The sequence below is a fragment of the Pelodiscus sinensis genome, chromosome 5 (genome assembly GCF_049634645.1).
Source record: "Pelodiscus sinensis isolate JC-2024 chromosome 5, ASM4963464v1, whole genome shotgun sequence".
NCBI classification, from domain to species: Eukaryota; Metazoa; Chordata; order Testudines; family Trionychidae; genus Pelodiscus; species Pelodiscus sinensis.
Window position 1 is genome coordinate 69067586 of NC_134715.1, and position 144179 is coordinate 69211764.

The following is a 144179-nucleotide window of genomic DNA, read 5'->3' on the forward strand; positions in this document are numbered from 1 at the left end:
ACCTAGTAACCCATTCCAATTTGTGCATCCCGCAAAGCATCATTAAGGTCAGTGAGAGTTATAGGGTCACAAACAACATAAGGATCAAGTCCTTATGTTTCAGATACCATGATTTAAAAACATTCCATAAATAGACTTTTCACTGTGCTTGTGAGTTTTGCTTAGCTCTGCCCATTCCAAATGGCATCATTGTTTCTGTTGTAATTAAAGTACTTCAAAAAGGAGAAAGAGGAGAGATGAAAAAAGAATAAAGATGGAACAAACAACACAGATCAAACAGCATCTATGATGGAATGAGCTGTTATAAAGCTTTGGACAAGATTATGGAAAACTCACTTTGGGCCACACCACATTGTGGCGAACAGGTGGCAATAATACTTTATAGCACCCCCAGCATCACATTATCTATAATAATCATCTCAATTTGATACAATATAACTTCTTTCTTAAATGTCAGGATCAAGAAGCTTTACAGATAGTCATAATGTGGCCCTTTTTTCAGTAACTAATCTGATAGGTTATTGGTGTGATAAATAGTCTCTCATGGGAAGGCACTGGAAATAATTTAGATACCGTCTCCAAAATCACTTAAATAATTATTAAATCTTTGTTAGAGAAAATATCAGGCTATTTTTTCTCTTAACATTTTTTTTAAATAATTCTCAGATGTAGGCAAAGGCCTGTACCTTACTCATCACATTCTAAATCTGTGCATTTTATCTGGAACCTTAGCACACATCTAGTAATTCATAGTATTGTGTCACTTTCAGAGTACTGAGATAAGTAAAATTTTCCAGATAAACATGTGCATGCACTTATTTTATTTGAGTGATATAAGTTCTAAGTAGCTGTTCTTTGTCATGAGAACACAATAAGCATCCTATCTTCAATAATTCTCTCTCCCACTCCTTTATCAGTATTTAAAATCAGTCAGCCTGAAAAGGATGATGATGAGAGACAAGTTTCGTAGTTACTGTTCTGGTGTAAGTGCACACTGTATTCTTCCCCTCCCATTTCTGCCCATATTGTACATTTTGTACCTTTTGATAAAGTGATGCAGATCTCTTATAAAAAAAAACAAGGGGAAATGTGAAAGTGTTCCAGGAATAGTTTTGTAAAATATCCTGTAGTATAGATGAAGGAACAATTAATTAGAAAAAAAAAGTTTGTTCAATTTGCTGCAGTTCTTTTATTTAAGTGGTTGTTGTAGTTATAATAAGAAGGCCTCGTGGCATCCAGTACTGTATACACACTAGCTACTGCCATTTCATTCTAATGGGAAACAAAATTAGTCCATTTAATCTGTGTTCCTGCTGACTTTTACACCCAGAGTACTAGAGAAGTTTCAATTAAGATAAGTGGTTTTCCTGTTTGCAAAATATTACTTCATTTTCCTGACTTTGATAAAAAAATGTTCCCCAGTAAATGTTCCCAAGCACCCAAAAAAGGTAAACACACAGTTGGAAAAGAATAAAGGTCAACTCCTGGTCAGTGGTTGCAGGGGCCTTGCCTAAGTAAGACTCTGAACACACTCTGGCTGTGCAATATTCTATTGTGTTCTTATTTACCACAGTTATTAGAATGCTCTAGGAAATTATACAATTATACATGCTTGGGGAGGGAGGCAAGATGGTGTGACTCCTAGGAAATATAATGAGATAGACAAATTGGAGAGAGACGATAAGAATAAACATGGTAAATAAAATATATACAGGAGAGACCTTTTCAGCACCTACTCTTACCTGTTGCTATTTCTTTCCTTTTCTTAGGTATTCATAGTGCAATGCTAGTTGAAAACCAGAATTTGAGGAGATTGACCTCCTTCAATTTCACTTGATTCCCCATACATTACCCGTCATGGACTTATAGGAAGTGCAATCATAGGCATGCTGAGGAGTCAGTCATGCAGTCAGTGTTGCTCTGTGAAAGGGGGTTACTGGGGTTTTGGTGAGGAGTCTCCAATGCAAGCAGCTGAAAGAATGACAGTGCCAAGCAAGAAGACCATTAACACTGAGGTTGATCCAGAGAAGTGTTGAGCTTCAGTCTCTCCAGATGAAGACAATACGGGGAGGAGGAGGATCAGGCCCATGATCAGTGCTGGAATTTTGAGAGAGGGTAGCAGTGGGGGTAGGAGGGGAGGAAGACCAACCACTGTAAGTGTGAGTGTGTGGGATGTGCGTTTTTTTTTTTTTTGAGAGAGAGAGAGAGAGAGAGAGAGTTGGTGAGCAGAGGGGTTGAAGCAGAGGCAATGTAATGTACAGCCAGTCACTGTAACTCAAATGTATTTAGTTGGGCCAATGCTAGTTTATTCTATTGCAGTCTGTGTAAGTCCTAGAATATTAGTTACTTAATCAGATCAAAAGTAACAGAGGTAGCTGTGTTAATCTGATCTTGGTAAAACAAAAAAAGCCATTCTGCGCACGAAAACTCATCACCCAATAAGCTATCTTGCTAGTCTTTAAAGTGCTACATGACTGCTTTTTTTCTTTAATCAGGTCATTGCCAGAGTATTCTATGGGCAAAATGGGTATCTACCAAAATATTTATTTTACTTAATATGGTCTGTATTGTTATAACCTAACCTTGCACTTTAATCAAATTTAGAGACATGATTTCTTTGCCTGGCTAGCCCTAATATCTGCTTATTGGAAACTCAGACAGCAGTGGCTAGGCAAATCATTGTATGTATATACTGTATCAAATGTGCACAGCATGGGCAGTGATATGGGCACATATGTCCACTGTATTTAGCTTGTGTGCAGTAGTGCTCTATAAAGGTAAAACATACATCTGGATGTTTTATTCAGCTGATTCTTTGCTGCTTTGAACTTTCAGAATAATGAGCCATATAAAAGACCAAGAGTTATAACTTGTTTGATTCCAAAATAGTTTTATTCTAAAGCAGTAAAATGTAGCTTACAATGATTAAACACAATAATCAGACTAATACTGATCTATCTAATTCAGTATCCCCCCTCAGAAGGCAATATGGGCCAGATTTGCATCTTTGCTGATTTACTCAACCACTGAAATTGGCCCTACATTTTCCTTCAAAAGAGCACTGGTACTATGCTATTTCAGTAATTATCTGGCTTTTGATTTAATATTTAAATGTTTGTGTTTTTGTGTTACTTAATTATTTTTATTTTTATTCCACCATATTTTGTAAATGGCTGTATATCAGGATTGTAAAGGCTGCACCAAATAACAAATGGAATGGCACCTAAATTTAGGAGGAAACATGGGGGGTGTGATGAGGAAGAAGATATGCAAAGTTACTGAAAAGAGATTTTGGAACTGTGATTTTGGATGGAGAAAACTTGCAGATATAGATGCTAGGGGGAGATGTAAATATCTGATCTGGAGGAAAAGAATGTGGTGTTATTTGTTGCATCCCTTGTCATCCTGATGTACAATGAACAATACAGATTCAGAACCACCAGGGCCGGATTAAGGGGGGGGGCTAGCTGGGCAGCTGCCCGGGTCACCAACCTATGGGGGGCGCCTGATGGCAGCTGTAAGGGGTGCCGCGTGCGCGGCGCCCCTTAAAGCTGCCATCAGTGGTGCCCCTTAGAGCTGCTAGGGGGAAGGGCCACACATGCGCCGTGTGCCCAGGGGTGGGGCTGTGCATGCACCATGTGCCCGGGGGTGGAGCCGTGCATGCGTCGTGCGCTTGCTGCCTGGGGCGCAGGAATGGCTCAAGCTGACCCTGCGCACCACTGAAATGTTGTATCAGTTTCATTGAATTGTTCTGGAGATAATATTCTGCAAAAATTATGTTTTGTTTAGACATTTTCAAAAGGGAACATTCCAATGTTGTGATTTGAAATGCCCTTTTTTCCACAATTTCTTTAAAATTAATTTTTAACACTTCAAAAATATTTTAAAATATCCAACATTGAAATACTACAAAGAGGATAGAGAGAGGCTGTTCTCACTAGTGACAGAGAACAGAATGAGGAACAATGGTCTCAAGTTGCAGTGGGGGAGGTCTAGGTTGGATTTCAGTAGGAGGGTGGTGAAGCATTGGAATGGGCTACCTATGGAGGTGGTGGAATCTCCGACCCTAGTGGTTTTTAAGTCCCAACTTGACAGAGTGCTGGCTTTAGTTGGGATTGGTCCTGCTTTTAGCAGGGGCTTGGACTCAGTGACCTCCTGAAGTCTCTTCCAACCTTATGATTCTATGAAAACATTTTGAATTTTGTCATCATAAAGGCTGTGTCTACATTGGCACCCCTTTCCGGAAAAGGGATGCTAATGAGACCAGTCGGAATTGCAAATTCCGCGGGGGATTTAAATATCCCCCGCAGCATTTGCATTTACATGGGTGCCGCTTTTTTCCAGCTCGGGGTTTTGCCGGAGAAAAGCGCCAGTCTAGACGCGATTTTCCAGAAAATAAGCCCTTTTCCGGAAGATCCCTTATCCCTAGTAGCCAAAATGTTTTGTTGGATCTGAAATGATTTGCTTATTTTGCTGAAAAATTCCAATTTCTTTTTTTTGTATGACCAAAATTTTTCAATTTTGTATCTTTCAAGAAAACTGAAATATCTATTATTCTCCAAACTCTAGTGTGTGAACTATAGCTCTTCAGTGCATTTCACTAATTAAAGGAGAAAGACCAGAAACAAGAAAGCTTTTTTTTGTATCCAAGAACAGATCACTTTTATTTAAACACCTGCCCCCACGAAAGTTAAATAAATTGCAATATTGCCAATCCCAACAATTAAAAAGAAAAAACAAACAAGAGTGAACAGGGAAATCTAGTCTTAACCTGTTAGATACGAGATGTTCCTGCCTTGCAGAATCTTGTAGAACAATTGTAGTGAACTATGAGGGCATTCAACATTGTTTGAAAGAAACAATGAGCAATTTCAAAGAAAAACTGCATTTCCCTTTGAGTTTTACCATTATTGCATAAGAAAATGTGCTGACTGGAAGCTGCATTTATGAGTATCTTATGGAATGTGCTACCAGAAAGGTTTGACTAAACCACACCAGAGCTTCAAAAGTCAAGTCTGGATTTTTGTCTTTGCTCTAAATCTGCTGACTTCCTTATAAGTTTCTGTGTCAAGCTTAGAATCTCCATTTGAATATCAAACAAGAAAATTGGGAAGTGGTATTATGAGTCCTACCACCAAAAATATAAAGTATTATAAAGCAAAAATTTCCAGATGGCAAAGTGATGCTATACTTGGAGGAAGAAAGAAATTTGATGTTGAGTACTTTTGTTATACAGGCAGTCCCCGAATTACGCGGATCCGACTTATGTCGGATCCGCAGTTATGAACGGGGATTTTCTCGCCCCAGAGGACGGGAGCGGCGGGATGCCCGGTCCCACCGCCCCCGTCCTCCGGGGCGAGAAAAGCTGCTCTGCGTCTCCCTGGTCTGCTGGGGGGGGAGGGGGAGAAGAGAGGAGCCAGATCAGCTTCCAGATCAGCGCTGCGATCCCGCCCGGGTCCCCCGCGGCTTTGCTCAGCGTCTCCCTGGTCTGCAGACCAGGGAGACACTGAGCAAAGCCGCGGGGGACCCGGGCGGGATCGCGGCACTGATCTGGAAGCGCCGCGATCCCGCCCGGGTCCTCCTCCGCTTTGCTCAGCGTCTCCCTGGTCTGCTGGGGGGGGATGCAGCTAGTGTGCCCCCCACGCCCCCCAGCAGACCAGGGAGACGTGGAGCAAAGCCCCGGGCCTGGGGCAGAGCAGCTGGGGTGCTGCTGGGTTAGTCCAGTAGCGCCGCCGCTCCTTGGCGCTACTGGACCAACCCAGCACCCCAGCTGCTCTGCCCCAGGAGTCCTGATTCAGCCGCTGCTGATCAGTTTCAGCAGCAGTTGAATCAGGACACCTGGGGCAGAGCAGCTGGGGTGCTGCTGGGTTGGTCCAGTAGCGCCGAGGAGCGGCGGCGCTACTGGACCAACCCAGCAGCACCCCAGCTGCTCTGCCCCAGGCATCCCCAAGTCAGCCACTGCTGAAACTGACCAGGGGCTGACTACAGGAAGCCCCTGCCCCGGGCTTCCTGGAATCAGCCGCTGATCAGTTTCAGCAGCAGCTGACTTGGGGATACCTGGAGTTCTTAAGTTGAATCTGTATGTAAGTCGGAACTGGTGTCCAGATTCAGCCGATGTAGAAACTGATCAGTTTCAGCAGCGGCTGAATCTGGACGCCAGTTCCGACTTACATACAGATTCAACTTAAGAACAAACCTACAGTCCCTATCTTGTACGTAACCCGGGGACTGCCTGTACTTGACAAGCTATCTCCAGCATGAAAAAAAAGAGAAATTTATGCTAAACAATCCAAAAATGTGGCTTCCTTACATCTCTTGACCTAGTACAAAGTGAAGAGGAGATGAAAACATGCACACAGATGTTGCTCAGTGCTTACCTGAATGAACTAAATTCTGATGGTTTTTGCTAAAATATCATTTTTTTCAGCATTTATAAGATATGGTGACATGCAGGATGAGTGTGCTACTGGAATCATCACATTTTTGCATGACAAAGATCAGAGTCTTTTCAAATATTTTCACTGCAATGAGTCTGCATTTGACTGTGAAGCACAGCAGTAGTTCTCTTATTACTTTTTATTAAGGCAGTATCTTTGTCCAACTATGGTGGAAGCAAAGCTTTAATGCTCTTAACATATTGTCAGTTGAATGGGATTTATTTCACAAATGCTCCATCATTTGAGGATACAAGAGTTGAATTTGTAGCACTTATAGCTAGCTAGATTCCAATTTAAACATGTCTTTCAATTTTCTTTTTGTGTTTATTCAGTAAACACAAAATACATGATATTTTATTTATATTCAATAAAATACACTATATTTTCATTGTCATAACATGAATGGGGTTTGTCCCCATTATACCATGTCCAAAAACATTAACTACTGGCCTGTAATCTTGTTAATCCAGCCTTTAGATATTCACCAGACTGACTCCAGCCCTGTATGAAATCACATCACTCACAAAGAAATGGTCACAGTTGGCAACACAGATACACTTCAGGAAATATCCAGTCAGAATATTATCCCTTTCAAAATCCAGTTTTCAAGACCCTGAGCTCCTGCCTTAATCAAACTGGTTTCCCTGCATACAGGAGACCATTTTCATGGTTCCATGTCTCCTCTTGTTTTGGTTTGTTGTTTGGCCATTTGTACCTTTCCATGAAGGCTTCTCTCCCCAATTATTTTCTTAACTATGTACTCATGGCTTAATTTTCTTTGCCACTTTTGCTCCTCTGCCTACAAAAAAATAAGGTACCTTTCATACCAGGCACCCATGAAAGATACAAGTGGAAAGCAAAAGGACAAAGCAACTAACTGTGTTGTATTTTTCTTTTTTGTTTTCCCATTCTCTTCAGGAGATCACTGCCATGTTGCATTCTACCAGAATACAATGTGCTTCCTAGGTTAGTCACAGGATCAGAGGTCTCGTTGAAAGGAACCTGCTGGGTTGATAATTATTGTTTTGAGCTATGTGTTGTCATTTAAAGCCGTTATGCTTAGTGACAATTGCATCCTTAGTTCTGGCAGCCCCTACTAGTCTGTAATGAAATGGAAATTATGAGTATATTTTCATTCCAAATAATAAAATGCCAACCTTTCCTGAAAAATGGAAATTCTGAGTGTTGACCTGTTCTGTTGGAGCCATACTCTCCTTAAAAACCTAACCAAGAAGGTTTTGCAGAATAACTCTCACCTCTATCTATCTCTGATTCATTTGCCTCCTAAATACTACCTGCAAGTATAACACTGTAGTTATTTAGCCAGAGCTGGTATATTTTGCTTGATTGTTCATGTGTCTAGATATCTGAAAGATTAGACAGCTATCAACAGCACTATTAATAATTTATTTCCATTTTTAATAGCAGTATTTCAAATTTTTCTAATTTTCTATTTCCAGCAACTCACTGAGATATAAATTCAAAAGCATAAATGAGATTCTGATGTGAACTGTTTATTGGCATATAAATTAATTAAGGTAAATCAAGTGTGAAAGTAGTACAGCATTGCTTTATGGGTTGGTTATTTAACTATAGTCTCTGACGTAGACTATAGTGTAGTGTGAGTCATTGCAGGAGTGGCTAAGACTCATTCTCCATCCTAGGAGCCAAAAGATGATTCACCTTCTCAAAAAGAAATATCTAATAAATATTATGGTGATGTACCTCTTCAGTTCTCTTTGTAGCATAACAACACATGCAGTAAAATAGTGGAGAAGTGGAGACAAAGGTGTTGTTGGTAGACCAAGCAATGACAACAAGTGAACTTTTAGTAAATATGTAATGATGCCACCTCCTATGGTTGTGATGGCATCATCTTCCCCTACTACTAATATTGTAGCATCGGACTCTACTTAAAAAAAAAAACCACTACAACAGCTGATTTTGCCCGTTTCTATTGATTCTAGCTTAACATCTGAGTGCACATTGTACTCTGCCTAAGAAGGAAGTACTTGAGAGGTAAAAGGACTTTATTGTGGGGTTTTTTTTGTTGATGTTCCTGCTCTTCCACTTTCCATTCATTTTTTACTAACACAGTACCATTTGGCTCACTTTCTCTCATTTTATTTCCAATTCTGCCACAAAAATGCAAGAGAGCATCTGACACGTTAGAGAGGAGACAGCGTCTCCACTCATGTCAACTGGTTTCTTACATTTACACCAATGGAGGAAATGCCCCCTGTGCTGGTTAATTTTAAAGGATTTCACTCTTCCGGGTTCCCTCTCTAACTGAGCCCTGTTCTATTCCAAGCTGTCATTATATGTTTGTATAGTAACACTACTGATTGCACGGACCTTCAGACTATCAGATCCCAGCCAGGCTTAACTAAGCATTAAGCAGAAAGCCTTGTTCTATGTAAAAATAGTTAAAAATCCTACAGTTTCTAGATTAAAATAATCTTTAATACTTAAAGGAAAACTTGCATATTGGACACACCTATTCTATTTGGCTTAAAGCTAACTAAATGCAGTCGTTTTCTACTATATTACAGTACAAAGCGACAGGCAGCATGTTCAGATTCACAATCTGGCTGAGCCTGTTCTTCCGAAGCATTCAGATTTTATGCTCTCTGTGTCATTCAGCCCCTGACTTATCAGTGCAAAAGTGCTGTGTTGTAGGCTTAAGATCCTTTGTGATCTCGCCTTTTTACCCAGCCAGGGATGGATGAGCAGTTAGACTTTAATTGAACACCGCTACTCAAGTGGGAAGTACATTTGAAATAACTTTTTGTTATTCAAAAGGACAAACATTCGTATCGTACATGAGAAATACACTTAAAATGAGTGCCTTAAAATGAGTAAGTGTATGTAACCTTACTGTCTGCCTCAAGCAAATTTACTTTTACCACCAGTTCAGTAACTAAAGAACACAATTCTCTCTCCAGTGTTAGTCTGCTGGAAAATCTCTGTCTTCGATCTGTTTTAGTAGTCATCTATCCCATTTGCCTGGACTGATAAATTGGAGTTTGACTGATCTTTCTGCTATACTTGCTCATACTGAATGTTTTAGATATGGTGGGTATAATTGTGTCTTCAATGAAGCCAATGAAAGTTTTTTTCATTTACCCCAGTGCAGTCAGAATTTCACATTGTCAGCTGAAATCAACTGCTCCTCAGATCGTAGTACAGTAAAACTCCAATGGTCTGGCATCTGATGGTCCAGCACTCCTGATGGTCTGGCACCATCAGGAACCCGGAAGTGCTCCGGGCAGCTGGACCATTGGAGCTGCTCTGCCCCCAGCTTCCCCGATTCAGCCGCTGCTAAAACTGACCAGCGCTGAATCCGGGAAGCAGGGGGCAGAACAGCTGGAGTGCTGCCGGGTAGGTCCCGTAGCGCTGCCCCTCGGGGACTCCAGGAAGCCTGAGACAGAGCTGCTCTGCCCCAGCTTCCTGGAATCAGCCGCTGGTCAGTTTCAGCAGCAGCTGAATTGGGGACACCTGCAGCAGAGCAGCTGGAGTGCTGCTGGGTTGGTCCCCGCAGCGCCGAGGTTTGGCGCTACCAGACCAACCCAGCAGCGCCCCAGCTGCTCTCTCCCAGGCGTCCCGATTCAGCCGCTGCTGAAACCAGAGCTGATTCCAGGAAGCCCGGGGCAGAGCAGCTCTGCCTCTGGCTTTCTGGAGTCAGCCGCTGATTAGTTTCTGCAGCGGCTGACTTGGGGACACCTGGGGCAGAGCAGCTGGGGTGCTGCCGGGTTGGTCTCGCGACGCCAAGGGTCGGCGCTACGGGACCAACCCGGCAGCACTCCAGCTGCTCTGCTGCAGGTGTCCCCGATTCAGCCGCTGCTGAAACTGACCAGCAGTGGCTGAATCAGGGACTCCTGGGGCAGAGCCGGACTATCAGAAGGGAGGGCTATGAGGGGGTCTGGGGTAGTATCCCCCACCCCACCCCAGACCCTTCATAGCCACCCCTTCTGATAGTCCGGCATATCTGATAATCTGGCACCCCCTGGGTCCTAAAGGTGCCGGATTATCAGAAGTTTACTGTATTTTGTTCGCTCCATGCTCAATTTGCCTGTTTTGCCTGGGCAGCAATTTGAGGCTGTTGGCTTATTTTTTCTGTCAGCTTGGAGGGTGTATTGTTCACAGCTAGAAGTGGTGTTGATATTATGAGACAGTACCAATCTGTTCAGCATTGATATATTTCCCCATACCCTCTTTCAAATCAACAAATGGTATAGTAGCACTTTATAGACCAAAAAACATGTAGATGGTGTTAGTCTATAAAGTGCTGCCAGACCATTTGTTGTTTTTTAAGTTTAACCTATACAGACTTAACTCGGTTACCCCCTGAAGCTTTCCTCTTTCAAATGTTATGTCAACAGTTTAGTTAGCATTGATGTCATTGTGACCCCTACGTGGTCAGACCTGTGTTGCAGTGCCGTATTTCCCTTCAGTTGCTGGCTCATTTGAAAATTTTGTAGTATTTTATTATATTAAAGCTTACCCCAGGTGCAAGTGTATCTTTTGTGGCGAGATTCATTTTTCATATAATGGCAAAAGCCTCCGTCTGTGAGAGGTTGACCACTTCTGTAATTAATAGAGCAGATCTTGACTATTTGTGGCTTCCTATTTAAACATTCCTCAGCCAGTAGTTTGAAACATCCATGTACAATACAGTTCAGATCATTATCTGGGGTGGGAGGTAAACTGGAGAGTTTTGCAGATCTGATAGTAAAGATTCTTTGTTTGTAGGAAGATAATGCAGTGTTGAGCTAATGGGGAGAGAGAGAGAGAAAAAAACCAAGTCAATTAGCAGATGGGGTCCTCCTCCCCATTTCTGGTCCCCATTCTCCTAGGGCTGAATAGTTGGTGAATTTCTTCTAAACAAATATACATTTCAATGGAGGAACATAACTGCAGCCTCATTCTAGCCATCTGAAGTGTAGACAACTGAAAACAGGACTCTTCTAGGGCAGGAAAACTGAGTTAATCAAACGTTTGGGAAGAAAATCAAGCCAGGTGCTGCAGAAGATGATGCAGATATTTGAATGCATCTATGCTCTGGGCTCCTGTCAGCTTCCCTTACTCCTTGCAAGAGCAGGAGTACTGGCCACTGACAGGGGCACCCTCTGAGTTTGAGTTAATGTGTCTTTGTTACCCACTAAATTGAACTCTGGAAGATAGATTGTCAGCATCGATCTTCCCCCAAGTGAAGACATAGCCTCACACAAGTGACAGTGGCTGCAGAGGCCTTCCTGAGCTGCCATAAGAACCATTCAGGACTAGATGGACAACTGGTCTGGTCCCACATGGTAATGCCTATATTCCCAGTTATGTTTTCCATATACATAGAAGAGAAAAACTTGCTTCCAGACTAGATAAATTTTGTTTTTAATTAATGAAAAAAAAAACCAGTCTAGTGTAAAATCTCCATTCAAGAAAGGTTAGAACTGGTCTTCACCCCAGTTAGGTAACGGCCTCAGCTGGCAAACAGGAATCTTACATTTAAAGGTATGCATGCACATCAAATACAATAACTACATACATGACCAATACATCCTTTTCTTTCTCCCCCTATAGAGAGGGAGGAATGAAGATGCTAGCCCAGGTACCTTCCTATCTCTTCAGTTTGCATAGCTTTTTAATACTTCAAAGCAGCTAGTTATTATTCATATTTTGTTTTATGTGTCTAAACATAGACAATTGTAGAGCAAGTTCTGCTCTGTTACCCCTTTATAAATCTAGTAAATGATAATTCCATGGATTTTAATGAATGGTTTCACTGAATTTGTTTGTAGTTAGTTTCAACTGTGTGTCCAAATCACAGTCTATTTTTTCATGAAAGCATTTTAGGAAAAATCAGAATAAAGTAATTATTATACAAAGTGTCCCCCCCCCCTCCCCCCCGAATGTGCTGGCAAAAGGAAACCACAATGAAGAGAAAGAAGAAATTTCATTATGTACATAGCTCGGGGCTCTCATTACATGTGCAGTCTAAGTGATTTATAATAAGAGTTTCCTTCTAGCCACAGAACATTCAAACTCATTTCTGTTCGGGGACTTTTCAATAGGGCAGAGGTGGGAAACCTCAGGCCTGGGGGCCAGATGCAGCCCCTGGCTTGCCTGGATCCAGCCCTCAAGACTCAGGGCCCCCCAGCATTGGGAATCCTGCACTGGTGTTCTAGCCCTCTTGCCACCCCACAGTACATACAATCTACTAGCCTGGTCCCCCTGTGTGTCTGAGGAAAGTGTGTGTGTGTGTGTGGGGGGGAGAGGTACTTCTCAGTCTGTTTTTTTTGTGCTTCTCACTTGTGTGTGGCCCCCTACTGATATTTCTGTGGGTCAGAGGCCCCCAACCCAAAAAAGATTCCCTACCCCTGCAATAGGGGAATAAGGTGAAATAGTCTAAAGTCCACTATTTCCTCATCCAGGCTGCTGGTACAGTATCTGTTACATGTTGGAGATGCATAAAGGACCAAAAAGACATTTACCGTGCTATATGAAATAGGATTTGAGGCATCCACAACTTTTATGATCAACAAATTGGGATGAGATGATAAAAGACATGGCTGAACTCCTAAAAAAGGAATAATTGTTCATGGTTAATCATTTTTTAACAGAAGCATATAAAATAAAATGTCATCTCGGTGGCATAATCTTCTCCAAGACAGTATCCCTTCTTCCATAGGAAATCCATCTTATGTTTTCCGAATAATAACGTATCTTTCTTAACACTCACTTCTGTAATATAGGTAATACTTTTCTGTACACTCAAGACTCCATTTATTCACTTGACTTATTTATTTTTAATTCCTTTTTATTTCCTTTCTATTTCAGCTACAACAAAAAGCTCATATGAAAGCCTGAGGTGGCCGAACAATGTATTGGGAGACTGTCTAGTCTCGTTACAAAAATCACATATATGAAACAAATTAATTCAGCCAAACCAATAAATCAAACCAACACAAAGGCCATTTTCATCACCAGAAATTTAGTTTCAACTTTCCCGCAAAGGTATAATCTCTCTGCCTTTCTCTGCAAATCCTTTCATCCTTGAATAACTTTTCTGTACATGCTTTTTAATAGCAGTTCCAGTTGCTTTACATTGGCAGTTAACCTGTTTATATCTACAATGGCTGTATTTAAGTGATTTCTTGGTGCTATGCAGTGCTCAGCATACTGCTGGATTTTTACTGTTGGCTTACACTCAAATTTTCATGTGCAAACTTGCATTTCACAGCTTGTTGTCGCTGACTTGAGTGGGAATCATATGATCTTATTTTTTAGCTGAGCTAATTGCATAACCACCAGTTTTCCTGTTCATGTTTTGTGCAGTTCTTGATGCCTTAAAAATTAATTCTTCTCAATTGTTAGAAGGTGTGCATCATTAATACTCTTCTTTTATCCCTCATTGTCTCTGTAATTTTATGCTGTTCATCAATGTTCATCAATTGACCGTTATATATGTAGTAAGTTGAGGGTCAGTAACATGGAGTCAGCAGGCCTAAATAGAGACCTGTAACATGAAAACAGCAACAGGCCTGCAATCTAGTGAGCAAGACTTTGGTTCAGTAACACAGGAGCCAAGAAAGAGGCCCTACTGATAACTGTGTAATTGTATAAGTTAGGTCGAGCATGGAAGGACACAGAGAGGCACTGAGTACAAACTGTAAGCCAAAGGGGAGTAGCGGAACTTCTTAATAAGAACTGTCTTGATACAAAGACTCCCCAAAAACTAATGCACATACCGACCTAGGTTCAGGACCAGGTCGGACTTGAGAGCATGAAGGATAGTAAGTAAGCCCCTTTTCGGTAAGGTGAGGGGTGGTAACTAGGCAACAGAGGGTGGCAACCTGGTACGTAAAGAAATGATGTAAGTTGTTTGTACCTGTGTATAAAAGGACTCCGCAAAGGGTGCTCTCCGGCCGACCTTGGGGGGGTGCACTAGGCGCTTGAACGGCAGGTGTCATTGCCTAAACTTACAGAATGCACAGTAGCTTAACTTTGACTAACTGCTGTTAATATCTGTTATATGGCAATAAGCCTGCCTGGTGCTGGTACCTTGTCAATGCAGGCCATAATGCCCAGTGGTGTAACATTGTACTGATCTCTGTTACCAACTGGTAGAGCTTCGCATTTGACAATAAACCTGCTCGATTGATTTCAAACCTTGCCTGCATCTGTCATTTCCGGGGCCTCTCAGAGATCTCCTGTGTTGACCCAAGTGCATGGGGTCTAACACTCTAGATAAAGGGAGTACCAATTGTTATGCACGCAGCCGAAAGTTTATCGTCATCAACAGAGTAGAGGTCCTGTCAGGAGTGTGCCTGGATGACTCTGACCAGATGACGCTGACACTGACAATTCAGACCACCGAAGGTACCAAGGTACAGAACACCGAGGTATGACAATATATTTTCATTTATTTCCAAATACCAAGGAAAAATGTATTAGTGTTCTAAAATCACTATAATTTCACATGAAGAGGAATGACTGCAAGAAAGAACAAATATAAAGTCACATTGGCTGAGCATTGGGTCTTCTCTGTTACATGTTGCCACAACTCTGTGTAGAAAGTAAACAGAGTTTTTAGAAATATAAAATTGCAGTACAGAATAGGAAAAAAAGACATTTATTGAATAACTATATATGCCACATCTACTACCAGTCTGGGACACCAAGAATGATAAGAGAAAAGCAGAAAAATGTACAGAATCTTCAACATTTCATGAAGGATATGTTAACACCTTGGGAAAGAAAATACCACCATTACAGTATGTGATCTTTATGACCCAGAAAGGATATTAGGAGTTAAAATTTGGTGGCAGTAGGAATAGACTATATACTTTAAATACAGTGACTTTCTTTCTAATAATGTGACTGGCTTCTGGAAGAGTTAGCAGAGGACTGCAAGTCAGTGCAAGGTCTGTCACTATTGTAATGAAAGGATATCTTTTTCTCCTGCAGGCTGTTTTCTCAGCAAAGTGGTCGTGACCAGATGGCTGCTTAGGGAAATGTGAGAAATTCAAAGATAGGAGTTCTTCTTCGAGTGATGTCCCCTTGGGTCCTCCACTGTAGGTGCTGGGCTTGCCCCAGTGACACAGTACGTAGATTCTTCTCAGCAGTAGTTTGGCCAGACCGTGTATGTGCAGGGAGCATCTCACGGCATTCGCGCCCTTTCGCGCTGCTCGGTCCAGTCTCAGCCAGTTCCTCTTTCCCACCTCAGGCTGCAGACAGAGGGAACTGCTCAGATCCTCTTGTTCATGAGGAAATTCAAAGTTGTTCTCATTTATACCTGTTCTTATAGTTATTCTCTTTTCCATTCAGTCGTTCCCTATTTATAAAAAAAAAGTTAGTTACAGTTTGAAGTTATTGTTCATAAGTTCTTATCTGCTTAGATTTATATAAATTTCTGTTGACTCCCTAGTTTAACTTTGTCACTACCCTTCTCCCTTTAAAAATAAAGGGGGGTGGGGAAAAGAGATGGCACCGAGATGGTCACAGCCTAGGAAGGCTACTACCAAGACATGCCATCAACAGAGCCCATCACCATGTTCCCCATCCCCAACTTTTTCGCCAGAGCTGTCATTGCCATCACCACCTCCACCACCCAGGCGATCACCAGTCAGTGATCTTCTCGGGAGTGCCTTCCATCTCCATTCCTTACCCCACCAAGAGAGCACCAACACTACCATCACCGGTTTTCAATCTCTCCTTCTCTGTTACCATGGAGATCTTACTCTCCATCATTGTCACCTCGCTTTCCTAACTACTTGTACAGGCCAGCATATAGCAGACCTCACCGTTATGATCGCTCCCCGTCCCGCTCTTCATACTACCACCACGATCCTTATGATAGTCGCATGTACTACATGACCCATTCACCATACCACTGCTCTTATCATCCCTCTTCCAGATCACTTCCTAGGTCCAGGACACATGACTCATCTTCCAGACACTCACCTGTGATCGACCCACCCCACTTGATTCAGGGTCTGAGATCCCCACCTCCTCCCCAGTCTGATCTGGAGAAGGAGCAGCCCATGGCAGCTGAGGTGCGTGAGCCTGAGACATTGCCTACTGAGTTTTATTTTCCAGATCCTGAGGCAGGTACAAGGAACTGGCTGAGACTGGACCGAGCAGCGTGAAAGGGCGCAAACGCTATGAGACACTCCCTGCCCATGCGCAGTCTGGCCAAACTACTGCTGCAAAACAAATCTCTGTACTGTAGTGCCAGGGCAAGCCTAGCACCTACAATGGAGCACCCATGGGAACACACATCTTGAAAAATGACAGTTACTGCACAAGGTGAGTAACTTCGCTTTCTCCATAAATAGACTGAAAAAACTCTCCGCTTTTTCAGAAGTATTACTTGCATAAGTGTTTAGCTGGTGCATCATGTGTTTCTGAACTGATTGAGATCACTGGATGCTCTTTAGATTCACAGGGTTCTGATCCTGCAGTGCAATTTGCCAGAAAAGATTGTAGGCGAGGGCTGATGGTCTGATGGGTTGGGGAGATTTAGATAAGATGAGTAGGCACATGAGGTCCCTGTGGGAGAGTTTGGGGTATAGGGAAAAGAGAACAGGACCTGCCAAGGAATGGAAAGAGAAGGAATAGGGTGAATGATTGCTGACCAACCTATTATTTTTCAGTAAGGAAAGAGGCTGAGACAGGTGGCCTGCATCTTTTTGGGAACAGAGGAGCAAGAGTGGTAGGAGAAGCATCAGAAGAGCTTTGGAATGATAGGGAAAGTGAGCTGGAGTCTTGCTTGCACCACTAGATTGCAGAGTCCTTATGCAGGACAGGTAAGTGGAGCTCAGTGTCTAGTGGACTAAACTGTGATTAATGCACAGAGATTCGATTCCCAGTCTTGCCATTGATTTGCTGGATGACACAAAGTATGTCACTTTACCACTCTGTGCCTCAATCTGCAAAATGGGGATAAGGACACTGACTTTCTTTGTAAACTGCTTGAATTCTACTGATGAAAAATGCTGTATAAAAGCTAGGTATCCTTTGTTATTGGAGAGCTCACACTCAGGATGAAGGTTGGCTTCCAGATCCTACTTGCATTTGCAGGTCAGGCACTTAGAACTTCTCTCTCAGAGTTTAAAGCCAGAAGTGATCATCTAGTCTGATCCACAGATATCAACATCCTGTACTGAGCTCTATAATATGTGTCTGACTGTGAACATTTAATGTGGAAATTACGGATTTAAAAACAGGACCCCACAATGCTATTTTGCTATCATGTTTCAAAGTTTGCACCTCAAAAATCCTTTATGTTGTAGTGCATTTAATTGCTATTAAATCCCAAAAGTATGGAAATTTTAGTTACAGACTGATGCTTCTAAATACTCATCAACACAATTTATGTTAATATATATTGATTAAAGCACAGTTTTAAAAAAGGGCTTTTAACTTGGCACTTTTGAATTTGCATATACCTCCCCCAAGCAAAAGAGAGCACAAACAGTAGTTTAGATGTGTGTATACTATGTATTGTTGAGCTGTAGATTGATTTTAAAATTGTGTCTATCACATGCAATACGAGGGAAGAAAACTAGAGGCCAAACTGAGAGCTTTGAGGAAAAATTGGCCCTTGTAGTCTTTTTCAGGTTAATATTTAATATTTTTGTTTGTCTTTATTTCGCTGTTATTTGTCTTCAAAGCACTTTAGTCATGTGAAAGCAGAAGTGACTAGTCATTATTTGAGTGTTTAAACAAAGAACACCACAGTGGTTTTAAAATAAAGGATTAAACACAAAAGTATTTCACAATGGGGAAAAAAATGAAAGACTCATTTAATGAACATGGAAATGCTTCTCACTCAGGAGAAATGAAAGTCCCACTAGACTTTGCTAAGTAAGAAACTCGTCCTATAATTGTGATATAGATGTTTTTAAATTTACAAAACTTGGTTCTGGAGTTAGTATATGTTAGGATACTTAAACTCTATTCTAATTTGATAACGCATAACTAATTTGTACGAAGAATGTGCAGTGGATTTCTTTTTGCCATTTAAGCAGTAGTTGGAATGCTATCTAGAGAAGTTATTGCTTTGTTATTTGTTCTTGGATCTGTTCTATTAATTGCAAAAGGCAATTGTGTTTGATGCTTATGCCGTTAGGAACCTGAACAGAATTGCACACAAAATTGGTACACATTTCATTAAGCAAAAGCAATAGCTAAGGTTATGTCTAGACTGCAAGCTTCTTTCAGAAGAAGCTTTTACAGAAGAGATCTTCTGGAAAAACTCTTTTTGAAAGATAGAGTCCACATTGATTGGATGCTATCTTACATTTCAGTTGTGATTACTGTGGATGGAGCGGCCAACTGGGGGCTTTTTCCTGGAGGCCTCTTCTTTTGAAAAAACCACTCTCTATGTTCTTATGTTCTTCTGCATCCACACATGCCTTTTGCTGAAAAAGCTTTTTTGGAAAAAGGCTTCTTCTTCGTAGAAAGAGGTTTTCTGCTGTCAGAAAAACCCCTCTGTTCTTTCGACTTTCTGATCGCAATCGCAGTGTGGATGTAAGTGTAGTTTCTTCAGAAAAACTCTGTGGTGTAGACATAAAGGACAGATCATGAGATTACAAGCTAAGTCATAGAAAGGGTTATGGAATTCCTCAAGTGACAGAAAGACCACCAGAGTAGATGGGCACAGTTGAGATAAGCAGCCACAGGCTCCTTCCCTGTGGGAAATGAGTTTGTAGACAGCCAGCCCATTTTTCAAGGCAGAGGGGTGGGCAGGCTTCAGAACTCCAGCACAAGATGCAACTTCACAGCACTGTCTACACAGCTGCTCTCAGAGCACTAGTGTGAGCCCTGCCCATCTGAGTCTGTCAGACCAGGCAGGGAGGCTTGCTTCAAAATGCTGACATACCTCTAATGGCCTTTGCAACCTGAGATGCACTGATTCAGCTCACTCCCTAGTGGCCTTTTTAGCAGTAAATATGTGGAGTCCTGGTGGATTTCACAGCTGCTCTCTCTTTGCAAAAACTCTGATGTGGGGGCAATTGGTTACTGTCTGCCACCCCTGGGATGAATCTTCTCCCTGCCCCTGAGAATTAGGGGGCAGGGAAATGTAAATTACACTTACCTGCCTCAGACTGAGTGGATCTGACTGTACAGTTTTAAAGCTAATTTTGTACAAATGAATCTTTTTGTTTCAGTTTTGGACATGTGACTAGATTTATACATCCAACAACAGGTTTATAGAACCTTCAAACCCTGCCAATAAATACAAGTTATGCAAGCGGGCATGTCGCAGTCTGACTTAGTGATTCAAAAGTCTTGGCAGCTGTCATATAAACAAAGCTACTGAATCTGATTGCAGCAGGCAAATCAGAACTTTTCATGTACCTCGTTGCTGACAGTGGGCTTTGGAGACTTACGAGACAGTGAAAAATGTATCCAGGTTTATAAATTAGTTCTGAGTTATCAAATTGAGGTAGGCTTTAGAAATGCAGTTGTGATGGCTGCCCTTCTAAGTTGTGCATTCTAAACCAGTCATTAATATATTCTCAATCCAAAAGCAAGGTTTCTAAATAAAAAACTATTTATCTTTATTATGACTTGTTTCTGCTTTAAGATTGATATACTCACTCCCTGCATCATAAATATGTCACAACCATTGATCAGATACATGAATGGGTTGCACACTTGTTATATGTAAGCCAGTTTTAATGATCTATATCCAATATTGTAGGGACAGCAAGGTATGTTGCATATTTGATGATGAGAATATCTTCTCAAATATCTTGGCTATTTTAAAATTAAATTAAGAAAATAGAAAAAATGCAAATAAATAAAAAAGAGCCTCGCAATTAGTAATCATTAAGTAATTACTCACTATTCAAAACACCTGTTTGCTTTGGTGGCTGCTGTAACTTTGAAAGGTAATCAGCCTTTCAAGAGGATTTATTATTAGGGCTGTGTTAAAAAATGTAATCACGATTAATCGCATGATTAATCGCGTGTGCCTCCCCCTTTGAAATGCTGTGGTGGCGTTTCAATGGGGCAACACTGCATGGAGCCTGGGATCAGCTGGGGACTCTAGCTGATCCCCGGCTCCGCTATTGCAAAGCCCCTTTGAAGGGCCACTCTGGCACTTCAAAGGGGCTTTGCAACAGTGGAGCCTGGGATCAACTGGGGACTCCAGCTGATCCCTGGTGTAGATAAATCTCTGTAATATATCCATATAACCATGTAGCATTCTCATATAACATTGTATTAAGAGATTTTATATATACATATATACATATCTTGTTCTTTTAGATATATCTTTATGTTAAGCTTTCTTATAGAATCCTTGTATTAAATCTTGTATCCAGTCTTTTCCATAGGAACTTTGTATCAAGCTCTTTATGCTATAGGTCTTAAGAATAGATAAGGTAAAGAAAATTGTCTTTTGCTAGGAGTAGAATAGATCTCTCCCCTTTCCTTGATTTCCCAGTTGAAATAAATGAGGTGTGAATGGAGAATGAAAGGTGAGCACATCCAGTAGCAGTTGCAAGGGTGGAGAGGGTCTGGGAGCCAGATCCAAGACAATACCTGTGAAGTGAGCTCATTAAGAAGACTGGACATACAGAAGGCCTTGGGAGTCCAGCAGCAAGTGCCTGCCCTTGGAAGAAGTCTCTGAAGCAGCATTAAGGGAGATGATGACTAACTGGCTGCATGGGAGGGATAAAAATGAGGCATCTTACAGAGGGACCCCGGGTTTTTCATCTTGTCAACATGGGAGCATCGATCCGGATTGGCAGAAGCCCGGCTCCACCCCTTCCCCATCTAACTCACCTGGCCAGTGTAGTTAGGGGGAGCAACTATTAGTAACAACAAGATGGAGTGCGTTCATGTGCGCGTGCGTGTGCGTGAGTGTGTGTGTGTGAGTGCATGAGTGTAATGTATCATGTGCATATGATAAAGTGTTGATTGATCTATGTATGTTCAATAAATGTTGCGTGTTGCCGTATCCTCCTGAAAAAGATCCTGGCTGATTCTTTTAAGCACAACAGTAGCTCTGCTTGTGCTGTCCCTTTGAAGCACCAGTGTGGCACTTCAAAGGGGCAGTGAAGCATTAACACCTGTGATTGTGTTAAAAAATTGTTAATCTTGTCCTGCATTAATCACAGGTGTTAACGCAGGTCAGTTGACAGCCCTATTTATTATATCTCTGAATTTATATTAAAATAGTTCATAAAAGTTTATGACATTGTTGCATGCTTTTAAAAACTAATAGAATTTTTCCTGATTAGCGAGGAAGGGAATTTTAGAGCTACACTCTAAAATTTGCTTTAATATACACTTATGATCTTAAGCAACTGCCTGTCTAATTGATAACAAAACTCCTCAGCTAATGCTCTAGGAATTAAAGTTAAGATAATGCCATAATGATAGGCTGTTTAAATGCTATTCTGCTGTAGGCTTGTTTGTTGATCTGCAGGCATGACCAATTTGTAGCTATAGCCTCTTACAATGTGACAGCGTCTGTCTTTCATTGACCATCTTCTGCAATGACCTGTTTTGGGATAACAGGTTCTCTTTTCTTGGCAGTGGGGTGTCTACAAAGAGAGAATTCTTGGCTCACTAATGGGAATTTCTTTTGGATGTTTTTACATGGGTGGGGATCTGATTTATCAGAGGTCTTGAACCTATCATGAACACTTCTGAGCAGTGAATGGTTTTAGCTGGAGTTAAAGTCCACAAAGCTCAGCAGTTTCTTTTATGCAGCATAAGCATGACTGAACTTTGAATCCTGCAACACTGGACTGTATTTTCTGAAATTGAGAGATGGATTTTACTCGTCCAGGACATATTATGCACTAATACACATTAATGTTGTTATAATTAGTCAGAAATAAGAAAGAATTGAAGCTGAAATTTGGAATCAAAGCGTAACTGATGCTCAGTGCCTCTAGGAAGACAGGTTGAAGTCTTTCCCTTCCTCAGAAGAGGGAAAGTTCTAATTCCTTCCTTTAGGATGTCCAAATGTGTATAATCCTTGCCCTTCCTGAATGTAAGCAAGGGTTCTTGGCTCCTGCACAGCAATTTAAGGAATGAGAAAAGCTCCTTGCTTTTTTCTCTATTTGCACACTGCAGTGAGGATGGGCATAATTAAAGCCCTAATTGTGTTTGCTTTATAATATGGGAATCACTGCTAAATTAGGCCTTGGCTCAGGCAACTACTAAGGCTATGTCTGCACTGAAGAGCTTTTTCGAATTCCCAGAAAAGTTCTGCTGCATCCAATGAATGCATCTGCTTTTCAAAAAAAAAAAAAAAAGCAGCAAAGGCGTTTCTTTAGCATCCCTGTAAACCTCATTCTACGAGGAAGAAAGGATGTTCTAAAAGAGGCCTTTTTTCTGGCATTTGGACCCATGTAGATGGGCCAAATGTATGAAAAGCCACTTTCAGAAGGAAAGTGGAAAAGGATACACAAATTGCCATTCACAATTTGCATATCTTTTTCCAACTTTTCTTTGTAGTGTAGACATAGCCTAAACCAGGGATGGGCAAAATACAGCCCACCAAACATTTTTCTCCAGCCCTCCATGACCATCTGACTTGGGGCCAAAGGAAAATGTCTCATAATTCAGTTGGAAGCTCAGGCAGTCTGTCTGCTACAGCTCTGGTCACACCGCTCCTGAAAGCAGTTGGCTGCCAGTAGCAAACATGTCTTTGTGAGCTCCTATGGGTCAATGTGTCTCCTTCACTAAACACCATTCTCCCAGTTCCCATTGGCTGGCTTTCGGCCAATGAGAAATATGAGAATGGTACTGTGGCTGAGATCAGCTTGTGGACCCCACTGGCTTTCTCCCCATTGGGGTGTGCGGAATCATGCTTGTCAGCAATGCAGCAGCTTTGAGTAGAGTGGGCCACCATGGCATGAAGGCAGCCTGCCTGCCTGAGCACACTGCTGCACCACTGGGAATTCACAGCTAATGGTAAGTGCCTCTGTCAAATGCCAAAACCTGTACCTTGCACCCTCTTCTGTACTCCAATCCTCTGCTCCAGTTCAGAACCCCATCCTGCATGCAAACTCCTTCCTAGACAGTGCAGCCCCTTTTACACTCCAGCCCCAGATCAGAACCCCACCTTCACCCAAATTCTGTCCCAGACCACACACTCCCGCCATTAATATAATAGAAAAGTGTGTCTTGTGACCACTTACTAAAATTCTTGGTGTTCCCACCCTGCAAAAATTATTGCCCATCCCTGCACTAAACACAGGATTAAGCCCCATTAAAAACATTGGTATTTAAAAACATGCCTAAAGTTAACCATTCATTGAAGTGTTGTCTTGATTCCAATTGCTTCCCTGCATGGGGATGTTAGTGTCTTCATGGTGAAAGAAGAAGTTAATTAGTAAATGTAAGTGTAGTATTCTGAATTCATTAAATAAAGTTTTAAATGTAAATAAAATAAAATATAATTTGTTTATTTGGATATTAATAATGATGCCCTGTGACTTGCAGCAATTAAAGCAGCCATAAAAGTTAAATTCTTCAAAGTATGATTTAAGTACAGCCCCCACTCCTGTTATAATGAATTAAAAATCAAAGACATCACTGGACAGGTAGATCTTGCATTTCACCTGAAGCATTTTAACTTACACTATAAAACATTTATTGTAAAATGCAGCTCTCTGAATTAAATTAAAATCATTCTTTGTTTTGTCAGAAAAAACCTGAACTATCTGCTCTGAGAGATGTAAGAATTCTTTTTTTCAACTACTTATTACAGGATACCAAGCTGAAGGAAAACTAGCAGCGGAAAAACAACCTTAGTAGTTATCCGTGTATAAATGCAGACAGTGTAATTTTTGTTGTTAAAGGCATGTATTATCCTTCCAAACTCAAAATTGTGCCATAGAGTAGATGTATAATGGAAGAGATTTTTTTCTTCTTCCCCAAATCCTCTGCCTAAATAATATTTATTTTATAGTTTGCCAAAGTATTTTTTTGAAAAAATACATTGTAGATTTGTTCTTATCTATTCTTTTTAAATTTGTGACATTTCAGAAGAAATCAAGAGGCCAAAGAATAGTGACCTGGTGTATTAGACTTCTTTTTAAGAACACACATCTCGGTCCTGGTACCAAAGGACCCAATTTTGAGCTACTTTTTATCTTGTGCTGGCCATATTGTGCTATCAGTTCTTAAGGAGAACTCCCCACTGATGTCAGCGGACAGTTCTGGGAACTTTTTTAAGGCATGATATGTCCCCTTCTGTTTGGAATGTCATAGTTATTGTCTCTGTGTAATTTTTAAAAGTACAAATGCTTTAAGGTTTTTTTCACATGAATAAAGTTTACAAATACAATGTCAGAAGCTCAGAATACACAATAACTTACCTTATAGTCAAAAAGCCACAACTGTCTGCTGGAAATATTTGTGCACTAATTGAATAGTAGTTAGGCTACTTACTTGAATAAGGGTTTCAAGATCAAGCTTATACAGAGTATGTCTAGACTACAAGGCTCTGTCAACGGAGCCATGTAGATGAGTTTACTAGACATAGGAAAATGAAGTGGCGATTTAAATAATTGCTGCTTAATTTACATCAAAATGGCCACCGTGCTCTGCCGATCAGCTGTTTGGCGGCACAGCGGGGCAGTCTGGACGTGCCGTAGTCGACAAGGCTTCCCTTGTCAACTGCGGTGCATCCAGATTGCCCCACTGTACTGCAAAACAGCTGATCGGCACAGCTCGGTGGCCATTTTGATGTAAATGAAGCGGCGATTATTTAAATCGCCACTTCATTTTCCTATGTCTAGTAAACTCATCTACATGGCTCCGTTGACAGAGCCTTGTAGTATAGACATACCCACAGTGAGGAATTGATTTACAGAATGGTGAAAATTATCTTAGTGTATAGTTCACTCTCATCAGTGTGTGATGTTTAAAACATTTTTGTTCTAATTTGGAATGAAAACAAAATAATCAGAACTGGCAATTTCAGAAAATAGTTCGAAGTTTTGAATTTTATAAGATTTGTTATTTTGATATTAGTTTCAAATTGTTTCATGATGATAGCAGTAGTTATGCACAATATTACAACAGCTGCAAGATCTTGGTTTTTATATTTTATTTTTATTTTTTAAATCATAAAAGTAAGCTGCTACTAAGTACTAGATGAAACATCTTTTCTAGATCAAAGCATTTTCTGTTTGTGCTGTATTTAAATAGCTTGACACTGAACTATGATCGTATGGCAAGAGAAGAGAGAACTATCTTTTTGGCAGACGTGGCAAATGATGATGTCAGACGGTTCACAATGCTTATGGGGATCAGTATCTGAATAAAAAGCAGCACTGAGGTGAACTCAGGCAAAAATGAAGTGATGCTGTTAGGAAGGAGGAAACATTTGGAAGAGCTAGCTGAGAGACTACTACTTCCATCACAGTATCTTCTCTCCATGTTTTCCTCATGATAGTAGGAAGCCTTGTAGTCCTTGGATTTATTACCATTCCTGGATGCCCAAGGAGCATTAATGTCAAGAAATACATTATTTTTATCTACAGCCTGCCAAGAAATGGCCCCCACCCCCCTCTCTGGTGAGGATCAGGCCACAGCGATCAATATGCTTGTCTCCTCTGATTTTGGATCATTGTAACTCTGTATCTACAGGCAGAGATGGACTGAATGTAAAGACCTCAAATTGTGAAAAATGAGACACCCCATCTACTTAGCAGGAAACAGCACCAGAAACGCATCAGTTTAGTGGCTTGCATCCTCTGTTGGATTCCAGCAAAATATCTGAGACTACTTCTCCATTCAGGACATCTGAGCAAACTGCATTTCTCTTTGGACAATGAAGCTAAGGAACATATGATGAAGCCTGAAAGACCAAATGTAAGGTTCTTTCAATCAAGCACTTATGGAACAATTTACTGAGAGAATTTTGTCTCAGCCTACAGGCTACCCTTTTTCCCACCAAAAGCCTTCCCTACAGTGATCAATTATAAAGCAATTAAACTACCAAAGAAAGTGAGAAACCAGTAGATTGATGCAGCACCAGAAGTGATGTGGGCACTGAACTGATCTGTGGTGGTGAAGCAAGAGCTGAATTCTGAGACACAGCTCTCAATTTACAGTTCATTCTACATCTCCATCCTCACCCATGGTCATAAACTTTTAATGACCAAAAGGATGAGATCGTGGGTACAAGCGGTGGAAATGAAGTTCCTCTGAAGGGTTGCTGGGCTTGCTGTTCAAGATAGGGTGAGGGAATTGGCTATTTTAGAGAGCTTCAGAAGAAGCCACTACTCCTCCAGTTTGAGAGGAGGCAGCTGGAGGAAGTTGGATCATCTAAGGATTCCCCCAGAACACTTCATTTGGAAGTTTACTGGGCACATCCCACTGGGTGGCAGTCCTGAGGCTGACCCAGAACTTGTTGGAGAGATTATATCTCCTGAAAGGCCTGAGAATGCTGGAGCAAGAACCTGTCGTGAAGGGAGCAGTCTTTCCTTCTCTACTCTCCATGTCTTCCTTGCTGTCCATACAGCTGCCATGACTATTACCAGCAAAAATGGCATAAAGGAAAAACAGAGTTGGGGGGAAAAGAATTAAAAAAAAACCCTGAAAAAAATGCAGGCAAGATGAAGAACAGAATATATTATGGACAATTATATGCAAATCTTAATTACTCTGTTAAGTAGTCCGGTGGAGGTTATCCTACCAATACTCGATTCATATGTTTTTTTCCCCTCCTATGGCTGACTCAGTGCTACTAACCATTTAGCCAATTATGGTGTAAAACACTTGGTCAAATCCTGTCTCTAAAAAGGCAATTGCTAAAATTCCAATAAGCTTCTGTGTGATCCAGAATTGCCCCTTGTAGGGGTTCACCCCCGTGCGGAGGGACTTACGTCCGCCCCCCTCAGTTGTCACTGTCGTTAGCGACCTAATGCGACTAGCTTCGCTCGGTTCCGTTCGGATCAGCTCGGTGGTTGGGGGAAGGGGATCCGGGCCCGCCCTCGCTCCGGACCCCGACCCAGGGCCCTAAGGTCAGGGAAAGACTCCCCACCTAGCGAGGGGGGTCGAGAACCCTAAACTTCCCCGCTCTCAGGGTCCGTGTCCCTGCCCTGGGCCACTTCTTCCCCCTGGTCCAATAGGCTCACCTGGGCTTCCCCTCCGATCCTGCCCAGGGCCTCCAATACTGGCGTCCGCTCACCGGTTCTTGGGGGGGGGTGCGTCTCCTCGGTGTCCCCCCTAATGGCTGGCACACTGCGACCTTTTAAACTGCCCGCCAGTCGCAGGCAGATGAGTCACCCCCCTCGTTGGCCTCCAGCCCCTCCCCGGGCCGGCCTCCCCGTGACGTCATCGCCACGTCTGCTCGCCCCTGCCCCCTCTCAGTGCTGCCTGCCGGCCCCGGCTCGTCACCCGGCCGGTGCGCTGGCCCCCCCGCTCGGGGACAACAGGCGGCTATCCATGCCAATCCGGGGGGTGAGCCCTCCCCCTGCGATCGCGGCGTCCCGGCGGTTTCCCGGAGGGGCGGGGCTACCCCGCCACACCCCTACATAATTTATATGGTTGTTCAATATAGCAAACTGTCAATGGATTGTGAGAATACAGTGCACTGTCGTTCCTCCTTTCAGCTTCCCTATATTAGAGGAAGCACTGACACAGAGGCTTGACCTTCCTTCTCCTATATCAAATGCAATGAAGTCTGAGCAAGCTAGAAAAATTCAGCAGCTATGTCCTTTTTATATATATTTGTATTTTGGATACAGGTCTTACACTGAAAAGAATGGTGCTAGATATGTGAGGAAGTACTAAAGGTCCTACTTCCAGGTTAGGGCCCTGTTTTTATGGACAATGACTTCCTTCCTCCAGTGCTGAACATAACTCACAAGGACACCTCTGAACTGCTGCAAACTTTCCATGGGACAACTCTCCTACTTTAACTTCCTCTCTTAGTTAAGTGTATTTGCTTTTCATCATTAAATCTTGACAATGTTGGGCTCTGATCCAGCAGTCCAGATGGTTCAAAGAAGTGAAGGATAATATATTATGATTTAGCATTTTTTTTTGTTACTTCTCCAGTGCAAAAAAGAAACAGCTTAAAGTCAGGTCAACTTTGTAACTCATAAACTGAAAATGAGAATAAGTGTGTGTGTGTGTGTGTGTGTGTGTGTGTGTGTGTGTGTGTGTATATAAATATATATATATATATATAAAGCTATGATTAGAAAGCATAAACAAGGCAGGCTAAAAAAGGTGTAAGATCCAAATAAGCTAAAACCTAACAGATTTATGAAAATAAACATTTCTTTCCTTTGTTTAAAGGGACACGTGAGGTATTTATTATTCAACAAAACAAACCAAAACCTGAATATTATCTGGCCTGGATATTAACTTACTGAACTTGCATATTCCCACACATCATATAGCCAGAAATATGTGTATTATGGGACCAGGGTGGGTCTTTAGCATTTTTTTTTTTAAAAAAAAGAACAAAATCATATTTCTTAATGAAAAGAAACCCATAGAAGTCCAACTATTTTTAAAGTTCCTCAACTTTTAAACAGCATATGTCTTACTACCTACAAATCAAAGTTCTTTCAATCAAGACAAACCCTGTGATAAATTCAGCACTGAATTCTACATAGATGCTGTTACTAAGGTTGCTACTAAGGTTCTGTGGCAACATAGTTCACCACAGAATTGTGCTCCCTCAGCTTTCGTTGTTTTAAAACATATTTCTTTCATGATTGCTAAAAAAAACCTTGAAAATATGACATGAGTATATGTGATGAAGTGAGAAGTCCAGATATTCTAAGCCAACATCTGTTGAAAGTGTGAACTGCATTGTTGAGACTGAAAGCTGATATTGACATTCTGGTAGCATACGAAAAATGGAACAGCATAAAATAAGTTTAATATAAAAATAAATAACATAGGGGCTGTTGTACTGCTAGTTGCATTTATTTTAATATGTAATATATTAATATAAACCTCTATATTAGAATTTACCTGAATTGAATTCACAGAATTTTGGGTCAGTGGAGTACACCAAACCTTGGTTATTGCTCTTCTTTTATTGGCTCTATCCAAACTAAAATTGCTTCCATGATTTGCTATGTAGGTTGTTATTCTATGTACCAAGGGGTTCATTACTTCCCAGATAGGTCCATATAAAGTTGATTTCTAGCAATATGCGTCTGCCTAACTTTACCTTCCCCAGAATTTGAGTAAAAGACTTTGCCCAGCACATTATTATATATGATAATATTACTTTTGAGAATAACAGCAGAACATAGAATCAAAGATCTTTCCTGACACACATCTTATCAAGTGTCACCAATTTAAAGCCCATACTTGCCATTATTTTTGTACTTCTCAAGTGACAAATGCCCTGATTCCGTCTTTTCTGACTGATGACTTATTATGAGACAAGGGCTTTTTTTCCTGTGTGATTTGGCACTAGCTGACAATACCTCACTAGAGAGCGCTTGCAATCTCAAAGGTTTAAATTTGTTGACTTTTGGTTTACTCTTGATCATTGTTTTAGATAAAGGTAAATAGGAGTGCCTGATAGAATAGGTCAATCTCATTCATCATTTACAATCTTCATTCATATCTCCTTTTAGGTCCCTTCTCCAAATTAAACCATCCCAATCTTTTCAATATTTCTTTTTTTTGAGATACAATTATCAGAGGTAAGCACAGTAATCAAAGTGATAATGCCACATGAATAAAATGAAATTATGTAGTGTATTTTCTGAACTAAATATGTTCTTAATGTTGCTGCTAATAGCTGGGTGTTCTTCTGAAATTCTGGCCACTTGTCTAAATTCCTGTGGTTCCTATTAGTTAGATGGTTTGAACATATTATGCTTAATAATATAGCTTGCTTTTGTTTGTAAACTATTTAAAACAAAATACTCAAAGACAAGAAAAGAAACAAAGAATATTATTATTGCCTATCTACTTAATGAAACATGTTTACTACTTTTTTACATCAGCTTTTGCTTTACACAGGCAAGTTCTGGTAAAAACTAAGTATCTAACGCTAACCTTATAGGCAGGCAAAGTTTAAATACTCTCAGTGAAATGTATCCCAAAATTTAAATCATTGGGATATTAGTTCTTGGATTTTTATGATGTGTGTGTGCATATATAGAGAGATGAAAAGCTGTTTTAGAGATCTTGTAAAGGTTTCTGATCGATGCTGTTGTTACTGGTGGGGGCCAAATTCAAGGATTTTAAATAGTCTCCAAACAGCTGACTAAGCATTTTCACATAGCTAAAGGGAAAAGAAAAGAGGAAGAGAAAGCAGGAATATGTGCTTAATCTTTTTCCCACCCTTTTCTCAGCTTTCTGTTTCTTTAATCTTAGCTCTTCTTCCAAAACTCCTTTTATAAAGAAGAAATATTCTTAAATAAGTGTAAATTATTTTTATTTCATTTAAAAGTACATAAAAAAAATCCAAACATACAAAATATAATTACAGGCAAAACAAATTCTGGACAAGGCTGTATCAAAAACACACATTCTTTAACGGATCCCTGTAGTTGCTCCTAATTTTTAAAATCCATTTTTCAAATTGTAAAGAAAAGCAACTGGAATTTTTATTGCTTATATTTCCATTTTAGTCTTTGATTGCAATTAAGAAGCAGATGTGCTCAAAAACCCATCAGAAACAGATGTTTTTTCCCCTTGTTATTGAGTGATTTCCTCCTCTCTTCCCCCCTAGTTATTCCATAGAAATCATGATAGCACAGACTTTGGATTTTATTTGGACTTTGCATAGGTCACTTCTCATTTTAAATTAATTAATATTTTTTCACTGATACTCACAGTTTAACTTTGCTCTATTCTATAACTATGGATTTTGTGTCCGATGCGTTACTGTATAACCAAAAGAAGATGGGAAGCTGCCATTATTATGGTAATGTTTCTACTAGCATCACAGAAAAAAATGCAACACATTATTATACATGGAAAATAGATGTAAGCTATTTTGTCAACCCAGTCACATAAAAGAAGCTAAAACTACTGTAGATAGACGCTTAAGACATCTTTGGCTACCTGCATATAGCAAAATACAATCACATTTTAGTATTTTGAGCCCAATTTGTAAACAGATGTAACTAATTGAAAATAATGGAGTAGTACTAGTTTGCACTATTAGTAAATATGCCCCATATGCTTACAGCTATCTGTTCCTTAGTAAGACAGTGTGTTAATAAATTGCTCCCAACATAGCTAACAATATTACTCCACAGTTTATTACACAAATTAGATAAATATGTAATAAAATCCTGACCTCGCACTCAGATTGTCCAGAGAGGCCAGAAGTGAGAGGTGACAAGTCCCAAAGGAAACATCTGTGTGACTTCTGAAGGGAAAGGGTGATTTTTTATTTCAAGTTTATTTGTATTGAGCAAAGTAGAGCCCCAATAGGGACATTTTCTTTTACACTCTTGTGATTGGTGTGAAGTTCCTGAAGGAAGGGCAACTGAAGCAAGGAGTGCCTGCAGTGCCACAGTAGGTCAAGAGAGCACCATACAAATAATTACCAGCGGGCAGAATCTGACCCTTATTATTGCATCATGAAATATCTTTGTAAGCAATATGCTTATTCTATCAATAAAGAATATTAATAGCAGTATTTAAAATCAAAATAAGAAATCATATTTTTACACATTTCTTTCTATCAACTGTACATTACTGCAATAAAGAGTTCAAATATGTCACTCTTTGGACACAAACACATTTGTCTTTTTTTAAAATTGTTTAAAGTACATTTTTATATTAATTTGGAGCCAAGACAACAGAATAAGATTTATAGCCTTCCTGACTGAAAAGGAAGTTCGGTATATTCTTGAAAATGAATCCCCTTGGATGCTGTAATCTTCATAACTTCTCCATTTAAAGCATCATCTTCAATGATCATTAATAGTCCTTTGGCAATTAGTGATGGGCTAGAGAAAAATAAATGTTTTTCTATTTTGAAAATCAGGCATGGCACAGAATACCTTCTTGGTTAGTTTGTTAGCATAATGCACTAGAGATTGTGGAAAATGTATGCACTAAACAAAGTATAAATAAATGTTTGCATAAACACTTGCAAACTGAACCATCTACAATTTACATACCAATATTTTTGGTACTGCAACAGAAGTTCCAAGAGCATTTCAGGAAGGATATGGAGTCATAATTTGGGCATACAAATAATATATCACTGCAATTTGGCAAATGATCCCTTATAAGTCTAGTCATTGGTAAATACTTCAGATGTTTGGTTGCCATCTAGTTTTTTATTAAAATTCCCTGTAATAAGTACTATCCCTCTGCAGATCTCCTCTGTTGTGTATTCTGCATTTGTTTCCCAAGTGACATCTGAAAAAGTGTGGGCAAACCAACACAGTGTTATGCTTTGAAGTACTGGTGACTGCATGGATCACAAGTGCCATTGAGACAGGTTGTGAACACACCATTCTGTTAACAAACCACACCCCCTGTCCAATATAAGGTAAAAGGGGATGATGAACCCTCCCAGTAGTTTAGACTGAATGGCCTATCAGGGTTTGGCTCTGATTAGATCAGAAGGGAGAGAACACAGCAACTGAGAAGATTCAGAATGACCCAGACATCTGAAGGATCAACTGAAAGCATGGTGTCTGACACTAGAAAAGACCTGGGGAAAGATTTTTGGGTTAGAGACGCATGCTGAGAAGAATGTTATTTGTGCTGTGAGGAAAAATAAGTGATTTCTGCTATTTAATTCCTTTTGTGTTCTGAGATGTAGGACTTTGTATGTTCTTTGTAAATAAAAAAGATTGCATCAAAGAAAATTTCTATTTCCCAATGGAACATTTCCAGGGCCCTGAAATTTAACTAGCTGATTGTGTTAAAAAGGGACAGCAATAACATAGTTAAGTCCCTTTATTTCAGTTGCCTTCTATTTTGTCTCGTGTAATTTGTATAGAAATATAATACAGATGCTTACGCTGCTATGGATCAGCAACTCCCTGTGTTATTATTACTTACTTTCCCTTCAGCTATAGAAGACCAAAGAATATTCTATATAGCTTCACTTACTCCATCACACCATAGAACTTCATCATGTCTTTGATCTCATCCTTGTATTCGTAATATTGTCCCATATTCTCTTCTTTATCAATAGACTGAAGAATTGGTGTGTTAACAAAGCCTGGACAAATTGTATTAAGTCGCACACCATAATTTCCCATTTGAGCTGCCATCTACAAAAATGTTAGACATGTTCATTTTCAGCATTTTATGAACTTTTACAAAGATTAGAAAATACATTGCTTGACACAATCCGTATAACTAACAGAAGGATATTAGCCCTTTATTTGTCAGTGTTTTATGCAAATAGCTAGCATAAAAGGGCTGTGTGGGTGGCAAACTGGGTATTGATCCTGGTCTTATATATACCTTTCTCTTTTTGTACGTGTATAATTTCTGTAATGCTCTCATTTTATCAGTTTCTTTGTTGTTGGAGTATTATATATTTTTAAAATGATGCAAAAAAAAAATCTCCCAAATTTCTAATTTGTATCTGGCTGTGTCACGCTTTGCCTTCTTCTCTGTTATGTGGTAAGTATTTGAAGTCCTGTTGTGTCTCTTCAGTGTTTTGTTTTACACAGAATTGGTACTCAAAAGTTAAATTAATTTGATACATGGTTGGAAGAGGTCTTCATGAAGAGGATAAAGACCATTGAAATAAGTGTAATTCATATCAACATACAAGAAGTCTTGATTACACTCTAGATTTTATTCCTTAGTCTATAAAATCATATGAACGATTATGCTAATAACTCCTGGACAAGATTGCCTCTGGTTACTGGAAAAATTCAGAATGTACCCCAAGATCTGTAGTCTTGGCATCATTACCAACCAATGAATCGTTGGTGGTTCTGATGATTGAATGTTTCAGGAAAAGTTTAAGCAATATATTCTTGAGCAAGACAAGATCTTGCATACACCCATATTTTGTTGAGCATTACTATGAAAAGAAATCCAACACACTCTTTACATAAAATCATTTTTTTGAGTTTTTCTCATCAGCAATTTCAGCTACCACCATGAGCACTATGGCTGGTATACTGATATAGCCTAATACAAAAGAAACAATGGCTGTCCTAAATATAACTCCAGCAAACCCTTTTTTCCCTAGAATAACTTTTTTTTGACTCTGAACACCACTATATTGCCTAATCTGAGGTTGATCATTTTTATTGGAGCTTTATCTAGAGATTCTTTCTTCAGAAGCTGGCCTTCTATGTCTGGGACAGACAATCAATTAAAATCCCCCAAATTTCTAATTTGTACCTGGCTGTGGCCTGCTTTGCCTTCTCTGTTATCTGGTAAGTATTTGAAGTCCTTTTGTGTTTCTTTGGTGTTTTATTTCCATATGTCCTTTAGGAAGAAGCATATGCTCTCATGTTTCTTTGTTGTTGGAATATTATATATATTTTTAAGTTATGCAAAAAAATCAAACTATGTATTGTCATGTGCAGATGATGGCCAAGATGTGATATGTGACTTCTATTCCCAAACTGATCTGGATTACTTAACCTTAGAAGTTTCAGAGGTTTGGGAAAATATCTTAAAAGTCTGGTTGCTTATCTAAATATATCTCAGCTTCTTTGGGGAACATATCTCATGTGAACAGGCTACATCAAATTATGCATATAAATGTTCCATGCAAATACATGATATTGTCACCCATGTACTTTTAAGCCTTTTTCCTCCACCACTATCTTGCCATAAATTAAACAATAAGATGCTTGTGATAGGGACCACTTCTTCCTATATATTTGTACAACACCCAGCATACCATTCTGAATTGGAGCCTTTCATTTTTACTACCAGACCAATGTTAAGTAAGCAGAATGCCCAAGCCAGCCTTAATAATGGGGAGTACTTTTAATTTTCAAATCACATATACTAATTTGCACTGCAGCATCACTTATTACACAAATATCATCATCCCTAATTTACAGATGGAGAAACTGAAAAATTAAATGATTTGTCCAAAAGTATATGTTTTTATCCCCTCTTTGTATCACATTCATTGCCCATACACTAAGAAGATTGCCCAAACATTGTACTGATCACCAACTTCACATACAGCCCAGTTGTTGTCTTTTTGGGCTTTGTCTATACTTACACGGAGATCTAGGCTCCGCAGATTGATTTTCCAAGCTTCAAATTAGCAGGTCTGGTAAAGACCTGCTAAATCCAATGCTGATGGCACCCAAGTTGACCCTAGTACTCCACAGGGTCACGAGGAGCAAGGGAAGTCAACAGGAGAGTTTCTCCCATCAACCTCCTGCATTGGGCTGCTGGAAAAAATGATTTAAGATATGTTAACTCCAGTTATGCTATTATTGAAACTGGAGTTGTGTCAACTTGGCCTTGGATTTCCCTGTGAAAGGAAGGAATTTTCGGAGACCACCTTAAAAGCTTTTGTTAAAACAAAACAACCTCACATAGCACTTTAGTGGGCACTGATTTTACTTGCAATGCTATTCAGAGGGAACATGAGAAAGTAAGCATGTTCTCAAGGAACTGCTGATAATGATTTTGGTCACAAGTACTCACTGCTATAGACCGTGTGAATCCAATTATGCCATGTTTTGTAGCACAGTACACTGGTTGGTGTGCAGCAGGCATAAGTCCTTGAAAAATGAAGAGAGTTGAATACATACATTAATAATAAATACCTGTTGAGATTAGAACAGATGTACAATCAAATTTAGCAGTTAAATTTCTTAATTCAAGTTGTAATTTTGAGGACAATCTGGGGAATAGGAAAAGGAATGAGAGACCAGCCAAAAAAACAAATTCCAGAAAAAAACGAAAAGGCAAGAGAGAGTAAGAATACAAAAAGAGAAAAACATTTTTCATAGTCTATATCGAAGGCCATATTGAGTGGGGTACTGCAGGGATCTGTCCTGGATCTGTTTCTATTCAATAACTTCATAAATTATTTGGATAATAGTATAGAGAGGGCACTGTGAAATTTGTGTTAATTTGCTGGGAAGGATTGCAAATGCTTTAAAGGACAGGATTAGAATGTAAAATTATATTGACAAACTGGAAAAATGGTCTGACATTCAATGAGGACAAATGTAAAGCACTATACTTAAGCAAGAATAATCAATTGCAACCGACATAAAATGGGAAATGACTGTCTGGGAAGTACAGTAGACTTCCGATAATCCGGAACCTATGGGACGTAGGTGGTGCCGGATTATCAAATATGCCAGACTATCAGGAGGTACTATAAAATGGTTTATCTATCTATCTATCTATCTATCTATACACACACTGTATACATTATATACTGTATATAAAGTATTCTTAACCCTTTTTATGTACATACTGTATACAGTATACTGTAATGTTTTAGTTTTTTTAAGCCTTTTTTACCCTTTTTGCTCAGTTCAGCTGCTGCTGCTGTTGCCTTGTGACTCATTTTTTTCCGAAGTTCGCTCACTAGGCTCTTGCCATTTTGATGCCGGACTATCAGGAGTGCCGGACTATTGGATGCCAGACTATTGGAGTTTTACTATAGTACTGCAGCAAAGGATTAGGGGAATATAGTAGATCACAAACTAAATATGAGTTAAAATGGAATAATCTACATGGGGCCAAATATTGGGGAAAAAAAGCCTCTTTGGGAACATCCCTTCTTCCTCATTAAACGAGGTTTACAGGGATGCCGACAAAATGTGTCTGCTTTTCCGACTTTTTTGGGAAAAGCAGACATCTTTCTTGGACATGGCAGAGCTTTTCCGGAATACTGGATGTATCCCGGAAAAGCTCTGTAGTCTAGATGTACCCTTGAGTGATGACAAAGGGAGTGGGGTGAGTGCAGTATTATCAATTGCAGTAGAAAAGCAAGAAAGTCAGAGAAGGTTTGGGAGGAAAGGTTAGGAGGTCAGTTTTTGCCCAATTGAGTGTGGATTGCCAGTGGGATAATCAAAGGATGACACACCATGAATCTTCCATTATAGGGATTTCAGTCACAAGGGTGCTAGCAGGCATAATGACCAAATTATAATGCAAAGGGACTGCAATTCCATCTGGAAATTATGTAACTGTAAGAAGCAAAGCACAGCCTGTCCTGAATTAGAGAGATACAACTTGAACACATTCCTGAATGGAGATGTCATTAAATTTGGATGCTAAAGTTGCTGTGCTAATGTTTGTTGTTTAGCTCTGACTAATGGAAATCACCCCAATTAAAAAAATCTATTTTTCCTTTTTGGTTTTTGTAAATATCAGCAACAAAGGGTCTTATTCATCACAGAGGGAAAGATACAAGCAAGGATCTATGAACCCATCAAGTTGTTAACATGAGATTTCAGTAGAGATATTAAGTGGCACATAGAGCCTTGTACGGGCATTCTGCTCTGGAGTTACTTTGACCCAAAGGAAATAATTTTCTGATAAGGCTTTATAATTACAACTCTGACATGAAAAATGATATTTCAGTGTTTAAGACATCTTTCTTTATTTAAATGCTAAATTGATCCAGTGAAAACTGCACTTTTATTAGCACTTTTCACTTTTGGGGGTGGGGAGTAAATGGTGTATTAAAATGAATAATGGTGTCTTTTTAAGTTTGTTCAACTCTTCATCTCAGATGAAAAGGTTCAGCCTTTGGATGCTTTTGAAAGTTGTTAGAATGGATCACTGTACTCTGGCACCTCTAAAGGAAGAGTGCTTGTTCTATTTCTGAGTCTCCATCTGTGACGTTGTAGACCATAGACCTTTGTAAACCCTGCTTTTTTATGATGCTGGAGAGCTATCAGTGAGTTTACTTCTACTGGGATTTGTCCTCCAAGAGTAGAGTATTTCTTACATCCTGCAATGTAGAGTCAGCACTAGTTATTGTCAATATTATTCATCACACCCAAGTGGTATTTGTTTAACAGTACAATGTGCTGTGCATAACATAAAGATAAAGGCAATCGGAACAAATTTACAGCTGAAAAAGTAGGTAAGACAGGCTGTATTAGGAATCCAGAGGAAGGACTTAGACTAGAGGTTAGTTAAGCAGGCTACAATTTCTTTGAGAGAGAGAGAGAGAGAGAGAGAGAGAGAGAGAGAGAAAATACATAAAATCAGAAAATGAACTTAAATGCATACTTAGCTGAAAATTAAGTAGAAGATGGCACAAAAACTCACTTAGATGTCAAAAGACAGTTACACTAACACTACAGGCACTACAGTGCAATTTTTTCTGTTATTTTCTCTCTGCCTGATTTATTGGTGAGCTGACAAAAAGGCAACTCCTCCCTTTGGTTTTTGCTCTAGTCCCTTTGTGGTTAAGGTGTCCAGATCATTAATTACCATTTTAGATGTAAAGTGAGACTTCTAGCTAAATCTATTTATTCATTTGTCATGGTCAATGGTTTTAATTAAATTTCATGATCCACAAATTGGGAAATTAGCAATGGAGGTATAGGCTGTATGTCAGATTTGCATTTGTTGCTATTGCCTCTTTTTTCAATGTATTTAACTGATTTGGTGAACACACAGTGAAGAATTTCCTCCTAGGTATATTCCCCTAATGGACAGGGATTACCCACTGGGATTTGATGAAGTATCTGTTTTTAAATATGACTTCTTAGCATTTAGTTAACCTTTCATTAGTTGTATTGTTAGCTATCTTGAGATGAAATGTGATTCCCTTTACTCTTAAAATAATTATAATTATAATATTAAAATTATTATAACATGGTTTAGAATGTCATACATAAACAGTGAAAGCCAAATTCTGGTGGCACACTTGTTTACTCTTGATTTCAGCGGGAGCTCTGCATTCATCAGAAGATAGTGGTTGGTGCCAAAAATATACTGTTAGAGATCATTAGCAAAATAACATAGTAAGTAAATATATTCAATTTGTTATGAATTACATTTAAATGGGTAATTGTATGTCACACACTAAGTATTGTGATAGAAATGATCTGAGGAAGTGGGTCTGGCCCACGAAAGCTCATCATCTAATAAACCATCTTGTTAGTCTTTAAAGTGCTACATTGTCCTGCATTTTGCTTCACACTAAGTATTGTCTTGCTAAATTTTCACTGATTATAAAATAGTTTTTAAAAATAATCAAGCACAAGTTTTGGGGAAATGATGACATTTATTTAGAAACAAACTATTAACTATTGTTGTAACATGTTGAGAGCTTTTTCTGTTATAACAGATTTTTTTGCCATGTTTATGTATGTGTGTTTTTTAAAAGGTGATTATCAAAGCCTCTAGGAGCATGTACAGTATAAAAATTATTTTTAAAAAGTGAATAATTGTTATAATGTCTACTTAAAAAAATATAATTTCCAAACTAAAAAACAAAATTGGATAGCCCTCCTTCTCAAACAACAAGCTGAAAAACACAGAATGACCCTGAAATATGTTCTAAAGTTAAAAATCTCTTTTGACCTAGCAGAGGTATAATAAGGGAAACAAATTAAACAGTTGATATTCTGTAGCTGTGCTATGGACTATATCATGAGAGAGAGGTTTCACCAGATGCTCAAGTTTGAACACAATTGGCTCTCTATGTGTAGACTTTGTTATAGAGGTTCCTGTTTTCCCTATGTAGACTCCTGCTTTGTAGAAGTCCCTTGCTATGTTTCCTCCAGGATATTTTATAAGGAGCAAAATCAAAATCCCTAACCCATTCATGTTAGCTCATGTTTCCTCCCCTCCACCCCAGTGTTCTTACCCTGACTTCTGGTTAGCACAACCCTTTTTTTCTTTTTCTTGTCAGAGTATATCAGCTTTTTTAAAAGCTATTGACTCTAAAATCCCAATCCTGCAGCCCCATACATGCATTTTTAACTTTACTTCCATGAGTCTTGAAAGTGATTGAAATCACTTTATGAAAGCAAACTGCAGCATGTGTAAATGTTTGGTTGGGCCTACATTGGTGGGCTTTCTAAAATTCATTGCCTTCAAGATAATCATCCTATAGGAACCCCCCACCATTTTGGCAACTTGTGAACTGTGCTTTCTGAAGTGTGGGTCTCTTGTAGGGATCATCTGCATCTACCTCACTTTATCATTTCCCTGCGATTCCAGCAGTCTTGGGCATGGGTGAACCTTGATTGCCACAGGCAGTAATGGATGATCATAGGAGTCTACTCTCCTGTGGGCTGTAACACTTAGGTCTAATTTTGGTGCGTGGGTGCTGGGTGGTGTTGGTGATTTGTGATATAAAGGAAATCCAATTAGATGATCTGGTGGTCCCTTCTGACCTTATATTATATGACTAACAAGTCAGAACCCAATGGCTGTGTCTACACTGCACACCTTTTCCGGAAAAGGGATGCAGATTAGACAAGTCAGAATTGCAAATGCAGCGGGGGATTTAAATATCCCCCGCTGCATTTGCATGAACATGGCTGCCACTTTTTTTCTGGCTCGGGGCTTTGCCGGAGAAAAGCGCCAGTCTAGACGGGATCTTTCAGAAAATAAAGCCTTTTCCAAAAGGTCCCTTATCCCTGATTTTAAGAGGAATAAGGGACGTTTCGGAAAAGGCTTTATTTTCTGAAAGATCCCGTCTAGACTGGCGCTTTTCTCCGGCAAAGCCCCGAGCCGGAAATAAGCGGCAGCCATGTTCATGCAAATGCAGCAAGGGATCTATAAATCCCCCCGCTGCATTTGCAATTCCGACTTGTCTAATCTGCATCCCTTTTCCGGAAAAGGGTTGCAGTGTAGACACAGCCTGTATGTTTTTATGCTGACTATGGTACCTACCTTTAAGTCCTCTATAAATATATTTTGATTTTTTATTTCAGAATTTAGAGGGCTCAAAAATCATAGTTTATATCGTAGCTCCATGAAAACATATAATCTGCCAAAATTACCAAAAAACAGAACAAAAACCAGCCAACCCAATCATCCTCTTCAGTTTTTTTCAACTTCAGCTCTTAAAATTCACAGTGTATGCATTTTCTCACAAATTTCAAAACTGCTTTAAACTGTACCCTAAGAGGGGTTAAAATATCTTACTTTCCTTTAATGTCAAGTGATATTTAAAAACCACTGGCAAGCTCTTTTCTATGGGGGCCAGTTCTGCAACTACACACACAAAAGTGCCATTGTCTCAGAGACTTTGTGATATAACTTCCTCTTCATGAATGCATAATTCCTTTGAAAGTTATCAGAGGTTTTATAGCTGGGAAAGGCAGCATGCTCTGGGATGAGCTGTGGGTTAGGAGTCAGGTAATTTTCAGTTCTAGTCCCTCTTGGTGCCAAAAATTTGTTCTATGGCCCTAGCTAAATTGCCTCTAACTCACACTTCATCAGAGAAGAGCTTTTAGGAACAAAGCCTTGGTCCTGTGATGGTCTGGCCACGCGGGACTCCCCCGAGTAAACCTTACTTACTGTAAAGAATGGGTATGTCTACACTACCCCGCTAGTTCGAACTAGCGGGGTAATGTATGCATACCGCACTTGCTAATGAAGCCCGGGATTTGAATTTCCCGGGCTTCATTAGCATAAGCGGGGAGCCGCCATTTTTAAATCCCCGCTGCTTCGAACCCCGTGTAGCGCGGCTACACGGGGCTTGAACTAGGTAGTTCGGACTAGGGTCCTATTCCGAACTACCGGTATTCCTCGTGAAACGAGGTGTACCGGTAGTTCGGAATAGGCACCCTAGTCCGAACTACCTAGTTCGAGCCCCGTGTAGCCGCGCTACACGGGGTTCGAAGCAGCGGGGATTTAAAAATGGCGGCTCCCCGCTTATGCTAATGAAGCCCGGGAAATTCAAATCCCGGGCTTCATTAGCAAGTGCGGTATGCATACATTACCCTCCTAGTTCGAACTAGGAGGGTAGTGTAGACATACCCAATGTGACTAGTACCACTGAATTCACCTTATAGGACTGAACGTTTGGGCTTCAGCTTTCTCATTAAAATCAATGGCAAAACTCCAAAAGAACTGAAGCCTAATTAATTACTGTGTGTACAGGACTTTGAACGTAGTGTTACATTAGCACTAAATGACTCTTTTTATTGTACACCATAAGTGACCAGGATACTTGTTATGTGTGGAGCCTGTCTGATGAAAATTTATAGAGAATTGAAAACAAATTTGATAGAGTAACAGGTTTGTTAATGGTCAACAGAAGCTAAGTCTGCTTAAAAAAAAGGAAACTTGGTTCAGTGAGTGTTTTTTTTTTTTTTTTTTTTTAAAATCAACTCAATGAGGAGTTTCATCTAGGCAGGATTAGAGTCTGAGAGTAAAAAAATATATATAATCATAACACACTAATAGAAATAAAAAGACTATTCACTTTTATAATATATTTGATAAAATAATTGCTATACTCATGCTGCGTAAAAGTAACCAAAGCATAGTACACCTCGTTTTTGATAATGTAAAAGTAAATATATCTTTAATTAAAAAGACATTTGTAAAGCTTATCGAAACCCAAGAGGACTGGGTTACTCATATCAGTACTGGTGACTCAGGCTCCACAGTGCTACAGTACTCTACCTTTGCTCTCTTTTTTATGTTTATATGCTTTGTGAAACTGTTTAATCTTTCACCAGGGCTGATGGTTGTCAGTGTAACAAAGGTAGTTGATATCTGGGCCTGATTCAATGCTTGTTGAAATTGGTGGAATATTATCTCATGGACTTCAATAGACATTGAATCAGACTACATTATTAATGCTGAGTTAAGGCTACATGAAGACATTTAATGGAAAATCTCATGTGAGGCGCTGTGTGTGTGTGTGTGTGTAAAACTGAGTTTAAACTCATAGCTCCAATGCAGAATCTTATTAGGGAAACTTGGTTTTTTTAGGCCTTGTTTCCAAAATGCAGTGGATCGATACTGCAGCAAGTGATCCACTGGCAGTTGATTTATCACATTTGCTTAGTATGTCAACTTCAGCTACACTATTTATATAGCTGAAGTTGTGTAGGATAGATTAGGGGGAGAGGGGAGAGAGGGAAGGGAAGAAGGGTTAGTGTAGACAAGGCTTTAGCTTGCAGATGTCCTGATAGGTATGGGAATACTGTAGAACTCTGGGCATACACAGGGAGGCATCCAATCCACACTGCTTCCTATATTCAGTCAGTGTCTTCTCCTCCTCTGCTCTATACTCAGTGTCTCTTCATTTAATTATCTGTATTGCAGTAGCTCCTAGGAATTTAGGCTTGCCAGATGATTTCACCAAAAATCCTGAACATGGCAGAAAAAAAAGTTTGGTTGAGCCTCCCTTTCTCCCCCGCCAAAAAGAGGCACAGATTGCTGTGCCTTTAAGAATCCTGGCGCTCCTCACTTCCCCCCGTCCAAGCCAGACATGGCAGGGGAACAATGTCTCTGCTGGCCTTCTGTCCAAGAAAAACAGAAAATACAGTTTACATGTCCGGTATTTTCTGGTTTTTTTGTTTGTTTGTTTTGTTTTTTACCAGACAGGGGCCAGAAATAATGGGACTGTCCAGGTGAAAACCAGACACCTGGCAACCCTACCTAGGATCCCTAGTTATGGACCAGGACCCCATTGTACAAACACAACAAAAAGTCCCTGTCCTTTAGACTTTAAAACTACATATAAAAAACAAAATTATTTTCTTGCCTCCAAGTTCTCCCCACATAATTTGAAAGTATGAAGTGGGAGTGAAATGGAATCAATAATAACAGGGTCAATATTAATTCCTGCAAATATTCCCCACCTGTCTGCTGAATGACGATGCTAGAAGGACCACTTCTCAACCAGTCATTCCCTTTTACTATCAACAGAGGTAGTACAACATAATGTTCACACAGTGTGGTATCTGAAACATTAGAGGAAGGAGGTTTTGCTTAGCTTCCCTCTTTCTCATGGATTTTGGGTCTGCCTCATGCAATTTTCTGGTACTTCCCTGTACTCTAAATTTAATTCCTGTTCTATTTATGCTATAAAAATTAAACAGTGAAAAATCCACTCAGAATACAAATGTTTCCTCTTTGGGTCGGTAAATATTGAAGATTATCTTTTTATACACACCATATGTTGCAAATACTATTTTTGGCGTTGCAAGATAAAATATTAGTGAAACTTAATGAATTAAGCCTACCTGTTGTCACTTAATTTACAATCATTTGGTAACCTGGAAGGGACCTGAAACTAACAGTGCAGGAAATTATGGAGTAAATAGACCACATAGCTCAACTGGGCTGGGAAAACTAGTATTCTTTGTTTTTGGAGATGACTACTAGACAAATAGATGTTGTACAGGTATGAAAAAGAATAAAAAGACCATAAAATGAATATGTAATAAATATTGATTCATTTATTTTTCAAAGTACCAGCAAGGAGCAAGTATTTAGATACAAGATTTTCTTACCTGCGAGAGATGATATATTAATAATTACCCCTCCATCCCCTCCATTTCCTTTTCTCATGTATTCCAGGCCAATGTATGTTCCTCTGATCACAGAAGTCTGATATATGAAATATAAAGGGGAAATAAATTTTATTTTTTTTCTTCACAAGATGTGAAGCTTTTACTTATAATTTTAAGATATAAACTAGATCATGGGTTCCTAAATTGGGGGATGTGAAGAAATTCCGGGGGGGGGGGGCGCAAGGCGACCCAGCCCACCCCCGTCAATCCCTCCCGCCCCCCAAGTTTTGCTGCTATTTTTGTTTTTCGTCCCCAGTCAGTTCCTCAAGAAGTTTTGCTGCTATTTTTGGGGTGTGAGGGTTTCTCAAAAATCAAAAAGGGGGCGTGATGCTGAAAAGTTTGGGAACCACTGAACTAGATAAACAACCCATAGCAGGTAGCATTAAAGAAGCACTGTAACAGCTGACATAATAAAAGTGTTGAAACAAATATTATATGAAATACAGAATAGACAAATAATTACTAATATGAAAGTGTTTGGCTTGAGGATAAAAGTGATCAATAAATTAAACTAATTTGGATTTGGCCATCTTTACTTTTATTTAATAATCACAGATGGTATGCTTTGCACTGAAGAATGTGTAAGTAATTGACTGAACTCTCGAGAGTTTGAGCCCTGAAATTTTCATGGTTCCAAGAGCTTCATATAGTTAGTACCTCCCAGGATATGGCTTAGTGAAAGAGTCCCTGTCTGGAAGTGCTTAGAATTTAAAGGCCTTGTTCTCTTTCATTAAAGTCAATTACCATTAGCTTCTATAGCAGTGAGATCAGTAGAGCTCTGTGTGAATTTAAAATTTGTATCCTCATCTGTATCTGCAAAAATCAGCCATGGATACCTGCACATTGACATCCACAGATGTAGATACCTGTGGCTAGAAAGTGGATATCTGCAAATTTGCAGGGTTCTAGATACAAAATTATTATCCGCGTCTATATCGGATATATCTCCGGTATATCCGATAATCTGGCACCACCTAGGTCCCAAAGATGCTGGATTATCGGAAGTCTACTGTACATGGTTGTTAAGCCTCGATGGCTCTTTTTTAGGTCTCTTACTATGTTTTTTAATTTGGGGTATAGATTTAAATTGGGCCTCTATTATGGTGTCTTTAAAAAGTTTCCATGCAGCTTGCAGGGATTTTACTCTAGTCACTGTACCTTTTAATTTCTGTTTAACTAACCTTCTCATTTTTGCATAATTCCCCTTTTTGAAGTTAAATGCCACAGTGTTGGGCTGCTGAGGTGTTCTTCCCATCACAGGAATGTTAAATGTTATATTATGGTTACTGTTTCCAAGCAGTCCTGTAATAGTTACCTCCTGGACCAGATCCTGTGCTCCATTGAGGACTAAATTGAAAATTGCCTCTCCCCTTGTGGCTTCCTGTACCAGCTGCTACAAGAAGCATTCATTTAAGGCATCGAGAAATTTTATCTCTGCATCTCATCCTGAGGTGACGTGTACCCAGTCAATATGGGGATAATTGAAATACACCATTATTATTGATTTTTTTTAAATTTTGATAGCCTCTCTAATCTCCCTTAGCATTTCAACGCCACTATCACTGTCCAGGTCAGGTGGTTGATAAGATTTTTACGTCATTTGATTCTACATTATCTGTCATGTATAGTGCCACTCAGCCTATTCTGTCCTTGTGATATATTTTATATCCTGGTATGATTGTGTCCCACTGATTGTCCTCATTCCACCAGATTTATGTGATGCCTATTATGTCAATCTCCTCCTTTAATACGAGGTACTCTAGTTCACCCATCTTATTTAGACTTCTAGCATTTGTGTAGAAGCACTTTTAAAAAATTGCCTCTGTTTGTCTGCCCTTCCCTGATGTATTAGATTCTTGTATATGTGATTGTTTCTTGTCTGATCTAGCTCATACTTTATTATCTCCTCTCCTCTCTTTCTGACTAAAACCTAGAGACTCTCCTCTAAGAGAAGTCTCCGTCTGATCCACATGCTCCTCCATACCAGTTGGCTTTCCTCCATCTCTTAGTTTAAAAACTGCTCTACCTTTTAAACATTTAGTGCCAGCAGTATGGCTCCACCTTGGTTTAGGTTGAGCCCAATCCTTCCTGTATAGGCTCCCCCTCTCCCAAAAGCGTCCCCAGTTCCTAATAAATCTAAAACCCTCCTCCCTACACCATCGTCTCATCCACGAATTTGAGGGAGGGAAAACTGACACACTCAGGTGTTGCCTAATTTTGTCTCACCAAGATTTATTATTGCACTGCTCTTGCAGACAGAATTAATTAATCAGATAGAAGAATTCTAGGATAAGGTCCTAATTGGAATTGCCCATGCCAGTGCAGAATGTCATCATTACTGCTTTAGTGTTAAGATTTAAAATTATTTCTTTTTAATTAAAAATAATAGGAGTGCTGACTTTTGACTAGATCTCCCTTCGACCTTCAATTTTTCCTAAAATTGAACCCAATTCTATTTAGTTAGTCAAACAAAAGAGATGTCTTATAGCCAGAAAGATTATTTCACTTTTAAATGATGCATTTTATAAATATTATTTGTGTCTATCACTGTTTACAAGATTCCACTTTAAATTCAAAAGTTCTAATGAAGAAGTAGCCACTTTGTAAGTCTCTACACATGCAACTCCTAGTGCATTCATCAAGAGTTCTGACCAGGGAAGATGTGCATGATTAGCTGCAAATGGGAAAGATGGGAAATTCTCAAAATACTGTAATAGAAATGTAAAGTTAAAACCAGACTATGACTAAAGTCCTGTTGGAAGGGACAGCCAGTTAAATGGGGGAGGGGGAGAGGAGAGGGGCGGGAACCTCTTAAAATATAAGAACATTAAGTACCTTTGTAATAGTGCAGTAATGTTCTCCAAATTACAAATACAAAACAGAAATTATTTTAAAGTTTAGGCCACTATATTTTTTTCATTCATCATCTATAAACTATTTTAATAGTAAATGTAGTACATTTAGCCATATACTATAAAATTTTATGTAAACATCATTATCCAGATCCTGCTGTACTTATATAGGAATAACTCTGGTTCACTTTAATAGGAGTTTTGCTATGTGAGAAGACTGTGAGATCAAGTTTTATATTCTATTATAAATGCTATTTACAAACTCAGGAGCACAAAGCACATTCAGGTATAAAATGATTAATTTTTTTGCCTGCTCATAGCAAGAAATTCTAGGGAGTATATTATTGGTAAGTAAGAACAATAGACAAATATTGGAAGTTTGCTTTTTTAAAACAGAATACAGTTTTTCATTTTTGTCCAATATTGATGGGATTGTGTGCAAGCTATGTTCATCATGACTGATCACTCCTTCGGCTGTCACAGCATTCCCTCAACTCCAGCAGACCAGGCTTTCTGTGGCCTGGTCTCTGACCCAATCAGCATAGCACACCACAGCCTAAAACCCCTGAGTGATCCACCAGCCTTAGCTTCCCAAGTAGCTGGGATTGCAGATGCGTGCCACCAAAAGCTGGATGACCTATATTAAATTATTATTATCCCAGAGAGATTTTCTTTGCTTACAGCCTCACGCTTCTTTAGACAGCATCAGACCCAGAGGTCTGATTTTCACAGGGCCACACTTCATTCTAGTCAAAGCTCTTTCTCTGTTGTCTTTATGTTCATCATGCATGAAAGGCAACTGTTACTACAGAAAGGTTTAACCCAATGCAAACCAGTAGTATATATCCTTGTGTTTCTAATTTCTCTTACTGATGGAAAAATTGAAATCTGTAGGAAATACTGGCATTTTGCTGTTTTTCATCTCAAAATATGCAAAAAGTCTGCAGATGAATTTTGCCACATATTTCAAGAAAAGGGATATAATTGAATCTACTGCATGTTGTAGGTGCCACCTTGGTCCAGCAGCCTCACAGCCCTGATCTACACTAGGGAGTTATTTCAAAGTTAGTTTGAAATAATAAGCAGAATGTCCACACTATCAATCCCATTATTTCAAAATAATGTGCTGATTATTTCAAAATCTGTACTCCTGCATTCCTCAGAGAATAACACTTATTTTGAAATAGTAGTAGGGTGGATGCTCTGTTGCTGCTGCTATTTTGAAATAACTACTCCCCAGAATAATTTGAAGTAATTACTCCCCAGTGCTTCCTGGGGATCTAATTTGAGGTAGCACATCCACATTAATAGAGCCTGCCTAAAACTAATTTTGAGGCTCTCCCTGGGGACACGCTATTTTGATTTTGTTTTTTTGGGAGTTATAATTTTGAATTTAATTATGAAATAATTTCCTAGTGTAGACATGTCCACAGACTGAGAACACTAATCATATCACGTTCTAACCAGCCCTTCAGCTGGCCAGGCCGTCAGTGGCACCAGACTTTCAATTGGCATAGTGTCCCACAGCAAGGAACTCATGAGCTCAAGTCATCCAGCTGCCTCAACATCCCAAGTAGGTGGGATAACAGGCATGCACCATTGTACCTACTGTTACAGTGTACTTAAAAATTATCAAAAACCAGGTTTAGGTGAGAGTTGCATAGGTCAAATATATCTTCATTCTGCCCTCTGTTCACAGCATCATCATGATCATGCACGTTTTTGTCTGGGCCCAATCTTGTGATGTTTTTAGCACTTCAATTCCTCCTGTGGTCAATGGGAATTGGAGCCGCTCAGTACCTCAAAGGAGCAAAGCTCATATTCCTTTAAGGAATAGTATTTGATATATGCTTTCAAAGATGTGTTACTTAGTGCATTGTGTAGTACTATTCAATGTTAATTGCACAGGTTAGACTTTCCTGGTCCGTCACTCTTGGGACCTGAGCTGTCCCGAACCAGGAAATTTGCCAGACCAAGGGAGGTCAGTGCTCTTCTCCCTCAGACTTCCTGCCCTGCTGTTGGCCCCACTAACAATGGCCTGGCATGGGCTCCACATCCTGCTGCTTGCATTCTCCCCCAAGGTCTCCCAGAATTCCCAGCTGGGACAGATTGGCTGCTGCTGGCCAAGCTGCCACATGGTGTTCCCCAGGGGTCCTGGGCTGGGGCCACCCAGATGTCACCAGCCCCAATGCTGCTGAAGATTTCATAGCCATGTTTGCCCTGCCACACCACATCGCTGCTTGGACCGACGCCGCTACTGCTAGGAACTCCCTGGGGTTCTCCAGCTGGGGCCGCCCACCTCTGCCAGCCCCGCTTCAGCCATGGGTTCTGCAGCCAGGAATGCCCATCGCCATCAAGAGTATCCTGGAGTTCTAAGCTGGTGCCACCCAGCTGCCACCAGCCCTGCTGCCACAGAGGGAGGGGGAATCCCTGTCTAGGCTGCTTGCCACTGGAAGCCCCAGTGCAGCAGGGGATCCCAGCTGGGGCCAGGATTCCCCAGCCACCTGGCCCAATCAATGCCGGGGTTCTTTAGCCAGGGTGGGAGCACCCATGGCTGCCGCCTGGTCCAGCAGTTAATGGCACAGTGGGGGTTCCCCAGCCCTATGTTCCGTCAGCTGGCTCACATTACTACCTCTGGGGCTTTGGTCCAGCAACATCCATGGCCCTGCTGGACTACTGATGTTGATGGACCCTAGAGTCCTGGATTTGGGAGGTTCAATATGTACTATTTAACCATCAAAGGAATTATTAAAACTACGTGCATTTATACCTGATGATCTTTTCCTAAGGCATAATTATTCTGGTGATAAACAGTAACCAAAATATATAAGATGAAACAAGCTAAATTGCTAATAGATTTTTTTTTAGTTGGGACTCTGGATGATGAATGTTCTATACATATGATTGCACAGAGCCCACACTAAGCACCATTGGTAAGTTACTTCCAAATTCACAGTCCATTTTGGTCAATTTCACAGTCATAGGTTTTTAAAAATTGTAAATTTCATGATTTTAGTTATTTAAATTTGAAAGTTCAGAGTGTTGTAATTGCTGGGGTCATAACCCAAAATGACACTGTGTGTGTGTGTGTGTGTGTGGGGTGGGAGAGCGGTTGGCGGGGGCTGCAAAATTATTGTATGAGGCTTCCATTATTGCCACCTTTCCTTCTGTTCTGCTGCTGCTGGTGGTGGTGGGGTATCCTTAAGAGCTGAGTAGCTAGGAGCCCAACTGTGAAGGCAATGCCAGCACTAGCAGCAGTGCAGAAGTAAGGATGGCAAGGTATAGCATTGACACCCACACTTCTGTGCAGTTGCCTGCACAGCTGAGCCCTGGGCCAGCAGCAGCAACTTTCTGGCTACCCAGCTGTGAAGGCAGAACAAAAGTAATGGAGGCAGTGCTAGGACTCTTCTACAGTAACTTTCCAACTCCATGTGTGGCCCTCTTTTGAGTCAGGATCCCCCAATTTGTGAAATGTGGGATTCCCTTGTGAGATCTAGTCTTCCATATACATTTCCCTTATACTATACAGATTTAATGGAGATCAGATTCACAATCTGATTTTTTTTTTCATGCCTGTAAAATTTGGTAGGGCCCTATCCATAGGGAATCAGAAGTCCTATCTTGCCCTAGGAAAGCTGCTCAGGCTGCAAAGGGAGCATCTCACTTGTGATAAGGAGATCAAACGGGAGATTGTAAACTGGGTTAGGGACTCTATTTAACTTTTGTAAGGTGCCATGCACATCTGTGGTTTTTATCAAATAATAAATAAGATCTCAAGAATGTTCACTGGCATGTTAGTCTAGAAAAACTGGGGAATCACAAGAATTTTACTTTCTTGTTGGTTAACAGAAAATGTTTTCATGTTCTTGTATTTCACTGCACTTCTCTCAATGAAGCTTGTATCTTGGCACTTTTGTTACTTTATTTTTTTCATTCAGCAGATAATTCTCATTGTGAGCAGAACAAAGGCTTTACATTCCAGGGCAAGATAAGATATATGTCAGCACATGTCACTCTCTCCCATATTTAAACATTATCATATAACATAAAAATCTGGCACTCAACTTCATAACAATTGCAATCTTCGCATATCCTTTAACAAGAGGTATACATTTGTCAATAGTGAACAGCCCAAAGTAAACCTTCATTATCTGTTCTAAAGGATCTAGCCTTAATGAGCACCCATACTTTCACCTCTGTAAACATATTCAATGGCTGTTGATAACTTACACAGAATTTCTGTTGCCAAAAATTCACTTTTCTTTTAAATGGTCCAGCTGCATATCAAAAGACAGTTCAGATCTGATCCAAAGCTCACTGAAGTTAATGGAAAGGTTCTCAATGACTTCAAGGGGAACTCTGATTTAGAGATTTTTAAGACCGGAAAGGAATAATTTAGACTGACGTGCTACACAACAAAGGCCACAGAACTTCAGAATTTAGACTATGCATAAAGATTCTACCACAAAGAAGGTAAATTATTTGTATCATTTTGAGGGAATATTAACTGTACTTTTCTCAGACAAAGGCTCTGATCCTGCAGTTTGATCTATGCTGGTGGGCTGGTGCACCAGAGAGTCCCAGTGGCAGGCAGACCCTTTGTAAAGAACAAATCATAGAATCATAAGAGCTGGAAGAGACCTCAGGAGGTCATCAAGTCCAGCCCCCTGCCAAAGGCAGGACCAATCCCAACTAAATCATCCCAGCCAGGGCTTTGTCAAGCCGAGACTTAAAAACCTCAAGGCTGTGTCTATATTGGCACCCTTTTCCGGAAAAGGGATGCTAATGAGACCAGTCGGAATTGCAAATGCTGCGGGGGATTTAAATATCCGCCGCAGCATTTGCATGAACATGGCTGCTGCTTTTTTCCGGCTCGGGGTTTTGCCGGAGAAAAGCGCCAGTCTAGACGGGATCTTTCGGAAAATAAAGCCTTTTCTGGAAGCTCCCTTATTCCTCTTAAAATCCAATGCATCCACATCCTTTCTATACTGGGGGACCCAGAACTGGACCCAATACTCCAGACGTGGCTTCACCGGAGCCAAATAAAGGGGAGTAATCACTTCTCTGGATCTGCTGGTAATGCTCCTCCTAATGCACCATAGTATGCCATTAGCTCTCTTGGCTACAAGGACACACTGTTGACTCATATCCAGCTCCTCATCCACTGTAACCCCAGGTCCTTTTCTGCAGAACTGCTACTTAGCCATTCGGTCCCCAGCCTGTAACAATGCTTGAGATTCTTCTGTCCCAAGGGCAGGACTCTACACTTATCCTTGTTGAACCTCATCAGATTTCTTTTGGCCCAATCCTCTAATCTGTTCAGATCACTCTGGACCTTATCCCTGCCCTCCAGTGTATCTACGTCTCCCCCTAGCTTAGTGTAATCTGCGAACTTGCTGAGGGTGCAATCCATCCCATCATCCAGGTCCTTAATAAAGATGTTGAACAAAACCAGTCCTAGAACTGATCCGTGGGGTACACTGCTAGAAACCGACCTCCAACCTGACATTGAGCCGTTGATCACTACCTGTTGGGCCCGACAGTCTAGCCAGTTTTCTATCCATCTTACAGTCCATGTATCCAATCCATATTCCTTTAACTTGCTGACAAGAATATTGTGGGAGACCATATCAAAAGCTTTGCTAAAGTCAAGGTATATCACATCCACTGACTTTGCCATATCCTCATCATAGAAGCTAATTAGATTGGTCAGGCATGACTTGCCCTTCGTGAATCCATGTTAACTATTCCTGATCACTCTCCCTCTTCCAAGTGCTTCAAAATAGATTCCTTGAGGATCCCTTCCATGATTTTTTTCCAGGGACTGAGGTAAGAATGACAGCTCTGTAGTTCCCTGGACTGTCCTTCTTCCCTTTTTTAAAGATGGGCATTACATTTGCCTTTTCCCAATCATCCGGGATCTTTCCTGATCTCCACGAGTTTTCAAAGATAATGGCCAAAGGCTCCGCAATGACATTTGCCAACTCCCTCAGTACCCTTGGGTGCATTAAATCCAGGCCCATGGATTTGTGTATGTTTAGCTTTTCTAAATAGTTCCTAACTTGTTCTTTCCTCACCAAGGGCTGTCTACCTCCTTCCCATACTGCGTTGTCTAGTGCAGTAGTCTGGGAGCTGACCTTGTCCGTAAAGACAGAGGCAAAGAAAGCATTGAGTACTTCAGCTTTTCCCACAGCATCTGTCACTAGGGCCGTGTCCAGACTCAGGGGTTTTTTCAGGAAAAGTAGCCTTTTCCCGAAAAACTTCCCCTGCGTCCAGACTCAAGCCGCGTTCTTTCGAAATTATTTCGAAAGAACGCAGCTTTTCTTTCGATGGCGGTAAACCTCAATTTACGAGGAAGAACGCCTTCTTTCGAAAGTTCCTCTTTCGAAAGAAGGCGTTCTTCAATGTAAAGAGGCCGTCTTCGAAAGAGAGCATCCAGACTCGCTGGGTGCTCTCTTTCGAAAAAGCGGATTTCTCTTTCGAAAGATCCGCCTGCAGTCTAGACGCGATCTTTTGAAAGAGGCTCTTTCGAAAGATGCTTTCGAAAGAGCCTCTTTCGAAAGAAGCCTGCAGCCTAGACATAGCCTAGGTTACCTCCCTAATCCAGTAAGGGCCCCATGCCCTCTCTGATCACCCTTTTATTGCTAACATGCTTGTAGAAACCTTTCTTGTTATCCTTCACATCCTTTGCTAGCTGCAATTCCAATTGCGCTTTCCTGTTCCTGATAACTCCGCTGCATTTTTTTAGCAATATATTTATATTCCTTCCTAGTCACCTGTCCAAGTTTCCACTTCTTGTAAGCTTCCTTTTTGTGTTTAAGCTCACCAAGGGTTTCTCCAGTAAGCCAATCTGGTCACCTGCCATATTTGCTTTTCTTATTGTGCATCGGGATGATTTGTTCCCGTGCATTTAATAAGTCTTCTTTAAAATATTTCCAGCTCTCCTGGACTCCTTTCCCCTTCATGTAGGAATCCCAGGGAATCCTGCCCATCAGTTCCCTGAAGGAGTCAAAGTCGGCTTTTCTGAAGTCCAAGGTATGTATTTTGCTCCTCTCCTTTCTTCTTTTGGTCAGGATTCAGAAATCTACCATCTCATGATCATTGCTTCCCAAGTTGTCACCCACCTCTACTTCCCCTACTAATTCCTCCCTGTTTGTGAGCAGCAGTTCAAGCTGCACATGGCCCCTGGTTCCTTCAGCACTTGTACCAAGAAGTTATCCCCAACATTCTCCAAAAACTTCCTGGATTGTCTGTATACTGCTGTATTCATCTCCCAACAGATGTCATGGTGATTAAAGTCCCCCATGAGAACCAGAGCCTGTGATCTGGAAGCTTCTTTCAGTTGTCTGAAGAAAGCCTTATCTACCTCATCCACCTGACCCGGCAGTTTATTTCAGACACTACCACCAACATCACCCCTGTTGCTTCCATCTCTAAACTTAACACATAGACTCTCAACAGGCTTTTCTCCCTCTATAATACTGGATCTCTGAGCAATCATACTGCTCTCTTACGTACAATGCAACTCCTCCTCAGTTTCTCCTGCACCTGTTCTTCCTCTACAGTTTATACCCTTCCATGACAGTGCTCCAGTCATGTGAGTCATCCCACCAAATCTCTGTTATTCCAATCAAATCATAGTTCTTTGACTGGGCCTTGGCTTCTAATTCTTCCTGTTTGTTTCCCAGGCTTCTTACATTTGTGTACAAACACCTTAGATAAACAGTTGATCGCTCTATCTTCTCCATCTGAATCAGGGGTCCTCCCTTGTTGCTTGCTCCTCCTTGTTTTTCTTCCAGGTATCCAACTTCCTCACTTAGCACAGGGCTTTGGTCACCATCCCCCAGCTAACCTAGTTTAAAGCCCTCCTCACTAGGTTTGCAAGCCTGCCCGTGAAGATGCCCTTTCCTCTCTTGATTAGGTGGCTCCCGTTTCTTCCTAACAATCCTTGTGCCTGGAACGGAGTCCTGTTGTCCGACACCACCTGTGCAACCACGCATTTACTTCCTCAATTTGATCACCCCTACCTGGACCTTTTCCTTCAGCAGGGAGGATGGACGAGAAGACCACTTGTGCTTCAAATACCTTGATTCTTCTTCCCAGTGCTACAGAATCTGTTGTGACCCACTCAAGGTCATTCTTGGCCATATCATTAGTTCCTACATGGAGAAGCAGGAAAGGGTAGCAATTTGAAGGTTTGATCACTTTTGGAAGACTCGATCACATCCTGAATGCGAACTCCTGGTTAGCAGCATACTTCTTGAGATTCCAGGTCTGTAAGGCAGATGGATGACACAGTCCCCAACCACCACCACCCATCTTCTTCCTTTGGGGTTGCTGGTCATGGAACCTCCATCCTTAGGACTACACATCCCATGCCTTCCGGTAGATAGTGTTCCCTTCTGATTTCTACCCTGAGAGGTCCTGCCAAAGCATTCTCCACTGCAGTGCCTGTGGAGGAAGCCTGAAAGGGGTTACTATCTCTACAGAAATGGAGGATACCTGAGTTGGCCTCCTTCTTCTAGAGGTTACATGCTGCCAGTTTTCTTCCTTGTCCTTTTCTGCCCTCACTGGCTCTTCCGCCTGCTGTGTTTGCAGGATTAAATGCTGCCTTCTATCAAGGTAGTCTTCATCCTCTCTGATGAAACGTAGGGTCGATACTTGGGCCTCATGTCCTCTAATTTTTTCTTCCAAAATGGTGATCAGCTTGCACTTAGTGCAGATGAAATCCCTTCTTTCTTCCGGGAGGAAGACAAACTATTGAAATCTGCCTTCCTTTTGAGAGATTCCTCAGATGTTATTAAATTCCTCCTTGAAGGGCAGGAGTGCAGTGAAAAGATTTTAAAGAATGGCAAGTGTACCTTACCCCCTTCCCACTCTGCTTCCCAACTCCCTCTCAAAACTCCCTTTTAGCAGTCCTTGTTTGCAGTCCCTGTTCGCAAGCTCCCTTGTCACTGACTCACTCCTTTATAAAGTCATGGACTGCCTCATAGCCCCTCCCCATGATTAAGGCTCAACCAATGAGCAGAGGCTTCTAGATTTCAAACTCTAATTAGAAGCTCACAGCTTTCACCTGCCAGCCACAGCACACACTCCATGGGCGGGGGGGGGGGGGGGGGAAACCACACCAAACAGCCAAACAAAAGATCAGCATACAGAACCCCTCCCCCCCAAATACTGACTACAGCCAGCCACTTCCCTCAAGGGTCCTGTATTAGCTTCCTCCTTCACCTGGAGAACTTCCTGTTAGCAGTCCCTGGTTGCTGAGTTACTCCTTTATAAAGCCCTGGACTGCCAAATAGCCTCTCCCCTGATTAAGGCTCAACCAATGAGCAGAGACTTCTAGATTTCAAACCCTGATTAGAAACTCTCAGCTTCCACCTGCCAGCCACAGCATACACTTTTTCTCCCCTGTATCTTCCAACCCTACTTCGAGAAAGTAACGGAACCAGATGACTCCCAGATCAAGTCCTAACCACACAGCAGGAAGAACCTAGATAGCTGACTGCTTTATCAACATCGCAAGATTGCAAATCTTTCTAGATGAAATGACTATTATTAACATTTCTCTTGGCTGAAGCAAGCCAGCAAGCTGGGGGAAATCTTGACCGTAACTGTGAAGGCCTGTCTTCACTGCAGAGCTAACCTTGGCTCTTACTTGGATGTTGTCACTAACCTGGCTCATGTCCATGGACAAATAACCCCTCTTCCACATGGAAAGGGGATTTACACTTGAACTAGATGACCCACTTGTGAGTAGAAGCTAAAGCCTTAAATGTTGCTTACACTTGGGTTGGCAGCCACCTCATTCAGAAATGTAGACAAAGACTGAGTCCATTTGAATGCTGAGGGTCCTCCAATATTTTACCACAATTCCCTGTTTGACCAGAATGACAGATAAATTGTCCCACAATTCACTAGGAAAAATCACAGTGTCTCAGCTGACTGTAGCCCAAAGAACCATGGAATGTTGCCCCCACAAGTTCTAATGATGGGCACAAGTGAGTGCAGCGCCAGCGTGGATGCAGTTGAGTGAAAATATTAGAGTATATATTAGCACCGTGGCTGTTCACACCTGGGATAAGCCAACCTAGAGGCTCACATTCAGGTGCTGATTGCTCAAGTTAATGTTGAAATGAAGACATACCTTGTAAATAGGCCAGAAAAAGAAGCTCCTTGCAGAAAAACTTGCACTCTAAATAGAGACAGCATTTGTTTCTCCCTTTCTCCCTTTGTACTCTCCACTATTGCTGGTATATCACTCTACACCCTAATACTCCTTTCATACTTCATTCCTTATAAAATGCAACTATGAACTCCCACTTTTGGTATCAGCCAGAAATACTTTGGCTGAGTTTTGGAGGAAAATCTCCCAGATGTTATTTCATGATACTATAAAATATGGTTGATGGAAAGCCAGATGCCAGAGAACAGCCTTCACATTTCTGTGCAACCTAGTTCTCTTTTGGATTATAAGGAAAAATGTCATCTCTAGAGTTACCTTCAAGCCAGCCAAGTATAAATATTTTTCTGTAATATGACCTTTAATACACTGATGTAGGATTAATGGGAGCATGTGAGGGACAAAGTGCCCTCTGGTTTGGTAATTCTTACTACATATTTTGAGAGAGAAATGTGGGCTCTTATGCTTAATCACTGATCATTCTTAAATTAATGTATTAATCTGTATTTTTTTGTGTTTGAAAATAAAAAGTCACAAAACCATTTTGCAGTTTTTTTATGTATACCTGCTAATCGACTACGTGCAACAGAAATTATATCAAAAGATAAAGTATGTTGCCCTTGAAGAAGTGACTTGTGATAAATTATTCATTTACAAATGAATTCAGCAATTTGGATGTTCTCCATAAAAAATTCAAGAACAAAGAACAGCAAACTGTTCAAATTAGAAACTGACCAGTTATTAAGTGCAAGTAAACTGAAAATTAACAAAGCTGAAACCTCAGTACTTATCCCCTAGATTCCAAAACCCACTACCTGTAGCAATTCTAAAACTAATGTCACGGCTTGCCAGCAAAATCCATCATCTCCATACTGCTGATATTTAAATATACACGTTTATAAAATAAATAATGACATCCATAATTACATTATCACAGCTCTGAGTATATTGCCAATAACAGCAATTGCACTGCAACTGCTGCCAAGAGAAATTATATTTACTGTCTAGAAATCACGAACTAAAATCTTGTTTTAATGTAATATTAGCTTACTTCTGCAATCCCAGTTATAGAATTGGATGACAGTAGTTCATGCAAGCCAAAATCTAATGGAGACAAAGGTAAATCCCTGACAGCATGCCATTGTTTTGCAGAGTAAATAATTGCACATTGAGGGTGCAATGAGGCATAAGGAATCGGTCGGAAAAGACTTTCCTTGTCAACCGATTCCCATCTAGACTGCCGCTTTTTGCCATCAAAGTGCCATTTCTATTCCAATGAAGCACGGGATATTTAAGTTCCCGCTTCATTTGCAATAGCGATGTGCCTCATGTACATCACTATGTCGGTAGAGGGGTGTAGTTTAGACACACCCTGAGACAAGGCAGCTGATATATGGTACTGTATTCATAGCTAATGTGCTGACTGGAAAATTATATGAAAATGATGAGAAGCTCAAAAACAAAATTTACAAATGCTTAGCTTTCTCATGTTATTTCTTGCCGACACTGTAGTTTTATAGTTTTGGCTATATCACTCTAGACGTAAAATATGCTGACATGATATATCTAAGCAAAGGCTAACATATTTCTTCTGCTCTAGCAACATACCTACTTAGCATTGTCAGACACTTAGATATGTTGACATATTTTTCTCCTTTACTTCAAATTCTAATGCTATTTCTATAGCATTATAAACATCCTAGCGTGATCTATAAACACTAGCGCAAAACTGTGGGTCCATTTTTACTCGCTACTTCAATCCTCATTAATCACCAGCAATTATATTTGACACAAGTTTACTGTTATTTTCAATACATAATGCATTTCTAATGATCCAAGGATTCAGTTTTGCTCCTCTAGCTCCTTGAAGCAGTAAAATACCACACCTTTCCTAGAAAAGCTAGTATTTCAAGTTGAGAAATGACTTTCTACATTCCATTGTTAAACAGATGAAAAGGCAATTGGCGTGTTTGGGAAAATGTATAGGCCCCTTTGTCTCCCTACCTCTACTGACACTTTTAACATGAGTATAAAAAACAATCTACCCTACATTAAATAAGACAGTTGATTGGGCAAGTTTGTAAACTAAGTTATGGGAGAACTGGTGGTTAAACCTTGGTTTATTGACTTTCATATTTTCTTTTGTTGCTTGATTGTCATCCTCCTTCATGAGTTATACATAACGTGAATGAGTAATATGAGGTACCTATGAGGCTTGAAACTAAATACTGCTGGATTTGCACCACAGAAGTAATCGGGGGGAGGGAGTAGAGAACAGGATGTTGCTATTTCCTGGAGAGGGGTTTTGGGTTTCAATACTACAGTCTAACTAGCTGGGTTTAAACAGTTTCTCATTACACTATAAACAATTTGTGTCTCATTGCAGTATTTACTTTAACATTGGTCACTGTTATAAGGCACCGAGAGTACGTAAGCCAGTAAGATCATACATTTAATATGCAATTATAGAGATACCAGGAAGCTGCACCCTCTGCTTGCTATACTCGCCTACCCCACCTTTCTGGCTGCTTTCGCTTTGCTGACAGAGCCTGTCACTGATGATGTGATGGCATTCTGTTGTCAGGCAGAAATAACTTATATATATAAATTTGCATGCTTTTTTCTTGTTTTCTGCCACAATCCACAATGGCATATGTGTCAAAGATATGCTTATTTTAAAGATTTATTTTTATTCATACGGTCTGGTCTTGCCACAATTAATTTCAGTAGTGGCAATCATGATCACTAATAAAAGTTGTGTTCTCTTCACAGGCCTGATCCTATCTGAAGTATTGATTTAGTATTGGAGGGTACTAGTGAGCTTCTGAATGGCTAGGGTGATTTCTGTCTGATAAACTATAGCAGGTTTTTGTCTTGATTCCAGAAAGGATCTAAATCTTTGCCTATGACATTTAATTTTTTTCAGAGAGCATCATTCAAAAAAAAAAAAAAATTTCAAGCACAGGCTATTTTGTGGTTTTCCTTGGACATTGTAATCACCATTTTGAAGATTGTACCTTGCATTTTAAATGCGTAGATGTGATTGCCTGGAGATGCCAAAGACAGAATAAGGTAACTTATTGCATGCCTTCTTGAAGGAACTCACATGAATTGTCCATGGTAGTTTTCAGAACAATTGATTAGATAAAGGATTTGGTTATTCCAATCTTCAAGGGAAGGTGGAGCTTTGAAGCAGGTCAGAGAATCACATGACAAAAGGCTGGAAACCATGTTTAAGGACAGGATCGGTCTGGGAGAGATTATATAGGCTTTTGTTGTTTTTCCTAAGGAGTTGTAATTCTCGTATGCTTTGAAAGTAAAACTTAATGCTGCTTAGAAACCACTGTATAAAGTGTGTGTTCATTAGTTTACCTGGTCAATGGTCCGCAAAGAGTTAAACTATACTCAATTCACCCATTGGAGTGGAATCTGGGGGAGTATGCATAAGTGACTGGAGAGGCTTGGTTGGGTTCAGCACTGGTTTCAGGGCCTATGGGCCCTGGAGTCCACATCCTGGGAAGGGGTGCTAGAAGAGGAGGTCAGCACCTGAAAATGTGGGTTGGTGTCATTACAACAGACTGGTGACTGCACAATGAGGAGATCAAACTCAAAAGACGGGAGAGAGATTGTAGCTGAAATGAACCCACTGCAGTTTTTATTTTCACATTGGTTTGAAAGCTGGGTCCTGGGCAGTTCTTAGGGTTGCCAAGTGTCCGGTTTTGGCTGGTTGGGACATTCTTCCCCTGCTGCAGTTGGTGGGGGGAGCATGGGGATTTAAAGGCACCATGACTTTTTTGTTTGTTTGTTTTTTGTTCAACCAATTTTTTCCCTGCCATGTTCGGTATTTTTTGTGAAACAATCTGGCAACCCTAGTGGTTCTTGCATGCTTGGACCAATTCTATATATGTATTTTAATTTTGCCTTTTTCTATTAACTGCTGTTAGGAGATTGAAATATTTAAGCTTTCTAATGCTGCCATTGAAATATAAGTAATAAACCCCAAAGAAATATGAGAATGCCTAAATATATTTCTATTAAAGTAGTCAGACTAAATTTGTTTCCAAATGTTTTGTAGAGTAAGACATTAAGTTACTTCCCTCTCTATTTACCCCTTCTGCATCCAAATACAAACTTTTTCTTTCTTAATTCAGTTTAGAAATGTTTAGAAAAGTTAACCATATATTCTAAAACTTTAATAATCAAAGGTGCTGCTAGGCAACATTGACCTCGTGTAGTCAGGCAACTTCTCTGGTTTGACACCAATCAGGTCCTAAGGGTGCTGAACTAGAAAGGTTAATTTTAAGTGTTTCTGTTTAATGGTAAACATTTCACCTGAACAATTTATTATAGCAATCTCAATCTTATTTGTTTATATTCTTGTCTGCTCATTATAAAGTAGTATTGTATAATACTGCTACTAATAGTTGTTCTCACAAGCTAGAAAAGCAAATTAATGTTCAGCATGCATGGTAAATAAAATATTAAGCGTCCACTACCCATAATTTTAAGCAATAAACAATCATTATTTTCCTACCACAGTGACTAATAAATTTGAGGTTAACACCAGTAATCACATTTTATGACATTTATGGGTGTTCTCTAACTCAAGAAAAAGTGGGAGACTAAATTTGTCATTCTCTACTCACATATCATGTATGTTGAGAATATTCAATCATTATTAGACTTTCCTATCTCAGTACAGATTGAATGTCTCTAGACCGGCACATTTTAGTTCAGCAACATCCATAGACCAGCATGATTTTAGTTCGTCGGATGTCCACTTATCATGGGCGTGGCCAAGTTTCCCATGGCCCCATAAAGATTATTTAGAGTTAGCAGTCCTGATTTTCCAAATTCGGTGTTGTTATTTAACTGTAATTTATCCTAAATATCTTCTAAGACCCCAGTAAGCAAGTGGAAGTATTGGTAATGCTACTAGACCATATTGACTTCCTGTAGTCTGGCAAATTCTCTGGCTCCACACCAATCAAGTCCCAAGGGTCCTGGACTAGAAAGGTTCAACCTGTACTCTTAAAACAAAGCATTTTTTCTATACAGATGACAAATGCTCTATCCAAGGCTGTGTCTAGACTGCAGGGTTTTTTCGAAAAAAGTAGTCTTTTTTCGAAAAAACTTCACCTGCGTCTTAATTAAATCGGAAGAACGCGGCTTTTCTTTCGACGGCGGTACTCCTCATTTCACGAGGAAGAATGCCTTTTTTCGAAAGTGCTCTTTCGAAAAAAGGAGTTCTTGAATGCAAACAGGGTTTTTTCGAAAGAGAGCATCCAGACTGCCTGGGTGCTCTCTTTCGAAAATGCGGCTCACTTTTTCAAAAGAAGAGGTTGCAGTCTAGACTCCAACAGTAATTGAAATCAGTGTTGTAATTTTTGTTGACTTCAGAGGAAAATGATTTAACCTTTAGTTACTGTTAATGTTCTTTTTCAGTTAAAGTAAAAGAGAGTCTTTGTAGAACTGGGAAACACTTGCATTGAGTAGAGATAAGCTGTGTAATTCACCCCAGAGGAATCTTTTCACTGGGTGCCACTCTTTCTGTGTCTAAATCAAGTTTCTTGCCTTTACTTTCAAAGGTGAAGATAAACTTTGAAGTAGAGGGAGTTTATGTCTTGGTGCCTAGAAACTATGGTAATGGGTGCTCTAGAACAGTGGCTTTCAAACTTTTTGACCTGTGGCCCACCTGGCTCAATAAAAACCTTTCCATGGACAACCAGTTGCTAATGGAAACTCACCATTAATTACATAATTATGCCTAAGCCATTTTCCTAGTGCTGCCGCTAGGGAGATTGGACCCCTTATGTGGTCCCCAACTGAAACACCTCACTCCTCTGGCATTCCAGCACCATGGGGCAAGGGAGAGAGACCAGAAAGCACTGAGTTTCAGGGCTAAGGCCCATGGGCCAGATTTACTCTTGTGGGATTTTGGGGTTAGTGGATTTTGTAGATCCCTTGCTGAGCTCTGGGGTGGGGACAAAAATGAGGGGCTCAGTGTGCAGGACAGGGCTGCTAGTGCACTCCACACTGCTCCTAGGCAACATGTTCCAGGAATGGCCTCTTGCTGTTCCCATTGGCTTCAACTCCCCCAGTCAGTGGGAGCAGTGGGGAAAACCTCCAGGCAGTGTGTGGGGAAGAAGGTGAGGAGTGGCAGCATGCAGAGCTGCTGTGGCTCCACTTCTTCCCCATCAGCCAGATCCAGAAGGGAGGGAAGCCAGCACTGGCACTCCAACCTTGCAAGGGGATAGGGAAGCACGAGGCTGAAGCGCCAGTGCCGGCTCTCTGCTGTGGGGAGAAGGAAGGTGGGTGGAAGGGGGGCTGATCTCAAGCTGTGGACCACCTGGAAGGTGGCTGTGGACCACTAGTGGTCCACAGACTGCAGTTTGAGCACCACTACTTTAGAAACAGCTTACAGAAAGCAATTAGGTAAAACTGACATGCCCAAGATCACATAGCAAGTCACTATCAAAACTGAAAAGATAACCCAGGATTCCAAGCTCTAGAGTTTGATCAAATCAGTAATCAACAATCCTATTCATCTCTGTTCATTGTATATATGGCACTCCACAATTGCCTCAGTGTTTTAAAGAGTTTTATTCCACTTCATGTTAAGCAATAGATGCTAGCTACCACTTCAGTACTAGATATGCCAGCCAATTGTCTTATTCAATATGGTAGTTGTAGTGTTTCTATTTGCTCCTTATTGTTTTGTGTTTTTACTAAAAAATATGATTTTTGTTAAATATGATTTTTGTTAAATAAAATGTGGGCTGCTTAATTATGTCAAACAAAGAAAATAAAACACTATTCCAAATAATTGTTGGTAATGTATCCTGCTTACAATTTTAAATAATTCTTATCCATTTTAAAATATGGTTGTGGATGAATTAATACAGAGCAGTCTAAATTAATTTAGATCTCTCTGGTTCAGCACCCTTGGGACCTGAGTGGTCCTGAACCATGGAGTTTGCTGGATCAGAGGAAGTCAAGGCTCCTCTCTGAGCTGTGGGCATCCCTGAAGCCTGAGCTTCCCTCCTTGCAGCTGATCCCATGCCAGGGTTCCCAGGGTCAGCCTCCTTGGGCTGGGATTTCCCCTGTTGCTGCTGGCCCCTCTCTGCTGGGGTTCCTGGCCAGGCCAGGGCTTCTCACTGGCTCCATTGCCACTGGGGTTCCAGACCAGAGCTGGGGATCCCCTTGGCTATCACTGACCCTGCTTCCACTGGGGTTCCCAGCTGAGGATTCCTCGTACCTGCCACCATCAGCAGCTGCCTGAGTTCCTGGCTGGGACTGAGGATTCCTTTCAGTTGCCACAGGGGCTCCCCAGCCTCGGGCTCCTCAGGGCTGAACTTCCCACCCCTGCCAACCCAGCTGGGCTCTCCAGCACATGTGGGACTCCCAGATGACTCATGCTCCTTGCCTCCAGGGCTTTCTTGTCCAGCAAGATCTGTGGTCCTTCCTCCTGGACCATGGATGTTGCCGGACCAGAGTGTTCCAGATTTGGGAAGTTCAACCTGTACTTTTGAGAGTGATAGCATTAGTTAGATCTAGGCATAATGTAGGAGCAATCAAACTGTAAACTATACATTTAATTTTCCAGCTATTATAGGGATGTAGTAGCATAGTTTAACCGACTAACCGATAAGCAAAACCTTATAGGTTAATGCTATGGACTACACCCATTCCCCCCAGCCAGTACATTTTTTAGCAGGCTGGCCAGAAGCCTGTCTCAGTCCTGGATTGTGCTGTGTCCGGGACCTACCCCTGCTGTGGCTCTGCAATTAAAGTGTATTAAAAAGTAGGCAGGCTGGCAACTCAGCTCAGTTCTGGTTCATGCTGGGTCCTGGAGCTCAGACTCCACCCGTCCCCCCCTAACCTCCGGACAGGGGTGGCTGCCATCCCTGTATCAGAGGCAGCAACATAGGGCATCAAGCAGCCAGTCCATGAGGGGAGCCAGTTTTTGACAAAGAGGCAGCAGTGCAGAGTGGCAGGGAGCTGGGAACGGATTTCACTGGCTGCTGGCCCTGCTGTCGGGAACTATAGAATAGTAGAGTAACTATTAAGAATTCATGAAGTTACTCAACTATTCAATTAATTGATATTAAACATCCCTAATCTATTATAGAAGTCTGTCATAGGGAAGAAAACTTGTATCCAAATCATTGCTCATAGTAAACCTGTTGTATATGAAGGTGAATGACAAATCATTTGGTTATTCACATGCTAAGAACTAGCTTGAAACACCATCTTCATATTCTGCACATATCTGTTTTGCCTTCAAGGCTTTTTGTCTGTGCTTACCTCTAAACTAGTGAATTTTGTGATTAAACTGCAAAGAGCTTGTCATGGAGATCATGTTATATTCTGACAAATTGTGCCCAGTAATGTACATGAAAGCGATGTCTCAGATCCAGGTGGCAATTTCTTGAAGAAAGCTTTAGTTAGGGTGGAAACAATTAACCTGAAAATACTAGTATTTTGTCTTGATCCATTTTTCAGAGCAGTAACAGAACTTTGTACTTCTCTTATTCATTGGGAAAAAATCACTACAAATACAGCTTCCTTATTAAGTATGGCAAGTATTTCTTCAGATGATGACATGGAAAGATCTCAGACTACTTTAATTGTGAGTAATCCTAGCAAGTTTAACCACATTAGTAATAAGGGTACAACCTGTCCTTCCTTCTATAACATATCAATTTGTTCTGTGGTTCTGATGCATCTGCCTATTGCATATGTTGATAGACTCCTCTTGGGGGAAAACATATAAAATATATCTGCTTTAGTATACAGTGATAACAAAGATGTAATTTGATCAGTTACATCACCAAATGTCTTTACATCAGCAGGTTTGCCCACAACTCCACAATTGCATCTTACTTATTTTGCCTTATGATAGAGTATCTTGAAGACTTATGGCTGATCTGTAACCAATGTCTGCATTTATTGAACTAAATTTCTAAATGGACCTTAAATCAAGCCTCTAAACTTACTAGCAAGTTGTTAAGCCCATGATTAAATGCAGCCCATTTTATGTGCATAATTAATTGTGAGCACAAATAATAGTTAATTGCCTTGACTACCTGTTTTTGTGTCTTCAGATTAGGTCAACTGCAATAATTTATAATCTGAGTTAACTGCAGGCATGTAAATAAAGGCACAATCAATTGTTTGATGGCATAATTAAAGCCTGTCTTTTAAATTCAGACCATTTATGTCTGCCTATACTGACTCTGCATCAACCTGATGGTGTCACTCATTTCTTCCTGTGAGAGACATGCTGTCATCAGTTCACGATGTAAAATATCCTGGAGGTTAGCCTCTTATCATGATTCATAAAAGCTTGAAAGGGGGGTGGATGGAGTAATGTATTTAATTCATCATACTAAAAATGATATTTGGTTACAATGACAAGGGAAAGATACTAAGTTTATCAAATAACATTTAAACTGGAAAACCTGTCCTGGGATCTCAGTTGAACTTGTCCTGAGACAGACCAGTCTGGTGCAAACACTAGTCTGGATAGACTTGTGGAAATCAAGGAGAACAAGAATGTAGTTTAAACTGCAGATGTGCTGTCAGTCTGTTTTTCATGATAATTTGTTTTTTTCATTTGTTTTTAAATCACAACTGATTCTACACCTATTGAATGAGTTTTCTATGACTTCCAAAGTACAGTCCATGCCAATTAGAAGTCTACTTGCTCTGATGCTTTTGCCAGGAACACATTGCAATTCAGTGGCATCTATCCTGAAGGGCTTGAAAGCTCCTTCAGGATAGAGACTTAATTAATACTATCAATATTGCACATAAAGTAAAAAAGTCATTACCACCCAAATCCACAAAGGGACTTAGCACCTAAACCCCATATTTAGATACCTACATGGATTTCAGGGGTATCTGAGTACAGGAATTTAGGTACTGCTGCTTGGTAGGCAGCTAATTTCTATTGTAGAGGTCCCTATGTTTCTGCCTCTGGGTACACGTGTGCACTGCTGGCTCAGGTAGGTGGCTGGGCTCCTATTTTGTGCTTAATCCCCAATGTGTTCCTCAAACTAGGTGAAAATACAGGCCCGTGTGTGTGTGTGCTTGCGCACGCACATGTGCAAAGGGTACAAAAACATCCAGTGAACATGCTCCTCTGGCCAGCTGGAGGAAGGCTGGGGCTGATTTCTTGAGGGATAATGGGGAAAGAGGGGTGGGTGCATTCACACCTTTGTAGTCCATATTTACAAAAAAAAGCACCCTCACAAAATTCCTATATATGGGCCCAAAATAGATAGGTGTTGCCTCATTATATTGTGTATGGAGCCTGATACAGTGTGCTTAGAACATGGCTCATGCTACATAAAATAGGAGAGAGTGTAGAAAGGAGGCAACCTCCTTTAGACCTAATTTAGGGAACTCAGATAGGTTAGGCACTTAAGAGGTTCACTTCCCCTTCTTGCCTGATTTAGGAGAAGAGATCTGATTAGGAGTTTTATCTCTCAGGCGAGTGCTGATGGGCTACAGAATGTTCTGATGTGTCTATCCTGTTTTAGATGTTCCACTTGCATTTTGAATGATTTATACATTGAGCCAGAGAGCATGAGAATGACTTTTTAATTTGGCACTTAGGGCACTCACCTGTTCAAATCCTTTCCCCTTAAGCCAGGGGTGTCCAAACTTTTTTCAAAGAGGGCCAGATTTGATGAAGTGAACATGCGTGAGGGCCGACCATTTTGCCTGACATTCTTTGAACCATTAAAATTAAATGCAAATTAACTATTTTATGCAAAGTTTATTGCAAACGGCATACTATTCATTTCGTCACATGGATGACAAATCTAAACAGGTGTTAAATCACTCTGCCTTTCATATCTGAAGGCCAGATGAAAAAAAAAATCCAGGAAGCTGAAATATATGTCAGGAACATTGTAAAGTACATTACATATTATTGGTAATAAAGGTTGTCTGTCAACTTTTAAGTTCAAAAAATATGAACAGGAACATAACACCAAGTATACATGTTGTGTCCAAATATATTTATAACTGATTTAGACCAACTGACATTAACTGAGATTTTACAATGTTTTCATCTCAATACATATGGATTCGTTGGGGGCCATAAAAGATAGATATTGCCAAATTACCTGGGGGGCCGTATTAAACTGGAACACGGGCCGCAATTGACCCGCGGGCCGGACTTTGGACATGCCTGCCTTAAGCAAAGAGGGAATTGAAACAGGGTCTCCCACATCCTGGGAGAGTGGTTATGAGGAGGAGGCACCTTCTTGCTCTCTTTTTGCACACCTGTTTTGAGTGAAGTTCAGCCTGTATCACTGCCACTTTTCCAAGAAATGTATTAAGAGCCTGACTCCAGAAGAGAGTTCCCAGCTATGGATCCTGGTCAGAGAGTAGACACTTTCTTCCAGCCTGGGCATGAACACCTAACTCCCTGAGCAGGTTTAAAAGTCTCAGAGGGGTAGCCATGTTTGTAACTGAAAAAACTTAAACAATGAATGGTCCTGTACCATCCTAGAGACTAACAAAAAGGGGTACTTCTGGACCCCTTGCTCCATTCATCTGAAGAAGTGGGTTGTGGCCACGAAAGCTCATGATATTATCCACATTTTTGTTAGTCTCCAAGGGTGAGTCTAGACTACTGGGTTTTGTTGACAAAAGTGGACTTTTGTTGACAAAACTATACCTGCAACTACACTGTTGCTGAGTTTTGTTGACATAACGTTGACAGAACTCAGCAGTTTTGTCGACAGCGGTAAACCTCATTCTACGAGGAATAACACCTTTTGTCGACAGAGTTCTGTCGACAGAAGGCGTTATTGCATCTACACTTTCCTTTGTGTCTATACTGTCATGTCAACAAAGCGGCTTGCTTTGTCAACAAAACTGGATGTAGTCTAGACACTCTTTGTTGACAGAAGCTTTGTCTACAGTATATGTCAACAAAACTTCTGTCGACAAAAGCCTGTAGTCTAGACGTACCTTAAGGTGCTACAGGCCCATTTGTTGATTACAAAATACAAGAACTTAGAGCATATGATTATACCTTTAGAAAATGAAATATGTAGCCCTAGGCCAATCAAATCTTTTAATATCAACAGAGGGCAACTTATTTATGTGTATGCCAGATAAGCCTCAATAACAGTTGCTGAGTCTTAATCAATTTTTATAGAAATGAACTCCAGTGAAGACTGAGACTAAAGTAGGTGTGCCTTAATGCTATTGTATAAACAGCGAGAAGTCCCGTAGCACCTTATAGACTAACAGATTTATTGGAGCATACTCTTTTGTGGGCAAAGGCCCACTTCGTCAGATGCACGTGGGTCTTTGCCCATGAAGCTTATGCTCCAATAAATCTGTTAGTCTATAAGGTGCCACAGGACTTCTTGTTGTTTATTCTGATTCAGACTAACATGGCTATCCCTGATACTTCATGCTATCGTGTACATTCCACTTTTAAATATGGGGCAATATTTTAGGTTGATCTTGTTTGTAAGTGATTCATTCTCTAATTTTTATGCTCACTATTCCTATTGTTATACATCTCTGTTAACTTGGAATCTTCAGAGTTTGAAATACAGGTTGGACTTCCCTGGTCTGGCACCCTTGGGACCTGACTGGTCCCAGATGAGGGATTTTGCCAGACATGGGGAGATCATTTCTGGATCCCTGCCACTGGTCCCCCTAACCCAGCCACTGACCTCCCGGCCAGCTTTCCACCTTCTGCCAACCCCACTGGCAGCCATTGCTGCTGTGGCTCCTGGATGTGCTGGACAGCCCCACACTGGGGCTTTGGGACCCGCAAGGCACATGCCACACTGGGGCTTTGAGACCTGCTGGGCAGCCGTTCACCATGGTTCCCCACCCCACCAAGCTACCACAGCTCCCAGCCCCACTGGGCAGCCATGCATCAGGTCTCCCAACCCCTCTGGGCGGCCCCACCATCAACTCATTATGGGCAGCCCACTGCCCTGTGTGGCTCAAAAAGATCTTTGCCATGGCCCTTCACCAAGACATTCTGGTCCTGCATCATCTGTGCCAGACCATGCATGTTGCCAGACCAGAGATACCGGTAGTAGTAAGCCTAGGCAGATTAGCATTAGGAGGACTTTAGGTAACAAATTCACTCTCCATAACACATTTTTTCACAAATCTAATACAGAGAGCCAAAAAACAGACAATCCATGATATTAATGGTTTGTTGATGATGTAAACCAATGTAACTTTTGTTGTGGTTACTGTCATCCAGAAATAATGGCTTTTCAAGGATCAAAGATCCTCATCTGCCAAGGATGTTTTTATTTATACATCCCTGTTTCTATATTTGTAGCCAGATTTACAAGCTGCAAAGATTCCACTGGAATGAAGAATGTGAGAAGTTAATTGTGAAATATGAGAGGCAGAGAGCTTATGAACTTTCCATTCCTTGGGAAACTTACTTATATTCTAGAGCTTATTTGTATATATTTCTTTCTTTCTCCTTCAAGACAACCGCTGCTGTGGATAGGCTTGTCTGCCAGAGACAGCAGCCAAGACTCAGAATGCTACAGGTACTATATGGTCTGCTGGACCAGGCCTTACACGTCATTAATATACCCTAAAATAGTGTAATACTATAGGACATTGTTATGGCCAATAATATTTTAATTTATTATCTTTTCAGAGTTGAATGACTGATCACCAGTTCCAGCACTCTGCTTTTCATCCATATATGGACTATCAGTGGGAAATGTTTATGTACAAATAGCAAAAAACTAGATTTAAGATATGGTATTGGTCTAAGGGAAAACTATTTCTCTGCATGTACAACCTAGAAAAAATAGAGAAAAGTAAAGGATTTGAAAAGCCTATAACACTATATAACCAATAGATATTTTGCTATAATTAACATTAATAATGTCCAGATATACAACAATTAATGAGTTGCCATAACATGCTTGATTTATTTTATTGTTGACTGTTAAGCTAGATCAGTATTTGAGAAGAGTTTTACAGTTCTAGTACAGTACTTGCTTATGTACTAATCTAATTAACTATAGTGACTCTAAAGCACGTACATGTAGGGCTGAACCATACACTGACCGTGAAGGGCACTCATGAAACTGGAATGTAGGAGAGATTGAGGCTGTGTATGTACATGCAAGAGTGTGTTGCAGGCAATATAGGATTTTTAATTTGAAGTAACATGATGATACGTGGAAAGAAACTTAACTGTAGAGCATCAGTGCATTTACACGTGGTTTAAATAAAAATTGTTTGAAACACTCTTTTCAAATGATAAACTTGTTTCTTTAGATGTTCTCCAGGAGGACATACATGTTGTATATAAACAAAAGCCAACAACTCAAAAACACTCTCTCAAATCCACAGAATACAAGTTTCCCCTAAAATTTACCTTAAGTAATCAAGTACTATAGGCTAGGATATTCAAAGTGGCCTAAGGGAAATTAAATTAGAGGTGAGTGCCTAACTCCCTTAAAATATCAACTTTAGATATTACAGTATGGATATTTTAAAACAGATAATGCTTACCAAATTAATTTGTATAGTGTTTTCCCAGTCCTTTTCATTATTCACTCCAGCGTTATTAACCACAACATCCAGCCTTCCAAAATGTTCAACTGTTTTTTTAAAAGCACCTACAGTAAAATACAGAGAGAAAGTTTCTTAGCTAGCCATATATTTTAAATGTTACAAATGGAATGCAAAGCATGATATTTGTTACCCTACCAAAGTGTGTTAAATTACCATTTTAAACAGTTGTTAAACATGTACTTTAATGTTTAACAAATAGAACACTTGTCTAGCAATTCAGTAACTATTAACAGTAACTCTATTTAAGATTAAACAAAAAACATAATCCTGTTTTTTGTTTCAGCTACATCAGACTAACACGGCTACATTTCTATTACTATTCTATTTAAGATGGTTAATGGAACTAAGATAGTGCAACCACCTTTTCACTCAGCATCTTCTAAAATCAAGTCATCATGTCTTAATCTTGCATTAGTTTGGTGGACTCAAGGATTTCAGAATCTAATCTCTTCTATGCATCTTATTTTAAAGAAAACTTTACATGGCCTGAAAAACTCAAATATTTTAAGAATGTATCCTTTGAGTGTATCCTTGCTCAAGAATGTAATTAATATTGTAATTCTTTAAACTCTCAATAATTCACCATATTCCTTGATGAACTGTGCCTTTTTATGAATAATTGATGTATACCTCCTATATGAAGTTACTGATTCATTGCCTCTCTTGTTGAAAAATTACATCCACAGAGTTTTAATATGTGAATCAGAAATAAATTTAAGAGCCCATATCCTCAGAACCTCTGTTCTCAGCACAACACATGTAGGTAGGGAATTCTAAAAGTGGCTTTGTGGGTCCCTAAAGGTGGTGATATTTTCCGAATAAAAGGCTTACAACACTTTAATGGTGCCTTTTTTTCAGGGTTGCAAAATACTCAAAGACAAAAATATATATTAAAAAAGTATGCAGGTGTCTGACTCAGCAATATGTGCATATTTCACAGCAATGAAACAATAAAGTACTGATCAAGTGACATTAACAACAGCCTCTTTGAAGACAAGAACAGTTTTGAATACTGTCTGTGCTCATTTTACTTTTTTTCTTTTATAGAATCATGTTTTATAGAATCAAGTCCAACTCCCTGCTAAAAGCAGAACCAACTCCAACTAAATCATCCCAGCCAGGACTATGTTTATATAAAATCTGACATCTTTTTCCATGGAAAAAGCATCAACATAAGTGACCACGTTTTTTTTTAACCTAACTCACTGCCTCAGTGAATCTATGCAAACATTCAAGAGATGTTGTGATGATTATGAAGTGTTTGCAAGATGTCTGTTGTGTAATGCTGAATAAAAAGTAAATATTATACATAGCTCAGTAGAGAGGTTTATTCCTGAGAACATTCACAAATCACAGGAGTTCTTTGCTCTTTATTTGCAATGGTTTAAGTCAAAATGTAAAAAAGCTGTATTGTGTCATTTCTTACCTTAAAGAGCAACTTTTCATCCTCAGCATTTAAGGCTAGGTTCTGATCTGAGCAACAGCAACCTAAATTCAGACTAGTTCCATTGTATTGCAAAGTAGCTATTGTGGATCACTCAGGACAGAAACTATGACTTTCACGTTGAGAGAGCACATTTCTGAGTCTGCCATGAAGCTGTATTAAACACTTTAAATACTATCCTTTATTACACACTGTACTTTAAAGATTTTAATACATTACTCATAAAATGACCCTATACCTACAACTATGTTCAGTAATGCACAGGCTCTCATACAAAAGTATCACTAAATGTTCAGTGACATCTTTATTCTTTCTTTCCTCTGTGCCAAGTCCTAAAACCCAAAGGCGCACACATTTGCTGAGGGAGAAACAGATCCCACTTGAGTATGCTTGTAAGTGATCAGAAACAGCCTGCCCTCCAGAAGCTTGAATTGCAGTTATAGGTGCAGTAGTCCTATTTTTTCTAAGTTGCTGCATGGTAAGATGGTGTATAACATTGACCGACTCCCTCCTTACCTTGCAGTTGCTCCTCATGTGTAACATCGCACTGAATGAAGAGAGTCCTCTGAGCTTCAAACTGCTCATCCAGGGCAGCTTTGCTCGCCTCACCGGCTTCGAGGTTCCGATCCACGAGAGCCACCTGTGCCATGAAGGCAGCGTGGTGAGGTAAGGCACATTCCGAGGTATTGGGGGGGGGGGGGGGGCACAGACGGAATCCTCCCTCCCCCCCCCCCCCCCCGCAAGCCCACGCAGCCCTTTAGCAGCCGGGGAGCAGACGTACCTAAGGGCCTTGGTGCTCCCGGCTGCACGCTTCGCGAGAAGGAAAACTTGCTGTGGGAAGGGACCCGCAGCCAGGAGAGGGAGAGCAGCAGGTACCTACTAGGGGAGGCAGAGAAGGGCTCGTGGTTTCCTAGCAGGCAGGCTGGAAGCCGCCCGCCAAGATGCACCAGTGGCTGAGGGACGGCCGGGGTCTCCCCGCCAGGGACTCTCACGCTTACCTTCGCGCCCTCCTCTAGCAGCGCCTGGACAAAGGCTCTGCCAATGCCCTGCGCTGCGCCAGTCACCAGCGCCACCTTGCCATTCACGTGCATGGTCGCTGCCTGCTAAAGGCGGAGTGCGGCGCCCGTGTCTGTCCGTCCCTCGCCACGGCTGGCAGGGCTCTGGGGCGTGCGCTCTCGCGCTGGGTATTTATAGCGTCACTGTCTCCTTTATCTGACGGTCGTGTGTCTGGGGCGAGCAGGCGAGAAGGAAGCTGTCAAGCGCACCAGCCCCGGGGAGCCTCATTCGGTGTCACCTGCCCTGTAGCTCACACCCACCCTCCTTCCTCCTCCACATGCCCAGTCTCCCGGGACTCCGCGCGGACAGCAGCCCAGTGCGTGCCTGTCTGGGAGCTGGCGCGAGTCCAGTCTGGCCAGAGTTCCCTGAGCGCACCCCAGGGGGAGAGGGAGGCAGGGGCGCTGCACACTTCGCTTCTCCCATTCGCTGGCATGATTATTGTTGGATTATTTCCCCCTCCTCCCAGCAAACAAAAGCCCGAGCTGCAGACTCTGGGGACAGGTCCTGCCTCCTTTCTTCCCCTTTGCGTCTGGGCGAATGGCGTGAGAACAAGTTACGGGACTTTTGATAAGGCTTCTGGCAACTGTTCAGGTTTTACGCGTTCTGATTAGCCCAGTTCGTATCAGCAGCAGGCTAACAATTGGAACAGGCTTTAGAACTTGAAACAATAACAAACGCGAAGTCTCTCCTGAGACTCCTAGTGCATTGTTGGGTCCTCATCACTCCTCCCCGCCAACCTTTCTAACAGCTGGGGAAATCTTGTGCGAGTTCAAACCTGACCTGTGTGGCCACCATGAATAGTAGCCAGGTCGCTGCTACTGCTTTCTAGAAATGTGCGGGTTATCCGGTTACTAAGGTAAATAATAAGGTACCTTTAAAAATTGTAACTAAGTCTGCCACAATCTATTCATCACAAAATGTGAGCCAGATTTTAATTAAAGGACATTATTTAAAAAGTACTGTTTGCCTCTCCACAGGACACTCAGATGTCTCAAAAGTTAAAATCAACAATAAGCAAACCTGTAATAACATAAATAAATAAAGTGTTTCAAAGCCAACAAAAGTGGTGTCAGTAAGAAGATGGAAACTTTGAGGCAAATTTCTGCTTGGTATAATTCCATTATAAATCCAAGTATTTACACAGGAGACAATTTGTTTTTGGGTGTGTTTGCACTGCACCATTATTTCGAGATAACTCGTGTTATTTTGAAATAAGAATTTGAGCATCTATGCAGCCATTCTGTTATTTCAAAATAATTTTGAAATAATGGACGGCTTATTCCAAAATCTGTAAACCTCATTCTGGGAGGAATAATGCCTATTCCAAAAGAGCTATTTCAAAATAAGACATCTGTAAATACTCCACTGCTGCTATTTTGAAATACCCCCTAGCAAGGGCCATTCAAAGTTATTCCTCCCCAGTGCCTCCTGAGGCTCTACATTGAGACAGCACATCTACATTAGGGAAGTCTGCCTCGGACTAATTTTGAGGCTTCCCTGCAGCGTAGATGTGCTATTCCAAAATAATCTATTTTGGAATACCTATTCCGGAATATTTTATTTCGAAATAAGCATGCAGTGTAACGGTCCAGTTCAGCATTTCTTGCATTTCTATAGTCCTATTGACTCCAGTAGGAGTTTGGGTGTGCATGAATTCAGGCTTAAGTCCAATATATTTTATGCTTTTATATAGAGAAATTCAAAATCAGAATAAATTTGTGGCAATAGTCATATATCTTATATATATACGAGAGGATCTTATACTATTTTTTTTTTTGGAGGCTGAGCTGTACACTTAGCTGAGTTCTTTGGTCCCCTTTCTACACCTGTAGATAGTCAGAATTCTGATTTTGGTGAAAGTCAAAATAGGATCCAGTTTTCCCATTTACATCAACATCAATCTAAGGAGAGGGTGAGGTTTGACCAGGGGCGGCCCGTGAAGCTAGGCAAACTAGGCAGTTGCCTAGGGCTCCGTGGGCCCAAGCGCCCGATGATGACATCACGGGGTGCCAGGGAGCCCTGTGATTACGTCACAGCCATTGACGGCCGTGCAAGCGGGGGCGCTGATCACGCCTTCTGACTGGGGCGCCAGCTGCCTCAGCCAGCCTCTGTCCGCTCCTGGGTTTGACTAGATTGGAGGCAAGGGACCCAGCTGGAGTGGAGTGCTGCTGGTGGTGTGGGGATGAGGGATCTGCAGGGTAGTAGTTGGGCCAGAGTGGTGAAGTGAGGACCCAGTTGGGCAGCAGATTTTCACTAAAATCTGGCCCACGGAGGACCCACTTAGTACTGCAGGCAGATGAAGATCTCTGGTGCCCTACTCTCTACCATAATCCTCACCCTAACCCCAACCCAGAGGCCACTGTCTAGCCACCATATATGGAGTGACCAAGAGGTGGTTTTGGTGATAACCAAAAGTTAAAGCATTCACACACATAGAAATAGCATTGAGTTGAAAGTAGAGCTTTGTTTAGGTTAACCAAATAGTTGGGGATATACCTTTTTAAAGTTTTTGTTTTAAAGCTAAGTACTAGTCCTTTAAATGAGAATGATGGGTATCTTTAAACAATAATTTTTTAAAACTCACTATTCTGGTTACATACAAATATATCCAAAAGTATATTTTAAAAAATTCATTGACTATTTAAAAGATTTTATACCATGTGAGCATCACTGCATTTTGGTTTTCCAAAGGGCTAATCCTGCAAGATGCTAAGTACCCTTAGTCTTGGGGTTGAGTGAATTAAGAAGGATTTTCTATAACAGTTGAGTATTGAATCACTCCCTGTCTTCTCTTTGCCTGATGTAATTACGGGAGAACTTTTAGCCCTCCTCAATATTTGTCAGAATCTTTAGACAGTATAGTAATATGGGGGGGGGGGGGGATAAAAGCAAAACAAATATGCAAACTCTTTACATGCCTAATCTCTTGCAATTTTAGCTACTCACACTATAAAGAACTCTCTGTTTATTCACTTGACTATCAGATCATACAGCAATCATACATCTACAAATTTAGACTGCATTTTTATGTCTGTATGTTGTGTTCTGAGCTACAGTGTATATCAGGACTGAAACGGCTATTTAACAAGCTAGGATGTTAGCATACCAGAACAGAATAATAAGAATTTTAGTTTGATTATAATTGATAATATTCTCTGAGGCTCATTAAAGGGAAACTCACAAATAGTTCATGCATACACTTTTTGGTATTTGAATGAATGCCAGATCCAAATTATTAGTATTTGCTATATGCCACTAATATAGTAAAGGAGGCTCTCAGAAGGCCCTTATTAAAATCCAATGACCACTGGAAGGGACAGTTAGGGTAATTTCTGTGTTGTAAATGATGTCTCAACCTTCTCTGGTTTAAAAAAGAAAACCATAAAAAATGCTATTGTTTGGCTCTGAAGAGGAGGAATTTTGAAAAATAATGAATGATCAAGAAAGATTTTTATCATTTCAGATCTTATCCTTCAGTAATTAATTTGAAGGATCTGTCTCATTCCTACCTCTAAATTTAATAGAGGTAGGGGGACACTACTCTTGTCCCCTACACTCTCTTTACAGTTGACCTCATTCATAAACATGAGCTGAAATATTTTCAAGATGATTGCTCACAGATCTACCTCTCCACTCTAGCCCTGTGTCCTGTCAGGCTAAAATCTTTGTCCTTCTTTATGACTTGTCCAGCTGTCACCTTAACCTCAACATACCAAAACTGAGTTTTTAACTTTCCCCTAGTTTCCTTTCCTGCCTCCAAGACTTCCTTTCTCAATTGGTGGACATTACCACTGTCTTTTCCCCTGATAAACTTAAAAAACAACAAGTAGTCTGGTAGTACTTTATAGACTAACAAAACACGTAGATGGTATCATGAGCTTTCGTGGGCACAGCACACTTCTTCAGATGACCAGAGTTTTGAGTTTAGGATGTCCAGACCCAAAATAAATAGAGGAGAAGGGAGAGGGAGAAGGAAAACAAGAAGCAGGGGGTATGTAAGTATCAAGGAGAAAACCAAACAGGCAAAACTGGTAATCTGTAAGCACCTAAAAATTGGATAGTTAAAAGAAGCATAAGGATCATAGGATAGCAATTAGAGAGGAAGAGTACTAACACAAGAATCTACACAGACAAAATGCTATTGGCACTTTCATTGTTTGCTTGGTTGATAATGTCCCAGCTATCCATTATCTAGATTGAGGCCATAGGTGTGAGAATTAAACTTGTGGATGAATTGTAATTCCAACCCTTCTCTGTGTATTTGGCTTGTAGAATTGCTCTGTAACAAGACAGCCACTTGGATATCTTTTAAAGTGTGACCAGGTAGATTAAAGTGTTCCACAACAGGTTTCTGTATGTTCTCTTTACAGATATCTGATTTGAGTCCATTGATTCTTTCCTGTCGGGACTGTCCAGTGTGTCCACGATATATAGCAGTGGGGCATTGCTGGCATTTGATGGCATAGATCAAATTACTGCATGTGCAGGTAAATGAGCCTCTTATTTGGTAGTTTATATTGTTGGATCCAGTAATGAATTTGCTTGTGTATATATATGTGGACAGAGCTGGCACGGTGGCTGTTTGCAAGGCTGGGTTCCTGGATGTTTATGATGTGGTTGTGTAGCATGATTACCGGAAAGAATTCGTTTCAGTTTGGAGGGCCGTCTGTAAGTGACAGTAGGCTTTTCTCCCAAGGCCTCTGAGAGTGAGGGATCATTTTCCAAGATAGGTTGCAAATTGTGTATAATGCGTTGGAGGAGTTTGAGTTGTGGATTGTAGGTGATAAGTGGAATTCTGTTATTTTATCTTTTGGGTCTGTCTTGAAGTAGTTCCTGTCTGGGTATTTTTTTGGCTCGGTCATACTGTTTTTTTACTTCTCTAGGTGGGAATTTTGATTATAGGAATGCTCTATAAAGATCCTACAGGTCTTTATATTCATCCACAAATTTAATTCTCACACCTATGGCCTCAATCGAGATAATGGATAGCTGGGACATTATCAACCAATCAAACAATTAAGGTGCTAATTAAGGGAGGCTAAGGTAGGCATTCAAATTTGCAAATCAAGCCCAGGATTTAAATATCCCGTGCTTGATTTGCATCTTCCCGGCTGGTCGCCATTTTTGAAATTTACAAATCCGGACTCACTGCCCGCGTCTACACGTGGCAGGGACCCGGTAGTTCAAATTAAAGCCCCTAAATCGAACTACCTGTTAAACCTTATTCCAGAAGGAATAACAAGTAGTTTGAACTAGGGCTTTATTTCGAACTACCTGGTCCCTGCCACGTGTAGACGTAGGCAGTTAGTCCAGACTTGTAAATTTCAAAAATGGCGACCAGTTGGGAAGCTGCAAATCAAGCACGGGATATTTAAATCCTGGGCTTGATTTGCAACTTTGAATGCCTACATTAGCCTCCCTAGTTCGAACTAGGGGGCTAGTGTAGACCTACTCTTAGTCTATAAAGTGCTACCAGACTATTTGTTGTTTTTTAAGTTTAACCTATACAGACTAACTCGGCTACCCCCTGAAGCTTTCTTCACCCTGAGTCTGGCACATAATTCAGTATCTCTCTAGACCCATATGTGGCCAGACAGCCCGCCTCCATCACATCCATCTTATTTGCCTCTCTGAAGCATACAGGACAGAGAAGGAGCAATAATATCAGCATAGTCTATGCTGGCTCATCTGATCCTGAGAAGCTGAAAAAAACCCCCCAGATATGTGGATAGAGAGCAGTTAAGTCAATAAGCTGGCCTCGAGGCTGCGGCTGGCACCTATGTTGATTCAAACACACACACAGTCCCTGGGAGAGGAATTTCCCACTGAGAAAACAATGTCCCGTACTTCCAATTTAATCATCTCAAATCTCTCTTACAAGTGTAAATTAAGTTCACAACTCCCTTGTAAGAACTGGTCTCACAAAAGACAGACCAGCCCCATTTGGCATGACAGACAAGAAAGAGAAATACGTGACCCCATGGGTATAAAAGATGGGCCCAGCACACACTCACTTTGAGTGTCATTCTACCCTCTACCTGCTGGTCGGGTTAGGTGTTTGACCTCCCGAGGTTCTATGGAGACGCCCACCTCGTATTTTCGTCTTTCCTAGGAATTGAGGGACCGGCCCTGGCCTGACATGCTGGAGTTGAGAGGCACAGAAGGGGGTAAAAATGGTACCTGGATGTGGTCCTCTGTCTTAAGTGTACACATAGAAAGAGTAAGCTGTTACTTGGTACCATTATTTCTATTTTTCTATCTTTATCTTCTTTGTAACCATTTTTAAGACCTATATTTTGCTAATAGTTAAGAAATAGAGCAATAGCCATTGTAACCATATGATTTATAAGCTTCTTTAATAAACCTGTAACTGTTTAAGCTTTAACCTGACTCTTTCAGTTGCTGTAACAGAACCAAGCACAATTTAAAAGAACTTCAGCCGGTCATAAAGGGACAGATATAGGGAGAGCTTGGGCGTTTGGATTTGTGTCACACCCAGGTGGCAAAATTCAGTTGGGGCGCTTCTCAGTCTCCCCGAGGCTGCCCGCTGCGAAGGAATTATGAAATTCTAGCAGCTGAAATCTGAAGCGTAATAAGCTCTCCCTGTACACTTATTGGGGCGCCTTTCAACCTCTTCCAGGTTGCCCACTGCAAGGGACCCCGGTCTCAGCAGTTAAAGTCTTAGGCGTATAGTACACACATAGTATAGGAAGACCTTGGGCGTTTGGATTTGTGTCACACCCAGGTGGCAAAATTCAGTTGGGGCGCTTCTCAGTCTCCCTGAGGCTGCCCGCTGCGAAGGAATTATGAAATTCTAGCAGCTAAAATCTGAAGCGTAATAAGCTCTTCCTGTACACTTATTGGGGCACCCTCCAGCCTCTTCCAGGTTGCCCACTGCAAGGGACCCCTGTCTCAGCAGTTGAAGTCTTGGGTATATAGTACACACACACACACACACACACACACCACTCACTGCCCTGACCGTCGGCTGACACCATAGCTGCAGGATATAGTTTGTCATTTCTTCCTGCACTTGTATCTCTAAGATCAAGCCTTTTTTCTTTGTTGGCATAGCTAAAACTCACCCAGCCCTTCACCTTCCATCTCAGTTCCTGCAGTTTCTCCTCTTTGATCTTGATAAATGCCATATTGCTCCACTTCACTTTCAGAATACTGCTGCAAAGATAATTTTCCTGGCTCATCATTTTGACTAAGTCATCCCTGTCTTTGCATCCTTCCATTGGCTCAGCATTTTCCACCACATAAAACAGAAATGACTGTCTTTATTTTAAAGCACTGTTTATCCCCAGCCTTTCATCTCGTATAGAAGATGTTGACTTATGTCTCTGTTTTGCCAATAGCCTTGATTGTTCATTTATCAAATTTTCCAAGAGCCTTTGCATGCTCTTCTAGCTGCCTCTTATGCATCAAAGGAATTTACTGTAAACAGCCTTAGCATTTCAATATCCTCCTTCATATCCCTTTTTAAACTCTCCTCTGGCATGATGCCTACAAAAATCTTGACAACAGACCAAATTTGATGTGTTGTGGTAATTTCTGATCATGCTATTCAGACCTGTTAAATTTGTTACCTTGTGCTCCTCAGACTCTGTTGTATATACTTCTTGTCTCATTTTATATTTAGATTGGAAACTCTTTGAGGATTGGACCTTTACTACATATTCACACACAGCAAATCAAGCGCAAAAAAGATCAAACAATGCAATAGGGGCCTAAGAGGGACTCCAAAAGGGGGAGATGGTGACATGGCTGCAGATGAATCATATTCTTTTAGCAAAAGCATATTGGAGTGGGTCTGACACACCCTCCAGTTTTCAGTACTTTGCCCCCAGTGCCATTATTCAAATCACTGGTAGGGTTGTTCACCTCTGATTATCTGGTGAGACAATGGAGTGAGGTAACATGCATTTTGGCAGATCCGCACTCCTAGTTTTCATTTCAGTTGCTTGTTCAGTGAATTAGTCTTTAGTGGTTCTGACATTCTCACAACAAATATGATTATTTCTGAGGTTATTGCTTGGGTTGCAAACATCAATAGTATCTGAAAAAAAACCCTTATCTGAAGTATTTAATAATTACTAACTTTCTAAGTCACTATGTAACAAAGATAGTCACAGTCCATTCTATCACTGAACTTTGGAATGTCAAACTCAGCTTATTCTTTATTGCATTGGTAAATCAATAAAATACCACTATTAAAGAAGCTACATGCAGCATGTGACCTGAAACATGCCACTTTAACTTTGGAATTTCCTGCCTATAGTTACACATTCTATTTTCTTTTACTTTATTGTGGAGTTTTCAGGTAACATACAAGCTTAGTGACAAAGACATAACAAAGAAGAGTACACACTGAATTGAACAAAGGACACTTCAACATTGTTTGCTGTTTCATGCCATTGCATACCAACAAATTTGTGCTGGATTTCCATAATGTAAATAAAATCAGTCTCTGTGACGAAAAAATGATAGTACTAATTTGTGCTGGTCATTGAATGATTTTCACATCAAGAACCAGGTGGTCCACTCTGAAGCAGGACGTAAGTGGTGTGTGTCAAACCCACTCCAATATGCTTTTGCTAAAAGAATCTGATCTGTCATCTGGAGCCATATCACCATCTCTCCCTTTTGAAATCCCTCTTAGGCCCCATTGCCCTGTATATTAAGTTTAATCTTTTTTGCTTTTGATTTCAAGGCCCTAAGCCAACCTCTATCTCTAACAACTCTTGTTACAGTCTTCCCCTGGTCCTCCCACTGCTCCAGTGACACCAGCCTCCATGCCTTCTTTATTTCCTTCTTGTACTCACAGCTCTGTCGCTTCTGCTGGGCATGCAATGCCCTTTTAAATCCACTTCTTTCATGTTGCTTAGAAAAAAAAGTTTTAATTACATAACAAATAACACTGAAAGCATAAACCAGGTAGTTACATTACTTGAATACCCGAACGCTCATATCTCTGAAAACCTTTTATTGAAAAAGTGAACTAGAGTAAATAATCTGATAGATAGGAACATTTTCACAGATTTTTTTTCTGAAGGTCATGAGTCACAGTATCCTATGAAACCAGCCAAAACTGGCTTTTGGGATCTGTGGGAACCCTAACCATAGTCCCTCCATTTCTGGGACACTTGAAGTAGTTTAAGATTCTACTACACAAACTTATTATATAACTGTGTCCCAAAGAATCATCTCCCTGCATAATGCTGTGGACATGGTTGGTGGAGGTTGCTGAAAAGTAAATTAGAAAACTAACCCAAAGATGTTAAACTGTCGTTTGGATTATAATGCGGAATTCTGTGAGCTAAACTTTGCCCGCCTATGTAGTAGTTCAGGAAGAGAAGAGATGATGTAAGGAGGATCCCCATACATACATGGACTCTTGTACAAAGAACACATTTGAGTGGAGACCTTGTTCTTGGGTACAACAACAGAAGGTGTTATCCTCCGAAAGGTACATGTAGTGGTAAAACTGTGATTCATTGCAATGGCTGGCAGAGTTCATGGGGTGTATTTACTGCACTCATACAAAAGGTGGTGGAATTACTGCTGCAGCACTTGCTAGCTAGAATTATTCCTGTAGTCCTTGTTTTAGCTTGGTCTTCCTTCACCACAAACTCCTAGTGTGGCCAATGGTACAAAAAAACAAAATATAGCCCTAAGGCTGTATTTTACTTTGGAAAGACTATTTATAAACAATTTATCATTTAAGGTTACTCAGGCTAACATCTGCTTGGTTCTTTGCATCATTTAGTGTTTTTCCTAGAGCTCTGTCAGATAAACACAAAACTTCCTTTTCCCCATGGCTCTTTATATTGTAACTTTTATCAATATGGCATTCAATTTTTAACAAAAGAACATAGGAGTTGTCATATCCAATCAGGTATTAGCCTGTCTGTAATCCTAACAGTAGACCATACAAAGGTAGAAAAAAACTCCATTAGGGACAATTATGAATTGTAAAGGACTCTTTCCTAAACTTCAAGGCTGTGTCTAGACTGGCAAGTTTTTCCGCAAAATCATCTGCTTTTGCGGAAAAACTTGCCAGCCGTCTACCCTGGCTGCTTGAATTTCCGCAAGAACACTGACAATCTCATGTAAGATTGTCAGTGTTCTTGCGGAAATACTATGCTGCTCCCGTTCGGGCAAAAGCCCTCTTGCGCAAATCATTTGCTCAAGAGGGCCAGTGTAGACAGCACAGTACTGTTTTGCGCAAAAAAGCCCCGATGGCTAAAATGACGATCGGGGCTTTTTTGCGCAAAAGCGCATCTAGATTGGCATGGATGCTTTTCCGCAAAAAGTGCTTTTGCGGAAAAGCATCCATGCAAATCTAGATGCTCTTTTCCGAAAATGTTTTTAACGGAAAACTTTTCCGTTAAAAGCATTTCCGGAAAATCATGCCAGTGTAGACGAAGCCCAAAAGTTATGCCCAAAAGTAGGGGTCAGAAATAATTTTAACAGGGGGGCCACTTGGTGAATTTTGATATGTGGTTATGGGCAGACTCCACTCCATATCTACACCACAAGCAGTTAAATCGAAAGTGTCAAAATACTGTCAAGCTGGAGGATTTCTTACTCTGACTCCTGTAACCCTCATTTTACAAGGAGTAAGGAAAGTTGGAGGAAGAATGTGCTCTTTCAGATTTTCTGCTGAGTAGACAGTGCCAAAAGCTGAAATAAGCTATTTCAACTTTAGCTATGCAATTGACGTAGCTCAAGTTGCATAGGTTATTTAGTTTTAGCCCTGCTATGTAGATGTGCCCTAATTGAAAAAACTTAACAAGCAATGAATGGTCCTGCAGCACCTTAGAGAGTAAATCAGAGGCCTATCCAGTTAAAGTTCTTGACACCTTTAATCAAGGTTTGAACAAAAACATGTACTGGATAGGCCACTAATGATATTATCTATATTTTTTGTTAGTCTCTCAGGTACTGAAGGACCATATGTTGTTTTCTTGTTTCAGATTAAGCCTTTTAGCCTCCCTCCTGAAAGCAGGACACAGAAATAATCAACAATGAAGAACATAAATTTCACCCATACCCCTTTGTAACTTTTCATGCACTAAACAGCTCCTTTCGTTCCCTCCTTTCACTGCCCCAGTGCCTCCTCTTTCTTTCCTTCCAATCACTGTTTGCCTTCTTCTTTGCCCCAGGGCTTTGAGTTCCATGCTGCAGAAGGATGCAAGAAACTAGATATCAGATTGTCATATGTTTTAATCATTGTCTAAAATATGGGCAGAAGTGGTGGGGGAAAGAGGAGAAAGTTTATATCATAATCACTCTCCGAAACACTCCTCTCTCCTTTCTCAATGGTACATTGTCCTGAACATGAAGGAAAAAAGATGAGATTCAAGGGAAGTGGTATAATTAGGCTGTGACTTTATTAGTTCACCTGGGAAATACCTTGCAGTAAGTCTTTCAGATCATCATCCTTTCCTTAATCATTCCCATATTTTTGGGATTGCTGTTTTAAGCCCTCTCCCTTCCCAACCAGATTTCTGCCCACTGCTGGCATCTCACCACCCTCTCCTTGTATGAGGTCAGGGCTATCACCCCTCTGTACCTCAATTCTATTCCCCCAGCTTCTTTTGAGGGTACTTTCCCTTAAATCCACTTCCAATTACTTCCAATTCCAGCTTATCAGGGACCTGAATCCCCCTGGAATGACTACCTAGTGCTGGTCTGGGATGCAAGAGGATTCTGTCTGGAAGAAACAAGTTTTAAATAACTTCCATTCCTCTGTGTGTTGAGTGACTGTCTCACCTGAGCCAACCTCTTCCAACCTACCTTTGGCTTGGGTAAATATTCTCCTTTCCCACCTTTCATAATTCAAAAGCAGTGGAGAATCTGAAGAGCTTCAATCTCTTTTCTTCTAGCCAAAGTCCTCAATTTACAGGCAGGTTATGGTTGAGTGCATTCTCAATAAAACATGTTTAATCACTTTTCTGCTGTTATCTCTTCAGAATGTGACATGTTCCTAATCAACATATAAGTGGACGGATGTCCAGTGATGCCAAATGAAAGGCTGCACACAGTTGCTGCAGTGCGTGCCTGGCTATGGAGACTAGGTTAAATTCCAAACTTATCCCCCTTTCCCTCCCCCAAGCAACCTTATCAAAATCACTGGGCTGTCATGGCACTTAAATCACTGCAGTATATGGTGCATGTCAACAGCCACCATGAAGTGGGCAGTAAGAAAAGGTGGTAGATAACATTAAACAGATGCTGTCATCTTCTCTTGGGCTGTGTCTAGATTGGCCACTTTTTCCAGAAAATCAGCCGCTTTTCCGGAAAAACTTGCCAGCTGTCTATACTGGCTGCTTGATTTTCTGCAAAAGCACTGACGTTCTACTTTCCGAAATCCGTGCTTTTTCCGGAAAAGCTTTGATGCTCCCGTTTGGGCGAAAGTCTTTTTTGCGAAAAACTGTTGCACAAAAGGGCCAGTGTAGACAGTTAGCTGAGACTTTTGCGCAAAAGCAGGCTAAACAGAAAAAAGCAGTTTGGATGCCGGGAGACCCCGTAGGAGCCCCGGACTTCCTGGTAACCCGAGCTCTTAAAAAGATGCAGGCTGCTGAGCGCACGTGGCAGGAGCGTACCTCAGACGTCTGGCTTGAGGTCTGCCACGGTGCCCCTGCCGTGCCCAGCAGCCACCTCGCAGCCAGCATGGCAGCTCTGGGTGCTCAGCCACCTGCACCCCCAGCGCAGGAGGCCCCCAGAGGCCAGAAAAGAAGGGCCCCATCATGGTCCTCGGGGGAGCTGGAGACCCTCCTGGACCTGTGGCAGGAGGAGTAGGGCCTGCACGACACCCGGTCCCAGCGCCACAACGCCGACATCTTTGACCAGCAGGGCCATCGAGCCCGGAACCTGGAACAGGCTAAAGTCAAAGAACTGCGCCTGGGCTATGTGCGGGCCAGCGAGGGCAGGGGGGCAAAACCAGAAACCTGCCACCACTATGACCAGCTGCACGCCATCCTGCGCCAGCCAGCCCCGCAAGCCCCGGACGTGCCGGTCGACAGCAGTGTGAGCCCCCCCGTCACCAGGTCCACCGTGGCGGGGGAAGGAGACGACAGCACTGAATCGGAGGATGAGGCCAGCACTGCCACCCAGCAGGCCCCCTCCAGCAGCCCTGATGTCTCCCACGCAGCCTCCGAGGCTGGGGAAGGATCCACTGGTGAGGCTTTGTAGCCAGACACAAAACCCCATCTTGTTTTTCCACGAGCCCCATCTTGTTTCCCCCCCCCCCCCCAGAGAGCAAGAGAAAGGCAGTCAGCCTTTGATGCCCTGGGAACACAGGTTTGCTGCCTGTCCCTGACTCTACCATAAACAGAAACCAGTCAGTAAATGGGCTAGCTGACGACCTGGGGCCTCCCGTCGCCCTGATGGCTAGTACCAGTAATTGACACGCCTGCACTGTCCCAGGAGAGGAATCTTCGCCCATCACTTACCAGAGGTGCCCATTGTCTGCATTTTCCCAGGTGTAAATTGTGCTTTGCACCCTTCGTGGGAAACTTGGCATTCAAAGCCATTTTTCCTAATTGGCCACTTGAGCCCAGGAAGAAGCCTACATGACCCAAGGGGTATAAAAGAGGTTCAGCAGCCCACCCCATTTGAGCTCCAATCATCTATACCTGCTGGCAGGTATTGATTGTTTCCCGAGGTCTGTGGGACGCCCAACCTCGCCCTACTTCTTCCCGAGGGATTGAGAGAAAGACGCTGGCCACGCCAAGTCTGGAACGCAGGGGTGAGAATATATACCTGCTATGTGTCTATTTTGCATGCATTTAATAAGAGCTCAGAGAACCAAAGGGTTTCATGGTACCTGTAAGTGATTTATTAGTGTAATTTCTGTCCTGTCCTTTGTAGTGGCTGTGTTATCTGTAACACAGTAGTAGCATTTAACAACTAAGTTTACCCTGTAACAATAAATAGTAACTGTTTAAGCTTTAACCTGACTCCTTCAGTTGCTGTAACAGAACCAAGCACAATTTAAAAAGAACTTCAGCCGGTCATAAGGGACTCACTGCCCTGACTGTCGGCTGACAGGCTTGCACTTTGCACTCACAAGGGTGGGGGGCGAGGGGAGGGGGAGCCAGGCAAGCAGCACGTGCAACCATGTGCAGCCTGGTGACCGAGCGGCACGTGGCCGCGTCAGGCAGCTGCGGGGCATGCCTGGGACCGGGCTACTCACATACATTCGGCGGGACCAGGGGGAAGGGTGGATGCCGGCTGGAACCAGTCAGGGCCCCAGGGGCTCAGGCCAGAGCCCGCATCTCCGCAAGGGTGCAGCACACAGAACGACACACTGTCCCATGCCTGGCTGTGAGGCACTGCCAGCTGTTCCTGGGAAAACCGCAGCATCACAGCCCTGTGAGCGTGGCCCCCACTGAGCCCCTCGCCTGCTCCCGGTGCCTTGGCTGGCTCCCTGAGGGAAGTCCCCACTGCGGCCACACATGTCCCTGGGCTATGTGTGTGAAGGATAATGGGAGGGAGAAGGAGGGGAAGTGCTCGGGCCGACCCTAGGGCCACCTGAGTTTTGCTGCAAGGATGGGACACCCCCCCGCCCCCAGTCACTCTCCTGGTTCTGTCCAGGGGATATCCCACGCAATGGAGATCTGAGAGCCCAGACCACCTCTGCCAGATGTGCTCCCAGGTACTGTGTGCGGATGCATCTTGCTCCCTATCAAACACCAGTGATTAGCCCAAAGCCTCACAGTCTCCACCAGCAGGGAGTTCCACTGGTTAACGCAACACAAGCACCCTCCTGTCCTCCATGAGGCCAGGACACAGACCAGTGGTTACAATACATGGAGGAGCACCCTACTCCAGGAGCGGTCCTCCTTGCAAACATACAACACGGAGGGCAGGAGGGGAACTGAGTAGGCCCAAGCCACACAACTGTGGTGTCACCTGGGCTCAGGGGTGGAGGGCATGAGGTGTGGGGACAGTGGCTGGCCTGCCTGACTGACCCATACTTTCTTCTCTTCCCTGCAGTGGGACCAAGCAGGTCCCCAAGCCGGGGACCCTCCAGTCCAGCAGCAGCGGCACCCCCAGCTGTCCAACCACGCAGGCACAGGCTCTGCCACCGGGACCAGCTCCTTCGCCGGCATGTGCAGGCCATCAAGTGCATCAAGGCAGCGATTCGGGAACGCTTCGAGGGGGACCTGCAGTGGTGTGGTTTTGGTCTGGCTGCCCCGTGTAGGGCCACGTCCCTGATGATGCAGATGGGCATAGGCACATCCCCGACAGTCAACTTCCACTGGGGGAAGTAGTTTCCCGCCCACAGCCTGCGAAACAGTCTGGAGTTGCGGAGGATGCGTGCGTCGTGTGCGCTGCCAGACTAGCCCGCGTAGACATCCAAGAAGCGGCCTCGGTGGTCCACGAGGGTCTGGAGAACAATAGAGCAGTACCCATTCCAGGAATGTGGGTTGCATCCAGGGCTCCCCCACAGTTGGGAAACCCGAGGGCAGCGAAGCCGGCCAGCGTAGCATCCACGTCGCACAGGCGGATCACTCTTGGGAGCAGGTTAGGGTGTGGACGACCTGCAGAAGGGTGCAGAGAGACACAAGGGAACACATCACATAAGGCAGGGGTGAGTGTGCGCTCTCTTGGGGCCCCCCCGTGATTCCCTCTGTCCTCACGCACGCGCACACACACACGCACACACACACACCAGGGCCCCCTCGCCCCATGCCCCCCCTCCCTACCAGCAGGCTTGTGCAAGGGAGGGATGGCCCAAACCCCTGGGTGACCCAGCCTGGATGTGTGTGCTGCCCTCGGGCATGGAGTGCAGCACTCTCCCCCTACCCCACTCTCCACTCCCCCTGGGACTTACCTGCATCATGATCATACCGACGGTGGATCTTCCCACCCCAAATTGCTGTGCCACCGATCGGTAGCTGTCCGGGGTGGCCAGCTTCCATAGCGCGATGGCGACCCTCTTGTTCACGGGGATGGGTGCACGCAGCCGGGTGGTGGCTCTCTGGAGCGTGGGGGTGAGCCAGGCGCACAGCTCCAGGAACGTCCGCTTTCGCATGCGGAAATTCTGGAGCCATTGCTGGACGTCCCATTGCCCAAGGACCATCCGGTTCCACCAGTCCGTACTGGTGTCCAATCTCCAGAGTGGCCTCTCCACGGGTGGGGTGGGGATGCCACAGGGAATCCATGACCTCCCTGGTGAGGGAGTCCAAGGCGATCTGCGCCTCCTGGTCCTGGAACACGAGGGCACCAGCCTGGAGCACCAGCTGCAGGCACTCGAAAATGGCCGACAGGGGCCAGAGCAGGCACATGGCCACCTGTGGCTCCATGGCAGACAAAGCAGGGCACAAAAAACCAAAACCAGGAAAAAGCACTAGAGGGAAAAATGGTGGTGTCCAAAACGCAGAGGGCAACCACCAAACCTGCTATGGCTGTCAGTCCCTGCAAGAGGTCCTAACGCACGGAGCAGGAGACAAATGGCTGTTCGGCAAGACCCCTTTAAGCACGTGTCTGAACGGAGCTCCAGCCCTGCCCCCGGAAAGGGCTGGTGCCCTTTTGCCCTCTTCAAAATGGTTCCGGGCTTCTGCTTTTACGCAAAAGCGCGCCGCCAATCTAGACGCGCTTTTGCGCAAAAGCGCATCATTCTAACGATAACTCTGGGACCAATCTAGACGCTCTTTTGTGGAAATACTTTTAAGGGAAAACCTTTTCCGTTAAAAGTATTTCCAGAAAATCATGCCAGTCTAGACGTAGCCTTGGTGTGCCATTTCAAAGTGTCTCAACTTCTCCGGTGTTAGCTTTCCTGAAACTTAATTGGAGGCCTATGGTGGACTATCTGTACTACAGTTTTAAGACTTACAGCCTTATTTTCTTGGAGGGAGACTGGTGCAAGGCTACCACCCCTTTGCTGTCTCAGGTCTTTCTGCCTTCTTTTCCTTCTCCCCTTTCCTCTTTTGGGTTATCTGTGGGCACTTGCCTCCAAGACTGGTAGTATAGTACCAGCAACTGCAGGGAATTGTGATCAAGCAGCTTGCTTGTAAACAGAATAGATTCTGTGTCCAGTGCAGGATTTATAGACCCAGCTACTGATGTCCAAAAGATGGGTATCTCATTTTGGGCATTCAAAATAACTAGTTAATAGAGGTCCTACAAAATAGTTGATCGCTGCATGAGAGCTGGAAGATCAGGATTGAGATTCCTTACATGTGTATGAGGGCAAGAATTAAGTCATGAAAGAAAGTAATCCTCTATCCCACATTTAATTCAAAGGTTGAACATAATAAGTGTTTTGGAATATTTGATATTTACATTACTTATGAGCTAAAGGTACAGAAGAATGGTACATGGTGTTTTGTGTCTCAGAATATTCGCTCAAAATAATTAATATATTTCTAAGATCTGACCGTTTTCATTGTAGTTTTACCATTTTAACAAATGTATAAACTAAACAGTGCCCATGCCAAACAAAAAGATTCTTGAACAGTGGAATGCATATATATATATTTATGGTAGTGTTAGAATTTCACCATAGAACCTGATTTTAACTTAAAGTTATGTCTAAGAATGTGTCTCTTCTCTTTTATTTCTATTGAAATTGAAAAATAAATGTAGTTGTGGTTGTCACTAATCTTTGTGGCATGATGTCAATAAAATTTAAATATGCATGTTACAGTGTTATTGTGAATGACTTGGGTAAAACAGAGAACTCTTAACACTTCTTGGCTACATCTAGACTGCAGTCTTTTTTCTTTTTTTTTTTTCCAGGAAGCTCTTTTTGGAAATGATCTTCAGAAAAACCTTCTTGCGCAAGAGTGCGTCCACTCAGAAAAGCGCATTGAAAAAGCAATGCGCTTTTGCGAAAGAGTGTCCAGATTCATTGGATGCTCTCTTGCATAGAAGGCCACCCAGAACCACTTTAGCTAGGGATTTGTCACCTGTTGCTTCCGAATGCTGGCGCTGGAGCCTTGCAGAGACATGCACTTAAAGGGACCCTCCTGGAAAACTGATTCTCTGCTTCGGCTGCGTGCTTGGTGCCTCTTCAGGAGACAGCAAAGCTCTCGCAGTGCCTGCTATGGTTACCCTGTTCTTTTTGGAGACCACAGCCTTTTTCTTTGTGCCACGGAGCCGGAGCTGACCCTGGGCATGCGATGGTCCCACACAGCCATGCTGCTGTTTTTGCAGCACTTTGTGCTGGCTGCCTTCCTGGTCCTGCATGACCTGGACCCTGAGCTTATTCTGGGGATCCTCTCTATGGCTGTGGCTGCTCCACTCTGGCAACCGTACCCCACTGTAGAGAGACATTTCTGGAGGCTCAACACCAGTTTGGACTGTGGGACCAACTGGACATGGAGCGATGGGATGACCAGCAGTGGCTCCAAAACTTCCGCATGTGGAAGGCCACCTTTTTGGAGCTGTGTGCCTGACTCACCCCGTCCCCTGGAGATGCAACACCCACCTGCGGCCCGCCATCCCCGTGGAGAAATGGGTCACCATCACCCTCTGGAAGCTTGCCATCCCCGATAGCTACCAATCAGTGGGCAACCAGTTTGGCGTGGGGAAGCCTACGTTGGGGCCTTCCTCAGGCTGCAATCCCTGTGGGGAAGGCTGGGGGGGGGGGGAGGAGTGTTGCATAATGGGAACCCTCAGGAAAGGGTGGCTGGGGATTGTAGGTGGTGGAGTGCAAGTAGGGGGGAAGTCCCATCCCCAGGGGTTTGTGCTGTCCCATCCTCACACAGCCCTGCTGCTGGAGGGAGGGCGACCTCATAGGAGGTGGATCCTGGGTGTTTAAGGAGGAGCAGGAAATGGAGAGGGGGGCAGGCACCTCTCAAGGGTTCATGCCCCCCCTTCCCTCATTTTCTGTTTTGTGTATTTCTTTGTCTCCTTCTGCAGGTTGTGAGGGCCATCAATTACATCCTGCTGTGTGGGGAGTCATCCATGTGGGAGACCTGGATGCGACTGTGGCCGGATTTGCTGCCCTGGGGTTCCCGAACTGTGAGGGAGTGATCGATGGGACGCACATCCCAATCCACTCACTGGACCATCGAGTGGCCCAGTATATTAACAGGAAGGGCTACTTCTCCGTGGTGCTGCAGGCCCTGGTCGACCACCGAGGATACTTCACAGACATTTTTGTCAGGTGTTCAGGCAGGGTACACAATGCCCAAGTCTTCAGGAACTCTAGTCTGCACCACAAGCAGGGGGTGGGCACGTTCTTCCCCCACTGTGAACTTGCTGTTGAGAATGTGCAGATGCCACTGTACATCATGGGAGATGCAGCCTACCACCTCATGCCATGGCTTATGAAGCTTTACACTGGCCACCTGGATCCCAGCAGGGGCCAATTTAATGCCCAACTCAACTGGGCCCGAGTTGGTGGCAGCATGTTGTGTCCTCCATAACACTGTGGAGAGGAAGGGGGAGGCCTTTCTCTCGAGGTGGGGGGCAGATTCCAGCCACAAGGAGCAAGCCTTCCAGCAGCCACAGACAGCTGACATCCGCCAAGACCATCAGGCTGGGGTGTGAATCCGGGAGGTCCTGAGGGAGACGTTCTCTTAAGGACCCCAATAACTCTCCCCAGGGCCTCCTCCCCTCGGGGCCTCTGCCTTGCAGCCCTATCCCTTCCCCACCACAACCTCTCCCTTCGCCCTTTCCCTGGCTTCCCAATAAACACACCTGTTTGGTTTTTAAAAAAATCCAGTGTGCATTGAGTAAAGATTCAGAGAAGGTGGGCAGTGGGAGTGGAGCTCATAACTGCAAGGGGGGCTTCTCGAGGTGCCACCTCTGGTGCAGGGACCTTGTCGGGGTTGGGTGGGTGCGGGGAGCATGGGGCGGTTGATGGGGGTGGGGAGGGGCCATAGGCATCACTTGGGGAAGAGGCATGAGCATTGCTAGGGGAGAGGGCATGGGCATGGCATGGCGAGGGAGCAGAGGAGCAAGAGCTCTTTTGCAGAAAGGCTTCTTCCTCAGAATGAGAATTACTGCTGTTGGAAAAAGCCCTCTGTTCTTTTGATTTACTATAGAAAGAAAGCAATTGCAGTGTGGACGTTCCTCAAGTTTTCTCAGAAAACCAGAAGTTTTTCTGACAAAACTCGGTAGTGCACTTACTCCTTGTGCTTAAAAATGCAAGGCCTGTACCCAATTTGAAATGCCACAGGCTATTTGCATGCTAATAACTCTGGGTATGTCTACACTACCCTCCTAGTTCGAACTAGGAGGGTAATGTAGGCATACCGCACTTGCAAATGAAGCCCAGGATTTGAATTTCCCGGGCTTCATTTGCATAAGCGGGGCTCCGCCATTTTTAAATCCCCGCTCATTCGAACCCCGCTAGTTCGAACTACCTAGTTCGTGCCGCGTGTAGCCGCGCGGCTCAGGGTTCGAATGAGCGGGGATTTAAAAATGGCGGAGCCCCGCTTATGCAAATGAAGCCCGGGAAATTCAAATCCCGGGCTTCATTTGCAAGTGCGGTATGCCTACATTACCCTCCTAGTTCGAACTAGCGGGGTAGTGTAGACATACCCTCTTATAATTCCTGTCTTACCAGTCAGAGGAGCTGGTGTTAGCTAATAAATATTGAAGAATTCAAAAAGTGCAGAAGTAAAAGAGGAGTCAAAGGAGGCAGCAAAAGGATTCCCAAGGGGCCATCATGTACAGAACACTGGACAGTGCCTAAGAGTCAGTGGATGCCATACACAAGATCTCCATACAAAATGGGAGCACCTTTGTTTCTGAGGAAAGTGATCCACAGTCACAGAAAGCCCAGCAATAGTGAAACTTCTGCTTCCTAGACTTAGAGTAGACTTAGTTGAATCATGTCCAAAAATAAAGGAAAAAGTGAAGCCAGAAATAGAAGAGCAGATTCTAAAGATCCAGAAAAGGTGTTTCAGGATGATACTCTGGAGGAAAGCATGCACCAGAGTCTTTCTTTCATGACATAAAAGGCAAGTAAAAGAGAAAATTGTGAAAAATGGCAACGTGTCCATGATTATGGCTTCATTGGTAGCTACTAACCTCATCCTGGAAGACCATTGAATGGAGGCAAAAAGCAGGCTTCCCCATAAATGACCTTTACCTTCAGACAGGAAAAAGGTCCAGTCACATGGTGTTTGAACATGATACAAATTCAAAGTAGTAAACTATACAGTGCACATGCATGCAGAGATGTTCCCTTTGTGCCTCTGGTTGTGGACATGCTGTTCAACATTATAAGTTATCTAAACATGAAATGGTGACTCTTATAGCAATCATGAGGGAATTGGCTAAATGTGGCTACTCAACATTTATGACAATTTAGCTAGAATGGAATTTATTTATATGACTTGGCCTTTATTTTATTCTGCACAATTCTTCCAAAGGATGTTTAGAAGCATGGGAGATGAAGCAAATTATACAAACATCTTGGCTATAGGTTTTGCCTCGTCAAACCAAAATGTTTGTGGCTGGCCAGAAATCTCTTTCCTACAGTTATTTATGTACTTTAAAGATAGATTAGTTTTATAATTAAGTTGTATAATTTTAACACATAAAATTGCTAAACAGAACATAAAATGATATTGGGAACTAAAATGTTCACTACATTATTCAGAGAATTTCCAAAAATTAGTGTTTACATAAATAAACTAAAAAGAGAAGATAACTAATACCAGTTTAAAGATTAAAGACCTAAAGTGAATGGTACTTAATGTACTGCTATCAGTTAGGCATATGAATGCTTATTGATTATGGTTAGCTGTCAGCCCAGTTGGGCTGGAGCCGCTGTGCCGTGCCATGGGCAGGAGGTGCATCAGTGCAGCTGGAGCAGCCCCTGCCGACAGTGGGACCAGCTTGGCTGGAGCAGCATCTGCCCACCTTTATTTAAGTAGTTAATGGGTTAAACATAATGTTTAACCGATTAACTGATTAAATGAGGTTTTACATTCCAACTATCAATACATCCCAAATATCAAAGGATTAAGAGGAAATTAGTAAATAACTTGGAAACCTGAAGTGTCATCAAAACAACTCATAAACTGCACCCTTCTGATTCAGATTATATTGTTAATCATTTAATTCCTTAGTTATTGGTCATGTACAGAATTATGAAATAGGCACAATTCATAAGTAATTAAACACACATTTATGTAACAGTGTAGTTTTATTAAGTTATACATACCTTAAAGAAGTATAATGCCTTGTATTCCCAAGGGATTAAATGAAGATTTACTAGCATCTCTGTTACAAATACCACAATAAAATGTCACCAAAAATGTCTGGGATTAAGAAGAAAATTTGTTATATAAGGGATTATTATATAATGCTATGAATTCAGAAGTAAAAAAAATGATTTATTACCAAAAAAATTACAATTTTTAGACTGATAAAGTTGCTTGTTACATTGGCAGTTAACAATTTATACTAAGTCATCTGTGGTATTGTTTCTGCTCTCTGGTTGATTGGAGCTTTTAAAATTAGAGAATAAAGAATCACTGAGAGCTAATCATGAATATTGAATTTTGAATCTCTAGTACAAGTTCTCAAATCAGTGATTCTTGTGCTAAAACACAAGGTAACTTTCACGATATTTGAAGAAATACTGCATAAATCTTGTCTGTATTCACAAGGTTTCTAATTGTACAGATTAACTAAGCCTCAGAGGAGTAGCCTTGTTAGTCTGTATCTGCAAAAACAATGAGGAGTCCTGTGGCACCTTTGAGACTAACAGATTTATTATGGCATAAACTTATGTGGGTAAAACCCACTTAATCAGATGAATTGAAGTGGAAATTACAGAGGCAGATATGTGTGTGTATATACACACACATATAAGTTACTTGTCATGTCTAGGATCAGTGTTAATGAGGCTAATCAAGTTAGGGCAGATGTGGCTCATTCATGGCAGTTGATAGGGAGATATGAATATGAAGAGAGGGAAAATTGCCTTAAGAGTCTGTTAATCAGTTTATATCCTTATTTGATCCTAATTTTGAGTGTATTGAATTTGCAAATGAAATGCATTTCAGCTGTCTCTGTAATCAGGGTTTGAAGTTCTTTTATATATACGCCTGCCTCTATACCACTGTCTAAGGTGTCACAGGACTCTTCGTTGAATTTAACTAGAGTAACCCTCCTATGTGAAGGGGAATAGTCGATGCAGGTATAAACACTTTTATAAAGTAACTCTATGCACATTAGTGATTGCACTTAAATGATTTTGGTAAAAATTATATCCTGATTGGATATAAGGCAAATGTAGGAGCAGCTGGTGCTAAGTGTGTTAATCTCATACTGAGGGTGTAATGTACATATAGAGCAAAAAGAGGTAGAATTAGGCATCAGGTGTCGAAAACTACTAATACTAAGTAATAATAGTGAATGGATTAGCTTGAATCACTTTAATTTCATTTATACATTGAGAATGTAGCAGTATACAAACTGTTTTCCTTGTAACAGGGACACTATCAATCTAATATTCAATGAAGGTGCAAACAGCTCTTTGTGTAGATTCCTATGTCAGGAAGAATGCTATCAATTGACTTTGATTCTTATCTGCTTCGTTTTAACTACCCAGTCTTCAGATACTTCCTGGTTTCCTCTACCTTCCTGATTTTCTATACCCTCTGCTCCATGTCTCCCACTCCCCTCCTTCCCCCCTTCTTTCCCCTTCTTTCATATTTATTTTGGGTCTGGACATCCTAAACTCAAAACTCCGGTCATCTGAAGAAGTGGGCTGTGCCCACAAAAGCTCATGATATCATCTACATGTTTTGTTAGTCTATAAAGTGCTACCAGACCATTTGTTGTTCTTTTTCTGTACAGACTAACTCGGCTACCCCCTGAAGCTTCTGTTTTCTTTATGTTTGCAATGGATTTTGGATTAGAAGAGTAAATCCTTATTGAAGTAGACACAAAACATATGTTTACAAGTGTTTATGCAGAGTCTTTATAGGGCTGCCTCGTGTTAGTTGCTTGACACTTCTCATTATAACTTACGCTGTTTTCAATTATTTATAACTGTAACAAGCTTTTTTCCTTTTGGAAAGTATTTTTCCATAATGGGTGTCATTGTCAGACTGAATTGTTTTTGTAAGTTGCAGCTAAATGGTTTAGTGAGGACAAGGAATGACATTAGGGAAACAGAGGTATTTTGGTTTTGACTGTTCAGTGCCAACCTGGAGCCCTCGACTCCATTTCCTATTTGTAAAATGAGGATAGTAACACTACCTTACTTCACAGGCGTGTTGTGAAGATATATTCATCATGTTTATGAAGCACTCAGCTGTTGCAGTAATGAATACCAGGCACAATTCATTGAGAAAATGTGATGCTTCCTAAAATTAATGCAGAACATGTTGGAAAAAGTAGCACATGAACACAGAATTAAAGACCATCATAATATGAACAGGGGGGGCCTAATTAAAGTTGCTTACTTTACAACCTTAACATTCCTTTATTTTAGATTTGTGTATATAATAGGATAAAAACTAATAGATAAATAATATTCTGGGAGGGAAGGCCTTGAAACAACTGTGCGTCTCAAAAGTGTCACAGTTCTGCTTATCCAAGTGAGATGTGAGGAGAAGAGCCCTCAGGAAACGTTTTATAATGCCACAGACTGTTGCTTTATAATACCATGGTACTTTTCGTGACAAGTAATCCTAAACATTTGCAAGTTTTATTTTGTCTTATAAAAGCTTTTCATTCTCTAATGTGGGTTAGTGCATATTTTCTTTCTGTTTTTATTCTTTTCATTGTTCTGTTATTTCACTGTAACATGGAGAAATCTAAATGTGTTATAAGCAATTCTGCTTTAACCAGAACTCTGAAATCTGGATTCAGTCCATAGAACCAATAAGAACCTGTACAAATGTTCCCATTTTATTTCACCAACATTGTTAAATTCACAATTTCTGTTTCCATGTTGCAGACTGGCTTTCTCATTTAAAAACACCACCTTCAATAGCAAACTGTGTTTCTGGAACCAAATTTTATGATGTAAGCAGAATTTTAAAAGTGATGTTTTGTGCACCACTATATCAAATTAGTGTGTTGAGCAATTACTTTTAGCTTTAGAAAAATGCTGATGTAGGATCACAAAAAATACATAAATACAAAAGATTAATACATTGACAGGGAAAAGAGGGAATTAATTTTTCATAAACTCAGTGTGATGGAAGGAATATTAAATTCAAAATAGTGAGATTCAATGTATAGCTCAACAGCATATATTGGTTGGCTCACTGATGAGTTCGAATAGTCAGTCAACATCCTGACTCAGGCAGTGGTTGCCCTGAGGAATATAGACACACTCAAACAGGCACACACATTGTTACATGCAAAATGCAGGACAATGTAGCACTTTAAAGACTAACAAGATGGTTTATTAGATGATGAGCTTTCGTGGGCCAGACCCACTTCCTCAGATCATGCAGGTAGGTGTGCTAAAGTTATCCTCTTGTTGGGAGCCAGCTATGGCAAATTCAGGCAACTTCTTTGATGTTTTAATTTTTAAAAGTATTTCCCTAGACAAAAGTGATTTTTTAAAAATATTACTTTAATAATAAAGGTATTACATGGATTTTTAAAACACAATCTATTCCCAGTTCTCCATCCTATTCCTAGCTCAGCCACAGAGTTCCTGTGTGACCTTGGGTAAATCACTTAATCCCTGAGTATCTCTACACTACAACGTAAGCAGCCACTGGCAGTCGCTTCCTAGAACTTTTCCATCGTCTCATTCCTACTGGCAGGCCTTGACAATTAGCAGCTCCCCCTCCCTGCCAGCTTCTAACTATCAGCTGTTTTGTGGTGTCAGGAGGAGCTGTTGGGGGAGGGAACTATGTCAGTACCTATGTCCCTGGCCTACACCTTCTAGGGAGGGGACAGGAATGAGTGCAGAATGGAACTAAGAGGCGGATGGGGCAGAATGGGGGGTAGGAAGGGACAGTGTGCAGGGTGGGACCTTAGGGGATGGGGTAGAGTGGGGGTATGGCCTTTTTCCTGAAGAAGAAATTCAGAACCTATGTCCCTGGCCTGCACCCCTCTAGGCCCTGTCTTCAGGATTAATAGTTGAGGATCTTAATTGCCTAATTGTAGTTATGGAAGAGACCCTTAGTCCTCAAGTCCTCTTCTGGACATATTCCTCTGTGACTAACTTCAAAGGCCAATTGACCCATTGCAAACTCTCGCAAGGACAAGAATATTTACAGAGTGAGATTATGTATTTCTTCAATTTAAGTAACTATTGGTAGAGAGTGAATACAGTTTAGTGCCAGAAAAGAATCTATGTAGCTCACTTATGTTTTAAGTTATGTGGTCTGATTATATAACTGAAAAATTACTCAAATCTATTTAAACAAGGAAGACATTCCTGTCTGTGACTGTCAGCAGATAGGAGTGAGTATTTGCTAACAAAGAACCTAGTCCTGCTCCTATTGAAATCAATGGGAATTTATTTCAATTAGAACAGGATCAGGCCATCAGGGGCTAAGTTCAATTTTCAGTTATTTTAATAGCAGCTACAAGTACTCAGTGAAACTAATGATGATTATTATCATTTGTATAACAGCAGCACACAGAAAATTGGGTGACAGTACAACCATCCAGAAAGAGAGAGTCCCTGCCCTGAAGGCCTTACAGCCTAATTTAAGTAATGGTGCAATATACAATTAGAAGGGAGGATAAAAGTCTCAGTGACAGGAACACATGGTTTTATACATTAACTACATACACAATTAATTCGTTATAAGTGTAAGCAGGGGCTGAACTACTGCTTGCTATCAGCCAGCTAAAAGGAGAGAGCTGCCCTAGGGGTGGGTATGTGGGTTACATAAGTAATTTCAAATATATATATATTAGGCTTCTCATTATTTGTGCCTGGCTTACTTGCATCAGCCCAAGTTCCCTCCCCCCACCTCAAAATGAGCTGTTTGAAAATAGAGAGAAGAGCACTGTGGTGCCCTACTGTTCTGGATTAAGAAGGGAGACTAAATCTTCACAGACTGAAGTTCCCCTTCCTATGTCCATACCTCCTTCCCTCTTGTAAGAAAGGTACAACGATTCAGAGGTGGGCTAATTCCTAACGGTTAAACTGAATATTGCATATTTAAAGCTTGGAATGCTTACGTTTTTATTGGTAAGTATCAGTAAAAGCCTATTTCAATTATATACACTCAAACTGATGAAAAATTATTTTCATAAATAAGAATAGAAATTTGCAGATGGCAAAGTAAGAAAAATGCTGCTTGAAAACTTATTAGAGTTTGATTTAAGGATATGCATTTTGTGTATTTTAATGTGGTGTTGAAAACCCATGTTTTAATTATTATAAAGATTTAAAATGTTAAATCTAAATGTTTACTGCTGTGAAATTGTCTGACCTCTCCATTAATTATCACTATGAAAATTTGAGTCAATAACATTGAAAAAAATGCTTGAAACCCCAAATTCTGCACAACAGTGAACATTTTAAATTGATAAAAATTTGAAAAAATGCTTAAAATAAACATTATATTATCCCTCCAAAATTATAAAAATATCAAAACTGAGTTCTGCCAAGTCTACTTATTTAACATGGAGGCAATTTAGCAACACACTGTACCCAAATAAATGTCTGGTATTTGGAGATGGGAGAGTGTTAGCCTTTTAATGTAATAAAATTTCAGCCTTCCACTTTAAAATTAGTCCGGTGTCTGTATTATTTTCATGTAAGTCTTGATCAATAAGGGTACATCTACATAGCGCCCTAAATTCAAAATAAGCTACACAAATTGCATATCTTACCTTGAATCTATTCCAAAACAGATTATTTTGAAATTTGGCACATGTACGCAGTGCCAGATATTGAAATAACACACTATTTTGAGCCATCCCTTATCCCTCGTGCAATTAGGTTTACCAGGATGGCAAAGTAGCATACCTGTTATTTCGAAAAATATTTCAAAATAACAGGCGGCTTGTGTAGACATGGGGTAGCTATTTTGGGATACCTCCGGTAGACATACCCTAAGACTTGTTATTAGAAGTGCACACTAAAGTGTATTTTTTTTTTACAACAGAATATGTTTCAGTTATACTGTCATGTGAACAAGAGAGAAAGAGGAACTTCAAGAACTTAATGTTCTTGTATGAAACATGGAGGAACAAGTTGTAATTCTTGTAAGTTGTAACTCATCTGCCTTGTTTTCTGTGTATTCTCCCTGTAAGCTAAACAGCAGTTCAGTAAGCCCTATGTGTTAATCAGGAGTTTGGAGGAAACTGTTTATTTTCACAGTTACCACATATTAAAGGGATGCTTGTGATTTACATAATTTTCCAAGATGAAAAGTGAGCAAAGAATGTACTGTTTAAATATGTATCAAGCTTGGTCAAGCACTTCTCATTATTATAGGAAGGACTAGGTTTAGTCTGACCATGAGATTAGGTACAAAAATTATACTATTATAACAACTCAATAATAGTTGAGTTTTAAATGGCAAAATTGAACTAGTTCTTCAATTTAAAATGGATTAAACAATTTAGGAGCTATACTAAAACAAACAAATCCTCTAAGTTTCTAACTTAAGCTTCCTTCTTCAAACATTTGCTACTGGAGGCAGTGCTTATTACCATGACTTCAATGAGACTAGTCACAATAACAAGCACTACACTCAGTACAAAGTAAGATGCCAGAGAGTAGCTCTGCACTGAGAATAGCTCCACTGACTTCAGACATTCAGAGGGCATAAATTGAACAATGTAAGTAAATCTTTGTACAATTGGTGCCCAAGCCATTGCATATGAGTTGAATGGTCACTGAATTATAGTAAGTGCCTTTAATAGAATTAACACTAATAAGCATTAGTTGGCAGAATCAGATCTTAATTTGCATAGATTCGCATATAAAACAGAAAAAGTTGGTAATATTATTATGGTTCTCTAATGCTAGAATACCAGGAGGTAGAAAATTAAATGCAGATCCCCTTTCACAAAATATTTTTAAAAATATTTCCCTGCAAAGCTGGGGCTACATTTCACACTTCTTTGACTGGGTGGCCATTGACCTTTTTCTTTTAACTTGGTTCTTTTCTTTAGGTTTGGTAAAATGAATGTATACAGTAAAATAATTTCAGAGTTGTGGAGGAGTCTTTTCCCCTGCTAGGTTTTCCTGTACTGTTTTTGACAATGTTTATTTATATTACAGTAAACTTCCGATAATCCGGCACCTTTTGGACCCAGGAGGTGATGGATTATCAAATATGCCGGACTATTGGAAGGGGGGGCTATGAGGGGTCTGGGGTAGGGTGGGGTGGGAGGATAAGGGGGACGGCGCTGTGGGACCAACCCGGCAGCACCCCAACTGCTCTACCCCAGCAGCTGAAACTGACCAGCTGCCTGGGGCACTTCCGGGTTCCAGGTGGTGCCGGGCTATCAGGAGTGCCAGACCACAGATGCTGAACAACTGGAGTTTTACTGTACTTGCCTTTGCCACTACCACTGTAGTGTGATCCTTCATTCCAATAACTAGGTCTACTGCTTTCCCAATTGCTTCCCCGTACACGCGCCCATTCATTGATGCGAACTCTCGTATCTGTCATCCAAAAAAAGTATTAAAAAAGTCACCCCAGCAATTATGAGATTAAAGATAGTCTATTTCCTGTTACAGCCATACCCAACATACAGCTCAGGAACAAGGATGACTCATACTTATGCTCTTCCTCTGTGGCCAGTTCAGTCAGTGTAATTTCATGAGGACTACAAATAAATGATCCTTTATCCCACTCCACTTTTCAAACTGAAAACATAATGAAATTAAGCCTTAAATATTTTTCTTCTTAAAGGGAGAAAGATAAATATAATCAGCAGAATCATCAGCTGCATTATATTTAGTTTTTTATCTCTACTTGCATGTAATTAGATGAAGGCATGCTGCCAAATTATGCTGCTGTTTGTATTAATTTAAACATGGAATAAATCCATTGACTTCAATACATTGACTTCAGTACTCCCAATTAATACAACTTCAGTACTCCCAATTAATACGACCTTAACTTAATCTGTTACAGTTACAAAACTATTCTACCATAAGGTTATTGTCAAGAGTTGAAGTATTGGTAGAATAATTTGAAAGTTGAAGCTTTATGCTTACATTTTGCTATTTTGTAAAGTAAATAAAAGATGCTGTCATGTCCCTTATCTATAGTTCTCAAAGTACGTCATCACGATTTATTATCTAACACTTGCAACACTACCATGAGATTCTCATTTTAAAGATTGGGAAATTGCCACTGACTTTTTCTGTGACCTTGAATAACCTCTTTCTGCCTCAGGTAAAAAAAGCCAGTGAATCCTCTTAATTCCATTAAGACAAAAACGTATATGCAAACCTTCCTAATGTCACAATCTTGCAAACACTTCCGTAAATGCTTAATTTGAAGGTGAGTCATTTCCATTGATTTCAATGGGACTTATCATATATTGCTCATGAAAACTGAAATCTTTTGACAACCTTACTTTTCTTCCCATCACATTAAGCTTTATTTTGAAATTACAACATCTAAAACATGCCCAGTATATTTTAATTTGGATCTGAATCTGATCTTGCCTCATGAATAGTCAACAAAAATTTGAATACGGTCTAACTCACTAGACAGATATATTAATTAAGGAGCACTGGTGTGGTGAATAGAGTGGCTTTATAGAGGGAGACAAGGCCAGCAGCCCATGTTCTGGTGTTTGTCTGGGAGGCAGCAGGAGTCTCTTTCTGTCATTGATTGTGTGAAAAAGATTAAATTTATCTTTAGTGCACTGGGTTAATATACAGTAACTATATTCTTCCTTTATATTTCCAGTCACTGGTGGCATGACTATTGATATAGGCATTATTTTATACTACCAGGATGTGTCTACACAGCAAAGTTATTTCAGAATAATGGCTGTTATTCTGAAATAACTGTGTGAGCATCTATACAACAATTCCGTTATTCTGAAATAATTTCAAAATAATGGACAGCTTATTCCAACTTCAGTAAACCTCATTGTATGAAGAATAACACCTATTCCAAAATAGCTATTTAGAAATAAGGTGTGTGTAGATGCTTCAATTCTGCTTTATCAAAATAGCCCCTCACTAGGGCCATTCTAAGTTATTCCTCCTGGTGCTCTAAATCGAGATAGCTGATCTACATTAGAGAAGCCTGCCTCAGACTAGTTTTGAGGCTTTCTTACTATGTAGATGTGATATTTCAAAATAAGCTATTTTGGAATAATTATTCCAGAATAGTTTATTCCAAAATAACTGTGCAGTGTAGCTGTAGACCCAGAATTCAGGCAGGGACAGATTTAATAGACTTGAATTGGCTACAAAATTCTAGCACAGGATTTTAATTGCTTCAGGTTAACTATAAAGTGTACATCAGAGGCATTTTAATGAAGGTTTTAATAATTGGTTCTTCTAAGAATGGTCACACACAGTCAGCACTGACATGATATGAATGAAACCCTAGTTTTCATTTTGTAAATAGAGGATTATGGAAATCATTGCAAACCAGATTAGAGAACTGTCACACTGTCTATTCTGGCGCTCATAACTGTGGACATATTTTGCCATTAATATCATAGAATCATAGAATATTAGAACTGGAAGGGACCGTGAGAGGTCATCGAGTCCAGTCCCTTGCTCTCACAGCAGGACCGAGCACTGTCTAGATCATCCATGACAGATATCTATCCAACCAATGATGGAGTTCCACAACCTCTCTAGGCAATTTATTCCGGTGTTTAACCACCATGACAGTTAGGAAGTTTTTCCTAATGCCCAACCTAAATCTCCCTTACTGCAATTTAAGCCCATTGCTTCCTGTCCTATAATAAGAAGCCAAAAAGAACAATTTTTTTCTCTCTTCCTTGTAACATCCTTTTATATACCTGAAAACTGCTATCATGTCCCCTCTCAGGGTATGTCTACACTGCAGAGTTTTTTCAGAAAAATGGCTGTTTTTCTGAAAAAATCTTCAGTTACATCCACACTGCAATTGTGTTCTTTCAAAAAAAATGGAAAGAACAGAAGGGTTTTTCCAATATTGGTAAATCTCTTTCTACGAGGAAGAAGCCTTTTTCCGAAAGAGCTCTTTTGGAAAAAGGTGTGTATAGACAGGAAAGAGGGAGCTCTTTTGAAAGAAGAGGAGAGAGGAAAAAGCACATGTGCCCTGGTGGCCACTCTGTCCATAATAATCACAGCATAAATGCGAGATAGCATCCACACTGAATGGATGCTATCTTTTGAAAAAGCAGATAATTTTTCAATGCACTTTTTCTGTGTAGATGCTCTCTTTCGGAAGAACTTTTTCTGGAAGATCTCTTCCGGAAAAGCTTCTTCCGAAAGAAGCCTGCAGTCTAGACATAGTCCCAGTCTTCTCTTTTGTACACTAAGTAATCCCAGTTCTTTCTCTGGAACTTCTCAAATTTTTCCATATCTTTCTTGAAATGTGTACCCAGAACTGGACACAATCCTCCAATTCAGGCCTAATTAGCACAGAGTAGAGCAGAAGAATGTCTTGCTCACAACACTCCTGGTAATGCATCCCAGAATCATGTTTGTTTTTTTGCAACTCTGTGACACCGTTGTCTCATATTTAGCTTGTGGTCCACTATGACCCCTAGATCCCTTTCTGCCAGTAGCACTGGGACTTCAACCTTTTTTTGTTTTTGAAGATACGTGCTCATTCTTATACATGGAATAATTACCTTAACAGTGCTCTAACCGTGGAGAAATTTATAACCCAAATGATTGAATGTTGTTCTCACTTTTGTATGGAAACAAAACCACACCTATTACACCCCTCCTCAGTGATGTGAGTTCTGCACCAAAAACCAAACCTTAGGCCCTGCTCCTTTTGTAGTGCAGCCAATTTATAGACAAATAAATCATCAGTGACTATTTTTCCCTGTCTCTCCTACTAGCATGCTGCTCTTTATATCCAGCATCCAAATCTACTTAATTATCAAACCTAGCTGCCATATCATCTCACTCCTTAACATTTTCTTTTCTGCTTCCACAGCCATGGATAGATGACAAGGGAACTGCAGGTTGAATTAGGGCCTCATGAGACCCATAAGAGTAGTGTAACAAGACACCCTAAATCTATACTGGTACAAGAATGCCTCCCTACCCAGCTACCAGCTGTACAATTCCTGCAAAATGTGTTTGTAATCCTAATCATAGATAATGCCACCTTGAATATCTGTATAGAGACAAGCGCAAGTTTTTCTGCTGGGATATAACAATTTGATCCTAATCACCTAAATATCAAAGTGAAGTACATAGAAAGACAGCATGGTTTAGGAAGAACAGGATCGGCTGGAAGTTGGGAAATCTGGATTCTGCTCAATTTTCTGTGTGACTTTGGACTAATCATTTAGCCTCTCTGAACTGAAATTTACCCATCAATGAAATGGGATAATGAGGTTTACCCACCTGGTAATGCACTTTGAAATATAAGGATAAAAACTATTACATTATTCCATACAAACTTTAACTCAGAGGACTGTGTATTCTTTGTCCTCGTAGTGTTCATGTTGTTACAATAAACAAAATAATTATGTGTGAATGAGGGGAGGCCCAAGGCCGTGTATTCCCCATTGCTATTAGTGTGTATTTGTTCTATGTATGTGACTTGAAGGAGGTTACATTGACTAGAGTCACTGTTTCTCTTATAGGACCAAGCATGGTTCACAGATGTTTAATTGTTAATAGGAACCCATGCAATTCCATAATTCTTGAGGCCTTTTAAGGCATCAGGCACCAATGAGTAGCAGGGCAAGTAGCTGTTATTGCAATGGTGAGGTTACTAGTTTCCTCATTGTTGTGGGCATACTTGTTTCCTCTTGTTGTGGACATATGCTGATGTCCCACTTGCCCGTGTTGTTACTTATAAATTTCTTATTATCTCTGGCCAAACCACTTTTATGGTTGGTGTGCAAATTTGCAGAAGCTAAATATTTCATTTGTGTAGCCATTAAAGCAAAACCAATCTGGTGGGGGAGAGGGCTGGTACCCCACTCCCAGCCCTTCTGTTCACGTGATGCACTCCTTGCTTCCTTCCAGTTCCTTTTTTGTTCACCTGTGGAGACATTGTTAACATTCTCCTAGCCTAAACAATTTCCAAACTATTATCCTTTCACTGAATTTTAAAGTTGCCAATTGATTGGGCCCAATTATTAATTTTGATGGTTTAAATTAATGCTTCTGCTTTACTCAAATTATCTTTTCATTAAAACAATATCCTACACACAACAATATTTGCAATACGTATTACAATTAAGACACACAAGACAAACTTGGACAGAACACAAACTTATTATGTCATAACACAGAACCATGGTTTTTTGTTGTTGTTGTTGTTTGTTGTTTTTCTTCAGCTGGCACCAGCACTTTCTGATGATCTGAAAGACAAGAAAACATTTCTACCCCCGTCGGGGTGGCCCATTATAACTTAAAATACTGCCTAAGATCTGTTAGGGGAACCGGTTACAGCTAGTTCCTTACCACTTCCATGGGCGAGTAAGCTACAACTTTATGAGAACAAGGGCGCTTCATCGGTACTCGTGACCTTCCACTCCCTCGAATTACCTCTAGAGTTGCTAGCCCTCCCCAACAGTGGCATGCCTCAGTTTCCCTCTTGTACCACAGATCAGGCTTAATGTGTGAAGCTATAATGCTTTTCCTTAGCACAAGGTGTTGGTCAGTTATTGTTCCAGCAAGCAAAACGCTTTTCTTTTCCTGAAAAGAATCATATACAGTGTTACTTATTAAGACTATAGCAATTCTAATATTGACATTAAATTTTGTTAAATGGGCACTTATAAATATTTTGTTTGTATTTGGACAATTTACTTGAGGGGACAGGTGTTTTATATTCCTTTGAAATAGCCAGGCAGCCTGTATTCACATATAATGTTGGATTTGAAAGCAAGCCAAAAGTGTTATCAACTCAGCCTTGAACAGAGACACAGTGAAGTTTCAGGGCTTGGATTCTTAAAACAAAGATTTGTTTTCTTAAAGAGTAAATTTAACCTTAAGGATTGAATGTATAGATTTCATTCTTTTATACGGTTAACCAGTTAAGTGTCAATAGAATTCCTTATTTTCCTTTTGCAGATTTAACAAAAGTGTCTGTGCCAAATAGTTAAATTTGATTGTTTCTTTGCCTGTATTATTGAAAAAGGCTGCAAGAAACAAGGAGTCACTTTTTAAAGCAGGTTTCCCTTCATATATTACAACAATCACTTAATTCCTTCTACACTCCCACAGAGTCCATTTTTCACCTTCACATACCCTCAAATCACTTGCTTCGTCCTTCCAAAGAAAACGTTTCTCATTCCTATTAATTTAACTTTCCAATGACTGTATTCCTACTTTCCTTATTCCTTCCACTATGCCCATAGGTCTCCAAACCTTTTGCCTTCCCCTTTCACATGTTTTTTCCTTCTTATGATCTGTCCTGATTCCTGCTAAATGACCTTTTTTTTTTTTCAATGACACAGGTTTGTCCAGTATTAATGTGGTAAGGAGGATGGGCTTTCCCATTAGCCCCCACACCTCCTAATTCTTTTCAATAGGTAAATCCAAATGTGTATTATTGCAGTCAGCTATTACTAATTTTAAACTTCTCAGTATAGGGTTTTCATAACATCCATGCTGCAGCAGTTGATCTATGCTGCTGACTCTGGGGTGGATCACTCGACCATGCTCTGTAAGGAGATTTATTTTGCAGAATGTGTCTCCTTGTTAGGGCAGATTTAGCTTCTAGTGATTACATCTTCAAATTCAATTCCCACTAGTTGGCTTTTAGGGTGGCTTTTAGGTTACGTCCTCCCACGCCCTCAAGCTAATTATAACAGTGTGTGAGGGAAAGGTTTTAACTGTTTATTTTTTTTCTGGACGGCCCCCACTTGTGCATTGTGAAACATCCTTGGGTAGCCTGCGATTCCAGCCAGAGAGGCTATAGTTATCTATTCGCTAACAAGGGCTTGAGAATCTCCTAAAGTTGCTTGGCAGCCCTTTCCTACTCCTGCGTTGTGTTCCGTGTATATGTTTCCAACCAAAATGCCTAGGGCCAATATGGCTTGATGGTCGGCAGGCATTCCTTCCTTGAGAATTTGGAGGAATACTTCCCACAAGCTGTTAAGTCTATTCCAAAACTCAGTGGTTTGCTTTGGATCAGACAGATTTGTAACTAGAGCCCTTTCTTCCAAAGGGAAGATCTGATGCCTTTCAATTATCTTCTGTGCCTCCTCTCTATCTTCAGTAATGTGTGATAAGGGCCCATATAGGGCTGGGCATAGAGAGGAGTAGAGGGGGTAATGTTGGGCCAAATTCCCCCCTAAGCTTGGGAGAGGCTGTGCACTTGCGTGTAAGTTACATTTCTCGCTACAGGGCGGATTTTTGCTTTTCTGAGCTTCAATCTTATCCCTCAGGGCTTTAATTTCTTTCTCTGTCAATCTGTCAAATGCTTACAGGTCCTTGGACCATGATGCACGTACATGTAGTACGCAGGGGTGCCTTTCAGTGGTCTGGGGGGTATGCTTAGACTGATCCCCATCCATTTTAGTCATTCAGGGGAACATCCTGTTCACTCCCCGTCTGTTCAGTGGCTTATAGGAAACTAAATCTACACACTCCAAAGAAGGGGTCTGCTGGATCTAGAGTGTCAGACCTTATCAGCAGCTCATGAAATAAGGGGAGTCGTCACTCCCTCACATATCTGCTCGGTCTTGAGGTTCGGCTGACCCCCCTTGCATTCAGAACTTCCTTGTGGGAGAGCCCTGGTACGGCTGGAATCAGCTTACTTTTCAGAGACCTGGGCAGCGGCATTCACACTCCACTCATTACATTCACACTCAGCATGCTTTTCACACAGAAATTTTCCCACTTTTAGATGCATCTCTCATTATGGACCTCGTCCATATTTGGGGTGGCAAACAACACGTTTCCCCCCAGAACCACAGCAGTTCCCAGCACTGCATAAACCTAGGTGCCTTATGTCCGGACGCAATACAACCTTCTTCCCGTACCCAGGGCGGCACCACCAATACCACAGCAGTTCCCAGCACTGCATAAACTTAGGCCTATTTGGGGATAACAAAACAACCTCCCCGGAACCGTTTTGCATCTGACCTTGTTGCAGATTCAAGAAGTTCGGATGGCGTGAGCCCACAAGAAGCAGACGACCCTACAGGCAGTCCTCCTCCACACCCCAGTAGAGATTTCAAAAGGTCTCTTACCTCTCGTTTGGCGCCATGGGGGTGAAGGGGGATGGTCTGCAGCCGCTGTCGCTGTCTTCAATCGGGCGTTGCCATCCGAGTCACGGCACCAAATTGTGGAAGAAAACATTGTCCTCACTCTGAGTTTGTAAGCAACAAGTAGCCAGAGGCAGTTTTATTACGAGCTGCAGCAAGGGAAAAACTAGTTCGGATGGGGGGGAGTCCCCCCCCCAGGCAGATCTTCGAATACAAGCAATTATGAAGCAGTTTATATACTGTCTATTAGATATAATAACAATAACAATTAGTCTCCTTCCCATTACAAACACCAATGGCTAACAGTTATTTAGTTCCACCCAGATGCTCCTTATCTCAAGGTCCCTGCCAGAGTCAGCATTCTATCCTTATCTCCGTATGGAGGCGAGAGGCAAAGGCAGCATCTAATTACAGATCTCGCGTTGTCAGGCCACAGACTTAGCCTGACTCTTGCTCTCTTGTTAACAAGACCAAGATGGCTACACACAAATTCCCTTATTCCCCTTTTCTGCCTCCACAACTACTATCTATTAGTATACATAATGGCTGTGTCTACACTTGGCCACTTATTCCGGAAAATCAGCCGCTTTTCCGGAATAAGCTGCGAGCTGTCTACACTGGCCCTTGAATTTCCGGAAAAGCAACGACGCTCTACTGTACAAAATCAGCCGCTATTCCGGAAAAACTATTCTGCTCCTGCTCGGGCATAAGTCCTTATTCCGGAACACTGTTCCGGAAAAGGGCCAGTGTAGACAGCCCAGTAGTCTTTTCCAGAAAAAAGCCCCCATCGCGAAAATGGCGATCGGGGCTCTTTTCTGGAAAAGAGCGTCTACATTGGCCACAGATGCTTTTCCGTAAAAAGGGCTTTTCCGGAAAAGCAGCCTGCCAATGTAGACGCTCCTTTTCCAGAAAAACTGAAAACGGAATAGTATTCCATTTTAAGCAGTTCCGGAAATTCATGCCAGTGTAGACACAGCCTAATAGATTACACATTAAATAAATGTTGTAACTCTTGCAAAAGTACTCACAGAAGATAAGCTGTGTAAATCCAAAACATTATCTTTAAAAAGCTAAGTTACAAAATAAATAACCCCCCTGAAGCCAAACAGGCAAATGAGCACTCACCCACACAAAAAACAATAATCTAAAATATGAGGGTTTTGTGCCATGTTAAACACGACTTGCTAATTTATTATGTGCTAATTCTGTATGTTGTTTTTCAGTTAGGCAGATCCTGAACTCATCCTAAGCCTGTTGACACCAACAGGGTTCTACATGAAATAAATTATAGGAGCCTTGATTCTCATTAACAAAGATCACTTATCTCTGTTATAATTCAGAAAATTATGAAGAGAAAATCTGAATCACTTAGGAAAAATATAAACAAACAATAAGATTCACATTTGGAAACAATGAGGAGGGGATCCTATTGTTTGAAATTGCTAACCTCTTCTCATGGGCTTCAGAGGGGCAGCTGAGTTAATCTGTAACTGGAAAAACTTAAAAAACAATGAATAGTCTTGCAGCTCCTTAGAAACTAATAAAGCATGTAGATGGTATCATGAACTTTCATAGTCACAAACCACTTCTTCAAATGAGAGGTTACATCTCCATGTAATTGAACTATTCTTTCAGCTTTTTTGTATGTGTGTTTTAATGGTATATGTGAAAGGGGTTGGATCAGAGCTTTTATTTGTCTCTGTTAACAGCTTCCTGACTTCATAGCAAATATGTTAAAAGCCCTCTTAATATCCTTAAATAAACATAGCCCATAAATTACTCTGACATGGGGCAGGGAAGCTATCATTGGCTGTGTTTAGTCTAATGATATGGTGGCAGTATTAAAAAAAAAAAGGTAGTAAAAGCAAAATATTATCCCTCATGAGCTCATTTATCTCATGAACTCATTTCAGGAAAGTTTTCTGAATTCTTTAAATAAAAGAAAATCATAGGTGTGTTTAGCCCAATGGTATTTCTTTATGAAATATATTGCATTTCAAAATCCAGATAGCTGTACATGTTTCTGCATAACTTCAAAATAAAGTTGCTTTCTAAGATCTGAATGCTAAAATGCCAAAAGCTATTTTAATTTTAGAAAATAAAGCATTATATTGGCATGGAAAGCTTCCAAATCTCAAAAAGGCCAAGGAAGCAGCTTGTTTCCTGAGTGGATGTAAAACAGAGGTTATCTCTTAAAAAAAAATGAAATGAAATGAAACATGTCAGTTGAGGGCAATTCATAGTATTTTCAGGATCAATGAATATCCAACTTAGATGAAATTAATATAAAATTAATAAAATAGATAACCAGAAAATAAATAAAATCAAAATACAAATAATATTGGAAGTGCCAAGTATATCAGAAAAGACCATGCAAGTCTGATCTCATTTACACCAGTGTAAATCTGGAACCTCACTAGGACAAAGCTCCCCTCTGCTCCTCCTCCCCCGCCCCCCATCATAAAAGGTTGGAAGAGACCTCAGGAGATCATCTAGTCCAATCCCCTGCTCAAAGCAGAACCAATCCCAGCTAAATCATCCCAGCCAGGTTTGTCAAGCCTGGCCTTAAAAAGCTCTAAGGACAGAGATTCCATTGCTTCCTTAGGTAACCCAATCCACCAATCTCCTAGTAAAATAGCTTTTTTGAATATGCAACCTAGGCTTCTCCCACTGCAACTTGAAACCATTGCTCCTCCTTTTGTCATCAGACACCTAGCTCCATCCTCTTTGGAATGCCCCTTCAGATAGCTGAAGGATAGTACCAAATCCTCCCCTCAGTCGTCTCTTCTGCAGACTAAATAAGCACAAATCCATCAGCCCCTCCTCATAACTCATGTGCTCCAGGCTCCTAATTATTTTGTTGCTCTCTGCTGAACTCTCTCTATTTGTCCACATCCTTTCTATAGTTGGGATGGAGAGGGAACAAAACTGTACACTGTACTCCCTCACCAGTGCTGAATAGAGGAGAATAATCACTTCCTTCAATCTGCTGGCAATGTTCCTACTAATAGGAATTCAATATCCTGTTAGCCTTCTGGGCAACAAGGGCACACTCTGACACATGTCCAGCTTCTCTTCTACTGAAATCTCCAGGTCCTTTTTCAGTAGAAAGGCTGCTTAGCTGGTGGATCGCCAGCTTATAGATGTGCATGGGATTCTTCTGTCTATTCTTCAGGTATATCACGTCCACTACTTTTCTCATATCCACAGAGCCAGTTATCTCATAGAAGGCCGTTAGGTTGATCAGGTATGACTGTCTCTCAGTGAATCTATGTTAACTCTCCTGATGCCTCCAATTGTTTCAAAATGGATTCCTTGAGGTTCTGCTTCATGATTTTTCCAGGGGCTGAGGTAAGGCTTACCTGTCTGTAATTCCCCAGATTCTCCTCCTTTCCTTTTTTAAACATGAGCAAGACCACCTGGGACCACCTCCTAATCATAGGCATCTGGTAGCTGAGGCGGGGAAAAGCTTTGCCTCTCCAAATCACCAGGCATGGTCACGCCCACACTCTGCCCTCTGTATGTGTTCTGGAGGCAGAATATTGCTGCCCCCAGTGCCTGCCCTCTCCATGCTCCTGGCTGGGGAGGCTGGAATCGCAGAGCCTCCTCCCTCCCCCGTGTTCCGGGAGCCATGCTGAGTGGCCTGTTCCCTCACCTGGTGCTCTGCACCATGCAGCATCCCCACCCCTCCGCCAGTGCTCCATGAGCTGCGCTGCATGACCTCCTCCCTTCCTTAGGGCTCTGGGAGACATGATGCATGGTCTCCTCCCTCCCTGGGTGCTCTGGGGACTGAGGAGATGAGAACTGCACTGTGCGCCTTCCTCCTTCCCCTGGTGCTCCGGGAGCAGCGCCGCACAACTTCCTCCCTCCCTCTGGGATCTGAGAGCCTCACTGCATGGCCTCCATCCCTCAGTGCTCTCTGGCCTGGAGAGGTGAGAACTGCACCACGCACCTTCTTCCCTCTCTCAGTGCTCTGGGAGCTGCGTCGTGTGGTCTCCTCCCTCCCCAGGGGCCAGCGAGACTGGGATGTGCACACACACCCTTTCGCATCTCTACCCCTCGCCATAGGGAGGATGTGTGCGCTTGGTGTGGTGCCCTGCCTTCTCCCCTCCCCTTGGGGGGTGGGGCCTCAGAGGGAGTGGGGCTATAGGTGGGGTTGGGGCTTGCCTCCCCCAGCCCCTGCTGCACCAACCACCCACGCTCCTAATCACCATGAGTTTTCAAAGCTGATGCCAATGGCTCTGCAATCATATCAACCAACTTTCTCAGCACCCTCAGAAGCAGTAAAGCCAGGCCCATGGATTTGGGCTTGTCTGGTTTTTCTAAACAGTCCTTATCCTGTTTTTTTACCACTTAATGCAGCCACCTCCTTCCCAGACTGCGCTGCCCTGTGCAACAGTCCAGGAACTGACTTAGTCTGTGAAGATGGAGGCACAAAAGCATCAAGTATTTCTGCTTTTTCCATATCATGGGTCAATAGGTTGTCTTCCCCACTCAAGAAGGCTCCCACAATTTCCCTGATCATCCTCTTGTTGCTAATATGCCTATATCAGAGGGGTAGCCATGTTAGTCTGAATCTGAAAAAGAGGCGAGGAGTCCAGTGGCACCTTATAGACTAACTGAAGTGTTGGAGCATAAGCTTTCGTGGGCAAAGACCCACTTCATCAGATGCATGTAGTGGAAATTTCCAGAGGCAGGTATAAATATGCAGGCCAGGATCAGGCTGGAGATGATGAGGTGGATCCAATCAAGGAGGATGAGGCCCACTTCTAGCAGCTGATCTGGAGGTGTGAATTCCAAGAAAGCAGAAGCTGCTTTTGTAGTTAGCAAGCCATTCACAGTCTTTGTTTAATCCAGAGTTGATTGTGTCAGACTTGAAGATGAACTGTAGCTCAGCAGTTCATGCCTATAGAAACACTTCTTGTTATCCTTTATATCTGTTGCTAGCTGTAACTTTGACTGTGCATTGGCCTTCCTGATTACCCCACCGCATGCTTGACCAACATTTTTATACTTAGTCATCGGTCCAAGTTTCCACTGTTTGTAAGCTTCCCTTTTGTTTTTAAGCTCACTGAAGATTTCTCTTAGGTCAAGTCACTCTTTCTTGCCCAGCCACTGGAATATCTCCAGCATGCCCACTTCCTTCCCTCACATGGCTCAAGATGGCTTTAGAGAACCAGAGAATCTGGCTGATATAGTGCAATTAAATTATGATTGATTTACATTGATGTAACTGAGAGTACAATCTATTCCCGTGTATATGTGAAAGCTTAGGCCTTAGTCTTACAAACATTTATGTGTGTGTCATTTACTCCAAACAAATAGCCTCATAACATTCAATGAGGTTACTCATGTAAGTAAAGTTACACATATGTGTTTTTTGTTTGTTTGTTTTTTGCAGGATCAGAATCTTAGAGTATATAAAGAAATCCAGTTACACTTTTGTAAACCTGGAGCAAATCTCCTGAAATTAACACCGATATAATTGAGAACTAAATTTGGCCCACGGCTCACAAGCAGGCAATACAGTTGACTAATCCATTGAATGAAAAGAAGAAAAATGTCAAAGCAAAAATATTTGTGTAAAGATATCAGTTGAGTGGACACACCAAACCACAGAACAGTGCTGCTTAGACTTACAAAAGCCAACAAAACAAGTAAACAAAACTCCATCCCATTTAATAAATATTGACTAGTTAGCATGTGACATTTTCTGTACAATTATTTCTTGTGTTTGTGCAGACTTTGCTTCCTCCCTTCAGGAGCCACAGAACATGTGGCACCGTCAGGATGAGGCCCCGTGTTGCTTTCATCTTGCCTAATCAGAGTGAATTTAAAGTCATGACCTGGAATGAATTTGTCTGTAGGCAACAGATAATTTATCTTGGTTTAGTCTTTGTCTTATATTATTAAGAGAGGGGAATGTGTTTGCTGGCATCTGCTAATTAATATGATTTCTAATGCTGACTGAAGACAGCTTCATAGTCATATGATTTCTCAAGTCTGCCCTCTGAACAAAGAAAAACTTAAACAACAAATAGTCTGGTAGCACTTTAAAGACTAATAAAACATGTAGTTGTTATCATGAGCTTTCATGGGCACAGCCTACTTCTTCAGATGACTGGAGCGCTGGATGACCAGAGTCAAGAATAAATGGGGGAGGGCAGACATGTTACAGCTATGACTATGAACTCAAAGCAACTCTTAAACTTCACTGCTAAGGCTATGTCTAGACTACAGACTTCTTTTGGAACACACTTTTTTTGGGAGAGATCTTCTACAAAAACTTTTTGCTCAAGAGCATGTCCATGCACAAAAAAAGCGATGCACTTTTGTGAAAGAGAGCGTCCACACTGATTGGATGCCCTCTCACATAAAAGGCCACCCAGAACCAGTTCAGACAGGGCTTTAGGTCACCAGTTGCTTCCGAGTGCTGGTGCCAGAGCCTTGCAATGACACACACTTAAACTGCCCAGGGGGTCCCTTTATCTGCTTCTGCTGCATGCTTGCTACCTCTTTGAGGGTCAGCAAAGCACTCTCAGTGCCTACTGTGGTTGCCTTGTTCTTTTTTGGACGATACAGCTTTTTCCTTTCACCTATGGAGCTGGAGCTGCCCCGGGGCATGTGATGGCCCCACACAGCCATGCTGCAGTTTTTGCAGCACTTTCTGCCAGCTGCCTTTCTGGTCCTACATGACTTGGACCGTGAGCTCATTCTGGGTTCTCTCTCTGTGGCTACGGCTGCTGTATTCTGGCAACCGCACCCCACTGTGGACAGGCGTTTTTGCAGCCTCGACACCAATTCAGACTGGTGGGACCGATGGGTCCTGGGGCAGTGGGATGACCAGCAGTGGCTCCAAAACTTCTGCATGCACCTTTTTGGAGCTACAAGCCTGGCTCGCCCCCACCCTCCCGAGATGCGACACCTACCTGTGGTCCGCAATCCCTCTGGAGAAGCAGGTTGCAATAGTCCTCTGAAAGTTCACCACCCCCTGACAGCTATCAGTTGGAGGGAAACCAGTTCAGCATGGGGAACTCCACCATCGGGCCCTCCTCATGGAGTAAGGCACTCTTGGACTGCAGTCCCTGCGGGGAGGGAGTGGGAGGAAGAGTGTTGGATAAGGGGGATCTTCAGGAAAGAGGGGTTAGGTGAGGGAGGGAGAGGAGGCCCTGTCTCCGGGGGCTTGTGCCATCCAGCCCTCACACAGCCCTGCTGCTGGGGGTGAGGGTGGCTTCATAGGAGGTGACTCCTGGGGTGGTTGGGGGGGCATGGGAGGGGAGCAGGGCAGGCACCTCCAAAGGGCTCAGGTACCCCTTCTCTCATTCTCTGTTTGTGTGTTTCTTTGTCTCCTTCTGCAGGTGGTGAGAGCCATCAACTTGATCCTGCTGTGGAGGGTCATCCGTCTGGGAGACCTGGATGCGACTGTGCTGCCCTGGGGTTTCCAACTGCAGCAGAGCCATAGATGGGACCCACATCCTAGTCTGCACACTGGACCATCAAGCAACACAGTACATCAATTGAAAGGGCTACTTTTCAATGGTACTGCAAGCCCTGGTCGACCAACGGGGACACTTTGCAGACATTATTGTCGGGTGGTCAGGCAGGGCACACAATGCCCGAGTGTTCAGAAACTCTAGCCTGTACCGCAAGCTGGAGATGGGCACATTTTTCCCCTTCCATGAACTTACCATTGGGGATGTGCAGATGCTACTTTGCATTGTGGGGGATGCGGCTTACCCCCTGATGCTGTGGCTAATGATGCCACGGCCCAGAGGAGGGGGATGTCCCAGGAATAAGGACTGAACAGCAGGCCATGCTTCACGGGCCCAGACATGCCCAGAGGACCAAACTGACTGACTCTTTCCCACACCTCCCCCCACGACCCACAGACAAGCAGGCAAGGGAAGTGTCCGGCCACAGTGGGATCCCCTCATGGGTGGCAGAGGAGCCAGGAGCAGCCTGGGCCTCCCTGGGGTGCGCACACACAGGTGCAGCTCATAGTGCTGTGTGTGGGAGCGGCTGCTGCCTCATACATGTAGGCATGCCCACGTGCTGTGTGTGGCACTCCTTGGTCTGGGTGGGGTCATGCCTGCACCCTTGTGGCTAGCCTGCTTCAACCCAGGCCACCTCACCCCCATGGCAGGATGTACGTGACCTCCCCTGATCCTAGCAGCAGGATCCCACCCATGCTCAGGGGCTTCCTGCTGCGTCTACGTGCCGCACAGTAACACTGCACATGGTTGCACGTGCACAGATCGCAGCACGATGTGCTGCCCGAGTAGCCCAAATGGCACTTGTGTGCCCTATGTGTGTGACAGTGAGACCACTCTCCTAAAAAATCCTTCCCAGGCATCCAAAGAGGCCTGGGAGATGTCCTGGCTTATAGGCACTGGCTCGAGGGAGAGGGTCATCGTGCCCGTCTTCCCCCGCCCCCCTTTTCTGTGGAGACCTCAGGCTGGATGATTATGGAGGTCTCAAGGCCAGAGTCAATGAGGATGTGTGGGAAGATGTTTCTCCAACCCCCAGTATTTGGTGGAGCTCCTTGTGATAAGGCAGGGATGGGGTCCTGCCCCTGAGCACGAGCTGCACTTTGTGGCCCAGACATATTCCCGGTGGAGCTCCTTGACTTTACTCCGGAGCTATTCCAAGGTCCGGGGTGGGTGTCTGAACTCTTCCAGGGACTCTGCCATCCTCTCATAAATGTCCACATTGTTACACTTGGCCTGGGGATCCTGTAAAGTCTCCTCCTTGCCCCACAGTTTGAGGAGGGACTGGATCTCCGGGCCAGACCAGGATGAGGTGCTCCTCTTGGTCCCCCTGGGTGGATCCTGGGACCTCTGGTGCTACTCCCTGCCAGGGCCAAAGGCGTGGTGGAGGGTTTGAGGCTGTGTCATTCTATGTAGGCCTGTGGCAGTGAGAGCCATGCAGTCAAGGATCATACCCGTTCAGATCTCTGACAAGCATAGTTACACAGGCAAAGTCTATAATGTAGACATAGCCTAGGCCTGGCAACATTCATGTTCAGTAGTGCAGAATCCAGCACAAAGTCACTTGGGCTACTCACCTATTTGAAGTTAAGCATGTTCTAAATGCTTTGTAGAATCAAGGCCTAAACTGTGAAATGTGTGTTAAACATTTGTTTTTTTTAAATTTTAGATTTATTTTTTGTGTTGTCTCTTTGTCTTTAACACTATTTAGTTTTCTGATATTCTTGTTAAAATATGCACATGTGCCTGAAGACAGTTTTGATAGGGACATGTTTAAAAACTAAAGAACAAAGTCGTAATGTTGTCACAGGAGCACTGTCAGAGTAGTATAGGAAAATGGTATGAGCTGGTCCCTCAAATCTAACCAGTGTTATTGGACCGTATTTTCAAGATGCAAAGAAAGTTCAGAAAAAGGCCAATATAGCAGGATGTCTTGCACTTAAGAGCTGGAGAGCCTAGGGCTGGCTACTTCGGATTACGAAATAACCACTCCTGGATTGGATCAGGTGGTTCCACTATAAGAATGACAGGAAGTTATCGACTGGGGGGTTGTGTTATAAAAGATGTTGGGGCTGTCTGAAGTCTGGCCTTAAGCTGGGGAAGGCATATCTCTAATTGCTCAAGTCCAGCGGAGTAACTGTTATATTTTTCTTTTCAGCTTTGTTTTGCCGTATTGGGAAAATGAAAAAAGGAATAAATGTCTGGCCAGCAGGGCCTTTGAAATTGTTTGCATTGTGGAAATATAATGAGAAAGCCCTGAAGAAGAAATAAATTGTTAACAGAGCACTTGGTATTCCTGGACATCAGGAAGGCACATGGGAGGTAGCTGACCCCTGCTACAGGCAAGATTCCAATTGCTGTTCCTAGGAGCAATTCATCACATATTTTTGCAGTAGGTGACAGTTCAAGCCTAATTTTGCCATATCTATTTTATGAGGTGACTGAGTTCTCATTTTTTCCCCTTTGTTATGAAAGAAGAAAAACAAGCATGAGGGAGAGACCTTATGTCACTATGCTCATTGTTTACAAGTATGGGATACAGCAATAGAATCTAGATGGGGAAGAATACTTGTTTTGTGCTTTAGCCAGGAAGCAAAGACTTTCAAGAGACCAAATAAAAAATACTAAAACTTTTCAAGGAACAATGATGTTGTAATTTGTCTTCATCTCTTAAAAATCAATATTTCAATGTGTATTAATACAATACATTGAAAAATAGATCTTTTTTATATTTTTTTACAAATGGATAACCCAAGAGTAGATAGGTTACATTCAAGACTATAGAAATGCTACACATAATCTTATCAGCTAACAATATCATCTCATATCAGGCAAAAAGTGTTTTTGGAGTCTTTTACATTAGTGGTAGAATCCCTTTATCAGAGATTTAATTACCATAAATATGAATTTTGATAGTAATGAATCATTTTGACAGACAGTGCTTCATAAATGAAAAAATAATACACAGTATTAGAGTAGATACGTTGAAAGTTGTGTTACTTAACTAGTTCTGTATCTGTCATGGGTAAGATTCACATTTGCATATGGCCAGATCTTGTGTCTAAGTTCAGGATCAAGTTATTTGAGTTATATTTATCACCTATTGTTTCTGAAGCCTGAGGAGCCTGTGCCTTCATCAATAGCTTTACAAAGGAATCCAAAAAAGAAGATACATGGAACGTATAGTCCAGTTCAAAAGATGTAGTCCTTTTTTCCCTTCTGTCCATGTGGAGTTCATGGTTAAATTGTTTAACACTACACAGAATATTTGATACTCATGAGGAATCTATACAGAAATTCAACTGTTGTTACTTCACTGACAGATAAGTTCCAAATCTGTTTTTTCTGATAAATTAATGTAGAGCATTCCATGTACAATAAGACATGACTAGGTAGCCAGGAACTTTAGAGTTCTGGTGATAGTAACACAAACACTTTTCCTTGAGCAAGTCAATTACTTATCTGGAGCAAATTTTGCTCTGGTGTTTGGTGTGTACTTAACGGACAATTCCACCTATTCAAATGAGATCTGAATTTAGCTTCCTGAATCTCAATTTATTTTAAAGTGAGGATAATACTTACACTTCTGTATCCTTGTACAAAAGACTGCAAACAGAGATTAATTAAGATTTGTACATATAAGGCTTGATTCTTCTTGTACATTGATTTTATAATGGTCTAATTCATCAACTAGAGTGGAATTTCTCTTGATTTACTTTTAATGCAAGTGAGAGCAGAATCAGGCCCATAAAGCACATACTGCATATTTTACATTTGCTTTTTAAATATTATGCAATGTTTCCATTGCAACACATACTGCCTCATTTAATATTTCTGTGGAACTGGAGTCATGCTTGACTGTGTCATCTTAATTAAATAATCTTGTCTATCAGGATTGGTGAGAAACAACCGAGAAACTTAGAGCTAGTTTTTAAAAATTATTTAGGTGCCTGGGTCCTACTGATGTCAATGTAAGTTTCTAATTTTTTTTTTTAAATCTGGCCTTTAGTGGCATTTCTTCTTGTGACAGGAAGATGCAAAAATTATGTAATATATGTCAATGGTCAGACTTTAATGGTAGACCTAAGTAAAGTGATTTTTTTCCTAACCCCTCCCCCAAACAAACAAAAAAAGACTCCTCCTCAAAATACTGGCAGTTTTTGTATCCAAGACTACAATTCTAGAAGACTGTCCTCTGATTAGATCCAGTCCCATTTTCAAATGTTTGCTAGAGTCCTTGCTTTAAAAGCAACATTGCTTGATTGCTGCATGCAGTGTGTATCTGTATACCCAAGAGAAATAATGCAGAAAAAAGTTAAGCAGTGGTAAAGGCATGAAAGAGACGATAGTTTTAGGCTATACACCTACTTCCATTTAATTCTGGAAAGACTTTAGACCAGCACTATCTATACTGGACCCAGAAGGTTGGATTAAGGTATGCAAGTCCAGCTATATAAATAATGTAGCCAGTGTCGACATATCTTAGGCTGAGCTTGGAATTGTTTCCACAGCAGGAGGCTGATGGGAGCAAATGCTTCCATCAACTTCTCTTACTTCTCACAAATTGAGGATTACTGATGCTGACTGGAAACGCCCTCAGTATTAAATTTAGCTGGTCCTTACTAGACCTACTAAATCAAATGCCAGAAGATTGATCTGAGTGTAGTAAGTATAGACATAGCTTTAATTCTAACTTCAGTTTAAACCCTCTGATATTTTAAGATCTAACAGGTATAAATCTGCTCTTTCATAAAGCAAAAATGCCAGTGTTCACTTTTATATTGGGGTTCATGTATAGAAAACAAAGGTTTTGTATTGCAACCCAGGTCCTTAACTTCCTACAAAAATAGGCTGACAAATAGTTTTTAGAGCAAAGAGGAAATAGTGTGAGATTTTCCAAGCTTTTTGCTAAAATTTTAATATGGGCCTGATCTGGAAAAGTGCTGAGCATGCACAACTCCTCAAGCCATTTTCCATAGATGAGTATGTTTCATGTTCTTTAGTGACCCATGATTGAAAACTTCAGACTACATGGCTTGCTCAAGGACACACATCAAATCAGTGACAGAGCCAGGATTAAAACTCAAAGTTCCTAGAAATCTGATGATTTCCTAAAACAAGGAAACATAGTACTAGTCATTGTGTTTAGTTTGTGTGTTGGCTGTTATCACTAAACTCAATTGCCATGGAATCGCTGGAAAGAGATGGAACTAAATATAAAAGGAGCTAGGTAAAGTTCCAACATAGAGTAGATCCTTGGGCTGGTGTTCTGCCCAGCACTCTTCAGAGGATTAATATAAGGTTTTAGACATTTGTGGCTCTATGAGTTGGATTAATCATTGGATAGCTTGCATTTGCTTCAATCTGTTTTTAATAAAATACTGAAAAAATTCCTCCCTGGAATGATATCTTTGGAACTGCAGAAAGGATTTGAGAGACTCTTTCGGATGGTTGATGATTACATAAATAAAAAAAACACTGCTCCGAATCCAAATGCATGTGATACTAGGATATTCTTTCATGCTGTGAAGCCAGTATCAGTGACCTTACCTGAGTTTTACAGCTTTGTACCATACTGATCATATTTACTGGATTAAATCCCGAGATGCAGTTACAAATATTTTAGACCACATATCTACACTTAAGTTGGAGTTTGGCACATTCTTAGTAAAATTCAAATGAAGGTTACTCAAGTATCATTGTGAAAAGATGACATTTCACCTGTTGCTCTCACTATGCCTGTCATGCTTCTCAATATTCAGAGTGCAACAATACCAAGAACTCTTGAGCAAAAAGGAGTTATGCCTCGTAAAAAGGAGGCTTACCTACGCTGGAAAAAGTCCTCTGTCCTCTGCCAATAAAAAGAACAAAGTGTCAATAAAAAAAGTGTTTCTCTCCTACACCATCCTGTTTCAACTCTGCCCCCAGAATGGCAACTGCCCCAACAGTCAGACTTTATAGAAATGTGAAGATGCAGTACAAAGAAACCAAATTAAATATTGTTGTGCACCAGAACATACCATACTGCTCCCATGTGCAGGATCTAGTTTTTTCTTTTCTTTTGTTTTTTGTAACCTGCGAATATGAAACTAACCAAAAACATGAAAAAACTTAAAAAACAACAGTCTAGTAGCAGCTTAAAGACTAGACTATTTGTTGTTTTTTGTTTTTCCTGTTACAGACTAACTTGGCTACCCCTCTGAAGCTAAAAAATATGGAGATATTTCTTGTCTGAGATCTCCTATGCCAAACACCACCTCAGAATCATCCTTCCTGACCTTTCTAAAATCCAAGGTCCAGTACCGTTTGTTAATTAATCTCCCCTCCCAACTATTCAATTCCATAAGTTTTATTGATATGTTGAATAAAAAATTATCATGCTGCTTCATTCACTGGTCTCATGCTTTATTCCATGTGCATTTCTATCAATGGGACTCAGCCCAGGTACAGAGGTCCAGCTGTTCAGAGCAAGTTGGAGAATTGGGGCCCTATTTCATAAAATGATACAATTTTACAAGAAAAGGGAACACTCACTATGTAAATTGGACAACTCTTCAAATAGAGATGAAATGTAATGTGAGCATTTAGTTGTTGTAAACTGAATTAATAATGCTGAAAATACAACTTGAAACTTTTTTCCCCCCAAAATTGGGGTAGCAATTACTTTGAAAGGAGTGAAGCTTGAATGAAATGGTGTTGAGCAGGTACTCAGAGTCACTTACACAGTGGAAGATTAGATGAAACAAAAACAATAAACAGAAAGATATGAGATAGACTACAGGATAGCTGTAAGTTATAGTCCTTTTACATATCCACTGAATAACAAAATAGCGCATTACTTTACCACTCCACTCAGCATCTGAGTGATGTATGACTTATATGAGCTTTTCTACCAAACAATCTCATGTATAATTATTGACTTTGGAGTTTCAGTATAAGTTTAGTTTAGGCCCTGTGAGCAGATGGAAGATGCGTGCATCTTGTGCAATCAAAATGGATCTGTTAGCGCTAACTGCCAAAAAAGCAAAACATTGCCATCTCTCAGGGCCTTTAATTTCCAATTAATGTGTATATGTCTGTTCTGTAATATGTATGATGTGCATATGCATATAAACACCTTGAGAAATATCAGTAATATTGGAAGGAGAAATTATTGTGATTGTGTACTTCAACTGGGCATGTTGCTGGAATTATAAAATAGAGTGTCCAGCACAATGGAACCTAATTCGGATAGGGAATTCAAGATGCCTCTGTAATACGTATACAAACTAATATTTAGATTGCATATGTTCAGTTCACATCTTTTATTGCTTTGCTTTCAATACACGCTTAACTAAAAATTAGTTTGTCGTCACCCAGAAATCATATATATTTTAAGTATTCTGTTAATATGAAGGTATTTGTTTATAAGAATAGATTTCTAACATAATTAGCTCTACAAACAAACAGTTTACATTAAATAAACAATTTTGGAAAGGAAGCTATTGGCTCAAATAGTATAACCTTTAGTTCTGGAACATAGCTGACAAAATCTGTTGTACATGTTAGTGATTTCATATGTGCTTCTAGCGGAGATAACAAAGTGTGATTTGAAACATATGTTCAGTATCATAAGAGATGCCAAGAGAAATTTCCATTTTAATTTGTTTCAGAGGAAACAAAATTATCAGCAACTGTCTTAATATCCTGTTTTTTATGACTGCAATTTAGCATATTTGTAAGTCCATTGGAAACAATTTTTGGTAACATTGAGTACAAATGAACTTAAACTGCTCCTTTCTTTCGTACTGATTTATATAGCATAGAATCAAACAGGACTAACTCAGACTTTAAATATGTGATCACTTTGGAAATGATAGACATACTTACATGCTTTAGCTGAAAAGAAGTTTGTATGAAAAACATCTTTTAAAAAAAAAAAAATAAAATCCCGATGGGTTTTTCAGGGTGCAAGTGGAATTCTTCATCTCCTTCTCCACATAAGTGAGGCATGCATGACCATAGGGATTATCACAAGTGGGCTAGCCCTTTAAGGGTGAGATGGATTTATCCCCACCTGTAACTATACAGGCTAGTAGGTCACTTAGCCCCAGTCTACACTAGGGAGTTATTTTGAAATAACAAGTGGAGCCTCCACACTACCAAGCCCATTATTTAGAAATCAGGGGCTGGTTATTTTGAAATGACTCCTGCTTTCCACAAAGAATAACACTTATTTCAAAATAGTTATTTTGAAATAGTGGTAGTGTTGGTGCTCCATTGCTGCTATTTTGAAATAGCTACTCCCCAGAGTCATTCAGAGTAATTACTCTCCAGTGCTTCCTGAGTCTCTAAGTCAAGGTAGCGCATTCACATTAAGGGAGCCTGCTTGGACTAATTTTGAGGCTTCACTGTAATGTGGACACGCTATTTCAAAATAGTTATTTTGGCAGTTATTTTGAAATAATTTCCTAGTATAGACATGCCCTTAGTCTTTAGATAAGAAGTCAAGAAGCAGCCCAGTTGGAGGAGAGAAAACTCTATGGAGGCCCCAGCTTCGGGGAAAAGGACCTGGAAATTGTCCAAGCAGCAGAAACTGGTTTTATTCATTTGATTTATGTTGGACTGTTTTAGTTTTGAAAAATAAACCTATCCTGGAAGAAAGACACTGAAATTCTGTAAACTGTTGAATTGTTTTTAATATGTTATGTTGACTCACTGGTTTACAGTCCACCTCTACTCTTCAGAGAGATGACCTTTTATGACTCTTCCAGTGCAATCCAAGTGTTCTGGGTATTTGGAGGCAGCAGTAGGCTGGAACAGGGTTGAATAGGTTAGGAATGGGAGAAGAATAAATGTCACTGGCTTCTCTTTTATTATATTAGTAGGGAAGTTGATATTTAGAGTTAGATCTTATGTTTAATTGCAAAATCTCCCTCTCTCTATTTATATATTTAAAAAAGTCACATGTAGCCAGAAGGCTCTTTGCTATATGTAAAAGAGGAACCAAAAGAATAAACTATTCAGACTAAGGATTTGTTGTAGTAACTTAGGTCTACAATGTACCCTGTGAGTTTACCAGTGAGAAGTGAAAGTTCACAAAATGTTACAATGATATAATGATAAATGTTGAGGGGTGATGGTAGATGAAAAAATGAGGCAGACTGAAATAGTACAAACAAAAAGCTCTTTGTTAAGATCATGGCTGGTAAACAGGAAAGTCTGCAGCAGAAATCAATGAACCAAAATTAGTATGTTGGAAATTAACAAAATAATGAGGGATAGGCTATTCCAACCATCATTCCAATTTTGAGCCTTACAAACAAAGAAGTGAATGCATAGTTTAAGAAAGGAAAGCAGCCAACTTTACCAACATGAGTGCCAACTCATCAGCTCCTGGGATCTACTGTGACACAATTGGTCTACTTTGTTTTCATCCTCTGAGATTTCAAGACCAGACAAAGTCAGAGGGCAGGAGCTAAATGGTATCACAACCTCCCTGGCTTTGCTAAATCCCAACCATCATCTGGGATGTGAGACTTTGTCATTTACTTCCTCCTTCTGCACAGCTACAGTGTCCTTTTTCTTCCCCGCCTTACTTTTTCTTTCTCCTTTTGTCTTCTTTTTGGAGTCTGTGTTAGACTCCATTTGTTTGCAAGACTGTATTTTGCAAAATTATCCAGAAAGTTTGTGACCAGAAAGCAGAGCTCAGAATGACACCTTATATAGCTGAATGGTAGTACAAGTTTTCAAAGTCTTGGAATGGCTCACAAGACCAAGAACAATGCTTATTTTCTCTAGCGGCGAGCTTACAAGGGAAATTGGTAACTGAGATAGACAAGCCATTTTCTGTCTTTGCTGTTGGTTTCTATGCTCTTTCATTTGTGTATGTCTTGTCTTCTAGACAATGGGATCAGACTTAAACAGCAGCAGCTTTTCCAGCTGATCTCTGCTAACGTCTCTTCTCCTGCAAAAGGGTGGGTATTATCATAATTTTTAATCCAAGAGACTGTCAGATGCAGGGTTCTTTTTTAAAACTCTCTAGCAAATGGGAACAAAAGATATTGTTAAAATAAAAGCATTACTTAATACTTCACATTTCAAACGTGGTAATTAATTTTCCTTAGAAGTAAAATAAAATGTTAAAAAAGGTTTAATAATGTGTTTGCTATGGTATTAAGCAAGAGGGGGATCTCTGTATGCCGAATCTTGCTAAAAGGTCTTTAATTGGGAACATTTTAGGGTTATGTTAATATCTTTGACTCCCTGGGCCCATTTATTCTATCATTATAGAATAAATTTCATTATCATTATTCTAATGCTAGGAAATTGTACTGCAGATTTCAAATGTGTATTTCTAACATATGTAATTCTAGATCAGAGAACCTGATCAGATAAGGCCCAAACATAGAACGAGGAGTGGAATGAGTGTTTTCCAACTCCATTTAAGTTGTGGTTAAAATAGGAGGGAACTTCCAACTATTATAAAACCTGTAAAACTGATGCACTATTTCTTACTATTGGGGCCAAAATCTCTTAAGAATAAGTCATGAAATTTTGACACCATCAAATCTGAACCATAATCTTAAACATAACTCACACAGGATGCAGATGTTATTTCCTCTAGTCAGTTCTAGAATGAATGTTTGTGGCTAAATCCATCCATTCTGAGAAGCCTCTCAGCAAAAATGAATACGAAATTTGGATCTGGAGAGCTTTGCAAAGAACAGAAGTGTGACAAAAGATTCTCACATAGAGTTCTGACTGCAACCAGCCATTTAAATACACACAAATACATCAAGATTTAGCAGACCCACAGGTTGAAGTGGGGAGATGAGGTGTTTTCAGAAGTTATTTTTCAGAATGATACATATGATATGCATATAGCTGGATGTTGCAGAATTAATTAGTATCCAGCTAGTAAACTTAAAAAATAACAAATTATCTTGCAGCACCTCAGGGTACATCTACACAGCAACATTATTTTGAAATAACAAGCGTTATTTCAAAATAACTTAGTCCGTGCCTACCCAGCAGGCAGTTATAGTATACTTCTGATAATCCAGAAACTTTCGGACCTAGGTGGTGTCAGATTATCAAATATGCCGGACTATCAGGAGGTACTATAAGGTGGTTTTTCTATATATATGTATATGTGTATATATACAGTATAGACTGTATATAAAGTGTTTTTAACCCTTTTTATTGTAGCACAAGGACTGTCCAGCGTCACACAACGCCAATGGCAGACTGACTCGGTCCCATCCAGTTTCGCTCGGTTCAGCTGCTGCTGCTGCTGCCTTGTGACTCATTTTTTGCTGAAGCTCACTCACTAGGTTCTTGCCATTTTGATGCCGGACTATAGGGAGTGTTCTACAATTGGATGCCAGACTATTGGAGTTTTACTGTATTTTGAAATAATGTTGAAATACTGTCAACCTGGAGGACTTCTTAGTTCAACTCCTGTAATGCTCGTTGTATGAGGAGTAAAGGAAGTCAGAGGAAGAGTGCTCTATTTCAAAATAAGTGCTGCGTAGGTGCTCCTAATTTCAAAATAAGCTATTTTGAAATAAGCTACACAACCGACATAGTTCAATTTGCATAGCCTATTTTGAGTTAAGCCCTGCTGTGTAGAGGGGGAGAGAAGGAGGCTGCACCAGAAAGTCCTTGGGCTGGGACTCAGAGTTGTAGATGGGCCTGGGTACCCCCTTCCCTCTTGTACTGCACCTGTCACACTGAGGTGAGGTCTTTATAGCCTGTGGCTTGCCTGTGAGGAGAAGGGCTAGACTGAGGCTGCAGCTGACCATATTGGCAGGTAGTGGGCTGCAGATTGCTTATACCTCTGAAAGAGGGATGAAAGATCAGAGTAGTTTTGCACTGCCATAGGATAATGTCCTAAAGAGGACACATTGATCCTGGAAGTTTTGTGGGTCCAGAATGAGAACGTGGAAAGAACATTGAGTGACAATGGATGAGACACTGGCCAGAAGGGAGTGTCCTGCTGAAACCAGAGCTAATTCCTGGAGTGACCAGCAGGAAGTGTCATGCTGATGAGTCACAAACCCTGTTACAGGGTTAAATATTTATTTATTTTTCTTAAATAAGCCTATTTTACTTTATTATAAAATCTCACAAGTGCTGTGTAATTTACAGGAGTGGTGATTTGATATAGCATTGGTAAACTGGGACATAATTGCACCTTTGGGAGCACAAGATCTGGAATTTCTGTGCGTAGTCAGTGGCAGAGTCTGGAAATCATAGGTGAGTGCTTCAAAGTGACTTGAGGGCTGGGGCACTCCTATTATTTACCTGCAAAATGAAGACAGGGCTAGCAGAGGCATAGCAAAGGTGTTATGCGTCATGGGGCAAAAGCAAAATTTGCACCCCCTCCTTGCTGCTGCTGAGCAGCAGGGCCCCAAACCTGGAATAAGGGGGGCAGAGCTTGTACTGTATCTTCTGCCCCTTCAGTTTAGGGCCAGGCCCCCCGCATGCTCTAACCTGCCAGCGGAGATGGAGGAGGGTTGGGCTGGGGGCAGGGAGGAGGTTCCAGCTGGTGGCAGTGGGTGGAGGAGAAGCAGGTGAACTGAAGGATGATGGGGGGCAAAGGGAGACTAAATTGGTTCCCCCTAGAGTGGCACTCAGGGACAGCTGCCTTCCCCACCACCCTTGCTATGCCACTGGAGGACAGTGCTTGAATGGCTGAAAGGTTGGTGGGGATAGGGATCTGACACTGAGTGCACAAGAAAGGCACCCTCTAAGTAGAGGCAGGATACAAATATATATATATATATATATATATATATATAAACTCTCAGTCCTTGAAGATCTGAAAACTATTACAACTGGATTGTGAGAATAACTTCCACAGAAATTTGACAAGTCATTTTTCTAATGAATTGATGTTTGTACAGAGGTCTGTCTGAATTAAAAGTGGGAAAGAGGAGAGATTAAAAAGACTTGGACTTGTCATCTTAGAAATGAGGAGACTAAGGGGGGATATGATAGAGGTTTATAAAGTCATGACTGGCATGGAAAAAGTGAATAAGGAAAAGTTGTTTACTTATTCCCATAATATAAGTACTAGGGGTCACCCAATGAAATTAATAGGCAGCAGGTTTAAAACAAACAAAAGGAAGTTTTTCTTCACTCAGCGCACAGTCAGCCTGTGGAACTCCTTGCCAGAGGATGTGGTGAAGACTAGTTCTTTAACAGGGTTCAAAAAAGAGCTAGATAGTTTCATGGATGGGCTATGAATGGCTAGTAGCCAGGATAGGTAGGAATAGTGTTCCTAGCCCCTGTCTGGAAATAGGTGACAGGAGAGGGATCATGTGAGGATTAACTTTTGTGTTCCCTCCCTCTGGAGCATAAGGTATATTGGCATCTGTCAGCAGGCAGGATACTAGGCTAGATGGACATTGGTCTGACCCTGTTCTAAGCCCTGCCCTGTATATCAACTTCTCTAGTCAGTCCTCTAAGTCAGTGCAGGATGTGTCCAATTCAGATAAAACCCTCTGAATTTTCCAATTTCTCCTTCCTCCACTTCTCTAGCATAGGTGTCTTTTGGTAATTTTAATTGTAGGTCAAAAGAAGAGGTAGTTGGACCAATCTGTAAAGCTGAGATCTACACAAGATAAGTTTAAAAGTGAATTTCTTACTGGTCTTATAAGTGGTTCAGATTTAAATAGACTACTTACTAGTCAGTTACATGACTGATGTACATCGGAACGGAGTTCTAGGACCAAATGTTCTCCAAAGTCTATGGCACTTTTACCTATATAGTCCTTAGCAGAAGGCAGCAAGTTAAATGGTTTAGTTTTGTCTTAAATAGCAAACAGTGAGCTTCTGTGAACTAGCTGGATCAAACTTGCCCTTCTTTCCCACTTAGTTCCTTTCCTTATATAAAATACCTGCCCAGAAGAGCTCTGAGAATCTGGCAACACTTCTGAGAAATGGGATTTTTCATAACTTTTGGACAATGAGTCTTTCAAAAGCACTTAATTTGCAAGGAAAACATATAAAGTATTGAATTTCACTCCCTCTCCTTTTCAAACATGGGAGATTTTCACTTGGAAATAAGTTCGTTGTCCCAAGAACTCTGTTTTTGGAATGGAAAACTTTAGTGAAAATGGTAATTGTCACTCAAATGACCCTGATTTTTAAGATTGCAATATTTTACCTGCATTCTTATCTTCACTTTCATGACTAGACCTAATAGAATTACATGTAAGTATTTGCAAGACCAGAACCTAAATTTGTCATCATAAATGATGTTTTCAATTATTTTTATCTTTAAATCTAAAACGTCCTCCTGCCTGTGAGCTAGATTACCAGATTGTGAGGGATTAGGCATCTCACAGTGTCATGTTACTCTCTGGGAGTAGTTACATTTTTTCTTTATTTACTGTAGAACAAAAGCCTAATAGGGCATCTATTGAAATCAATAGAAAGATTTATTTGACTGCCATGTACATTGGTCACCCATTCTGCACCCAAAGTATCTGTTTTGCTTGTCATTAAAAGGAAATAAAATACCAGTTAAATGTGAAAACATTGATTTCAAATACTCTTGCAAACATTTCACAAGTGTCTACTTCAAGATTGTCAGTCCTGTGTGTTGCACATAGCTACTGTGTCAAGCAGTCAGCAATAGAAGATTTTGCATATGTCTTCAATTTCCTCTCTCTCCTTTCCATTGTCGCTGTTGTCACCTTGGAAAATCCTTCCCTATTTAAAAAAAAAAGGTTGTGGGGAATTTGTATGAATGAGTGTACAATACCCTGGGGTATAAATTATATATTGTTATGCAGGAATAGTACTACATCTTTTTATCTAAAAAGTTTCAAATTCTCTAGAAGCCAACTTACTCATTTCCAGATATTGTCATTTAGAAGCCACAGATTCTTTGAGTGTTTGCCCATATATTTTTCAGTAACGGCTCTCCCATAGCCTGTGCATTTGACTCCCAAGTCCCATGATTTACAGCGTCCCCTGAGGGCCTTGGGCCTCCCAACTGAAAGCAGAGCAGGCAAGGTGACCACAACTATCACTCAGTTCCTCCTCACCTCCTGAGGCTTTGATTTTTAACTCTTCAGTGTCTGAGCCACTTCACTCACTGTACAGCTATAATACTCTGAGCAAAGAGTTGCCATTAATTTGACCACAATTCTGCAAACAACATACAGGCAGTCCCCGGGTTACGTACAAGATAGGGACTATAGGTTTGTTCTTAAGTTGAATTTGTTCGTAACTCGGAACTGGCTCCAGATTCAGCCGCTGCTGCTGAAACTGACCAGGGGCTGACTACAGGAAGCCCGAGGCAGAGTTGCTCTGCCCCCAGCTTCCTCGAATCAGCCACTGATCAGTTTCAACAGCGGCTGAATCTGGAGCCTGGGACAGAACAGCTGGGGCACTGCCGGGTAGGTCCCCCCAGGACCAACCCAGCAGCACCCCAGCTGCTCTACCCTAGGTGTCCACAACAAAAGCCTGGTCTGCTGGGGGGGGGGGGGGGGATGCACTAGCTGCGTCTCCCCCCCCCCCCCAGCAGACCAGGGAGACCCGGAGCAGCTTTTCTCGCCCCGGAGGACGTGGTGGCGGGACCACTGCGCGTCTGGGTGGTCCTGCCACCCACGAATTCCGGGGCGAGAAAAGCCCCGTTCGTAAGTGCGGATCCGACGTAAGTTGGATCCGCGTAACTCGGGGACTGCCTGTACTTGCCTGCTTAACTTCACTTTGCAAATGGTAGCTTAGTAATAAGATTAGTGTAGTGTTTCCATTTTCCTTCTCCCTCATTTGATCTAGCCTCTCATTTTGGGAACTTGTTTCCTGCAAAGACTGCCTACTAGCAGGTTATCTGCTGTCATGGCAGGTAGAGTCTCTAAAGTTTAAAAATTGGCCCTGTTGAAAGGCAGCAATGCCTCTTAATGATAGACTTACTAGGTGCCTTGTGCTGGGGGGAAAGACACATTGATGACAGGTGCTCACCTTGTAAATAGTTCTAAAAGAAAATTAAAAAAAAAAAACTAGAGAGGCACAGCTGATGGAGAAATCCATGCATCATTCTTCAGACCCCACAATCTCTGGAGCTTAGCATCTGGAGCAATTACTATCTAAAAGTTCATTCAGATGATCATTTTTCTCTGCTGGTAACAGCTTTTTTATCAGGGGGAAAAAAGCCTTCAGATCTTAGGGGGAAGAGATCTAGATTTCCTTCATGGAACTCTAGCTCTACTCTTCTTCACCCCCAATCATCCCATTTAACTTCAGAAAAGGGTGCTACAAGCCCTATAAAAGATCCAACTGTAACTTATTTGGACTCTGGTCACTGAGCTCCAGGCTCCTCTGAATGAAAAACATTGCCTAGTATTAGCCACAGGGCACCAAAAGGTATGGGACTGCCACTTTCACTACTGCTCCATTGCCAATGCTGTTAATTCACCTGATTGTGGTACCAGAAGTTTTTAGTGAAGGAACTTAAATTGCACCAGGAGCTCAATCTGTCATATCGGAGGTAGGCTCTTAGCTAGCGCTTAGCACGTAGGCTACCCCTCCACTTCTGAGTGCCTCCTTGACTATAAAGCACATTCAATGAGAGATGGAGAACCAAAACAGACCACTGTGTTATGGAAATAATAGAACTGGGATACTTCACCCAGTTTCTCACCCTTCCCGCACCTCCCCTGCCTCATCAAAGAAATCTGCTAATTATAGTCAACCCCATAGATCTCTTTGTAATGGCAACCATAATGAATATTTAGACTTGTGCTTCAGTGGGGATCAGGATAATACATTAATAGTTTCCAAGGCCAGAAGAGAACATTGTGACTTTCCAATCTGACCTGCTATAAACCAGGACATAGGATTTTCCTCAAATAATTTCTGTTTGGACTAGAACATCTTTTTTAGAGAGTCTTGATTTAAAAATGGCATGTTATGAAGACTCTGCCATTAATCAATTGAACTCCTATTACCTATCTCTATCACATTTGGCCACTGCTTGTGAAACCCCATCAGTGGAATATATATGGAGAACCATTCAAAGAAGAAACAGATATTTACTTTATAGTAACCGTGGTTCTTTTGAAATGCGTTGTCCATATGTATTCCACAACCCATCCACCTTCTCTGCAGCTACAACGACTTGTAACATTGAGATTCTGTATTAGTGAAGAAATGGCTGACACCTGGGGTTGCCCTGCCCTGGAGGTCCTCTGGTGGGAGCCTAGTCAGAGGCCTAGTCAGAGTTCCCAATAGACACTGCCCGAAAGAATCTGAACTCAAGAGTCCATATGCTGTTAGTGGCACATATATGGGCAATATGTGAACAATAGACACAGTTAGTGTAAGGTAATAATCTGTTTCTTTGGTTAAATGGAATTACTCCCCTCTGTAGCTTTAAATAGAGATCAGCTAATCTAATTTACTTCTGTATCACCAGCACTCTGGTGGTTTTTGTGGGTAAAGTGTATGTACTAACCAAAGAGGTGTGGTTTCTATTTACAGATTGCAAGCTAGATGGCTCAGCCTGTCTTGCAGAAAGTTCAACAGGTTGCTGAAGTATGTGTACAACATAATTCTCCCCAACAAACTACACAAAAAAAGCCACTACACTAAGCACTACTAGAAAGTTGTAGAAATGACTGTGTCTTGGATAATGTCCAGTTGGGCATAAGTCTGTGTGAGTTTAAAGTAGTCAAGGGAACTAACTGCACACTCACGAGTAAGATCTGATTTATCAACTGCATCTGCTTCTAAGGGATGTCAACATTGCATTTAGCTTGGGCTAAGAAGGTATTTAACTGTAGTGTAGATGTCTGGGCTCAGGACATAGTCCAAGTTCTGGATTCTTCCATCTTGCAGGATTCCAGATTGTGGGCTCCAGCCTAAGACCAAGTGTTTACACTGCAAGGGCATATGGAGAAGAGCAACCCTCTGGAGGTTGATCTTCTAGCGTTCAATTTAGTGGGTCTAATGTAGACACCCAAACTGAATGCTGAGGACAGCCCCCGCCGGTGTCGAGTACTCCTCATTCTATGAGGAGTAATGGAATCCAGCAGGAACGTGTGCTCCCATTGGCCTCCTGCCGTATAGACGCTGCATCATCTTGGCTTAAGGTAAGCTGATTTCAGCTACACATTTTGTGTACTGGTTGGCGTACCTTAAGCTGGCCTGCCTGTTCTACTGTAGACAAAGGGCAAATAAACAACCCTTTAGCTAAAGCCACAAGATACTATCTTCGCTATAAACAACATAAATCTCTATGTTCTTGACAATGGGTGCACAGAAAATCATCCAGTAAGTTTCTGTGTTCAGAACAATAGATTTTTATTTGGGGTTGCAGAATCATGGCAGCAGTTTCTCTCCTCCTTGCACTTCATTCTCTCTCTCTCTCTCTCTTTCTCTCTCTCTATATATTTCCTACCATGCAACAGAATGATAGCATCAGGCTTTCTGGCCGTGAAAGCAGCCAGAGAGAAGAGGGTTGGCAAGCATAGTGTGCAGGGCGCAGTCCCCTAGTTATTTATAAAGTAGAGGAAAACAAGTTACAGGAAGCAGATCTGCTATAAAGTTAAAGATCATTTACAAGCAGTTGTTTGCTCTCTGGTTCCTAGGTAAATTTCTTCCCTCTTTCAGTTGTCTGGTTAGTGGGTTTCTCTGTAGGCTTCTCATCAGTACAGCCAACCCTGTAAGGGAGAGACTCCTTCTTTGCTGCCTTGCACTCTTTATAGATATTTACATCCATACAAAAGTGGTGTAAAATGCTAACAAATCAGAATGGTAGCACTTTACAAACACTTTGCAAAACTGTGACGGGCTACAAAGGGCTCAAGGTCTGGGGGAAATAAGGACTAGAGAACTCCGCTCTTTTTACTCTGCTTTACAATATAACCCATCTAGACTTCTGTTATCAAAGGGCTAGCAAGCTTTTCTGTTCCAGTTACAAATGCAAAGCACCAATCCAATAATACTAAACTGTTATTCCAATGGATCCAATACATCATTTCTGGTATTAAACATAAGTCATAATACAAGTCCTTTCTCATCCATAAACCTTTTACTCTTTTTTTTTTAGCATAAATCCAGATTTTTTTAGAATCCATTTCTTGAGATACATAAGAAAGATAAATTCAGATGAAAAGAGCAAAACATTTGCCCTCTTAGACTTCCTAATAAACTGTTTCTCTCCTAATCACTCTACTTTCCAGAGGCACATAGCCTGTTCCTGATTTTCCTGCTCTTAAACTGCAAAATAGCTTAGGACAGGTATGTTTCATTACAAGGGGATAAACAGGGACAGTTTGAATCCTCCCTTCAATTAATTCTTGTTATTTCTTCTACAGATGATCACAAATGCTTTCCTTGAAGTTTCCTTAATCTATGATTGGCCTGGAAGAGGGAAAGAGAAGGAAAAAGCCTTACAGGCTCTGATCAGTTATAGTAGAGAGAGGGTTGAGATACATTCATACCAGGATTAAACTCAGATCAGGTGCATAATTAGCCCTAGATATACTTATGTCTATGAACCCAATGGCCCTGATTCTCTTCTGCCTAACAACACTCTATTCTGATTTCATAGCACCTGGTCATCATACAGACACATATATACTGGGTGCAAGGCAGTGGCGAATCAGGCCTGATGTCTCTTTTCAAGCTTCAGTGCTCCCTGAAGAGCCCCTCATACTGGGCCAAGAATCTTTTAAAGATGTTTGAGTTTGTGCCCAAAGAAGTATGGTTTTATTTGCCTGAGTAAAATAATTTGGAATGCTACTTTGTTTTTTTCCATGTGCTCTCTGAAATGACTGGCAAGCCTCTTAAATATCATCAGTAACCCTTGACATGCAGAAGCATTTGGCAGGCGCCCAGAAGAAAGTCATTTAAACAAAGAAGTAGTGATTTTAACGCTGTTTTCCCCTTACCAGTAGGGGTATGCAATACATTTTGAAAACCCACGCATGCAGATGCTGAACTTTTGTTCTAAAGTTGATATATTTTAAGTTTCTGGAATCATTTAAAAAAACTCAAAAGGCTGTGATATCTCATTTGGACAGCTGGCCCAAGGAAATGCACAGAATGTCCCCTAAATGCTGCAATGGTAAAGGCTCATTTGTATGTGTTAGGGACAGCCCATTCCTTCAGTAGTCACTCTGTCCTCCCTGCATTCCATAAATGTCACTGATCATTGGAGATGACATCAGATAACTCCAGCGGCCATAGCCAAAAAATTCTATCACTGTGGTATCTTCCCTTGCTGTCTGATGGCTTAAATAATGGAAAAAGCAAAACAAAACAAACATACAACATGAGGATGATATGGCTCTCCCTTGGCTCAAAATTGTGGTTTGGAGGTGATCAAGCTAAATAAAAAAGCCAGATGTGGCTTACGTATTTGTTACTGCCCCCCCCCCCCCCCAGCAATATCTATATGTGAATGTGGGTGGAGATGGGTGGATAGGAACAGCTTTGAATAAGGTATAACATGATATACATTTCAAACAGTGAATATAATTAACCATTGGAACAATTTGCCAAGGGTTGTGATGGATTCTCCATTATAGACAACTTTTAAGTCAAAATTGACTGTTTTCAAAAATACATGCTTTAGGAATTATTTTGGGTAGCTTGCCTGTGTTACCAATATGGACCAGATTGTCTTAGAGCAGTTTCTAAAGGGAACAGAGAGTTAGATTAGGTGTTTCCTGCAGACTCGGTGGACTGTGGAATGAGTTGAGAGCTTCACGGATGCCAAAGACGAGTAACAGGGACAGTATGTCACTCTGAGTGGGATCAAACATGGGAAAGACCTTGAGTGGCTGGTACTTGGGGAAAACACAGGACTGATAAGAGTCCTGGTTTGCCCCACTGTCTAGCAGAAACACTTGTGGAGGTGAAGCAGGAGGTCCTGTGATAAGCTTTAAGTGTAGGCAGCCTGAGCATGTTAAATGGCATGGTCTGATTATGGAGTGTGATTATCTAGGCTGTTTCTATAGCAGGACTAGGCATCAGGATTCCATTCAGAACTTCAAGGGAGACTGACCATAGGTGGTGCCAGTTCGAGTGGGAGGAACAGTAGTGAAGGGACTTGTAGACATGGGTTACGTGTTGACTGGAAAGATCAGTCAGGGTAAACAATCTGGGCTCACATCTCTCTGTATATGTCTCATATATTCATGATGAGAACAATGTCGACCCAACAGCAGAAATTAAAAGTTCAGGGTGGTCAAAAGTTTGCTGATATTTCTGGGGAGAACCTGCTTACGTTTTTCAGCCCTCATGCAGCTGGGACCAGAACTTCCCAGGACTGAGGAGGTCTGAGGTCAATCAGAAAAGGAAATAAAAGATTTAGGAGCCAGAGTAAAGATAGCAAAGAGAGGCTGAGAGGAATAGCATCACCATTCCCAAAGACAAAATCATCTGCTTAGTAAGTGTAAACAAGCATTACATGACATAAGCACATCACAGGGGCAGAGGGGAACATTAACTAGCTGATAGATGAGTTAGACCAGGTTTGGGTAAAGTCTGAAAAAGAGAAGCAACAATGTTTTTTCCTCCAGAAAAAATTAGGCTGGCTCCAGACAGACAAGTACCAATTAATGGAGGCAAATGGGAACCCACACTGAATCTCAAACTCAGCAAAGTACCTTGATGACCTAAACAGAGTATCAGACCCAGCAGGGAATAGCAGGTGACTAAGGAGAGTCCCAAACTCAGCAAAGAACTCTAGAGACCCCAAATGAACCCCCAACCTAGGCAGGGACTGTATAAGCCCAAACAGTCTCAACAAAGGTACTATGGAGACTCCAGATTGGATTTCCCTTTAAGCAAACTAGCATAGGGATTCAAACAGGGCCATGCCACGAAACAGAGGCCAGATGAAGGGTCAGGGTTAGAAACAGGGCTCTGATATGGGAAAGGAAGTAGTGGATACTCATTTTATGGCTCCTATGCTAAAGACTGGTGAACTTACTTTGTGGTTGGAAGCATCAGAATGTGAATTACAGAACCTCAAATTGAAGAAAGAAACAAAGTGCTCTAGTTCTCTGGCATTCATTGAGGAGGAAAAATGATATTTACTCCTCATGGTTCATGAACTTGAAACTGGGGTAGAAATTCTGCACTCAGAGAAAAGCTATGCATACAGGGACTTTCAAGTCCAAACAGTGAAGACTATATGTTGATTGTGCCCAGTGGATTGGTAGATGGGACTCTGACTCCATAATACAAGACTCTGAGGCTACATCTATTCTGTGGCGCTAGTTCCGGATATTGGATGTATACTGGAATGGCTATTCTGAGTCTTTTAAGCATGCCTGTTATTTTGAAATATAATGAGGTTGCTATACCGATATCCCCATAAACATTGTTCCATGAAGGTTACGGGATGTTTTGGAATACAGCTTTATTTCGAAATTACCTCGAAATAAGATATGCAGTTTGCGCAATGCAAATTGCGTAGCTTATTCTGAGGTAAAGGTGCAGTTGTAAACACACCCTGAGTGACTGAAACTAGGGGGGTTTTGCTGCAGGGAGTGTGCTGGGGATCCTGGGCCTGAGAGAAAGTTATGTGAAATGCTGCCTGAGATGTTCATGGTATGCTGAAAGATTAAGGGACTGTTTTGATTAGGCTGGGGAAACTTTTGGATCATGAAGTTTGTGATAAAAATGTCTTTGTAAAAGCAGAGAGAAAAAACAGGGTTGTGTGGAGGTTTGGGATTGTCTTGTTTTCCTCCCTGAAAAGAGGGGAGGTGTGTTATCGGGTCCCTGTGAGGGGAGCTGAGTGAAAGCAGGCGAGCCACCTCAAGCCAATTAGCTTCCAATTAGCTGAGCTATGTCCAGGAACTTGGTGGGGGGGAGAAGGGAAAGAGAGGCCAAGAGGCAATGTAGTCAGGGAAGCAGCCCTTAGGGGTGCAGCTTCAGGAAGGGGACAGCTGGCTAACACTGGGAAGCTGCTAACTGCAGGAGTACTCGAGACCCCTGGGAGAAGTGCCACTGAAGTCTAAGAGGAAAGGAGTGAGTTAAAATATTGTTTTTTATTTGTTTAATTGCCTATTTTAAGAAAATAAATTAACTTAAAGGAGAGTGGGGAAGCAATGTGTGCATGGAAGCTGGGGAGAAGCCCCGACCTGTGACATTCACCATATGGTATACTGCCACATTTTCATTGTCCGTAAACAGAAATGAGAGGCCAGAGTCCCTGTAGTACTTATCCAAATAGCATATGTGGAAAGGTATTACATGTCCTGCTATTATGGGATGTGAGCTTGATGAGTCATCCCATCACATGATGAAATGGATGCTGCCCTTTTTAAAACCTACCACTACTTTTGTTCATTTGAATCTTTCTTGTAATTTACAAACATACTTTATCCCTCTTTTTAGCATTGGTTCTATAAGTTAAGTTTATTTTGAGTCTTTGCTATCACTTATGATAGCAGTGAAATATTTCTTGATAATTAGATATTTTTAAGGGGCCTGTCATCTTGCCTCGGGTGCCAATTATTTAGTATGCACAAGCCCATTTTACACAGAATATTCTAGCCATGTAGTCAGAGCTCAACAAAATATTATTTAAAATAACATTCTCAGGGAGGGGAAGGGGAATTTGCTGAACTGACTACCTGGTGTACACCAAGCTGAAAGTAGATAGATGATTAGTGTCAACCTCTAGCTGTAATTACCCTCAGCAATAAAGGGGTTATCAATACGGTAAAATTTAAAGTGAATATTATTTAGAACAAAATATGTATCAGAATTCAAATTATTACAAAAACTATGAAGGGAATTAATAATAATTAATTTGCCATTTTTAATGTCTGACTGCTATTTTTTTTCTTCCAGATTCCTAATAGCAGAATAGATTTTCTTGCAGTGCTTTCCAAAACAAGAGTAAGAAGTAGACAGAAATGGTATTATATGTGAACTGTGATATTCCTCAGATTTTTCTATAGTTGCAACGTTGGTAATGTAAGGCAAAAGGCTAAAATTCTGCCTGGTGGACCAAGAAAAACTCAAAATAGGTGTTAATAGGAAATAATTAATATTGTTCATAATTTATAATTGCTAACGAAAATGAGAGAAAGTTAAGGGCCCTCGTAAGAAATTAGAGGTATATCTGTACCTGAATTATGGTCTGTCAATGTCAAGGTAAACTAAAGGGTAGGTTATTTAACTTAAGTTATAATATAACTCTGTATGTTGACAGAAAATAACTCAGTTGTTTGCAAGGGCCTGAAGCCCTCTGACTAGGTGGGATGACAAGGGACAGCTGCCCTGGGGTCTGGTGATTTAAAAGGGCCTAGGGCTTCAGGCCACTGCTAGAGTGAAAATAATCATCACTGGAGTGCTAGGCACTGCTGCAGGACTGGCTGGGGGGAGACTAGTTCCAGCCCACCCCTCCCATCTGAGTCCCTATCCCTTTTGGAGGCCCAGAGCCATGAAGATCTCTTTCTAGCCAGCTACCCAGGACTCTGCAAAGTCTGTCAGCCACTTCGCA

General features: G+C 41.3%; 1 protein-coding gene and 3 long non-coding RNA genes across 9 annotated transcripts; 2 read left to right on the forward strand and 2 right to left on the reverse strand.

Moving 5' to 3' along the window:
- Positions 1-30823: 30823 nt before the first annotated feature.
- HPGD (15-hydroxyprostaglandin dehydrogenase) lies at positions 30824-75210 on the reverse strand. 3 transcript variants are annotated; one of them, XM_006126992.4, is made up of 7 exons: positions 74924-75210; positions 74442-74565; positions 72419-72525; positions 44783-44879; positions 36021-36097; positions 33489-33652; positions 30824-32368 (listed from the first exon to the last, which is right to left on the reverse strand). In XM_006126992.4, the coding sequence occupies exons 1-7, from the start codon at positions 75014-75016 to the stop codon at positions 32230-32232; spliced, it is 801 nt and encodes a 266-aa protein (XP_006127054.1). In that variant the 5' UTR covers positions 75017-75210; the 3' UTR covers positions 30824-32229. The 3 variants fall into 3 exon arrangements, with proteins under 3 accessions (XP_006127054.1, XP_075786337.1, XP_075786336.1); XM_075930222.1 differs by lacking the exons at positions 30824-32368; positions 33489-33652 and adding an exon at positions 33659-34832; XM_075930221.1 differs by lacking the exons at positions 30824-32368; positions 33489-33652; positions 36021-36097 and adding an exon at positions 42278-44230.
- LOC142829628 (uncharacterized) lies at positions 66381-71669 on the forward strand. The gene is made up of 3 exons (XR_012904247.1): positions 66381-66509; positions 71374-71436; positions 71550-71669. It is a non-coding gene; the product is annotated as an uncharacterized LOC142829628 (long non-coding RNA).
- Positions 74455-95183, forward strand: LOC142829626 (uncharacterized). 4 transcript variants are annotated; one of them, XR_012904243.1, is made up of 6 exons: positions 74455-74591; positions 79352-79468; positions 81094-81201; positions 89991-90588; positions 92739-93507; positions 93864-95183. It is a non-coding gene; the product is annotated as an uncharacterized LOC142829626 (long non-coding RNA). The 4 variants fall into 4 exon arrangements; XR_012904242.1 differs by lacking the exon at positions 74455-74591 and adding an exon at positions 74681-74797; XR_012904244.1 differs by lacking the exon at positions 74455-74591 and adding an exon at positions 75484-75837.
- On the reverse strand, positions 90405-99836 carry LOC142829627 (uncharacterized). The gene is made up of 4 exons (XR_012904246.1): positions 99174-99836; positions 97126-97222; positions 95985-96045; positions 90405-90538 (listed from the first exon to the last, which is right to left on the reverse strand). It is a non-coding gene; the product is annotated as an uncharacterized LOC142829627 (long non-coding RNA).
- Between the last annotated feature and the right edge of the window lie 44343 nt (positions 99837-144179).

Coding starts and splice junctions, on each gene's coding strand:
- HPGD (XM_006126992.4), bottom strand. CDS start 75,016: ATGCACGTGAATGGCAAGGTGGCGCTGGTGACTGGCGCAGCGCAGGGC. Junction 74,566..74,923: donor TGCTAGAGGAGGGCGCGAAG/GTAAGCGTGAGA, acceptor TTCATGGCACAG/GTGGCTCTCGTGGATCGGAA. Junction 44,880..72,418: donor ACACTATACAAATTAATTTG/GTAAGCATTATC, acceptor TTCATATATCAG/ACTTCTGTGATCAGAGGAAC.